This window comes from Pyrgilauda ruficollis, unplaced genomic scaffold (assembly GCF_017590135.1).
Source record: "Pyrgilauda ruficollis isolate IOZ18807 unplaced genomic scaffold, ASM1759013v1 scaffold113, whole genome shotgun sequence".
In the NCBI taxonomy this organism is placed as follows: domain Eukaryota; kingdom Metazoa; phylum Chordata; class Aves; order Passeriformes; family Passeridae; genus Pyrgilauda; species Pyrgilauda ruficollis.
The window spans coordinates 665264-801303 of NW_024509544.1; the positions used below are offsets into that span (position 1 = coordinate 665264).

Sequence of the window (136040 nt, forward strand, 5' to 3'; positions counted from 1 at the left end):
GCCGGGAGGGGCCGGGAGGGGCCGGGAGGGGCCGGGGGTCGCTGCCAGCCCACGCTCGCAGCCCGCACCAGGCTGGCACTTGTGGCACGAACCCTTCGGGGCGAGGCCGGGGGGGATTTACCTGAATGGCTTAAATCGATTTCCGTGTGCGTGAGGAAGGATGCTCGGGGACCAGGCTGAAGTTTGGGCTTAGGCAAACTGGGGGTGATGGCCTCAGGGCTCCGGGGAAAGGGGGAAAGGGGCACCTGCCCCAAGGGGGAGAAGCTGCGGCAGGGGAGATGCTCACCAGAGCAATACCTCAATGCCCCTCGCTGGGGTGGGGCCCAGAACAAAACCTTCGCACCCTCACAGCTCCTCTGGTCCAAAATGTGTCCCCAGATAAATCTCCTGCTGTCCCCACTGCCCCAGGGCCGCTGCCCTCTCCTGCCCCGCAGCTCCGTCTGTCCCTGCCGTGTCCCGCAGGACAAAGCGGCACCCCTGCCTTCAATCCGCGGGCACATCCCATCGCGGGCACATCCCCTGCCCTTACATCCCCTTCCCCAGCCTCGGCCGGCTCAGCAGCAGCTCCCCATCACCTCTCCCTGCACCTCTTCCCAGGGCCGCAGCTCCCTCTCCCTCTGTAAGCGGAGAGGTTCCCACCCCGTCAGGGGCTAGGCTTGCCAAATTCCAGCCGAGAGCACATTTTTACGGCATGACACCAGTGGGGCCCCGGCAGGAGCCGGCATGAGCTGCAGGCGTTCACCCGCGAGGCGCCGGTACCGGCGGAGCGGCGGCCGGTGCGCCCCCGCTTCCCTCGCTCTGCCCGTGGGAGCGCTCGCCAAATATTACAAAACATCCTCCCTCCTTCCCCCCCGGCTACAGGGCGCAGAGACACCCGCCGCCCGGCCCTCCCCACCCCGTCCATCCCCTTCCTTCCTCCCTGCTCCTTCCCAGGCAGCTGCTACGCCAGCGGCTTTCCGAGGAGCCCCGGGACAGGTAGCACACAGTGACAGAGCTTGCGACAAGCCTGCAGCTGCAAAGGTAGGAAGGAGAAGGGAGCCGAGGGCTGGGACACTCACCCAGAGCTCGCCTACTCAGGCTGGAGGGAGGAGGAGAGCAGGGACCGAGCGCTCCTGGGCTGCCCGGGGTGCAGGGCTGCCCCCGGCTCCACCAGCCCCCTGCCACGGCAAACCCTGGAGGACACCTCTGGGCAGCACCAGCTGCTGCTCTGCCTTCCGGGGAGCTGATCTCACGGCGTTCTGCCGGGCAGAGCGGGGCACCGGCACCTGCCGGGCCCTGTGGCCACGCCGGGCTCTCCTGCGGAGCCCTGGAGCCGGCCGGGATGCGATCTGCCGCCAGGCCGCTGTTGTGGCTCTGTTTTGGGTTGCTAAGGAGGCGCTGCCGGAGCCAGACGGGAGGATGATGTGTGCTGGCACGCTGCTCTCGCCGCCTGCCCTCCCTCGGGACCCTCGGCAACGGGAGATGCCCCCAGAGCTCCGAGCCAGCTCGCAGGGCTCAGGCACAGCTCTCCCTGTCCGAGGAGCTGTGCTGCTGCTCTGCCGGCACCGGAGGGCACGGCTGAGCTGCTCCAGGTACACTTCGAAGCCTGGTGCCGCCAGCTCCGGGCAGGTTTGCAGCTGGTGGCTCCAAGGAGGCATTTAAACAAACACCATCCATGTGACAGACCGGGCTCTCAGTCACAGACCCTGGAAACCTCTGCAAACTTCTGCCCCGGGCAGCAAGAAGGGCTTGGCTGCCTTTTTCCCAGGCACATGGAAATTTCCATGGAATTAGCACGAGGATAATTATTACCAGCTGCCCCTGGCAGACCGCAGTGACCCTGCTGGCCAGCTCCAGCGCTCCTCGGGGTGCTGCACAGCCCCACCTGAGCCGAGTTCTGCTGCTAAAGAGCAGAACCTCACAGCTGGGGCACATCTGGCTGGCTGCTGTGTGACTGGCACCCAGCCCTGCCTGCAGTGGCAGCTCTCCGGGCAGGATGCTGTGGCATTGTCTGCTTGTGGCTGTTCAAGGTGCTGTGACACTTGGCCCAGCCTCTGCTCATCTCCAGACCCCCAGGTGGGGCTGGGGGCTGCTCTGGGACTCCTGGGGGTCTGAGCATCACCTGTCACCGCTCTGAGGCCGAGGATGTGGCTCATAGGTGGTGACACTGGTCCTTCCTGTTGTTCTGAGGGGCTGGGAAAAGCTTAATCAGGTTTTTTTCTGCTAGTTTGTCAGGTTGAGGGAGCTCTGGGGGACTCTAAGGCCGAGGATGTGGCTCACAGGCAGTGACACTGATCCTTCCTGTTGTTCTGAGGGGCTCGGAAAAGCTTAATCAGGTTTTTTTTTCTGCTAGTTTGTCAGGTTGAGGGAGCTCTGGGGGGTGTGGTGAAGGACGTCACCATGTGGGTTCACCTCAGGGTTCTTGGATTTGGAAACTGGTTTTCTCTGCTGGTGTGCTACATAATTGTCACTTAATTTTGGTGCCTTCCCCCTCCTGACTTTCCCTGCAGGGTCTGCCCGGAAAGGCGGCAGTTTCCCAGCAATCCGTGTGTGTTTACTCCTCACAGGGTGGGACCCTGCCAAGGAGGGTGGGACCCTGCCAAGGAGGGTGGGGACTGCGGCCGAAATCGCCGAGCGTGGAGCCACAGTGCTGGCGTGTCCCCCGCCGTCTGTCCCTGGCTTACTTGGCATCCGTGGGCCCTTCCCAGATTTTTAAATGCTGTTTTTTAATGTGTGTGTGCTGGAGCCTTGGCTCCTGCTCAGATTCACCCCTCCAGTTTAGACCCCTGCTCCTACGGGAGGCACTTTGACAGGAAATGCTGAATTCCTGCCGCTGGGTAGCGGTCCTCAGCTCAGCAAAGCCTGGTGGAAGCATTTTTTCATTTCTGGGATGAGCTGCTGGAGCCTGGATGCAGCATCCCAGCCTGGAGTGCAGGCAGGTCCTGGCAGCTGCTGTCCAACAGATGGAGATGTCCCAGCCTGGCCCAGCCGGGCAGGGCAGCATTTCCAAATGCAGCACTCAGAAATGGCTGGAGGAAATTCCTTTGAAACCAAAGGCACAGGAATGGAAGGGCCAAGCCCTGGGAATTCTGCCCATGCCAGAGCCTGGCCCCTGGGCACGCTGACTCCACAGGAGGATGCTGAGCAGGGACTGCACATCCACTCCCAGAGCTCACTCCTGGCTGTTCCCCCTGAGCAGAGGCAGGGACTGCACATCCACTCCCAGAGCTCACTCCTGGCTGTTCCCCCTGAGCAGGGACTGCATGTCCACTCCCAGAGCTCACTGCTGCCCGTTCCCCCAGAGCAGGGATGAGCAGAGCAGGGACTGCATATCCACTCCCAGAGCTCACTGCTGGCTGTTCCCCCAGAGCAGGGATGAGCAGAGCAGAGCAGGGACTGCACGTCCACTCCCAGAGCTCACTGCTGCCCGTTCCCCCAGCAGGGATGAGGAGAAGCACAGCGTGTCCTGGGCTGCAAGGGGAGGAGGCACACAGTGACACACGGCACATAACGGGCAGTGTTTGGCCTTTACAACCCATGCAGGATGGCAGAGCAGTCCTAAACCCGCTCCAAGGGCTGCATCTTGGGCCTGGGAACCCAAAAGTCATCTCCTCACCTTCCTCACTTGCTGCCACACCCCATCAGGGCCTGGGGCTTCTGGCCAGTTTCCCCAGGGAAAGCAGAGGAGCTGCAGCAGGACCCAACAGAAGCTGCCAGGCTGTGGCTGGATTTGGAGCAGACCTGTCCTGGGCCACGCTCAGAGCCATTTCCTGATGGCTTTTCCTTCACCCACGTGGCCGTGGTGCAGTGCCAGGAGGCTGCAGCACCCCAGGACAGGTGCCACCAGTGGTGCAGGTGGCACCAGTGATGCAGGTGCCACAAGTGATGCAGGCAGGTGCCAGCAGTGCCCGGGCTGCTCAGTGGGGTGCAGGGTGTTCCTGCAGCACTGCCAGGGATTATCTGGCCTCATGCAGCAGGCAGGGCCCCATGCCACGTCCCACATGGCTGTCACCTGACTCAGCCCTGGTGACCGACCTGGTGACGATCGCAGCCCCCGACTGCTCCCCTGGCTCGCCGGCAGCACAGGTAACACTCGCTCCTCCTGGGGCATCTCAGGGCTCTGGGGTGGTCAGGGTGTTGTGGGAGCCCCCCTGCACGCAGAGGGGTCCCCATGGGTGTGCATGGCTGAGGGCACGCTGGGCAGGAGAGCAGTTGAGCCTGGCAGGACATTTTTTCGTCCAAGGAAAGTTTGGTTGGGTTTTTTTGTGTTTTTATTTTTATTTTTTTCTTTTTTTTAGGAAGGTGAGAGCTTTCAAGGGCATTGACACTTTTCTTGCCAAAAAACACTGCAGCTCCAGCCAGAACACCCTGACGGAGGAAAAAAAAAAAATGATTAATATTCCAGTTTTCAGTTTCTCAAAAGTAAAAAGCCTCAAATGTTGTCAGAAATGGATACATTCTCAGGCACTTTAATTAACAGCACTCCAACCGGGACATTTCCTCAGCAGGGTCACCTCTGAGCTTTTAAAGTGCGACCTTAAATCTTCCTCCCGTGGAGGGGTCTGGCTGCTCCCGACACCGGGGCTGGCTCTGTGGCTTCCCCTGCAGGGCAGCATTTGGGAAGAGGCTGTTCCCAGGGGAGAAATTACACCAGCACTTTATCAGGGCTTCTTGGCAGAGATCAGATGCCCTGCACAAGGGGCTCAGACCCCAATTTCTCGTTGAATGTGCAGTATGAGAGGCTGTGCTGGTGGCTGCTGAGACCTGGTAAATGAGCAGCTTCACCTTGGGCAACAGGGAGAATTTCTGCATGGAAAGAGTTGTCCAGCGCGGGCACAGGCTGTGGCGAACTCACCACTTTTGGAGGGATTTAACACACCTGTAGATGTGACACCTGGGCACACGGGGCAGTGCCAGTCTGGGCAGTGCTGGGTTATTTAGTGTTGGGCTTTTTCCAGGGCTTTTTCCACCCCAAGCGATTCCGTGGATCGATATTCCCACAGTCCCGCCCCGTGCCAGCCCCGCATCCGCCCGGGTCCCGTTGGGGTCGCGGTTCTGCCCCGCGGGAAGGGTCCGGGGGGCTCCCCCGCGACTGGGCTGGGGGAGCTGCTTGGGTACTGGGAGCTGAAAGGGAGACACTTGCTGGGATCAAAAGGAAAAGTGGAAACATCTTATCTGTATATCAAGCAAAACATTGTTGAGAACAGACATATTTTCTTTAAACGGGGTCCCTGTAAGGCTGTGTGTTTGCAAACAGTGGGCTCAGACAAGGAAAACAAGTGCGTTCTGCCCTTGTAACTGCTCGGTCCTTCCTTTATTTCCTGCACTCATCTCCTGCCTAGACATTAGAGGTGTTTTCAGGTGGGAAAGCCGTCCCAGTGTTGCCTGCGTGGCTGGAGCTGCTTCTTTCTGCCCCGTTGGACTCAGCTGTTTCTCCTTCCCACCTGCTTGCTCCACCTTGAGCAAACTTTGTTTTGTTCCTCCTGCCCTTTATCATCTTCCTGGTCCCTGTCCTGGCTGTTGTCCTCACTCTTTGCTGTCCCCATTCCTGCTGGTCGCCCAGGTTATGGGTTAGGGTGCTGCCTGCATTTCCCAAAATGACGGAGTCTGGAGTAAACTCAGGGATCTGGGGCCTGACAAGCACCTGATAAAAGCATTCCTGCCACATAACACAGATATTTTTAGCAAAGGGAGCAAAGGAGCTGAAGGGGGAGTCAATAAGCTGCATGATGAAGGCAGCTGCTTGTGTTCATCCGGCATCAGTGTGGAAATGGGGCTGGAGCCTGTTCCTTTTGAAATGAGCTCGCACCCACACGAGTGCATCAGCGAGATTAAGCTGCGCTTGGCATTTTTAAAATGCAGGAATAGCAGAGCATTCATTATCCCATCGGTCCTTTTCAGTGCAGCCACAAATGTCTGTATTTATCCATTTGCTGGCAGTCTGGTGAGGAAAGGCAGCTGGAGCCCGGGGCAGGCTGCTGGTGTCCAGGCTCGTGTGTGACAGTTGTGTCCTTTATTTCTATTTCTGTAGCGCTGTTTTGATGGAATGTGTAGCGGTGGGAACTGTCACATCCCAGCCCGGGAAGGGTCCCGGGGGAGCTGAACTGCTCGGCAGCGCTGTCCCACGCTGGGCATGGCTTTGGAGCTCGGCAGCGCTGCCGCAGGGGGTGACACCGGGGCTCCTCTGTGACACTCCGGCTCCCGCCGTGCTCTCGGGCAGATGGCAGAGCCCGAGATGGGAGCAGGTTGGTTCTGTCTGCCTTGAATTCCAGGGTTCTGCTGGGTCCGGGCTGTGCCCGGAGGTGTCCAGGCTGAGGTTCTGCCCAGGTCAGGAGGAGCAAAAGGAGCCCTGCGCTCCGGGGCCGGAGAGCTCGGCAGCGCTCGGAAACCCATCCTGGGGAGCCCTCTAGCGAGAGCAGCGCCCGCCCGAGCCCGCCGGGCTCCCGGGGCTGCCGCCGCGCCCGGGACATCCTCCGGGGGGCTGTCACACCTGGGGGGTACGCCGGGATGCTCCGGGATGCTCCCGTACCTGGGGAACGCCCGGGATGCTCCGGATGCTGCCGCACGCAGGGGATGCTGATCCCTGATCAATAGAATAGGTCGGAATAAAATGCAGCAACAGAAAAATGCTCCTGAAACACCTTGGACCTCCTCTCCTGCAGGAGATAAATGCTGTGTGGATAAGGTGCTTATTACAAGCTGTGAGGGGGGATTTACACAGCAGTGAAATATGGATTCGTGGTTTTTCTGCGTGATGATCTCTGGGTTTGTTGCCACCTTCCCCTGCTCTCCTTGTGTCCCATCCTGGTCCTGGCAGGGGAGTGAAAGGCCCCACTGCAGAGGAGCAGAGAGGCAGGAGTGGAGAGGAGAAATGAAACCCCACAAAAGATCTGTTTCTGAGCTAGAAATGTCAGTACTGGCTGCTGTGCCATGCCCAGAAAAGCTTCGAAGCCAGAAATAGGTGTTCTCCTGTCTAATGAAAGGGCTGAGAAGGGAAATTCCAGGTGCACGCCTTCCTCTGGCCTGGGGCACTGCAGCTCCAAACGCCACAGGTGTGGCTGTGAGATTCCTGATTCCTGTTCCTCAGCGTTATTCCCTTCCTGGGAACCGAGGTGCGGGGACACTGAGAGGAGTCGTGCACGCTGTGTTTTTGGGGTCAGGCAGAGGCTCTGCTGCCAGGCTGCCAGGAGGAAGTTCATCCCCAGTGTGAAGGGAAGGCCCATCTGGATGAGAGCTGTTATCCCTGGATGCAGCTGGCTTCCTGCAAGGATAAACATGAAAAGCTTAAGCAAGGTTTTGCCTCTTTTTGCAGCTTTTGTGATGACAGGACTCTTCAAGTTCCAAAATATTTGGGGCTCCACCTGTCCTCTGTGCAGCAGGGGCCGCTGCATTCCCCTCCTGGGAAGTGCAGGCAGTGTGAGAACCCTGGGTGGGGTTTTAGGCAGTTCAGCACAGCCAGAGACATCCGTGGGCTGCACATCCCTGTCCCTGAGCCGTGTGTGTGTGCAGGGCTTGGCACAGAGAGTCCTGTGACAGCAGAGAGGGAGGGGACAGCCGTGCCAAGGACAGCCCGTGCAGCTGCTGCCTGTGTGGGCTGCATCTCTGTGCCAGGATGGAAACTGCTGGCAGGTGTTTTTAAACAGGTCAGCACCCTCCCTGCTCTGCAGAGATGTGTTTGCTGACTGTGCCAAGCAGCGTTTGGCAGGCAGAGCCTCCGGTGTGACTGACAAAGTCAGGTTATCTCCTCGGTGGTGATTTGCAGCCAGTGCTGCTGCCAGGCTAGGTCAGGTGCCAAGCTGGAAAATGCCACTCGAGGCATTTTCTTAATTGCTCCTCGGTTGCAGCAGGTGGAAGCAGGCTCTGCCCCTGCACTGCTCTGGTATCTTCCTGCCCCAGGGCCCTGCGAGTCAGGAGCTCTGCAGGCAGCGTGGCTCCATCCTGCTGATCCTGTTCCTGCTGGCTCCTTCCCCGGGCGCTGGGTGGGATGGGGGATCCTCGCTGGATGCCCTGTGTGTGCACAGCCTGCACAAGGACAGGTTTTGATGATTTCCTGCTCTCGTGTGCCCCAGTTCCCTCATCCAGCAGGAGCTGTAGGAGTCAGCCCGTCGCACACAGCTCCTTCCCTCTGCAGCGGAGGTGCCTCGTCCTTGCTGCCGTGCCAGTGCTGCTGCTGCTGCTCCTGCTGCATTTTCTCGTTCCTCTGTGAGGTCCCTGCAGAGCTCCTCAGCTGCTCACGACCGCTGCTGCTCCCTGGGTTCAGGGGGAGGTGGGAAGGGGAAGCGGGAGCAGCGGGAGGATGAGGTCAGGCTGCAGCGTGGTGCTGCAGCGCGGCTCACGCTGAGGATCTGATGTAAAATTCATCTGCAGAAATCAGCTCTGCCTCTTTGGAGCGGGGAAGTGGGCTGTGCTCTGCTCACGGCAGCCATGGGCAACAGGATGTTGAGCTTCTGCTTTTTGCTTCAGACTCGTGGTTTTTGGCTAAGCTTCAGTAAGAGTCAGTCCCCTCTTGCTCGGTGTCCTCTACCTGGCAGCAGGGGAGTGTGCAGGGTCCCTTGTCCCCCAGGCCCTGGGGATGTGGGGGCCAGCGTGGTGCAGGGGCTGAGGTGTTCCCTGGGACCCACGTGCCTCTCCTGCCACTGGCCTGTGGTGGGAACTGGCAGCACCTCAGCTTTGGTTCACCCAGAGAAGTCTTTGGGGAAGCTTAGAAGTATTTTGGAAAGGGGTAAGAGATTTTCTTTTCAAGAGGATGGGCAGTAAAAGCACACAGGATGACACATATACCTAATAAGGACACCAAGAGAGGGAGGCCTGGAGAAAGGATCCCTGCAGGGAGGTTATTTGAGATGCTCAACGGTGAGTACTGAGCCCTTTGAAGCTTCCAGAGGCAGCCAGACCAGATGGACAGGTCTGCTCTGGCCCGGGGGCCTCTCTGTCCATGCAGAGGCATTCCCAGCCCCCAGAGCTGGCTGATGATTCACAGGGAAGCCGTGGGCTCAGCCTGCCATGGGAGCTCTTGGTGAGGTCAGCGAGGGCCAGCAGCGTTCTCTGCAGTGGGCCAGGCTTCTTTCACAGCAGGACAGTTGTCTGTCCTTCCCGAGGCCATCCCTGGTGCCGGGGTAAAGCAGTCAGGGTTCCAGGGAGCTGCCAAATGTCCGCAGCCAGCAACGCCACTGCCCGTGACAGATCTGCAGCCGAGCCCTGGACATTCCTGCCAGTGCTGCGGCACGGTGTCAGTAATGTTATCCTCCTCTCTCTAGCAAGCGTGTGGGAGGTGATGAATTTGGGAGTGGGAGCCCCCGTTAGGGGAAAAGTTCCTGAGGGAAAGCTCCCGAGGGAGGCCAGCAAGGTTGATTTCTGTGAGAACTGCCGGCTGTTATTTTTAAACAACAATAGTTTAATAAATAAATAAACTCGCTGCCACGGAAGGATATAGCATCAGCCAGGGCTGTCGAGGCCGGTATTTCCTTGGAAAATGGAAGGGACAGGTGTTTCCCTCCCCTGTGTTTGGCTCCTCAGCTCTGGGGAACCCCCTTCCTTGGGAAGGAGCGAGCCTTCCCGGTGGGACCGAGTCTTCCTGGGGGGAGTGAGGGTTCCTGGGGGGAGTGAGGGTTCCTGGGCGCTGCCTGCCCCCCAGGACAGCTCCCCGCCCGCGTGGGGTCTTCTCGGGCACGTCCAGAGTGGAAAGAATCTGTGTCCTGCCGGCTCTGTGACAGCACAGGTGCAACCACACAGACGTGGGATAAACCACCGCGGATCTGGTTTCACAGCTCCCTGCCCTTCACGCGGGGGCTCCCGGTGGCGGGGCGGGGGTAGGGGGGAAAAAGGCAGGGCGTCGCCAGGGCTGACAGCGACGTGCCCCAGCCCCGCCTTTGGGCAGAAATTGGCGAATTTGGCACTCCGCATCGGAGGGGACGGCGGCGGCTGTCGCCTCCCGAGGCGGGGGCTGCGGGGGGGCGCGGGGCCGGTCCGTCCCGGCGGGCGGTGCCGGGGGCGGGCGCTCCCCGCCGCCAGTGGCGCGGTGCGGGGGCGGGCGGCCCGAGCGGAGCGGGGAGCGATGGGGCCGCAGTGAGCCCGCCGGGGAGCGCAGGGAAGCGGGGCCGATGGCGTTCAGCGCCTGGCAGATCCTCTCGCCGGTGCAGTGGGCCCGCTGGACCTGGTCGGCGGTGCGGGGCGGGGGCAGCCCCGAGGAGGGGGACGGCGGGGCCGGTGCTGCCGAGGAGGAGGATGAGGAGGAGGACCAGGAGCCGCCGGCGGGGGGCTCGGCCCTCGGCTTCAGGCAAGTCACCCGCGGCCCCTTCCCCGCCCGCCCTCCCGCGGTGCCCGCATCCATGCGGGGCTGCGGGCGCGCCCTCCCCGGTCCTCTCCCCATCCTCCCCTCGCTCGCTGCCTGGCTGCCGGGGATCCCGCACCGCGCCGGGGGCTGGGGGGGCCGGCAGCTGCTTCCCGGAGGATGCTGGGGAGCGCAGGGCCGGAGCAGCCGGGCTCGCTCCCCGCGGCAGCCTCCGGGATGCTGCTGCTGCGGGGCTGCATGTCCTCGGAGGCCCGTGCTGTGTGCTCAGCCCGGGAGCCACCTGGCAGAAGGCCTCCGGCAGGGCTGGGGTGCACAGGGCTGATGTTTCACCTGCTCTCCCTTTTCCGTTTGCTAGCATGTCCCGCTGGACAGGAGCGAGTGGCCGGCCCGGATGCCCGCGGCCAGCCTGCAGCCTGGCTGGACGTGTGGGCTGTGGAGGATTTCAGAGGTAGCCTTGCAAGCAGTAATTCCTCACTCTTTCCCCCCCTCCCCCCCCCGGCAGCTCGGACTCCACTGATAATTTTGAGACCCCAGAAGCAGAAACACCGAGCTGCTCGCCTCTCAAGGAGTTCTGCGAGCCACCGGGACCGCCGGAGCCTGAGGCCGGGACCCAAGGTAAAGAGCCAGCGTGCTCCTTCTGCTCCTGCTCTTGGTGCTCTGCTCCGCTGGCAGAAAGGCAGGGTGGGGTCAAGGAGTAAAATTCCCTGACTTTGAGTAATGCCTGGCACACTTTTGGTGGTTAATGGCCTGGGCAGTTCAAATGCCAGGGCTGGGCTGGGCGCTCCACAAAGAGCTGTGATGGGCTGATTGGGAGGAATCCCAGGGTGCTGTTGAATTGCTTTATCAGTTAAACGTTCCTCTGACACTTCCTCTGCAGCCTGGGGGCTGCCCTGACTGCTGCTGGCTGGTGGGACCTTTCTCATGTGTCACTCACCCCTGGCTCCTGCACAGGAGTGGCAAGATGCCAGGTTTGTGTCCCCCAGGTTGGTCAGTGGTGGGGATTTCATTGCACAGGCCATTTTTCCTTGGAGTTAGGTGCCAGGTGTCCTCACTGAGTAACTTCTGTTAAAGATGCAAGAGCTCAATGCTGCTAAACCCCATTTTTTGAGAAATTGCAGGGGATCTGCTCTAACTGTGTGGGGTTTCCTTTGCTGGTGGGTCCTGAGCTCTTTTGCAGGTTTATCCCTGTATCCCACACTGCTGCTGCTCCCCTGAGTGTGACTCCCCATTAGCCCATGGCCTTCTGAGCTCCAGCTCCCCACTGTCTCCATTTCCTCCTCTTCAGGAGTTTGTGCTGGTGTCCATGGCTGATCTTGGTGTTTATCTCTGTTTTTGTGCTGCTGGGAGGAAGCCTTGAAGCTCTGGCACTGCTGCAACAGCCCACAGGGGTTATCAGGGCAGGGCAGGGAGGAGATCTCCCCTTCCACGTGCTCTCAGTGGCTGGGCAGTGCCAGGGTGTCTGTGAGCCCCGGGGTGCTGTGCACGAGAGCAGCCTCTCCAAGGCACAGGGCAGTTTGTGGTGGGTCAGGCAGTCATGGACAGGCTGTCCTGAGCATTCCCTGCCCTCTCCTGCCCCTCATGCTGCAGACCCTGGTACTGATGTGCAATGTTGTGCTTTCCTTCAGTGCAGCAGTGGCTGAGAACTTTTTGTGGGGCTGGTTTCAGAGCAGTGGGCTCAGTCCAGACCTTCTGTGCAGAAGCCCAGGCACAGGATGCTGTGGCTCTCCATCTCCTGTGGTGTTGCTCTGCTTTGGGGTGGATCTGGGTGCTCGTCCATCGCTGTGGAAAACTCCTGTTTGTCTGCTGTGATGGAGGGAGTGCTCTGTTCGTGCTTCCAATAATCACAGCTCTTGGAATAATCCTTTTAAGAAGGGATGATAGAAACATCTTTACTTTGGGGATAATGCCTGGGAAGAGGGGGGAGAGATAAAGGCTTTCCTAGCAGGTAGGAGGATCATTTCTGGCACAGCCTAGGGAAGCACATTGCTTCAGACTCTGGGGTGTCACTGTTCCCCTTGTCCTGGGATGAGCATCTCCTGCTCAGCAGCGAGGGAGTATCTGCTCCTGCACACAAAGCTCCCAGTGTTCTGGAGACAGGGGCATGATCTCCAGCAAAAGCTGTTTTTCTGTGCTGGCTGGCAGAGAGTGGGATGTCAGAGCGGGCAGAGCCAAACTGTGGTGCCACCACACTTGGCTCCAGCCCTTCCCTTCCCCTGTCCCTGGCTGTGTCTGTTCAGTTCGTCAGGAATGGTGGAGAGAAAGGATTTGCCCGGGTGTGGGTGGGTTTGCAGCATGCAGAGGCACCCTGGGCTGTCACAGCACCAGTGCAATCCGTGTGTTAAGGCCTCATCTTTGCATTCTGCTGCTGCACAGCAGTCCCAGCCCTTGGGGCCAGCTGCAGCTCGGGAGCAGCAGTGGCACAGAGGCAATCTTGTGTCGTGGCTGCTTGTCAGCACAGGGAGCTGCTCCCTGCTCCCTGCAGTGCCTGGGGAGCAGCTGCTGGCCCTGCTGGGCTCTGTGGGGACAGTGCCAGGGCAGGCACAGCACCCCTGGCCTTGAGGGACAGCCAGGAGCCAGCACTGTCTGCTGTGTAGCTGCAGTCTCACCCTGCCCTGGGAATAAATAGGGTGAGGAATGGCAGAAGCTGTGACTCCAGGGCTGGCTGCTCCATGCACAGCCAAGAGGTGACCTGCTGTGTTAAACCCTGTCCTTGGGGACAAAAATTCAGCCCTGGAGGGGGCTACAGTGAGGGTTTGTGCCCACTGAGGATCACTCAATTTGTGGTCTTGGATGGTGGGACTATTTCCATCCCATTCTTGCTCGAGTTACCTGCAGCAGATATTTTGCACAAGGAAATGAGCAGAAGCAGCAAACGTAGAGCCAGCAGTGCTGGGAGCTGCCGTTGCCCTGATGCAGGGCACGTGTTTTCCGGTGCGTTAGCAGCATCCTCCCTCCCTCTGCCGGTATGCTAATTCTTAACAGAATAGATTTAAAAATAGATCAAGGGCTGTTAGACACAAACGGAAAGCGGTGGTTGGTGATCTAGGGCTGAGCTGGGTGTGTGGGGCAGATATCCTGTGCTGAGGCAGGGAAGTGTGTGACTCACAGCCCTGAGCTGAGTCCAGAGGGGCTGTTCTGGCACAGGGATCGCTGCCTGTGGGATGGAAAGGGATGGAAAGGGCTCTGAGCCTTTGCCTGGCAGCACTGCCAAGTGCTCCTGGTTCGTTGGAGGGATGGCACGTTGGAAAGCTGTTTTAAGTCAGTATTTGTGTTTAATTTCAGCCCGAGGAAGACGAGCAAAGCAATTATAATGCAGAGGCACAACGTGTCTATTACTGCGGTGCCAGACTGTCCTGCTTGCTTTTCTTTTAGAAAGTAAAAAAAAAAAAATCACTGTTTTCGCTTTGTAGCATCCCCTGCAGGTACTCAGCTGGATGTGGAGCAGGTTTGCAGCCTGAGCACAGCCAGGACAGCGGGTGTGGGTGAGATCCAACGTGCCCTGTGCTGGGCGTGTGTTTGGGACAGACCCTGGGGTCGCTGTGTGTGCCATGCTCTGACAGTGTCCATGTTCCTGCTGGGACTGAGCTGTCCCCTGCTGCAGGGTGCAGTGCCAGGGGTGGAACAGGACACCTCAGGGTCACCTCAGGGACACCTCAGGGTCATCTTTCCAGGATGCTGCAGTAAGGCATCTGCTGGGATGCCTGGCTGATCCAAGAGGCAGAGCTGCGTGTTCTCCGTGGCTGCCAGCCCACCTTCTCCTGGGCTGTTCAGCACAGATTTGGCCCAGAAGGAGGATTTGAGCAGTGACAGGGCTGGGGGACAGCTGCAGGAGTGGGGGACAAGCTGGTTTCCCTGGCAGGAGGCACGAGAGAAGGGAGTACGTGCGGAGCCAGCACGGCTGCTCACAACGTGACTGCCTGGGGCTGGGGGAGAGCTCAGGAGGAGCAGGGAGAGCTGCAGGCAGTGTGCAGGGCTTGGGGAGGGCTCCGTGGGGGGAGCCAGGGCTGCTCTGAGGTGTCACCAGGGCTGGGCTCATAGCCTGGCTCTCCCTGTGCACCCCAAGGAACGCCCTTCAGGCTTTCTGCATCCTGTGTAATTGTTCCTGCAGGAACCAGCTCCTGTGTTTGAGGCAGAAGAAATGCAGAGGGGGAGGAACTAGGGGAAACCCCCCCGAGCTTGCAGGAGGGACATTTCTGCTGTAAAAGATTTCCAAAGCCATCAGAGAGCACCTGAGCCTGCTGCCTCCCAGTATATCCCAGTTCCTTAGCTCTCAGACTGGCTGCAGGAGGGGCTGAGGAGCTGAGCACTCCTGGCTGCAGAAAACCAGGGGATCACAAAACTGCAGAACCTGGGTGGGTGCTTCTTCTGATTTTTGTGGGAAAACAATTCTAAGCTACGGCCACATGCACCACGCTCCTTTCCTCCCCACCCTGCAGACACCAGGGCATGGAGAGGCAGTTTGTGTGCTGGCTGCTTGTTATTCAAGGAGTAATTACTCATTGCTTGGGTTAGAAACCAGGATGGGCTCATGTCTGTGAGAACGGCGGCTGCCAAACCTTCTGCTGGGAACGCAAAATGCACTTAAATAGTCCTTTTGCCCTGGCTTTGAAGTCTGTTCTTCTTTTCAGGGCTGTCTCAGGAAGGCTTCAAACAGCTGAGCAGCACAGCAAGTGTAATAAAGTTTTCTTTGGGGTCTGTTAAGGAGGTTTTCCTGGTTCCTAATGATGGGAAGGCCTGCCAGGCTCTGCCTCAGACTGTTTCCTGGCTGCACTCCAAGTACTCATCCACTGGATTTGTGTTTACTGATGCATTTTCTGGGGCATCAAGGCAACTTCTACTTGGAGGGAGCTTTTTTTTTTGCAGTCAGAGGAAGCATTTTTGCAGTCTCAGAGAGGACACAGACCCTCATGATTCATTTTCATGGCTTTTTGCATCCTGGGGGATCAATTATGCTAACCACGAGCCATCAACTGAGTCAGGATTGTTGGCTCCACGTCCTGGATTAGTCCTGGGACCAGATATTTGCCTGATTCCCTGTTCCTCTGCCAGCCTGTGGCTCGCTTTGTTACCAGCACACAGGAGCCAGTTACAAATGCCTGGTGATAGGAAAAACCTCTCCTGGGTGCTCAGGGGTCTGTGGGGGCAGCTGGTTGGGGTCCCCCTGCCAAACAGGGGGGATGCTCGAGGTGACTCCAGCTGTCACCTCTTTGCCAGGGCAGGGCTGGGGCAGGGACAGGCAGATTTCCTCTTCATCACCCAGGCTGCTCTTTGCAGACAGGTTTTCAAGCCAGTTTGGTCCTTGGGAGAGTACCGGTTCTGCTCTGCCCTTGGAGGACGTGGCTGACTGTGTCTCCCTAGAAAGGAGCCTGTGAGGGCTGCAGCTTCCACCTGCTCCCTGGTGGGTGCTGGGCATGCCAGCATCCTGTCTCACCTTCTCCCAGGAGTCTGAGCCATTGTGCCTGGTTGAGGGGCAGGAGAAACACCTGATGTTTTCCTCTCGTGCCTTGGCACACCTGCAGCGCAAGCCTGGCTCTGGGTGCACGGTGGGTGCAGCTTTCAGGGTGCCCCAGTAGGTAAAGGATCTTCTCCATCCCTTGATGTCAAAGAAAAGATTAAACAGTAAAAGGATTGAGGGGAAAGGATTGGAGTAACGGTGATTAAGCCATGGATCAGGATTTGTCATTAGCAGATGCTGACAGCAGTGTGGAGAGCCTGCTGTGACTACAGCAGGATTTCTGCAGGTGAGAGGAGCTCCTGTGGGGCAGCTTCTCCTGCCTGGTGCACATCCAGCAGGGCAGCCCCAGTTCTGGGTGACCCCCAGATCCCTCCTGCAGCCAGATTCTGCTCCTTCACTGAGCACACCTTCCCATTCCCCTTCTCCCTGGGGCCTGCTGGTTCACATTTTGCGGTGTTGTCTCGTGCTGTGCGTCCCTGAGCTCTTCTCACTGATTTTTAACTCTGCCCAAGCGAGCAATGACTCCCTGTCGTGTGGCAGGAGGGAAGCTGAGACCTGACTCAGTGGATCCCCCATAAAATCCAACCCTGGAGCAGCTGTGAGGAGGGAGCAGGAAGCCCTTCTGAGAGGAGTGCACTGCAGGTCAGGGTTTAACCATCTCCTTTTATCTTTCCAGAGCCACGTGGCCATGGTGACCTGCTGGTAGGGGAACCCCACTGGGACAGCTCACCTGGGAAGCACTCCAAAGATGAGGCTCAAGCAGAGATTGGAGCCCCTAAAGCCAGTTTGGATGCTAAAGGGGAAACTGACCCCGACAGCTCACCTCTGATGCAGCCCTTGGCCGGGCTGGGCTGCCAGGCTGACCCTGCTCACGCTGCTGGGGAGCCAGCCCCCCTGCCCCATGTGGGCACAGCCCCCTGGGAGCGGGCCATGCCAGGAGGGGACCCTGGCACAGGGCTGGTGGAGCTGGGGGCTGATGTCCTGGGCCAGGAGCAGCTCAGGAAGGGGAAAACACCTTCGCTGGGGAGGAAAGCAGATGAAGGCACAGAGGAGACCCAGCGTGAGCCTGAGCAGCATGACAGGAGTGTGAGCCCCTTTGTGGCAGGGGTCTGCCAGCTGCAGAGCTCTGCCCCAGCAGCCCCACAACGCCTTCCCCATCCCGGTGAGCTGGGGGGGGACCCGGCTCTGGAGGCCCCAGGGCAGGTCCCAAAACCTGGGGCTGATTGTACAGAGGCTAAAGAGAGCGTGGAGGCCAAGCCAGCTTCACCCAGGAGGGGCAGCAGGATCCCAGCCAGCAAGCTGACACCGAAGAGGCACAGAGAGTCCCCCAAGAAAGCAGCTGAGGATGCAGAGAGTGGTCCCACAGAGCCACCCCCACCCCGGGGCTCCTGCCAGCTGGGTCCCACGGGCTGGGACAGCCCTGGCCTCAGCTCTCTCAGTGGCAGCTCAGCGCTGCAGAATTCTCCAGTTCTCCCCAAGGGCTCTTACCAGTTTGACCCCAATAACTTTGACTCCATGGATCCGTTCAAGCCCACCAAGACGCTTGCCAGCGCCGACGCTGACTCCTGCTCCACGGCAGATAACAGCCTCAATGAAATCCTGGAATCTCAGACACTGGAGATGCAGGACGATGCTCTGAAAGGCAGAGACTCCCCCAAGAAGCCCAAGTCACGCCTGATAACGTGAGTGCCAGTGTGTCAGAGCTGGGGCTGCAGCCCCCCTGTGCTCCCCAGGGGCAGGCAGAGCTGCTCTGGTGATGGTGGTGATGGTGGTGATGGTGCTCCTGCCCTGGTGGTGGTGATGGTGGTGATGGTGGTGGTGGTGCTCCTGCCCTGGTGGTGGTGATGGTGGTGATGGTGCTCCTGCCCTGGTGGTGCCTCCCGAGCGAGCCCCAGATGCTGCTGTGCACCCCAGGTTCTGCTGGTGGCTCAGTTTTCTCCTCCTGTGCCTGTCAGTAGCGCTGGTGGGAGGAGAGGGAGCAGTGTTCTGGAGCAGTGCCAGTGTCCTGAGTCCCAGGGGAAGGCTGGATTGGGACCTGCTTGTGGGATCACCTCTTTGGAAACCCCTTGGGGGTCCAGCTGGTGGGTCAGGGTGTAGATGTGGTGTCAGAGGAAACCCACAGGGGAGGCTGGAGCTGATGTGTTTGCTAGGGATGTGCAGGAGCTGGTGGATGCAGGTGTGCTTGGTCACATGTAGCTGAGACACTTGGTGAGCTGCCACCGAGTTTCTGTTTTATGTCAGAGAAAGAGAACAGGTTGGACAGGCAGTCTCTCGCTCTGCTGTTGGATTCTCCAGTGAGAAAATTAGATAGTGGGTTTTAACAGTGAAAGAGAAAACCTCACAGGCAAAAATCAGGCTGTGTTGGATGTTTTTGTCCAGGAAATACTTTACAGAGTAGATAAAAAATTTGTAAGAGCTGGTGTGTGGCTGTGAGTGAGCAGAGCCAGTGGGGAGGGGAAGCAGCAGGGAATTCTCTGCTCTCTCTCTGTCACCTTGGAGCAGCACGGGCAGCAGGGTATAGCCCTGGCAGCGAGGTTTGTGTTTGGATCTCACCCCGCTGCTGTGGGCAGCAAAGGCAGGCTCAGAGTGTCCCGTGTGTGTGTGTGCCTTCCCAAAGACTGAGCTAGGCAGCTCGCCGTGCTTCTCAGAGCAGAGTTAACATCCAGGTCTTTTCACACACTCTTCTTCAGGTCTTTTCACACACTCTTCTTCTCTCCATCTGTCTGTCTCTCTCCCTGTCCGTGCTTTGGTGCATCAGGACTACTGAGCAAGTGAAATTTCTCTGTTTTCTGTTGTAAGTACTCTCTCCTGTATTCCTTTTCTTTTCCTTTGCTGTTTTTATCCTCTCTCTGGGTGTGTGCTGCCCCACTCGTCTCCATGGCATGCTGGCTCCTTCTGCCCTTTGACTTGTGCTCTCTGCTGTCTGGTTTGTGTCCCGCAGCCCTCGGCAGGGTCCCCAGGGTGGCCTGGCCTGGTGAGTGCCTGGGAGTGAGGGAGAAGAGCTGGGCTGAGCTGGGCTGAGCTGGGCTGAGCTGCACCGGAGGCACACGCCTGTGCTTGTCCTCGCAGCATGCCGCCCTGCAGCATCTTCTGATGGTGGACAAGTGCTCCAAACCTCCAGCTCATGGAGGTGCAATCCAGAGCTGTTATCCTGCTGCTGGGGGGGGAGCTCAAACCATCTGCCAAACCCTGGCACAGGAGAGGGTGCAGAAAAGAAGAGGGTGAGGACGTGACAAGTTGGACTTGCTCGTGGCAGGGCACGAGGGAGAGAACCAGTCCCGATCCTTCGGTGTGAGCATGGCAGCGTGCAGAGAACTGGAGGGGCAGCAGGGTTGGTGCAATCCAGAGCTGTTATCCTGCTGCTGGGGGGGGGGAGCTCAAACCATCTGCCAAACCCTGGCACAGGAGAGGGTGCAGAAAAGAAGAGGGTGAGGACGTGACAAGTTGGACTTGCTCGTGGCAGGGCACGCTGGAGAGAACCAGTCCTGATCCTTCGGTGTGAGCATGGCAGCGCGCAGAGAAGCCCCCGTGTGCCGCTCCTCGTGCTCTGCTGCGCTCGTGTGCGGTGGGCTGGGGGGGCTGCACAGCACCAGAGGGTGGGGGCAGTTCCCTGAAGCTGGCAGCAGCTCGCTGCAGCCCTGCTCGAGCCCTTGCCTGTGTCGCTGCGTGGGGAGTGCCGTGGCTGGAGGCTGGGATCCCTCCCCAGTGCCCGCAGTGGCTGTCACACGAGCTGTTCCAGCTCAGCAAGCGTCTCCTGGGGGTCAGACGTGGCCGGGAGCCTGGGAGGTCCCTGAGTGTGGAGCGTGAGGGGGTGAGATGCAGGAGAAGAGCTCGTGCTGTGCCACCGCTGCTGTGTCCGGGCTGATGCCCGGTGCGGGGGGATGCGGCCGTGCCTGCAGCCCTGCACGGGTGGCCTCTGGATGGGTCTTCAGGAACATGGGATGAAGTTCTAGGGACAGCCTCCTCACTGGAGGGCAAGGAGACCACCTGCAAGACCTCCTTGGGCTAAACTTCCCCCCGAGGGGCAGCGTTTGCGCCAGGCGGAGCGTTTGTTTGAGCACAGCACCTTGCCCTGGCCGAGCGGGCCTGACTCACCTGGGAGATGTGGATGCTGTGAAGAAGCCCCAGAAAAACTTCCAGCTGCAGGGACAGGGCATGAAACAGCCTGGATGTGGTTCTTCCTGCAGAAAGTTGACATGCACCGAAGCCTGGGCGCCGTTGTGCTGGACACGCAGGGCGAGGGAGATCCTTCAGTGCCCGCGCCTTGGCAGTGCCTCTCTCACCATCAGCCTCTTGGGGTCCTTGCTCTCTCTGCTCCTTACCTTCCTCAGGAATAAACACCTCACAGACAAACCCAACTTCTGTGTAGTCGTGTCTTTTGTTTGCCTGTCCCTTCTGTTCCTCCCAGAAGCTGCTCTGCCTCGGTGTTCACTGGTGAGTGGGGTGCTGGCACGCGGTGGGTGCAACGCTGGTGCTGGGACTGCCTCCCCCTGCTTGGGCTGTCTGGCACGCACCCCACATCCCCCTCACTGCCCCTGAACCCCCCTCAGCTGCTGCTCCTCTCTCCTGCAGGAGCGGCTGCAAGGTGAAGCAGCACGAGGCGCAGCCCCTGGTCCTGGACATCAGCGCTCAGGTACGTGGGGTCTCACCCCAGAGCTGCGGGCTGGGCACAGGGTGCTGGGCACAGGGTGCTGGGGAGAGCTGGGCAGGCTGAGCTTCAGGCTGGCATCTTCCCTGTGGGCAGTTCCTGATGGGGAGGGAGGGAGGAGGGCTGGTGGGGGGGCAGGCAGCTCGCCTGTGGATTTTAAGCTTTCTTTGCAGTATCCAGCAGCTCACCTGGTGGCCTGATCCCCGCCGATCTTGCTTAACTGCATGCTTTGGTCCTGCAGGATGAAGGAGTGTTGATCTCAGAAATCCCAGATATTACCAACCGGGATGGACGTGCCACTGATGAGGAGAAGTTGGCCTCCACCACCTCCACGCAGAAACCAACAGGGCTGGAGAAGAAGGCTGAGGCAGAAGATGACCTGGAGTACTTTGAGTGCTCCAACGTGCCCGTGTCTGCAGGGAAGCACAGAGCAGAGGCAGGTGAGGAGCATCCTGCTTGCCTTCAGCTCTGGGAATGCACCCTGACTGCACCCAGGGAGCCTCTGCAGCCTCTGGCAAGGAACTGGTGCTGCAGCCTCATCTGAGTTCATTTACACTGACAGGGCTAAAGGCTGCTGCAGGTTCTAATGCAACCTCCCACTGCTTTCCTGCACTGTTTCCAGGATGGAAAACGATGGTTCAGGCTGTGTTTATTTAGACTTTGGGTACAGAGCACTCTCCCCACGGTGCTGCAGTGGGATGTGGCTCAGGCACGAGGTTCCCTGCCAGCAGTGCTCACTGCTGAGCAGAGCAATTGTCCAGCATTCAGAGCATCCTGCCCTGACTCCTGGGCTGCAGGATCCCTGCTTAGAGCCTGTGTCTGGAGCAGAGCTGCCAGGGCTTGGCACAGGGCTGTGGCTGATGGAGATCTCAATAATGCCTACACAGACCCAATTATTGCTCCTGGTGGAATTCTGCCGTCAGTTTCCCACGTAATTAGCCTCTCTGACCAAGCCATTACAAAATAATTAAAAGCCAGGCAACATGACATTTAATCAATAGCCAAGTCCTAGGTGCAAGCAGGAGAAGTCACCACGGGGAGGGGTTGCAGCCTCTCCTCCGCAGGAACCCATTAATCATTTCTCCCGATGGCTGTGCTGCCTGCCAGCTCCATGGAGAATGGTTCTTTGTCCTCAGGGGAGGAAAATCTGACAGTCAGGGGAGAGGCTGGAGGGTTTATTTATTGCTGCTGGTCTCAGAGGGCCAGGCAGGTGCACGGGCTCGCTGCTCTGTGCAGGGATGGGGTGGGAGCTGTGGGATAAGTGGAGGGAAGCAGTGGGAAGTGTGCAGTGTTACCTGACCCTTCCTCTCCAAGCTGAGCTCTAAACACGCTGTTCTCTGCCTGCTCAGCACACGAATCGTGCCTGCAGTTGTGTGAGTGATTTGGGTGTCCTGTGAGGCAGGGTGTCCCCAGGTCGGGGTGTCCCCTAGGTTGGGGTGTCCCTCCTGTGAGGCAGAGTGTCCCCTAGGTCAGGGTGTCCCTCCTGTGAGGCAGGGTGTCCTGTGAGACAGGGTGTCTCCAGGCTGGGGTGTCCCTCCTGTGATGCAGAGTGTCCCCAGGTTGGGGTGTCCTGTGAGGCACGTTGTCCCCCAGGTCAGGGTGTCCTGTGAAACAGTGTCCCCTAGGTCGGAGTGTCCCTCCTGTGAAACAGAGTCCCAGATTGGGGTGTTCCTCCTGTGAGACAGAGTCCCAGATTGGGGTGTCCCTCCTATGAGGCAGGATGTCCCCAGGTCGGGGTGTCCCCCAGGTCAGGGTATCCCTCTTGTGAGGCAGGGTGTCCTGTGAAGCAGAGTGTCCCCAGGTTGGGGTGTCCTGTGAAGCAGAGTGTCTCCAGGTTGGGGTGTCCCTCCTGTGAGTCGGGGTGTCCCCTAGGTCGGGGTGTCCCCCAGGTCAGGGTGTCCCCCAGGTCGGGGTGTCCCCCAGGTCAGGGTGTCCCCCAGGTCAGGGTGTCCCCTAGGTCGGGGTGTCCCCTAGGTCGGGGTGTCCCACACCTTGCAGATGGGGAGATGTTTTTTATCTCCTGTGCTGTTAAGAGCAGCAGGGGCCGTGTGGCAGGTCCTTCGGGGGCTGTTGGGGCTGGCTGGCATGGGCTGGTGCTCTGCTCTGCCCCAGCACCCTGCTGGAGTGCAGAATGTCCTGAGCCCCTTGGTCCCAGCCCTGGGGACACGGGCACAGCCTGAGCTGCCACCAGAGGGGAGTGTTGGTTTGCACTGCAGCAGTGCTGCAAGGCTGGCAGGGTGCACCTTGTGCCACCTGGGGACAGGGTTTAACGGTGACCTTGGCACTGCTGGGGACTCCATGGTCTTAGAGAGCTTTTCCAACCAAAATGATTCCAGCAGGGGCAAAGACGCCTTTGGGAGGGGAAGCTCAGGGGATGGGGAGGCTCAGAGGTACCCTCCTGTGTCTCAGAAAATCTGTGTGTGCCCAGGGTGCTGTTTCCAAATCAATTAAAGGTTGTGTTTCATTGTCTTCAGGTTTTGAAAAGGAGATCTGCAAGCAGATGGAAAAGGGAGGGCCTGGCATCTTCCCTGTGAGTGCCTCTCGCTTTCTCCTTTCTGAAATGAGTTTCTTTGGGAGGTAAAATTCTTGACAAGCCCACGCAGGGACTTGATAAAAATAGCAGAGATTTCCCAGCAGGCCTGGAGGAGCCTGGCAGAGCCTGATCCCTCCTGGGTGGGCTCGTGGGGAGGCAGGGAGGGAAGGAAGGAGGGAGGCAGGGAGGGATGCTGGGGACAGGCAGGAGCAGGGCAGAGCCAGGGCTGCCCTGGAGGGTGGCTGAAGGACAGGGAGGGCACAGGAGCTGCCAGCACGGCTCGTGTCTCACGTGGAGTGTCCAGGGCTGGCTCTGAGGGCCCCTGGGTGCTGCTGCCTTCTCCGAGGGGTCCCCAGCCATCCTCAGGAAGGCAGCTGGCAGCAGAGGTGGGGAAGGGTGCAGAAGCAGCCACGCTGACCCTGGCAGCCCAGCAGCAGCCCCACTGTGCTGGCACAGCCCTGACATGCCCTGAGGAGCCCCAAACCCTCCCTGCTGCGGGGGCACCCCGTGCCAGCCTAGCAGCCCCTGGCCAAAGCTGCTTGAGCTGACAAGCAGATGACAGTGAGCTTAGCAACATCAGCAAAACCAACCCCTGTGAGACAGATTTAACTGTGCTGAGCCCCACAGGGACGTGGGGCAAAGTGAGCCTTCCCTTTGGTGCCCAGCAGAGCCTGGGCAGGCTGCTGTCACCCCAGAGGTGCCTGCAGGTGCTCAGGTGTGCAGCTGCTGCTGGGAGAGAGTGCAGGAGGCTCAGCCAAAGCACACTGGGCTGAACCTCCTCTGTGCTGGGGTGCCTGGCCCCAAACCTGCCCCAGGGTGGCTCCCACCTCTGCCCATGGCCACAGCAGAGCTGTGGAGAGCTTGGGGGAGCTCCAGCTGAGCAGCTGAAGTGCCAGGGGGAGGAGAGGGGAGGGGAGAAGCGCTCCAGTGCTCTCGTTTCCAAACGCTGAGGAGCAGGCTGCCTCCTGCCTCCCAGCACTTCTCTATTTATGGCAGCCCCTTCTCAGGGAGATGCTGCACGGCTGTCACTCGTCTGGGTGGTGAAAGGAGGGGCAGGCAGTGCCAGCACTGAGCCTTGCCCCCAGTTTGTCCCTGTGGCTGCAGCACTGTGCACAGGCAGAGCACAGGAGCTGGGCTTTGGGCAAGGGAGGCAGTGGACAATGGGGGTACCACCACCCCAGGCCTTGCAGAGGCACCCAGAATGGCACCAGGGGGGTACCAGCATCTCTGTGTCAGCATCTCCTGTTTCAGAGCTCTCCTGGACACCTGCAGCACCAGGGGTGAGCGGGGCTGTTCCTTGGACCCCTGCTCTGCAGAGGGGTGAACTCTGCTTCCCCCACAGCTTCCTTGGGCATTTGGGTGAGCAGCAAGGCTCAGGAAATGTCCCTGCAGCTGCCAGCAGCAATTTGAGCACGTCAGCTGCAGTGCTGACTGGGAGGGGCTGGAGACAGACAACCCAGACCCTTGCAGACCACCCCCACGTGTGGCTCACGGTCAGCAGAGACCCTCTAGGCTGGAGGTATTTTTAACCCCATGGGGTTAAAACCATAAGGGAAGTTGGGTGTGAGCACATCTGTGCTTGGAGCTGGGTCTCTTCCTTCTGAAATGGGCCCTTAGTGGGTCTCCCTTTTGGGATATTGCCTCCCTGGGGCAGCTCTTGCCAGCTGTCAGATGCAGGCTCTGGGCTCTGTGTGTGCAGGAAGGGAAATGCAGATGCTGATAAAACAGGATGGGGGGTGAAAAGAACGCCCCCAACATCCCAGCTGGGTCATTCCCCCAGGACAATCCCGGGCTGTGCTCCATGGACAAGTGCCCCAGTGTGGGCAGGAGCGAGAGTCCCCTGGCTGGCATCTGCCTCAGCGAGTCCGAGAAGGCAGCCGTGCTCACGCTCATCAGAGAGGAGGTAACAGCCCTGGCCTTGTCCCTAGGGCTGCCCGTGGTGTCCCTGTCCCCTGGGGCTGTGCCTCGTGTCCCTGTCCCCTGGGGCTGCCCCTCAGAGGGAGCAGCCCTGTCCCTATCCCCTGGGCTGCCCCTCATGTCCCTGTCCCCTGGGACTGTCCCTGGTGTCCCTGTCCCCTGGGGCTGTGCCTCGTGTCCTTGGGCTGCCCCTCGTGTCCCTGTCCCCTGGACTGCCCCTCAGAGGTAACAGCCCTGTCCCTGTCCCTGGGCTGCCTCTTGCTCATCAGAGAGGAGAGAACAGCCCTGTCCCTGTCCCCTGGGCTGCCCCTCATGTCCCTGTCCCCTGGGGCTGTCCCTCACTCATCAGAGAGGAGGGAACAGCCCTGTCCCTGTCCCCTGGGGCTGCCCCTCACTCATCAGAGAGGAGGGAACAGCCCTGTCCCTGTCCCCTGGGCTGCCCCTCGTGTCCCTGTCCCCTGGGCTGCCCCTTGGAGATAACAGCCCTGTCCCTGTCCCCTGGGCTACCCCTCACTGGCCCTCACCCCAGGGCAGCAGGGGCAGCTCTGCTCTGCCCAGGAGGGGGGATCTGATCCCCTGCATGGGACAGAGAGGGGAAACCCCTCAGAGCACATCCCAAGGGTCCTCTGTCTGCTGCAACCCAGATAATCACCAAGGAGATCGAGGCCAACGAGTGGAAGAAGAAATACGAGGAGAGCCGGCAGGAAGTGCTGGAGATGAGGTACGAGCTGTCCCCGGGCAGGAGGAGGCTGAGGGGTGACACAGTGAGGGCTGACACAGGTCAGCCTCACCAGGGTGGGGTGTCTTGGCAGAGACTTCTTTTAGTGCTGGTGTTGTGTCAATGTTCTCTCAGTGCTGTGTCAATGTTCTCTTGGTGCTGGTGCTGTGTCAATGTTCTCTCAGTGCTGTGTCAATGTTCTCTCAGTGCTGTGTCAATGTTCTCTCAGTGCTGTGTCAATGTTCTCTCAGTGCTGTGTCAATGTTCTCTCAGTGCTGTGTCGCTGCCCCTCACTCATCAGAGAGGAGGGAACAGCCCTGTCCCTGTCCCCTGGGCTGCCCCTCGTGTCCCTGTCCCCTGGGCTGCCCCTTGGAGATAACAGCCCTGTCCCTGTCCCCTGGGCTACCCCTCACTGGCCCTCACCCCAGGGCAGCAGGGGCAGCTCTGCTCTGCCCAGGAGGGGGGATCTGATCCCCTGCATGGGACAGAGAGGGGAAACCCCTCAGAGCACATCCCAAGGGTCCTTTGTCTGCTGCAACCCAGATAATCACCAAGGAGATCGAGGCCAACGAGTGGAAGAAGAAATACGAGGAGAGCCGGCAGGAAGTGCTGGAGATGAGGTACGAGCTGTCCCCGGGCAGGAGGAGGCTGAGGGGTGACACAGTGAGGGCTGACACAGGTCAGCCTCACCAGGGTGGGGTGTCTTGGCAGAGACTTCTTTTAGTGCTGGTGTTGTGTCAATGTTCTCTCAGTGCTGTGTCAATGTTCTCTTGGTGCCGTGTCGATGTTCTCTCAGTTCTGTGTCAGTGTTCTCTCAGTGCTGTGTCAATGTTCTCTCAGTGCTGTGTCAATGTTCTCTTGGTGCTGTGTCAGTGTTCTCTTGCTGCTGGTGCTGTGTCCTGCTCGTTCCTTTGCTGCAGAAATCAAATCCCACGAGCTGTGCCAGCCCCAGTGGCAGGGGCAGGATTTGGCCTGAAGCAGTGCTGATGGGTGGCGCAGCCCCAACATCTGGGTTGCAGCCCCAACATCTGGGCCCTGTGACCGTGCTCCTGTGGGGGTGCAGTGGTGACAGGGCATGGGCCAGCAGAGCCTCCTGTGGGGCACATTGCTGCCAGCACAGCTGGAGGTGCATGTCCCCACAATCAGTGGTCTCTCACCTGTTTGTTTTTTCTCTTCTTTCAAGGAAAATCGTGGCTGAGTATGAAAAGACCATTGCCCAGATGATAGGTAAGGTGCTGTCACCTGGCCAGGTGTGTGGGGCAGGGAGCTGGCTGCCACAGCTGTCCCCACTCAATCACTGTCCTGTTCTCCATCCCAGAGGATGAGCAGAGGACAAACATGACATCTCAGAAGAACCTGCAGCAGCTCACAATGGAAAAGGACCAGGCTCTGGCAGACCTGAACTCGGTGGAGAGATCCCTGTCAGATCTGTTCAGGAGATATGAAAACCTGAAGGGCGTCCTGGAAGGATTTAAGAAGGTCTTTACCTTGGTTTGCCCTTTCTCCCTGCAGCTCTGGTCCCTGGACACAGGGCTCCTGGGCAGTCACACTCCATGTTGCTATGCTGCTGAGCTGGATAAGGGGCTCCAGCATAAAGCAGAAGTTGGGTTTTTTAAAAACTTTTTTTCTTGCACTCAGAACAGTATCATCTCTTCTTTGTGCCCAGTCCCAATGCAGATGGATGTACTTTCTTTTCCAGAATGAAGAAGCTCTGAAGAAATGTGCTCAAGATTATCTAACCCGTGTCAAGCAGGAAGAGCAGCGGTACCAGGCCCTGAAAGTCCACGCAGAAGAAAAATTAGACAAGTAAGGTCATGCATGAGATTGCTGGGTGCTTCAAGACCTTGTAGGGAAGCGGCTTCATTTTCTTTCCAGAGGCTGGAAGGCAGGAGCTGAATGATGTGAAAAGCTGCATTTTACAACCTCAGGCTCAAGTGTCTCTAAGCAAGGCAGAGCAAATCCCTGAATGCACTCTCTGATCTCTGCTTATTTACTTTTTAATGGAGAACCTGAGGTTCACGGTCTATGGTCACTTACCAAGTTCCCAGCTTTCAGAGTGCTCCTGTTTGTGGTGCACGAGGGGGCTGCACAGCCCTGGGGCTCAGCTGATGAGCAGGAGCTCAGCAGCACGTGGAACCCTGAGTGAAGTGGGTGGTGAGCGGGTTTAGCTTGGCCCTGAGAGAGCAGAGCTTCATACAGGGGCTCGAGGAGCTGAATTAACCCAGTTTCATCCAGTTCCACAGGGGCAAACCCCCTCTGTTGCAGCCAGGCGAGCAGAGCCAGGCTCTGCAGTTGCTGCGTGTGCTGTGGGGCTCCTGCCTGCCCCCTGAGGTGGCCTCTGTCCCTCTGAGCTGGCCTCTGTCCCCCTGTGTCCCCCAGAGCCAACGAGGAGATCGCCCAGGTGCGCACCAAGGCCAAGGCGGAGAGCGCGGCGCTGCACGCGGGGCTGCGCAAGGAGCAGATGAAGGTCGAGTCCCTGGAGAGAACCCTGCAGCAGAAGGTAACACACCTGCCCCTGCCTCTCTGCAGCCCTGCCAGCAGTTCCTCTTGCTGCCCTGAGCATCCTCTTGATGCTGGAGGTGTCCTCCAGATTTTTGGTCCAGAAGGCGTTTTTTGGTTTTCGGAATATTTTTTTTTTGTTTGCTTCGATTTTTTTTTTGTATTTTGTGGGGTTGGTTTGAATTTTTTGGGCAGAATGGACATTGCTGGCTTACGTGTGCCTGTTTGCAGAGGTGTGGGCTGGGGCTGGCTTGCTGCAGATCTCTGCAGCACCGAGGTCTGACTGGGATGAGGAGGGGTGAGCACAGAGCTCCACGCAGTGCCTGGAGCACAGAGGAGCTGTTGCAGGGGCACGTGTAGGAGCTGCCTGCCCTTTCCCACACATGCTTGATGGCAGATAGGCCCTGGTGTTACTCCCCACAGGGGTCCCCAAGATCTGCTTTTCTTCCAGAACCAGGAGATTGAGGAGCTGACCAAGATCTGCGACGAGCTGATAGCGAAACTGGGAAAGTCAGACTGAGCCTCAGCACCCCTCGCCCAGCACTCTGCACTTGGCTGCTTTTCTCGTGACGTTGAGCACCTTGCCTTACCCCGGAGTCCCTGTAGGAAAGCTCACGTGTCCAGCTGCCCCCCTGGCTGCCAGACCTGTGGCTCCTGAGCAGGGCTGCTCCCCTCACTGTCCCTGTCTGCTTCCCACAGCTCCAGGCTGGGATCCCTGCAGTCAGCCTGGGAATCCTGTGCTCAGCCTGGACCTGTGTGTCCCTCCCTGGGCTCTGTGCCCCTTGGTTGGGCTGGCTCTGGTTGTGTCCCCACTGCACTCTGTGTCACTGATTGTCCTCACGGGCTCAGCAGAACAGGTCCAGCCACTGGTAGGTGCTGCCCTGGGACGTGGGTGATGGCAGGGGTGGACCTGCTGGCTCTGGCACTGGGGAAGGGCACCTGGCACGGGGATGGCTGGTCTCTGGTAGGTGGGTGAAGCACAGCACAGCCTCTCCCTGTCCTTGGCTGTGCCAGCCTCGGAGGAAGGGAGCTGACATCTCTGCATTCGTGCACTTTATGAGCATTTATGGGCACTTGGGCTCTCCGCTCACTCCTTCCAGTCAGGCACAACGTGTTCCCCCCAGAGCACTGAACAGTCACAAAACCTGCAGTAACTTCAGTCCTCTCCAGGGAGAGTCCAGGTGAGGGGAGGCAGGAGGTTTCTGCACCAAGAGGTGTTTGAGAAGCAGGGGAGATGTTGGTCCTGCTCCATCCTCCCCGTGGCCCTGGTCCCCTGGGTGAGCTGCTGTTGGACACGTGCGAAGCCAGGGCCGTGTCTGTGACTCCCTGTGCCATGGTGAGATCAGGGCTCCGTTTCAGAGGCTGCAGGAGGAAGGAATTGAACCCTGAGCTGCCTCGTGGTTACTGCAGTAGCTGCAGTGATGGAGGATTCTCTGCCTTGAATGGATAGGTGTGAAATAAGGGAAATACTTGCAGTATGGACTGTTTCCTGCCCGGCCTGTTGAACACTTTCACAAACCTTTTTGCTGCTACCTTTTTGTAACAGAATTGAGCTCTTTTCCTTCTATTTTCTAATTCCCTGTGTCGAGCATGCAGAGCAAACACCTGTTTAAGCCAGAGCCATACACTTGATTATATTTTATTAGTTATATAATATAGAGAGAGTTTATTCTACACTTAAGCAAAGGTGTCAGCAGCCTGCCCCAGCACACAGCTTCCCAGCCTGTTCTCCACACCCCCAGTTATCCCAGTGACAGACTGGTCACAGAAGCCAGTGGCTGACACCACTCAAAGCAGTGCACCTGTTCCTTGTGCTGGATATTCACCCTTTGCACAGCTGACAGAAAAGAAAAACCTTTTTTCCCCCTTTCTTTTTAACCCCCTTGACCTCCCCACATGTCCCCTCCTGGGCTGGTGAAAAAGCTTCAACCATAAGATCAGCAAGGATATTTCTGTTCCCCTTGGGGAGTCTGTGCAGGTAAAGCAAACCCCTGAGACCCCGAGATTTCTGGGCCAGTTGGCTTTTCCTCTTGAGGAAGCAGAGTGCAGCATTGCATCACCTCTCAGAGCTGGTGACAGGGCTGGTTTCTGGTTGGGGCCCTGGGGCACTGCCCTGCCCTGCCACGGTGCTGCAGGAGCAGTCCCAGGTGGGGACTGTGGCAGCCCTCAGCCTTCTGCTTTGCCCAGAGCTGTGGTACTCATGTGCTGCTCTCACTCAAGGTGAGACACTCTGAGGTCAGTCTCTCCTTGGGGCACTACTCATGTGCTGCTCTCAAGGTGAGACACTCTGAGGTCAGTCTCTCCTTGGGGCATGGCTCTGGCCCTTGGAGCTGGTGGATAATTGCAGAAGTTCAGATTTCTGAGGTCAGTCTCTCCTTGGGGCATGGCTCTGGCCCTTGGAGCTGGTGGATAATTGCAGAAGTTCAGATTTCTGAGGTCAGTCTCTCCTTGGGGCATGGCTCTGGCCCTTGGAGCTGGTGGATAATTGCAGAAGTTTAGATTTCACCACTTGTCACTTCCCCAGAGCCCTGACCTGCACACAGCAGTCACTGCTGCAGCTTTCCCCTGCGGGCTGTCCGCACTGTGATGACCCACGGGGCACAGTCCATCCCTCCTGTCCCCAGTGCCACCCAGTCCTGCCGTGCCACCTCCCCTCACCCGCTCCTGTGCCCGTCCGTGCGCACCCCAGCCTGGGCAAAGAAGATTCCTACGGAATGATTTATTAACTATAATATGGTTATAGTTACATATATATATATAAATACATAATGGCTACAGTGATATCAGATAGCAGGCGTGTTTGCCAGCGGGCAGGGTGGCTGCACCTCGAGGTGGTGGCGCACACGCCGAGCTGGTGGTGTCCCCGTGACTGGCACAGGGAATGGCAGGTCCCTGTGTGTGCTGTCACAGCTGGCTGTGTTTGTCTGTTCCTTGCAGTAGACTTTAAATGCTCTTTTGGCAGCGGTGGGCCCTGCCCCTGTTGCTGTGTTGCTGTTTGCAGTGTGTGTTTGCCAGCAGATCTGTCTGTAACCAAGTGCCAACCAGTAACCCCCAACTACTGATCTCTTCCCCCATCCCTCCAGTGTGGCCTCCCCCAGGCAGGAACTTCCTCTGCATTGGCTCCTTCCCCTCTGCTTCCAGCCATGTGTGTAACTGCCATCGCCATCGGTTTTATATGTATGATAATTTCCCTTTTATATGTCAGGTAAATATTTGTAAGAGTTATACTCACACAAATGAGATTATTATAATGATTACTAATATATTTTTTCCATGTTTCATTGCCTGAGTAAAAACTGTGTTTATCACTCTTGAAAGCTTTCGTGGTGTTTGTGAGGTTGGTGAAGAGTTTTGGGAGGAGTTGGCTTTACCTTCCAGAATGGGCCGTGTTCTGCTTTGTCTTTATTAATGTGATTTACACGGCACTTGGTTTCAAATAAGTACAGTTATCATCTGTTCCTGAAATCTGCATTTCTGAGCTCTGAAATTCCAACCTGGGATGGTTTTTCTGGCCCTATAACTCCACTCCAAGCATGCTGTGATGGTACTAAGCCATGGCAGTGAGCTCAGGCAGCAGGAAGAGCTGAGGCAGCAGCGGGATGGCAGGCAGGAGAATCCTTGGCCTAATCCCTGCACTGTCCCTCTGTGGCCTTAGGTAAATCCTGCTGGGAGGATGGGGGGTGCAGGAGTGGTTCCATTGGGCTCCCAGCCCTGTAGGGGCTTTCAGTTGTTCTCTTGCACTTCTCTTTTGGTGGGTTGGAAAATCTGAAGGGTTTTCCCCAGCTTGGCCGCTACTCATGACGAGAAGGGGCTGTTCTCTGGATGGGGCAGGTGGGCTTGATCAAGACCTTTGAAAGCCACCACAAGGTTCTGTGTCCAGAGATGGTTTCCAAAGCAGGATACGGAGCAGAGCCCAGCAACCATCTGCTGGCAGCAGTGTGGTGCTGTGCCCCAGTGCCATTGCCCAGCCCCTGTCCTTGGGGAGCTGTGTCCTGTCCCCCCAGCTAAGATGGCATTAGCCCAGCCCCGATGCACTCTCCCAAGCAGATTAGCTGTAAGACCTTAAGACAAAACAGCAGCTACCCACCCCACACTGCACACTGCTGAGGATGCCTGCCCTGAAGACCCTGCTGGCCCTGGCCATCCTCACGTCCCTGGCTGGAGGAAGTAAGTGTCCCCTGGCTGCGGGCAGCACGAGGTCGGGGAAATCGCTGTAGCTGCTCCCGCGCTTGCTGCTGCCCTGTCCCTGTCACCTGCCTCGGGCTGGCGCCTGCCCACCGTGCCCCTGCCCTGGCTGCTCCCACCCCTGCAGGAAAATGATGTTTTGGGGGGGAGGGTGGCTTTGTCCTCTGGGTAGCACCAAGAGAAGCCCCCTGTCCCTTGTCTCTCTGCCGCTGGCACAGAGCCCAGGCTGTGCCCTGCAGGGACCACAGTCTCTGGTCCTCAGCTCTGATGGAGGCTCCTGAGCCAAAACTTCTTTCGGCTAGAGCTGTGTTTGCCTGCTAACACTTGGTTCCTCCAAGGCATAATCACAACAAGCTGTTGTAAAAGGCAGGGGGGTGGCTGCACTGCTCAGAGCAATGCCATGGAGCAGCTCTGGACTCTTTCAGGATCTTTGGACCAAGGCAAGATGAACACTGTTGTATTCTGGTTGCCCCCGATGAAGGTGAGGAAGGAATGATGAATCTGACTCCATGTTCTCAGAAGGCTAATTTATTATTTTATGATACTATATTATATTAAAGAATGCTATACTAAACTATACTAAAGAATACAGAAAGGATACTTACAGAAGGCTGAAAAGATAATAATGAAAACTCGTGACTCTCTCCAGAGCCTCGGCACAGCTTGACCCTTATTGGACAATAAGTCAAAATAATTCACATGAAACCAATGAAACAATCACTTGTTGGATAAACAGTCTCCAACCACATTCCAAAGCAGCAAAACACAGGAGAAGCAAATGATTTAATATTGTTTTCTTTTTTTCTCTGAGGCTTCTCAGCTTCCCGGGAGAGAAATCCTGGGCGAAGGAATTTTTCAGTAAATATGAATGTGACAGGACACGATTGTATTTTTAGCTCAGGGCAGAGGAAAGGCTGTGCCGTGCTGTGAGGAGCAGCAAAGGAGACGAAACACAACTGAGCAGAGGAAGCCGGGTCATCGTGGGTTAATGGAAGGCGCTTTCTGGCCTCCCAGTTTTGCCCATTCTCGGGTTTTCTCTCCCGGAGATGGAGGTGGAAGCTCCGGGCCGAGCCGGCCCCGCTGCCACGAGAGGGCTCCGCTCCCTCAGCAAGGCAGAGACGAGTTTCACCTCCAGCCCCACCAAAATCGAGGATTCATCCTTTCAGGCAGGAGCGGGATCTGCAGCTCTGGGTTTTTCTGGGGTGTGTGTAAGCTGTGAGGGGTCACACAGCTCTTGCAGCACTATCGGCTCTGGCTGCTATCTAACCTGCCCGTGGGCTCCTTAAAGGATGATCTGGAGATGGCTCATCCCTCCTGCAGCTGCCTGGCACTGTCACCCTGCTTGTCCCCAGGCAGCACCCTCGGGCTGAGCTTCCAGAGCACAGGGTAAAATGTGGGAGCTGCTCCCACAGGTTGGATGGATTCTCCCTTCTCCCCCCCAAAATTCTTATTAAAATGAGATCTGGCACAAGAAGACAAAGATCTAGGATGGTTTTTAAATATTATGTCTATCTATTTTTACTGTAAAAGGAATTCCAGGGCTCTCAGGGAGTCTTTGCAGGGCAAGGACTCAGCAGAGCTCACCTGCCCATTTTGGCTCTCATCATTTTGAGTCACACTTGGAAGAGTTTTGCATTAATTTTGTGGACAGGTGAGGCCCCATCCTGCATTCTGCTGCATGCCATGGCTCGAATCTGTCTGGTGCCAACCCTCACCTGTGACCCCCCTCAGGTCCCTGGGGTGGAGACCCACAGACTGTCAGGGCACTGGGGGCTCTGGGACAGTGCATTGCTATCACTCTCACTCCTCCTCCTCCTCACCTTCACCCAGGCAAAGCTCTGAAATGCCACAAATGTGTCGCATCCAACGAGAACGACTGCAACCAGCAGGGATCCCACAGCTGCCCCCAGTACGCCGACGCCTGCTCCACCATCACTGCACCCAGTAAGGGCCTTGGCCGGGGGGCCGGGGGGCTCCAGGGGGAGAAGGGGGGTAAGACCAGAAGGTCTCGGAGGTCTGGAGGGCGAGGAGAAGCAGGGGTCCTGAGGCGGAGCAGGAGGTGGCTCCTTCTTGTGTTGCACTGTGCTGCACTGAGGCGCTCCTTGTCTTTCACCCCATCACTTTGCCTTTCCTTGCAGACAGCGTCATTAAGTCCTGCTCCTACAAGTCCTTCTGTGACCAGGCTCGCCGCGGCGGCTCCGGCGGGGCCACCGTGCGCTGCTGCTTCAGCGACGACTGCAACGGGCCGGCTCGGGGCTCCCGGAACGGCGCGGGGGCCACCCCGCCGCCCCCGGCCGGCCTGCTGGCCACCGTGCTGGCCGGGACGCTGCTGCTGGGCTGGCTCTGAGCGCTGGGCCCGGCTGCTGGCCGCTCTAGCCTAGGGATGCGGCGGGGATGCTCTGTGCGAGGGGTCCCATCGCTGCCGGTTCAATAAATGCTGCCCTGAGAACCGCGTCCGCAGCCTCTCCTTGACAGGGAAGCCAAAACCGAGAGGGAACGAGCCGAATAGAACCGGTTTGGCGTCTGGTGCCGCCCTGGAGGGCTCTGCTAGGCAGAGCCCGGGATGCCAGAGCAGATCCCCTCCCCGCTGGTCCAACAGAGATGCTTTTGGGCTGCTTTCTGCAACCTGAGGCTCGGCTGTGGAGAGAGGTTTCGGTGGCTGCTGAGACATGTGAGGGGGAGATGTGAGGCTGCTCTGTGGTCTGGGGCTGCAGGTGGTCCCACAGCTCAAAGCTCTGCTAGAAAGGACAGATGTGAGAGGAGAATGCTGTGGCTGCCCACAGGTGCTAGAAAGATCCCCAGGAGTGGTCGGTGAGGCTTGTTTTCATGAGGGAGAAGGGTAAAAGTGAGTGAACAGAGTGAGGAGAACAGAAAGGGAAATGATGAAGGAAGTGAAGGATGGCTGGGACCATGAGAATTTGACTGCAAGGACTGTAGAGCAGGGTGAGCAGCAAGCAGCAGCTGTCTGCTGGAGTCTGCCCCAGTCAGCACACGGGGAAAAGGGGAACAGGTACTGAAACTGAAAAGAGCAAGTTTGAACAGAAGAAAAGAAGTAATTTAGCACGTGCAGATCCAGCCGTGGAGCTCACAGCTGGAGGATGCTGCTGGAGCAGTGACCTCGGTGAGTGCTGGAGAGGGTCAGAAGTCCTGCAGAACATGGACATAGTCTTGTGAAGGTCAGCATATGCCTTGAGGGTCGCTGCCGCTGGAGGGGAGCATCTGGAAAGCAGATTATTCCCTGTCTGCTGCGGATCCTGCTCCTTCCCTGGGGCACACAAAGGGTGTTCTGCGCGGGGCTATGGCTGCTGGAGGAATCCCCAAAGGTCCTGCGGCAGAGATGTGCCCTCTCATGGCCCTTCATCTGCTGCTGGGGCGTCTCACTGAGCTCCAGGGGCCGCTTCTACCCCCACACAGCTTACAGCAGAAAAACGCACTGGAAAATCCAGGAGAGCTGCCAGGCAGAGCGCTCTGGAATGAAGGGAGAGCAGCGCTGGGAGTCGCTGCCGTGTGACCGTGCCCGGACCGCAGCGCTGCCCCGGGCTCCGGCGGGTCGCAAGGGCTGCGAGAGGAGCCTCGGTGTAAAAATGGAACAGTTTAATCTTTGCAAAGGGAGGGATGGGGAGAGGGGGAGGCAGGGCTCGAGACCTCCAGGATGGCGGGAGCAGGCAGGCAGCAGTGGGAAGGAGCGGGTTAGAGTGGGATGGACAGGGGCTGCGGGTGTCCGTGAGCGACATCCCTGCGCGCCGGCAGCACCAGGGTCGGTTTCACCCGCGCCGAGAGAAAGTGCATCGGAGCCAGACGGAGTTTCGGAGAGAAAGTGGGGCTTCCCCGGGGCGGCACGGGGGAGGCAGCGGGTGTTTCCTGCTCCCAAATCCACACCGAGCTCACTCCAGCAGCAGCTTCCCCAAGAGATGCTCTGGTAGGAATCGCGAACCGGGCGGCTCATCTCCATCAGTGCCAGCCTCGAGCACCGACCGAGTGGTTTTGTGTCGGGTCGGGGGGGATTCGGGATTCACCGGGAAGGCCCGGAGCCCGGACAGGCTGGCACTGGGAGCGCACCGGGCTGCCCTTACCCCTGCCGCCGGCTTAGCCCCCGGTGCCGCGGCAGGTGCGCGGCAGAGCCGCGGACAGACGGCGATGGGACGGAGGGACGGACACCCACCCCCCGCCCCGCGGAGCCGCCCCGCGCCCCGCACTCACATCCGGGGCCGGGTTTGCTAATGACAGACGTAATTAACCCGGAAAGAAGCGACGGCGGAGCCAGGGGCACACCCCCTCCGCCGCCCGTCCGTCCTCCTCCTCGCAGCGCTGCCCGGCGCCCGCAGCCCCCGCCGCCCCCCGCCCGCCCGGGACGCCGCGGGGTAAGTGCCACCGCGGGGACACGCGTGGCCGCCGAGCTGCCCGCAGGCAGCGCTCGCTCTCTCGAGACCCCGCGGGCCGGGCTGGCAGCCCTCGCTGTCCCGGCCCCGTTCTCCCCCCGAGCCTCCCGCAGCGGCTGGAGGCGTCCGTGCCCCGCGGCTGCGGGGGCCGCTGGGGAGGCGGCCCCAGGGCTGGTTCCCCTATCCCTGGCGGGGATTCCGGTTTCTGCAGCTGGATTATCCGTGCCGGGGCTGGAGTGGAGCCCTCCCGGTGCGAGCGGCTTCTGCTCGACGGCTCCCGTCGGGGTAGGGGAGGGGGAGGCAGCGAGGGGGCTCTGCCGGAGCGGAGGGGTCCCCGTGGGAGCTCCGGAAATGCTGCAGGCACCGTCGTCGCCCAAAGTCTGTGGGGTTGGAGGCAGCGCGTGGCGGGGATCAGGGGTTTGCTGCTATTCTGTGTGTTCTCCGACTCTTTGTGGCAGATGAAGAGCTGTATCCAGCCTCCTCCCGACAGGCTGATAGTTTCATTAAGGCAAAGATCTGCAATTAGTAGGAGCGAGTTGCTGGGCGCTGCCTACCCCGTCTGTCTCGTGGGTCGGGACAGACGTCGCAGCGTGGGCTCCGGGAGCTGCTCCGCGACCGCAGGTGAGAGGAAGTGGAGCTGCAGCCGCTGCGGGGCACTGGGCAGCGCAGGTCGCAGTCCTGGAACGGAGGGAGGGTCATCCTGCACCCCGGCACAGCTCGGGAGGACAGGTGTGAGAGAGGAGGAGGAGGAGGAGGACGCTGTGGCTGCCCACAGGTGCGCTGGGTGCTGTGGAGGGAGGTGCTGAGGAGGTGCCTCCCGCAGCACAGCTGTGATGCTCCCAGTGCCGGGTCTCCCATGGCCTCGGGTTTTTCTGCTGCAGTGCTCCTGGGCTGCTCCTGTGGCTCTGCCGGGACAGAGCAGGGCACAGCAGCCGTGACGGTGCAGGGCATCCTGAGCTGCTTCCTGGAAAGTCTGGCTGTGTGGCTGCCCACGAGGCCTCTGAGCCACCCTTGGGTGCTGCGTGGACAGTGCCCTGCAGCTCCTGCCTCTCCCTGGGCAGCACTTCCCTTTGGCTCAGGCAGGCAAGGGGGTGGTTTTGCTGTAAGTCTTCTTCTGTAGCCCAATTGCTTGCCCTGTCATTCACTGAGTCAAGAAAGGGCTGTCTTTTTGGGTGGGATATTGTGGTGGAAAAAGCTGGCAGGTCTGTTGCTTCAGAGGCAGGAAAGAGTCCTGGAAGTCTCTGATATGCTTCATTAGGAAATTGAACATTTTCTGGCCCTCCTGGATTTCCTGAGTGGGGTACCCCATGTTAGCACAGCTGAAGATGCTACTTTTATCATTTCCTTGTGGAAAAGTGCAGTTCTCGGTGGCTCCAAAGAGGGACCACTTGTGTTCCGTGGGCAGTGGGATGTGAGGGGACAGGAACCCGGCTGACTTGAGTGTGGGAACAGTCCCAATCTCCTCTGCCCACAGGTTTGGGCATCTCCAAGTGCAGCCTGAGGTCAGTGTGCACAGAAGGGCTGAGCTGGTTTGTGCTCTCCCAGATGAACCCGTGGTAATGAAGGATGGTGGAGGGACATGGAGACTCCAAGGGGTGTCCCATGGGGAATGTGGGGCTCATCTCTGTGCTGCCTGTGGCACATTCTGCTCCTTCCTCATCTGTCTCCTAGGCAGGAATCTCTAGACCTTTGTTGTCAGCAGAAGGAAGGGTTTATGAGGTTTGGTGTGAACGTGTTGGTATGGTTGAGGGTACCTAGGGTTTTGCTGTCCATGTGCTTCCCCACCACAAAAATAAGCCCACAAAAAAGCAGTGAGACTGGAAGTGCCCACAGAAACCCTTGTGCCAGGGCACCGTTTTTGGTCTATAACAACTTCTCCCCCTGCAGCAGCACGGTTCCCATGAGCCAAGCCCTGATACCCATCTCTGAAATGTTGGTGGTAGACTGAGATCCTGACAGCAGGTTGACTTGTTTTCTGCCTCCTCTACCTTTGCAGCTGCACCCCAGCTCTTGCACAACCCTCACCTCCCCGGGCCCCACTACACTGCAGCTCAAAAATAGTATTTCCTCCTTTTCTGCATGAGTTCTTTTATTTGTGTAGCTCTGCTTCTGGCACCTGCGTGATCACCACTCTCCTGCCAGACAAACCACACCGGGTTCACTCACATCCTTTGGGTAACGGCTGCTCTCATCCCTGCCCTCCACCCTGTCCCGTGGGGAGAGGGCTCTGCCCGGGCAGTGGGACTCATCCTGCTCCCCCCGGGCCCCTTGGTGCTGGTTCTGCACCCCACAGAGGGTTGGAAGTGATGATGGTGTTCCCACTGCAGCCCAGGGGCCTTGAAGGATTCCTCCTGGGTGGGGGGCAGTGCTGGGGAGGGTCCCTGCCCGTGGCAGACCTGGGGACACAGCGTGGCCCCGCTGGGATGGGTCATTGTTTTCCCTGCTGACTCGACATCCTGGCTGCACAGATTTTCTGCTGGAGTTGCAGATTGTTCCCTGTTTCCTGGGAGTGTGCTCAGGCTCTCTCTAGCATGCTGCTTTGGGATTAATTTTCACCACAGTTCTCAGGGATCTGGTGTCTCGTGTCAGATCCTTTGTGGCTGCTCTGTCCTCGCTCACGGGGTTTGGTGGCTCTTGGGGCTGGGAGTGGTGGGTTGGTTGTTGTCCCTCCCATCTCCCTCTAGAGAGCTGGGCTGTGGCTGAGGGACTGTGCTGGCATCCTGGAACACCTGGCTTCATCTGTGCTTAATTCAGAAATCAGGATTCAGCAGGAGCAGGAAGATCTGTCCAATGCTATACCCAGCTCCACAGCTTGGGTGCCACGGGTGCTGGGGCAGCTCCCTGGGGAGCAGAGCACCCACCTACCCTGCCTGCCCCCCACTCCACAGGGTGATGCCAGAAGGAGCCCGGCATGCCGTACCTGGACCGACAGAACCGTATCTGCGGCTTCCTGGACATCGAAGAAAATGAGACCTGTGGCAAGTTTCTGCGGAGGTATTTCATCCTGGACACCCAGGCCAACCACCTCCTGTGGTACATGGACAATCCTCAGGTGGGCACGTGTGCCAGGCGTGTCTGTAGAGCTGTCAGTGAGTCTGTGGGCACGTCCCACCCCCGTGGAGCAGGCATCTCCGCCGGCTCACCCCAGGCCCCTGCCTGCTGTGGCAGAGTGTCCCGTGGCTGAGCGTGGCCATGACCAGGCTCCCACCCTTCTGTGACCTCTGTGGTTTCCAGGACTGTCCCAAGGAGCACAGCAGGGCTGGTCCCACTGCTGAGGGGTCTGGGCTGAACCAGGTGCAGGACAGGGAAGTGGCTGAGGATGGCAGCTGCTGCCTGACCCCAAGGGCAGAAATGACAGGCTGGATTGCCCCCGCCACCTTCTCCCTGTCATTTACCTCCCACTGCTCATCCTGTGTGTTGCAGAACCTGGCCATCGGAGCAGGTGCTGTCGGATCTCTGCAGCTGACCTATATCTCCAAGGTAATGTTGGGGTGGGGCAGAGGGAAGGTGAGTGCTCCCTGTTTTCCCCTTATCCCTGTGGCATTCCCAGGAGAGGCTTGCCCTGGAAGCACCCGAGGGCAGCTCCTGGTCCTGCCTGGGCTCGTGGTCATCTCCCTGGGATGAAGCCTGAGCAGGGCTGTGGGAAGCAGGGAGTGACCCCACAGCACAAAGATCCTGGTGCTGGGACTGTGTTCATCTTCACCCTGGAGTGGCGTGGGACAGGGTGCAAGGCTGGGCTGCAAGAGGAAGAGGAACTGCTCTGCTGTGAGGAAGGACACGTGTGGCCAGGACTGAGTGGGGACGGGAGTGTGGTGTCAGCTTGAGCTGGGCACGGAGCTGGCACTCGGCTGAGCAGTGCTTCAGGAGCTCTCCCCTGTGCTCAGAGGGCAGTGCCCTGAAGGATGAGACCTGGAAAGTCACTTGTGTGTCTCAAGGGTTGTTCCATGGGAAGGCAGGAGCAGTGCAATAAGCACCGACTGCTGCAGGGCCGATGACAGATAGTGGAGCTGTGGCTGTGTGTGGAGAGTGGAGCTGCCACCATCCTCCTCATGTCTGTAGAGCTGTCAGTGAGTCTGTGGGCACGTCCCACCTCCCTGGAGCGGGCATCTCCTCCGGGCCTCCCCATGCCCCTGCCTGCTGTGTCAGTGTCCCGTGGCAGTGCTTCAGGAGCTCTCCCTGTGCTCAGAGGGCAGTGCCCTGAAGGATGAGACCTGGAAAGTCACCTGTGTGTCTCAAGGGTGTTATCCAGTCCCCACAGGAAGGCAGGAACAGTGCAATAAGCACCAACTGTTGCAGGGCTGGTGACTGAGACAGTGGAGAGTGTACGTGGAGAGTGGAGCTGCCATCATCCTCCTCCTGCAAGTGGCCCCTCAGCTGCTGGGGGGGAGTGGGGGGCTGGTGGCTGCCACGCCAGGCACAGCTCAGCTTTATCCTGGAGCTGGATATAGCCTTGGACAGATCTTCCTGTTCCTGCTGAATCATGATTTATAAATTAAGCGCAGATGAAGCAATGCTGGGAGGCTGAGCCTTCCCCATTTTGGAAAGAGCCTCACAAATTACATAGGTTTTAGTTTAAATGAAAATTGCTGCAGGACAGCGTTTGGTCACAAACTGCGGGGTTGGGTTCTGTCAGTGGCTGGAACTACCAACAGTAAATACACCAGAAAAATGGGGGTTTGCTTGAGAAAACATATTTAAAGCATTATGGACTGGCTTTGAAGGAGGAGGACTGTCAGAATAAATACTCCACGAATGCTGTTTGTGGAGCCTCAAGGAATATTATTCTTATATAAATGATTCCTACTCTTCAGGGAAAAACCACCACTATTTTCCCTCAATTCTCTTAATTGCTGATGAGAGTGGCTGTGTTGATCCAGGAGAATGGATGTTTCCAGGTCCTTTGAAAGCTTTCTGTCCTCTGCTGTGCAGCTCAGCCAGTGCCTGAGGGGGTGCAGGGGATGAAAGTCCTGGCTCCGTGCTGACCTTCCCCTGGGACCCAGCACCGTGTGCTGCGTGTGCTCTGACACGGGCCAGCTCCCTCCAGCTGGCACAGCTGTGCTGTGGCTCCAGCTGCCCCCATATGTGTGGGGTCCTGCTCGGGGCTCCTGGCAGAGCCCAGGCAGGGAGCAGGGTGGGTGGGTGGAAACTTCCAGCTCTTCTGCCCACCGCTGGCACGTGCTGGTATCTCTAATTTCTCCCCTGATTTGCTCTGTCACAGGTTAGCATTGCCACCCCGAAACAGAAGCCTAAAACTCCGTTCTGCTTTGGTGAGTGAGTGGGATCTTGGTGGGCTCGGTGGGGGGACACCCTCCCACGGGAAGCTGCAGTGTGGGTGCCTGCCCCCTGAATCCTTCTGGTTGCTGCCAACTCTCCTTGTCCTTGCTCCTCTGGCAGTTATCAACGCCCTCTCCCAGCGCTATTTCTTGCAAGCCAGTGACCAAAAGGACCTGCAGGACTGGGTGGAGGCACTGAACAGGGCCAGTAAGATCACGGTAGGTTACTTAATGCTCTTCTCAGTTGTTCCTTCCACCATCCCCAGGGATCCTTATGGTTGAGGTTTCCTTGTGTCTCTTCCTTCGCCCTCCCAGCCCAGCTGTGGGGGACAGCTGACAGGAGGGGATGTGGGAGCCATCCACATCCCCTCCTGCTCCAGGCCCTCCTCCTCCTGTTACTCCTGCTGGCTGGGATCTGGCCCAGCCAGCTCCTCGCTGTGGCTGTCAAAGGGAGGCTTTATCGTGCTTCAGTAGATTTATTCAGTTTTTATTCTTCCTGCAACGCCGGCTCCTGTGACGAGGCAGCGAAAGCCCTGCGCTGTGGGGCACGGCGAGGCAGGCTGTGCTGCATCCAGAGGGTTCATGTGCCATCTCCTGTGTGTGCTGCTGTGCTCACGGGGCCGTGAGCTGATGGGCACTGACCCGGTGCCGCGCAGCCGCCGGCGCTCCCGGCACTGCGGGACGTGCCACGCTCCCCCCTGGCAGCACCAGGGCATGGGGTGGGCTCCAGGATGGCTTCTGCCTGCACAGGGGGTCCCTGGGAAAGGGCTGGGGGCTTCTGCTGACCTGCAGTGAGCAGTGGGGCCAATGCATAATGTGAACAGAGTTTTATTAGGTCATGCACTGATGAGTGTTGTTTATGGTATGTAAGCTAAATGTAAGGGAAAATCGTGTAAACAGTTTGATTGGGGCCTATCCATGAGTAGGTTTTTTTTTTTTTTTTAAATCCCTGGAGTGCCATAGTGTAGTTTCTGTGGGAAACTCATCTGCAAGATCAGACCTAGCTTGTATTTTCTTTCTTTCTCTGCAAATACATTAAGTGTGACAACCTTTGCACCTGCAGCTGCCACAGTGCTCTGGCTCGTGCCTTCTTCTTCTGGCTCCAGCTGATCTTGGCCACAGACTCCATCTCCAGAGCTGGCCAGAGCTGTGGCCAGAGCCTGCCTGGGCTCTGTGTCCAGGTGTACTGCCAGCAGTTTCCTCCAGGGTCGCTGCCTCTGGGGCAGGGGGATTCTGCCAGGCTGGCAGAGGTGGGAGCTGGGGTGACAGGAGAATGAGATGCATCTTCTGCTTCTGCAAGAAGCCGTGGTGGTTTCCATGGTCTGATTCAGCCAGCCCTTCCCAATGCTGGCTGTGTCCCAGCTGGCCAACCGGCTGGTCCAGCCCTTCAGGGAGGAGCTGTCCTGGGCTGGCAGGGAAACCCAGAGCTCCTGGGATGTGGCGATGCTGCCACTCTGCCCTGCTCTGGACTGGGGGTTGGCATTAGAGGGGCTGAAGTGCAGGACTGGGAAGGGAAATTTGGAAACTGCCCTTTCTGTCCAGAGCCAGGTGCCAGAGGGAAGGAGCTGGGAAGGGAGAGGGGAGGATGGCAGTGCAGGGAGCTGTGTTGCAGCCCAGCCTCTGCACAGGGTGTGGGGCTGCTCACGGGGGACACAGCCAGCAGCACTGGGGTCACAGCAGTGCCTGGCTGTCCCTGCGGCCACGCCGCTCAGCCTCGTTAGCCAGACCCAGCTCCTCATTAAGCCTGTAAGTGGAGCGGGGACAATTAAAGGAGTAAGTGTCCCACAAACTCACTGAGCTGCAGAGGCGAATCACAGGCGCCTGTGAAGGGGTGCTTAATCACTGAGCTCCTCTCATCTCTTCTCTGGGTGTCTCCTGCTGCCCAGGGGGTTCCACACCCTCCCTAACTGGGGTGCTTGGCCAGGAGTTGTTTTCTAAAGGGATGTGGCTGCATTAGACAGAGATGGGGTGCCCAGTGCAGATGTGGGGATGCCCAGCATGGTCACCCTGTGCCCCTCATCCCTTCCTTTCTCCCACAGGTGCCAAAGGGTGGCAGCGTCCCACCGGCCACAGAAATCACCAAACCTCCGGTGGTGCCCCAGGCCCAGGAGAAGAAGCCCCAGGTGGCCTACAAAACAGAGATTGTTGGGGGGGTAGTGGTCCACACACCCATCTCCATCAACCAGGTGAGCTGGTTTACACTTCCATTTCTGGAAACAGTGTGCCTGCAACCCCTTTCCCCTGCAGATATGAATGGCTGCTCTGAGCACCCTGAACACCTCTGCTTTTTCTCACTCTGAAGGGTGTTGAGGTGAGGAGGAGACCATGAATCTGCTCAGCTTCCTGGCCATCGCCATCCACCCACGTGTCTTGGGTGCAAATCCTCTTTTAGGTACCCAGGGCGGAGGAGCCCTGTGCCTGGTGTCCCCACCACAGCAGCCACAGGGACTGTCCCAGGGCTGGTGGGCACCGCTTGCCGTGGCTCTGCATCCGCTTCCCTGGCACGCAGCTGGGTGTGCACGTGGCCATCAGCATCTCCCACGTTTGGGCATTGTCCAGCTCTGCATCTCACTTCAGCTCTTATCAGTGGCAGCACTAAAAATAGAGAATTAGATCATTGCAGCAGTTTCTGCTGGCAGATGCTTTTAACACCTCCCTGGCCACAGGGTTTGGCAGGATGCAGAGGTGTATGGAGGGTTGTGGGGTGCAGAGGGGTTTTTTGGAGGTGGTGCATCAGCTGCCAGAATATTTCCGTGCTCTTGCTGCTTCCCCCGTGTGAAATGGCCATTCCCCTGCTGCAGCTTCCTGGGCGTGTCCGTGGTTTCCTGGCTGTGCCCCAGCCGGTGCTGCTCCAGGGCTGCGGAGGGGAGTCCCACGCTCTGGCTGCACCCAGACCAGCAGGGAGCATCACCCCAGCTCTGGGGCGTGTGACACTCCGGTCTGCAGGAGTGTCCTCTGCTCTGGACACCACCTGTGCAATGCCCGGCAGAGCTGGCACAGCCCCGGGGCGTGGGTGGCATCCTGGTGCTGCAGCTGCGCTGCACTGCTCTCCGCAGGGGCCAGACAAAAAGCTGCTTGTCTGTCCTGGGGACACGGAAGCAGCTGTGGAAGGTGCTGGGCGGGCAGGTTCACCCAAACCGCAGTCCCCTGCTGGGGCCATATAAGGCTGGCAGTGGCCAGGGCCACCCCGCTGCCATGGCAATGCTCAAACCTCAGCCGAGGGAGGAAGGGCTCCGAGGGATGGGGAAGAAGCTGAGTGTAGAAGATGTTTCATCTCAACCATCCTCTGTGCTGCTGGGGGGAAGGGAGGGCGCTGCTGGGATGGGTCTGGCCCTTGGGGTGCACTGGGTTGTGCTCACGGGGCTGGGCACATGGTCATGACCAGAGCCCCTCTGTGCTCACAGCACTGAGCACTGCACTTGGGAGGGACAGCCTGGGACCGGAGGAGGTGCTCCAAACACCCTTCCTGAGCTCCAAACACCCAAGTATCTTTGGGAGAACTTGGCTCTGAAAATGAGAATCAGAGACTTTATGGTTTTTCTGAGCAATTTATTCCTGTGGTATATTGCCTTCTCCCGTTGGAAAGCATTCCTTTCTAGCTTGTGTTTGTCTGGTGGTTCTTGTTCTCCTCATACCTTCAGCTGAGTCACCTCTTTGTGCAGGACGAGCCAGGCAGGTGGGCTCTGTTAACTCCCCTGCTGCAGGGGATTCTCTTCAGCCCTCAAATTGCTTTTCTGCAGCCCTTCTGATTTCTTGTTTTTAACACATGCTTGCAAAAGGGTGAATAGTACCAGGGCAGCAGCCCAGGGAGCTGCACACAATGAGAGAACATCATGAGCTCTGGCTCATTCCCTGCCCATGCTCAGCACTGCCATGAGCCCTTGGCTCACACGCTTCACTCAGGGCTTGTGTCAGGTGGCTTTTCCCTGCAGCTGGGCGTCCTGCCTTCCAGCAGGGATGCCTCCCTGCTGATGTGGCTGTGTTCTCTCTGCTGCAGGACGGGGAGGGCAGCGAGGTGGGCGCGCACCCTCTGCTGCGGCGCTCGCAGAGCTACATCCCCCCCTCGGCCACCAAGCCGCCCGCCGGGCCAGCCCCGCTCAAGAGCGGCTTCTGCGTCAAGCAGGGCAACGTGGTGAGTGCCTGGGGCTGCCTCTCCCTGCAGGCCAGGGGTGCTCTGGCTGCTGGACCTCGACAGAGAGTGGCAGGGCTGAGCGCTGAGTGATTTCCTGCTCTTTTCCAGAGGAAGAGCTGGAAGCGGCGGTACTTTGTTCTGGATGAGTTTTCCATCAGTTACTACAAGTGTGAGCAGGTGAGCAGCTCTCCCGGGACTCCAAGCAGGGCTCTGGCACCTCCTCCTCCTCTGAAGGAGGCACATGCCAGCCCCGAGGCCAGCCAAGCCCAGCACTGTCTCCTCTCACCTCTGCAGGACAAGGAGCCTTTGCGTTCGATTCTCTTGAAAGATGTTTGCAAGACCCACGAGTGCCTGGTCAAGTCTGGGTAATGTTCCCACCCGTGTTTCCCTGCTGTGCCCCAGGCTGGCTCAGGAGAGGGAGCTTGGGCTGCTCCAGCTGCTCGTGGGAAGCAGCTCTCGAGGTGTTTGCCTTAAACTAGCCCAGGCGGCTGCAGTGTCTCGGGAACAGGTTGTTGCAGCAAACACTGATAAAATCAAAGTAAAGTAAAGGCTTGCAATGAAAAATAACCTAAGAAAACAAACCTCTTCAGCTAAAGTAAAAATATAGTGTATTTATGTATCTCTGAACTGTTTATTCCTAATAAGTGATAGCAAGCTGATATTTAAAATGAGCTGGGAATGCAGTGGATTATGGTGGGGGAGGGCAGGGGTTTGTTGGCTGATGTTAGAGCTGGGGGATTTCTGGCTGTTGTTTTCTGGGGGTCTGGACTCTTCTCAAAATCCCAATGAGATCCAAGGTTTGCCTTCAATACGTTCCTCCCCAGCACACTCCAGAGATGAAGATAAATACAGGTTTTCTGTCCACGATGGCTGCTGGGGTGTGACTGTCTCTTTCTCACTCTTTCTAGTGACCTCCTGATGCGAGACAACCTCTTTGAAGTCATAACAAGCTCCAGGACCTTCTACATCCAGGTGAGCAGCTGAGGCCAGGATAATTTTTGGGGCAGAAAGTTCAGCTCTTGAGAAATGGACAGTTCCCCACAGCCCTTCACCAGTGAACACAGTGAGCAGATGGGGCTGTAACACACGAGTGTGAAGGAGAACTGTGGGGGATTCACTTTTCCCTTGGGATTGTTTATAATAGGGGCTGTTTGTGGGAGCAGAAGGCAGAGCTGAACCTTGGGAATGCCAGGACAGCTGAGCCTCACTGGGGCTGCTGTGTTTGCAGGCAGACAGCCCCGAGGAGATGCACAGCTGGATCCGGGCAATCACAGGGGCAGTGCAGGCCCTGAAAACCCGTCCCAGGGTAGGTCACGTACTTTCTGTTTCACATTTACCGTCAACTGGAGATGATACCAACGTACAAAATCCTTATTTAGTGGATTATCTAACCAACCTCGCTCTGCCCTGTCCCTGCAGGAGATGTCCTTTATGAGATCCACCTCCGTGGCCAGGCCCGGCGGCTCCTCGGGCCCCTCGCAGCCGCGGCCTTCGGCGGAGGAGCGGCGAGCGTCGTGCAAGGCGCCGTCCACGAGCTCCTGGCAGCCCTGGACGCCGGTGCCGCAGGCCGAGGGGCAGCGGCCGGCGCTGGGGGGGCTGCCAGCCCCGCTCAGGGACTCGGTGTTCGTGCCGGCGCTCACGGAGCGCCAGGGCAGGGCCGCGCCCGGCACGCGCCTGCGGCACCGCTCCGAGCCGCAGCACCTCAAGGAGAAGCCGTTCGCCTTCGACCTGGATGATGAAAGTATCCGGACCTCCGACGTCTGAGAGAGCAGCGAGCCACCCCCGGCTCCGCACGCCGCCTCCCCGGATCCCTGTGGGGCGGTTTGGGGCACGCCAGGTGGTTCCTTCCCTCCGCCACAGCTCTTCCCTGCGACGCGGGATCCGTCCGCAGCCACGTCCACACAGGGTGCACCACCCCACCACAGGGTCCCTGGCTGCTCCTGCCCAGGCCTGGCCCCAGTGCTTCCATGTCTTGGAAGGTGCTTCCAGGCACTGCCGGCGCGCACTGTGCAGGGCAGGAGATGCTGGGGACCTGTACGAGGGGACATCTTCTGCAATTGCATCGTTTCCCCCACAAACCAGGTCTGGAGGAAGTGGCAGGAGGTCTTGAAGGAGTGAGGGGGAGTGTGGCCTTTCTTGTGTTTGTAAAATGTTTCTCTCCCCTTTGCTGCTGCTCAGATTCCCCAGGGCAGAGCTGGGAGCCACCAGCCTGCAGCTGCCCACACAGGGGACTCACTGCAGCTTCCCCTTATGGTGACTTATTCCCTCTGAAATCTTCCCACTGCCCACACAAGGGTTTATCAGCAATCTGCTGGCTTTTAATTATGTCTTTTTATACCTGTGGCTCCTGTTGAACCCCAGCCTGGGCAGATACTCAGCCCCTCCAAAGGCTTTTGGTACTTCCTGAGCATGAGCCAGGGTAGGCAGCTGGAGCCACCGTGGCTCCCAGGTGGGAGCACCCTCAGGTGTGATGTTAGTTTTGCACTGCACACACCAGGGCACAGGTAGCCGTGCCAGATGGTGAAGGGCTTTTAGTAAAAAGCAATGAAAACCAGCCATGATGGAGCTGGGCAGACTTGCCCGGCCAACTCACCCCCTGCCTGCCCGAGATGGAAACCAGCAGGAGTTTCTAGAGCAATGTGAATCGTCATTTCCATAACCTAATGAGCTCCTGTAGGTGTGATAAATAGTGTGTAGAAAATCCAGGTGTTCCCTCGGCAGAGATTGTCTGATACCTTCACCCCACAAGTGTGTGCAATCCCCACAAGTGTGTGCAATCCCCACAAGTGTGTGCAATCCCCACAAGTGTGTGCAATCCCCGCGTGCCGAGCGAGAACTCAGCTCTCCTCTCCCTTCCCTGGCTGTGACACGTCCTCTGCTCTGCAAGCTCAGCCCAGTGTGTTCCCTGGGAGCAGAACATGTGGTTTGTCCCAGCCCTTTTGGGGCCTCCAGCTGTTTGACAGCTGTGCCTGAGCCTTGACTAGCCTGACTGACCTTAATGTGATGCCAGCTGTACCTTCCTGCCTCGGTGCCTGTGGGGCTGCTGTGGGATGGGCACAGCACAGGTACCTCTGTGCCACTGGGGGAGGCAGGAATGGGGTCTCCCAAGTTCAGGGGGAAGAGGGTCTCAAAGGGGATTGTGTGGAGGTGCTGGAGGACACAGAGACCATGAAAATGAGTGGGAATCGATGCAAACGGTACAGGGCGAGTGTTAATATTATTTAATTGTAGCTACCTAGATCCTGCTCTTCCTTTTTCTGCTCCTTTTTGCTTTATTTGCACTAGAGTTTGAAACTTTCATTTTTTTAGACTGACTTGCTGTTTGGCTCCTAACACTGTTTCAAGAATGTTTTCAGTAGTTTGGCAAGCCCACCCATCAGAGAGTCTCAGTTTTGGAGAGCAGGGAATGCAGAGGGATGATGGTTCTTTTGTGCAAGGCCTTGGAACCACAGACTCCTGAGTATTCCTGGTGCTTGATAATTGCACAGTTTCCTCAGGCCTGGGAAGGTAAAGCAGAAGCTTGTTGCACAATTAAGGTAATTATGCAGGAGCAGAAACTACCAGTGGCTCCAGCACTATTGCAACATTCCTTTTGCTCGTTCCCACCCTCCTGCATCCCCAGGACAGCACAGAGGCTGCAGGTGAGGTTCAAACAAGTGTGGAGCTCAGCTGGGCTCCAGAGCTGTCCACAACACAGGTGGTGTTGGGAGGGAGGGATTTCCCTCCCGTTCCAGAGGGCTGGGTGGATGCAGCCAGACCTCGATGGAGCTTTGTGGTGATTTTAAAGCAAACTGGTTCCCCTCAGCTCTGTGTTGGCTCCTGGCTCAGGCGTGGATGGTCTCACCCCCCCGGAGCTGCTCCCTCCTGAGTCGTGTGCTGTGGGGCTGGGGGTGCTGCACATTTGGGGTGCCTTGTGGGGGGCAGAGTGGTGGGAGAGAGGGGTTTGCTATTCCCACGTGGTTCCAGATGTTTCTGGAGGTGCTGGCTGGAGATTCCAAGTGCTCTTAGGGCTGGGGCCCTCTGTGACTCCCGGGGTGGGGGCTACCTGCCTCCCACCCCTCGCCTGTACATGCTGCAATGCCCTTTCTCCCCCGTGTTTTTAAATAAAGAAGGAAATCCCGGTTATTTTCCCCAGCTGTCCATCTGCACTGTGTGTTTTGGGTAAGGGCTGCCGTGGGGGTTGAATGCTGTGCCCACCAGGGTGGGGGGACAGGGTGCAGCAGCTGGGGAGACCCTGGGAGCACCAGTGGCTGCTCCCCGTGCTCACGGTGCTGCTGCCCTGCACAAGGAGGGAACAGTGCACGGTGAGGGCAGGGACATCACAACTCCTTCTGGAACAAGGTCCCAGATGTTCCCTGGGGAGGAGAGAAGCTGCTGGACCAAGGTCCTGCTGTGAGCTGGCAGTGGGGGGCTGGAGACATGGGAGCTGTTAACGACAGTGCACGTGGGATTGTTCTGGTTTTTTTTCTTTCTGGGTCACTGCAGAACTTTTTCCCCTCCATGGGCTTTCCAGCCCTGCTGTTCTGCTGAGGAATGGCATTTTCAGGACAAAGCTGCCCCCTGCCCCCCCAGTTGAAGCTGCCAAACTTGGGAGTTTGTGTGTGTTTGCTGTTTTATCTCAAATATGACTGGACATTTGCATACACAGATTTTGTGTCTGGCTCTGGCTGGGACTCGTTGCAGCTTCCCTTTCCCATTTTATTCAGCTTGGTAAGTTTTTAACCTGCAGCTGGTGGGGCTTCCTCTTTTGGGTGTGAGATTCTTGCACTCTTTGGGTGCTGTAGGTGCCCTGTGCTGGGGCTGGAGCCAGAGGGGTGCCTGGCACACAGACAGGAGCTGCCCCATGGCAGCTCTGCCTCTTTCCCAGCTCCCTGACTGCTCCCAGATGGCCCATGACCCCAAGGTAACCAGGGCTCGGGACTCTGGATTAATGGGCTGGCTGGGGGGACTCAGGGCTAGACCGTGACCCCACGGCCTTCATCTCTGTGTGGCTGTGATCTACTAATCCCCAAAGTACATGCAGTCAGCTTCTTCCAGATTTTATTGTTTGTTTGACCCCCTGTGTTCTCAAGCTCTGATTTCTGAAGCTGTCACTATTTGCAGTGGGAAGCCAGATTATTTTAAACAAGCAAAATATATCCTGAACAACTTTGTGTCCAAGGTTGGTACAGAGTCATTACCAAGAGTAACTGCTGTGCACCCTGAGTCACAGTTCTGTAAGTCCATGTTGTGCCAAGCAGAGCCTGAGCTGGAGCTGGGAGCGAGCAGAGGCACCCAGGGGCTGCAGCTGGGGCCAGCCCTGCCCCTCCTCAGTACACGGTGCACCAGTTGCTGCCATCACTGGGCATCAGCCCCCCGGTGATCAGCAGAATCAGATCCACAAACCACCAGATGCCCAGGCCCCCCAGGGTCAGCAGCTTCCCCACGGCGGTGCCGGTGTGGCCCAGGCAGAACCGATCCACTCCGAAGCAGCCCAGGAAGAAGGAGTAGAGCAGAGTGGTGATGAAGTAGTGTCCCGTGTACCTGCGAGAGAAGACGCGGCGGGGTCAGGGAGTGTCAGCGCTCCCCGCCGGACCAGCCCCGCTCGCGGGGGGTTCGGTCCGGTGGCTGCGGGGGGACAGGGACTCTCCTACTTGACGCAGGGCCGGCTGCCCCGCAGGAAGCTCCGCGGCTCGGCGCACTCGATGCCGTCCAGCGCCCGGCACTGCACACGCGTGTGATCCACCTCGCCGTGGGCCTGGCCGCCGAACTGCGGCGGGGGCAGCGCTCAGCGCTCGGCGGGGCCCGGGGGGCGCCGCCACCGGGGCCGCCCCCGCCCCGCCCTCACCTTCACGCAGCCGTGGCCCAGCTCCTGCTGTGCCGTGGCGTTCCCGCCGTGGTCCACCGGCTCCTCGCACTCCACGAACTCATCGGGGCTGCGGGGAAGGAGCGGCTGGTGAGGGAGGCCGGCAGGCCGCGCTTCCCCCGCCCCGGCCCGGCGCTCACAGGTAGGTGCACAGGACGAGCGGCGCCCGCGGATCGCTGTAAGCCCAGGCGGCGGCGGGCGGCCCCGGCGGCAGCTCCCGGGATTCGGTATCGTTATCCGGGAGGCCGCGGCCGTGCAGGAGCAGCAGGTTCCCGAGGAGGAGCGCGGCCTGCCCGCACAGCAGCGCGTACCCCACGGGCGGCGCCATGGCGGCACCGCCGCCCCGCTCGGCCTCGGGCCGCACCGCCCGCAGCCAATGGGTGCCCGCCGCCGCACCGCCTCCGCCGCCTGCAGCCAATGGGTGCCCGCCGCCGCACCGCCCCGGCCGCCTGTAGCCAATGGGCGCTCGCCGCTCGCAGCCGGTCAGAGCGAAGCGGAAAAAGCTGCGGCAGCGGCAGCGAAGGCCGTGGCGGAGGGAGTGCGCGCCAGGCGAGGAGATGATTGGCTGCCGGGGAGGGCTGGCGGCCAATGGGCGAAGGCGGGGGGCGGGGCGCTGGTGCGGTGCTCGGGACCGAATCCCGGGGCCGAATCCCGGGGCCGCACCGGGGCAAACGGGGCCCGGCCGGAGCCCAACCGGGACTCGGACACCTCTCCCTCGGAGACCTCTTCCTCGGGGACCCCTCCCTCGGGGCGCGCCCGCCGCGCTCACCCGAAGAGCGGACACCCTTAGCACCGGAGAAGGGCTCTCAGGGGCCTGTGTTGCCGGTAACGGGCAGCGCGGCGGCTCAGCGGCCACAGCAGCCACTGGTTCCGCCCGAGCTGGCCGTTGTGCTGCGCGGCTCTCCCCAGCGCCACCCCGCCCTGTGGGAATGGGAGGCAGTCTAGGTTCGGGTGCATTTGTGCTCTTTTCCATAGTAAATTGGCTCCACTTTGCCATTACTTGCTCCCAGTGTGAAGGGTTTGTTCCTGATTTTTCCGGAGGATGATGCAGAGCTCCGAAGTTGCCCTGGCAGGTTGTCCACGGGCGGTTGGTGGAGCAGGGCAGTATGCCTGGTGCTTGTAGTGGAGGGCAAAGCTGTGATGCCTTCTCATCCTGGGGAGTTTCTCCTGCTCACCTGTACCTGTGGTATTGCCCAGCCAGGGGCTGACGTGGTGTGTTCTCATGTGCTTCCAACACATTATGAAAAGGTTCTTTCCCTTTGACGGGCACTGAACAGGTTCCCGAGAAACGGGTCACAGCCCCGAGGCTGCCAGAGCTCCAGGAGGGTTTGGCCAACGCTCCCAAGGATGCACAGGGTGGGATTGTTGGGATATCTGTGCAGGGCTGGAAGTGGGACTTGACGATCGCTGTGGTCCCTTTCCAGCTCAGGATATTCCACGGTTCTGCGCTTCCAGTGTGCAGCGCAGCTTTTCGGCAGGCAAGGCCAGCAGAGCCGCGCTGGCCGCAGTCTGCGCTGACACCAGCTCCCTTTGCGGGCGTTTCCTTCGGGACCCCAGCGCTTTTGGTAGAGGCTCTTCCCGTCCCTGTCCGGGCCGTGCCGGGGCGGTGCCGATGCCCGGGTCCGTGCTCGGTCCCGGGGCGGGCGGTCGGTCCCGGGGCCGTGCCGGTCCTTGCGGGGCGGTGCCGGTGCCCAGGTCTATGCTGGGTCCCCGGGGCCGTGCCGGGCCCTGCCGGTCCGTGCGGGGCGGTCGGTCCCGGGGCCGTGCCGGTCCTTGCGGGGCGGTCGGCCCGGGGCGGGCGGTCGGGCGCACGGCTCCGCCCCGGGGCGGCGCAGCGCAGGCCCCGGCCCGGCTCCATAAGGCCGCGGGGCCGCCGGCCGGACCCAGCGCCCCACGGGAGGGGCGATGTGGGCAGGGGGTGTCATGGCCCGGGCCTGGAGCTGCCTCTGTCGCCTCCTCATCTTCCTCATCTTCCTCATCTTCCTCCTGCCGCCGCCGGCCGCGCCCGGGCAGCCCGCGGGTGAGTGCGCGGGGCCGGGCCGGGCCTGCCGCCCGCAGCCCGCTCGGCCCCCGCTCCCTTTCCCGGACAGCGCCGTTCCCCCTTCCCCATCCCCTCCGGAGGGTCGGGCCCCCCTTGTCACCCCTCCCTGGGGCAGCCGCTTCCCCTCCCCTGCCCTCGAAGGGTCCGGTGGGGCAGAGCCCCCCGCGGCTTGGCCAGAGCGGGGGTCCTGCCCGCTGGCCCCGTGTGCCCCGCGGCGGTGCCCGGCGGTGGCGGCTGCCAGCTGGAGGGCGTGTGGGTGGCAGCACCACCTGTGCCCTGCCCAGCATCGCCAGTGCCAGCGTGCTCCTCTCAGGGATGCTGCCGAGGGCCCGGCGGGACAGCGGGGCTCCGGTGTGGGGCCCATGGAGCTCCAGACAGGAGCTGATCCCGGGACCATGGAGCTCTGGTTTAGGGCCCATGGAGCTCCAGACGGGAGCTGATCCCGGGACCATGGAGCTCCAGTGTGGGGCCCATGGAGCTCCAGATGGGAGCTGATCCCGGGACAGAGGGGTTCCCGTGTGGGGACCATGGAGCTCCAGACGGGAGGTAATCCTGGGACAGCGGGGCTCCGGTTTAGGGCCCATGGAGCTCCAGATGGGAGCTGATCCTGGGACAATGGGGCTCCGGTGTGGTGCCCATGGAGCTCCGGTGTGGGGCCCATGGAGCTCCAGATGGGAGCTGATCCCGGCAGTGGCCTCGGGTCCCGGCACGCCTGCCCGAGCTCGCAGGTGTCCCGTGGCTCTTTGCTCCTCCATCCTCCCGTGTCAGCTCCGGCCGTGCTGTCCCGGGAGCTCTGCGCGGCTCTTGCGGAGCAGGAGGTAAAGCCCCCCGGCAAAGCAGGGATGCAGGGCTGCCCGGTCAGTGCAGGTGGCCTTGGCCATCCAGGAGCTCGGGTGTGGAGCAGAGCTGCACAGAGGGAGGGAGGGCAGGACTCAGTGCCATCATTCTGCATGACTTCTAAGGAGCTGGTCCTGTGCTGTCCTTAGGGACTGTTCATGAATTGAGATGGTTCTGTTTATTTACGGTGCTGATTCAAGGCTATGCATACATGACAGAAATGTCTCCTCTGTCATTGTTTCCCCCTCCTGAAGGGACACGTGCACTGTGTAAAACTTTTGTGTCTGTCATTAATGCGTGTTTTTGTAGCCAGGTCTTCCCAGCTGAGGAATATACAACTTGATACCGGTGCTTCGTGCTGAGGACAGTGCTTATGTGGTGTGTGCCTCTCCCTGAGGGATTCTGTGCTGGAATCTCTTCCTCTCACTTGCTGCGTTGTTGCTGGAGGGTGTGTGAGCTGTGTGAGGTGAAAGTCAGCTTTGAGAGGTGGTGCAGCACCTTGGGAGCTGCCTGACTGAGGAGGCTGAGTGTGATGCCTGGAATTATGCATCTCTGAGATGTCAGGTGCTTGTGCTTCCGGTGGGGTGCTTGGTGTTTTAGGAATAAGATTTTAGTTCCTGCCTGTAGGAAAGAAACACTGGTGCCAGTTCCTGATGATGGATGGTAGTGTTCCTTTCTGCCTTTGTAACTCTGTCCCAGCTATTAATGCCAAACCTTCCATGAAATACAACAAACCTCCCTTGCCTGAGTATCAATATGAAGGAGAGGGTAGAAACCTCCAGCTCTTGGGTTGTAATGTTGGTGCTTTTGACACACATAGAGATGTAAGGCACAAGTGGAGTGTTACCAGAAATTATTATCTGAAAATTCCTGAATGACCATAATCACATAGTGGTGTGTAGCCTTAAGGGATTTGTGTGTGTGGCTTTCCCTCTCCTGTTTGTGTCCATAGGAGCCTTCAAGATTTGACTATATGGATTAAAAAAAAAATCACAGGCAGACATTGCTTTGTGCTACTCCATCTCTTTCTTGATACACACACCAGGATGTTCCAGCCAGGTTTGACCACAATTTTTGAAATGTCTAAAAGCTTGGGATCAAATTTCTGGGGAGATAGGGTGTTTAGTTAAGATAATTCTTTTGTTCAGATCACAGAAAACACAGCACTGCCTCACCCATATTGCAACAAATCTGGGACAGTCATTCAGCAAAGAGTGAGTTTGTGGTTATTTCCTCCATGTGAAAAGGAAAGAGAGGAAAGAATTTCAGTGTGGCTAACATTGCCTCTTGTAATGCCTTGCTTTTGGAAAAGGAAGTTAGGACCATGACTTTAGAGTTCCTGCATGTCTTGATCATTATTATTTCACAAGCTAAAAATCAAAAAAAGGTAAGAATGTGCATTTCACAGTTCCCTTTGGTGGCCAGATGTAAAGCCAGTGATGTCTCCAAGGAGAAGCTTCCCACGGAGTCAGCTGAGAAAGCAGAGCTGGCGTTCACAGCTGGTGAGATGGGGAGGAAGTGAGTGGGCTCAGCACGCTCAGCCCCTGTCCATGGGCACACTGCCGTGGGTGAAAGGGAGTGACTCAGGGCCAGTGACCCCCAGGAGGGTTCATCTTGCTGCACACAGCATAACTTTACCCTGCTTCTCCTTGTGAGAAGGCTCCGAGGTGCAGAGGATGTGGTGACAGTACCACTGGACACTTGTGACAGTCCTTTTTGTAGAACAAGGGGAGCTGTTGTCTTGCAGACAAGTTAGGCTTTAGGAAGGGCAGAAGGAATGGGGAGAGTCTAGACAGGAAACACTTACAGCATAGGTCTGGATTTCAGCAAGGGGTGTAAGAATTTTCTAGGAAATATTTCTGTGGAAGAGCTCCGTAACCTGATCAACATCCAACATCCCCAGTGAAATACCAAAAGAAACTTCATGAACTGCTCTGGCCAGGTTTAATGTTATACAAATATTCCAGGTGAGCAATACATACAGAGGAATTTGCTTCTCTTGCCATGAGAATTGGTCATCTCTTCCTGCCTCCTCAAAGGCACTGGCACAGCAGGAGACCCAGCAGGTCTGAAGACTGAGAGCAGGGGAGGGAGAGGTGGAAAGAAAAGTCCCAAGGAGTGGTGCCTGTAGAACAGCTGGCCAGATGTTCCCAGGTGTTTGGAATGAAACACCACTGAGGCACTCTTTAGTGTTTGAGGTTTGGAAGGAGCTGGAGCTGCTGGCTCCACAGAAAACATCGCTGCATTTAGAAGAAGACTTGCTATCTTTGTGTTTTTTGTAAACCTCTAAACATTTTTAAGTGGACTTGGATAATATTTGCATAGTGAAAGTGAAGGAGGTTTTTGCTTGCAGTACTCCAAAGAGTAAATCCTACTTCAGCTGTGACCTCAGTGCAAAAGTCAAGTGCACCAAAAAAATGCTTTTCCTGGTGTGTCATTGCCTGGAGAAATCCACCAGCAGTGGTTCTGTTGTTTTGAAGGACATATGTAAGTAAGCCAGGTCATGAAGTTTCTCCTCAGACACTGCTTGGCAAACTCCTGTATGATTCTGAAAATAGGATATGGAGAATGCAGATTGAGCTGGCAGCTGGTACCTCCCAGTCAGATGGGATTCAGGCTCCATAAAGACTGGGATAGCAATCCCAGTGATCTGAGCACGAGAGAAGTACCTGTCAGAAATAAGTGGCTTTGAAAGGATGGTACAGAATGTTCTGCTGAGGTGGAAATAATTGTACAAGTATGAGAGGGTGAAAAATGGGGAGCAGGAGCATGTTGGCAGGAAAGGAAATGAGTGTCAGAGCAGGTTAAATGCCAAGTGGATCCGACATGTGCTGTCTGTTTTGAAGGTGAGTTTAACTGTGGAAATCCATAAACACACACAGCACGTGTGCATTGGTGTGTGTGAGGCCTCACTGGGCTGTTGTGTCCTGTTCTGGGGCTTTTTGGGATCGGTGTACCTGGAGAGTGGAGCCAGAACAGCCTGATATGACCAGGCAGAGGTGTAAGGACATACTGAATGTTGATGCTCCTTAGGAAAGGAGAGGCAGGCACACTGGGAATCTAAAGATGTGGAGCTGGGGGGAAGGGGGTGAATGGCTGCCCTGCTCTGGGGCTCAGAGGTGCAGCTTGAAGCACAAGGAGCTGATTGTTGGGCTCAGGAATGCTCGGTGGAGATGCTCCATGTGGAACTGGTCCTGGTGGGCTGGATGGCTGTGTAATGCCTTTGGCACTTCTGGTGAGCAATCCTCTGCCAAAGTGTGGAATGACTCGTGCAGCTGACCTCAGCTATTAATTGTAATCAATTGATGATAACTGCAGTTAACTTAATGAATTTTGATTTTAGCTGCTGACCTGCTCACATGCTGATGAGTTGTTTTTATGAAATTAGCTTGTTTTGTGGTGTTACAGGCCACAGTCTGAACTTTCCTCTTCTTAATTTTTTTTCTTCCGTTGAAGAGTGTATCTTTGACCTTCTGTTGCTAGGCTTGGGAAGGAGTCACAGCTCAGGAAGGATGGAAATTGAGGGGAAGGGTGAGTGAGTAGGTGGATGTAGCTGTGTGCTGTGATTCTGTAACTGAGCCAACGACCCATGGGCATGCCAAGGTCTAGCAAGACAGGGGATGCAGTCTGACCTCTGCTGAATGCAGGTCTTACCTGTCAGGCACCCCCAGAACACCTGAACACCCCCAGAGCTTCCCTCAGTGTCTGGAGAGTCCTTATGGCTGTGATGTGTTCCAGTGGTTTTCAAGCTCCCACATGCCATGAAGCATGCATGGAATTCCTATGGTGGATTTGGGGTGGGGAGGGGAAGATGAATCACATCTTCCTAGTTGTCTCCAATGCTTGGTAATTAATGGCAGCCTGTAATGAGAGAGATAAATATAGTCATGGATGCAGTTGTGTTTTTCTGATGGGAAACAAAATCTCAGCACGGAAATGGGTCATCAGCATGTCATGTCCTCAGCAGTGACGTGGTACAGCTCCAGCAGTGCCAGAAAGCACCTGACTATTAGAACTCCTGTAACTTGCTGAAAAATTGATTCCAAACTCTACCTGGCCTTTGTAGAAGGAAAATGTGGGGGCAGGGTTGGCTTCCTGCTTGGCTGCACTTGTCCCTTGAGTTGGATTTTTGTTGAACTGCTCTGTGCCCTCTCTGAGAGTTGCTGGTGGTGTGTGAAATGCTGCACAGGGCACTGGGCATGGAAGCAGCTTCCTTGGGAAGTGAGGGGCAGTGCCAGGGACATGCCTGCTGGAGACTCCCACCCCCATCACCTCCCAAAGCAGAGGGGTGAAGGATGGGAGGGAGGGCAGGAAGTGGGGAGAGAATTGTCAGGTCTGAGAGTTGCTGGTGATGTGTGAAATGCTGCACAGGGCATGGAAGCAGCTTCCTTGGGAAGTGAGGGGCAGTGCCAGGGACATGCCTGCTGGAGACTCCCACCCCCATCACCTCCCAAAGCAGAGGGGTGAAGGATGGGAGGGAGGGCAGAAAGTGGGGAGAGAATTGTCAGAGCATTCAGAGACTTGAAAGCTGGCCACTTTTAGTGCTGTTGCTCTAAGAGGATCCTCTTGGAGTTGTTCTCTTCCCAGAAATCCCTCCCAGTTCTGCTTCATGTGATGATTCATTGACTTATTTTCTGCGTCCAAGCTGCTCTTGGGCAAACGTGTGTGTTCCAAGCCCTGCCAAGGCTGGCTGTGCCCTGCTGTTTGTGTCACCTGTGCCTCCAGAGCCTGCAGAGCCTGGCCCGAGTGTCCCATCCCCTCTGCTGAGGGTGGGAAGGGCACTGGGGATGGGACAAGTGCAGAGCAGGAGCTCAGGCTGCCTACGAGTGTGGCTGGGAATGACAAATGGACAGAAGTGATTGCTGCAGTGTGTGCTTTTGGTGGTTCATTCCAGGGAAGGAAGCAGCCCTTCCCTCCCTTGTTTTCAGGCCAGGGAGGTACTGGCACTGTGTTCTGTAGCCAGTGAATGTCAGGGGCTGTTTTCAGGAATTTTATCTCTGCTTTTTTAATACTTTTTATCTACAAACACCACAGTAATGAAAGTTCTGCTGCAGTCTGTGCCCTGTGTGAGCTCTGAGAAGCAGTGTGGCTGTGCCTGTGACAGAAATGCTGTGTGACAGGCCAGGACAGCACAGTGCTTCTGAGGCCTCCTGCCATGGCCACGTGTGCTGTGACAGGAGGGAAGCTGGCAGTGATCTGCTGGCTTGTTCTTTGGGGATGGTGGTGGGAAGAGTGGGCAAGGGGCTTGCTTTTTCCTCAGGATGCCTTTCTGAGTGCTCCCCCGAGGTGATGATGGTGTGTGTCAGCTTGCCAGGGGTGGGAAGAGCAGGGGAAGGCATCTGGAGGAGCCTGAGTGCCACTGCAGCCTGGTGCTTTTTGAACCCCTGGCATTTAAAGCCTGCCCATTTTCCAAAGGATGGAGCAGGCCTCTCATGGAGGCTTTGAGCTCACAGTGCTGTCCTGCAGCTTAGAGAAGTACAAAGTCCTTTGGAGATGGAGTGTGAGTTTTGGTGTGCTCAGAGGGGCTGGGTGGAACTGCATGCAGCATCTCAGTCCCACTTGAGAGATTTTTGGAGGGTCTTGGACACCAAACACTCGCTCGCCTGCCCTAGATGTGGTGATGATTTCTGGAGACAGACAGTGAGGATAACTGTTCCCTTCCCCCTGCCTTTCTTGGGGAGCTCAGACTCCTCTGATGAGCTCATTGATTCCCTTGCCATGAGCCAGGAAAACTATTTTTCTGGCTGCTGCCTGTGATCTGGCTTGGCCAACCTCCTGCTTCCTGGGTGAGCAGCTGCGAGCCAGGCACCAGCAGATGCCACCACTGATGGGAAAAGTAATTTGCATGCACAATTTATTGTTGTTTACATAGTTTATATAAAACAGCTTGCAAAAACTGATAAAGGGAGCTTGGACTGTGGACTTGTTTGGTTCAGGGGATCTGTCTGATGTTGCACATGCAAATAATATATAAAGGGATCTGGAGCAGCTTCTTTTTTGTAGGGATTTGTCTCACCTCAATTGTTTTGATGAGGCCCTTGGGAGCTCTCTAAAAGCATAATAAATAGTAGCACCAGCCTCAGGGCTGTTTGGCTGTGTGTGCAGGCCAGGGTGTGAGGCTGAGCTGTGCCGGGGGAAGAGCAGGAGCTGCTGGAGCTCCTTGAGAGAGGCTGCACGGGGCAGCTCTGCAGCTTTGCAGGACACTTGGTTTGACCCTGGGCATCCCTGAGTGAGTCCTTGCTGTGCTGAGCTGCCTTAAGTGCTGATTCTGCTGATGAAGGGAGGTGGTACTGGTACCATGAGATGGGTGCTGGTAAGACACTATTTGGAATGTGATGATGTCAATTTGAAACTTCCTGGAAAAATTGGTGTCTCCTCTGGTATTTGTGTGTTGTTTTCTCTGGCCCCTTGCAAGGCAATCCAAGTGTGCTTTGCTCTGTGCTCTTCTGTGTGTGGGCTTTTCCTGAAGTGGTGTTTTCTTCCTTGTGCTTCATCCTCTTGGTTGCTTTGTTCCTTTAGCCAGTGTTCCTGTTCTGCTCTCCAGGTTTCCAGGAGATTTCCCTGCTCACTTCCTACGAAGTTGTAACTCCACAGAGATTGGGAAGAGAACGACGAGAGGCTTCCAACAGCTCCTCCATACAGGTACTGGGCACTCTGAGACACATCTTCAGTTCAGCATCTGCTTCCCAATAAAGTCTGCCCTAAACTGACCTGAAATGCCCGTGGGATGCTGCTGGATGCACCTGGCAGCAGGGAAATGTCTGTTTTTGCAGGGAGCATCACCTCTGGCACTGCTGGCAGCTGAGGGACAGGAGTACCTCCCTCCTCCTGAGGTCAGGAGTTGCTGCAGTGGATTTTTAATCTGGGTGTAAAACTTGCATCATGTGTTGTCCTTTTCTGTCTCTGACTTGGAAATTTCTGTGGAAGTTTTAGAAGGAAAGGACAAGAAAACCACATTTTTGTTTTGAAACCATTTCCTTCATGGCATTTTTCCCCAGTCACACAGGAAGGGATGCTGAGTTCTCGAGGCAGGGACAATTATAAAATAAATTTCAGACCACCATTGTTGGTTTCAAAGACTGTTTCATTCATTAACATGAGTAAAATGCACTTTTTTTTATATTCAGGACAAGGTGTCATATGCTATTGAGATTGAGGGAAAAGAATACACCATTCATCTAGAAAAGAACAAGTAAGTGATGAATTTCTTTAAATTATTCAATTACTCAAATTACTGTGAAGAGATTGAGTCCTGGTGTCCTGGCCATCAGCCAGAGATGTTTTTTGATTCCTGCAGCCCTGGGGAACCCCCTTCAGAGCAGGAAGCTGCAAATTACTCCGAGGAGACCCAGGGAATCTACAACTCTTTCTATTCACAGCTAAAAATAAACGAGCTGATCTGTGTTTCAAGTAAATATTTTCACTTTTGTCTGGATCTTGTTTATTGCTTTAGTTTTGTGTTTTTTCCTGTCTCAGTAGCACAAGGACACTAATAAATGAGGAAACTGACTCTCTCCAAGGTCTGAATACTGAGACCTCACAGCTGATCCAGACTCTGCCTGCCTGGGGTTTAAGGGCAGCACCAGCACATGGTCATTTACCAGGCCACTGCTGGCCAAACTGCCCTTGTGATAGAGACACAAGTGTGCAAGCCCTTGGGGAGCTCCAGCTGCCACTTGCCAAGGCCCTGACCCTCAGAAACGTGGGAATTTAGCTGCACCACATCAATGGAATTACCAGGATGGTGCAGCAGTCTGAGTCGTGGGAGACTTTCCAATGTACTTCCTCCTCAATCTGGGGAGGAGAAGGCATGTGCAGCAGACTGAGGGCTAGAATTTCTTTTTCCTGCTTGGAAGCAGGCTTTTAGCACAATTTAATGGGTTTTGCTGCTTGTTCTACTCTCTCTGAGGTGAGGTGTTTTGTTTGATTTCATTAGCAGTTCTACCGTTCTTCTCTCTTGAATTTTGCTGTGAAAATATACCATTTCTTTGTTAATTGTGGAGGGTTTTCCTTTTTAATGTTTCCTGATTTAATTTCAACTTACATATTTGTCACACTTTTGATTAGGGCCATCTTACTGCTGTGTTCCAATGTCACAGTCATTCCATGAAATTCCTCTTGTATTCCTTGTCCTCTGTCACTGCAGAGAACTGCTGCCCAAAGATTTCACAGTTTATACCTATGACAAGGAGGGAAAGTTGCAACTGGAATATCCAGATGTCCAGGTAGGATTTCCTTCTCTTCATACCCTCACTGAGAGTGACTGGAACAGAGCGTCTGTGGGATGAGGGAGTTTGGATTACAAAAGGATACTTCTGTTTTCTGCTGGGCTCCCTTCAGTACCCACTGCCCTCTTCCTGGAGAGAATCCTTAATTTTGGATGAGGCTCTAACCTGTGAAAGACCTGTATTTTCTGCTGTGGAGGTGGCTGCTGCCTCAGTAGCTGCTCCTCTCTACAAGGCACTGCTGCTCTCAGCTGTTGGTGTCTCATTATTGGGGTGCTGCTGGAAGGGATGGAAGTGTAGCTATAATATTTTATGAAAAATCCTTTGCTAGGATTTTTCCTTCCTGAGAAGCTGAAGAGTCTCAAGAAAGAAATGTAAACAATAACTGTCTGTTACTGTGGAATGCAACAGGTGCATTTTCTATTAGTCTATGTAGATTGTTTTCAATTGATGAGCAATCACAACCACTTGTGTCGAGGCTGTGAGCAGTCACAAGATTTTGTTATGTGTTCTGTTCCTGTTCTTTTTAGCCTTCTAATAATCTTTTCTCTCTATTCTTTTAGTATGGTTTTAATGTAGTATTTTAATATAATATATATTATAATATAATAAACCAGCCTTCTGAAAACATGGAGTCAAGCCTCACGTCTCCACACATGGGGTGTTCACAACATGGAAGCACCAAGTCTGAAGGACTTCTGGGAGGGATGTGCTCTCCAGTGTTGGGGTTACTCCACAGAAAGCATGTTTGCAGCTCTCATTCTGTACAAGCAGCCTGCCTGATGTGTTGCCTTTGGAAATGTAGAATTGAAAGCAGGTTGTGTGGTACAAAATGCAAGAGAGCTTTCCTAATGGCTTCACTCTTAGGGATCAGTGTTGTTCCTTTGAAAGGGAAGTATTAGTCATACATGATTCATAGGATCTTGTTCTTGAAAATAGAGCACCTGAGTCAAGTGACTGTTTGCTTCCTAGTTAAAAGGGATTGGTTAGAGGAAAAATGCTTTTTCAGCATTAGGTCACAGAAGTCACCCTGAACAATTAGCACAAGCCCTCTGTACTTTCTGCATTCCTTGCTCAGCAACAGGGGACAGAATCTGTATTATAGACCCCTATATCAGTGTCTTAAAGATGCCCTTGCCAGAGAAAATGGAGTGTATTCCCCATGCTACCCCTTGTCTAGTTTCCAGAATTCCTATGTGCAGAGTGCCCCGTGTGCCAGGGCAGCACAGCTCTGGGTGGGGTGCACAGCAGGTGCTGTCCCTCCTCCTCCTACAGAGAGGTGACAGACAAGCCAGGACTTTCTGCCAGAAGACTGAAGAGTAATTTGGCCCAAATCAGGAGGGAGGGGCTGGCCTGGAAATATTTGAGGCAGGGTGGAGGACAGAACAGGAGAGGGATAGCCTAGATCAAGTCAAGAAATCCAGCTGTGGTAAATTTAACTGAATACATTTCATGTTCTTGAGTTGTAATCTTGAGTTGCTGGTCAGTGGCAGATCAGGGGTTGCCCTGGCTGTGCAGACATGCCTGAAACACGTGTGTAATGCACCCTTGTTTTCCTGTCCAGGATCACTGCCATTATCAGGGGTTCGTGGAGGGCACCCTGGATTCCCTGGTGGCTGTCAGCACCTGCTCGGGGCTCAGGTAGCACAACTCCTCCTTTGTGTCCCTGCTGTCACTTGGTGGCTGCTGAAGCCAAAACCCAGTTCTGCTGCTTCTGACAGGGAGTCACTGGCTGCACTGAGCTGCCTTGGTGCTGCTGTGCTGTGGCATCTTTTATTCAGGGACTTCACAGATATTTGAAGTACCATCAAATAAGTTATTAATGCAGATTGTTACCAGAATGCAGTAAGTTGGTTTTGATGCATATTTGGCTTATTTTTGAACTTGCACAGATAGTCATGACAACTGTACCTATTGCAGAAGTGGAATGTTGAACACTAGTCTCCAAATTTCACAAAATTGGCCCTAAACCTTATGCACCTCAAGTTTGATGGAATTATTTTCTACTTTGGGCTAATTGCCATATATTCTGTGCCATTGATTTTTGTGCAGGGTCATGTCAGGCACCAGAGTGGCAATAATGTATTTGAACTAAAGCATTTCTGCTTAAGACCTGTGATGTAATTCCTGGGGCTTTGCAGAGCCTTACAGAGGTATTTAATGTCCTGCATTTGTAAGGCCCTGCTCAGTGAAAGGCTGCTGCCAGGCCTGAGGTGAAGTGTGCTGGTTGACAAGAACTGAGGTATAGGCAGGCTTTGGTTATCCAGGAATAACTGTTCCTTTGTTTAGCTGTAAAAATTTTGGGTAAGTGTCCTCTGTGCTCAGTGCCAGATTTCTCACACACTGCCTTATTTTAGGGGTTTGGTGACAATAGGAAATGTCACCTATGGCATTGAGCCCATGGATCCCTCTTCTGGCTCTAAACACATTCTGTATCGACTGGATAATGTGAAGAAAGAGCCCACAGCGTGTGGAGTAACCACTGGAGGCCAGGAAGGGGAACATGCAGAGGGAGATCTCCATCCCAGTATGACCCAGCTGCTGCGGGTAAGTCCTCCCCAGTCCCACATAAGGGGTTTTGTGAGCTCATTTAAGAGTGTGCAAGCAGCTTATCAGATTTCCTGGGACTTAGCACATACCTAAAGGTTTATGATTTGGGGGGTTTGCACTGTGGGACAACTCAGTTTCTTCCCCAAAGCAGCCACAGTCTCCTCCTGCTTCTGCACATGGCAGTGAGGGTGGGGCAGCTGGTTAGAATATTCCTAGGCTTTTTTTGGGAGACTTCTAAGGGCAGGATATTGTCATGTTTATTCTGTCCTCCTCACCATCACAGTAGCAGTTTGGTGTGAAGTCCCCCTTGTCCTTCAAGGACTGTCTGTACAGGAACAAGATTGAAAAAATGTTGTGTTTCACATCAAAGTCATTGGTATTTGCTGGTAGAATCTTTTTGCCCCTTTATCAAAGTGTGTGATGACTTTCCAAAGCAAGCTGTGCAGAGATCCTTTGCTTTTGAAACAAGGAGAGTCTTTGTGCAGCTGAGTTTTAGTTTAAAACACAGAGACTCTCATTGCATTGGATTACACTGCTTGGGTTTGGCACCGTGTGCTTTGGGTGTGTCTCAAACCACTGGTGGTATCAAGTGAAATATGACAATGTCATGAGGGGTTTTTTTTTTTGTTTACACTTGAATTAATAAATCTGAAGTTGTCTAAAACACTTTTTTTTTTTTTCCCCAGAGAAAGAGGGCGGTCCTGCACCAGACAAGATACGTGGAGCTGTTCATAGTTGTGGATAAAGAAAAGGTGGGAGTTCTGTGTGGCTTTTCCTCAGAAGAGGGCCTGGAAAGCCCTCGGGTTTCATTACTCCCAAATGGATTGTTGAAAAACACTTGACAATTTATCCAAGTTGTGCAAATATACCACCTTGGAAGTGGATAAATGTGTGCAATGCAATCCTCCTCAGAAAAGGAATCAGCCATCAGACAGGCAGAGGTTCTGTTAGCAAGGAATCTCCTAATGTAAGGAAAGCATGTGGTAAAAACTGCCTTTGCTGTTGTCTTTGGAATATTGAGCTGCTGAGCAGCACCAGTGAAAATGTTGCTGAATTGGTTTGTATCTTCTTGGAGATTGGGAGCCAAGCAAAAATGTTCTGTTCCTTTTCCTAACTGTTGTCTCTATCTCTTCTCTTCTGAAACTAAGTTTCTTTGTCTTGCAGTTTGAAGATTTTGGGAAGAGTGAAACAGAAGTAAGAGAACATATGGTGCAGCTGGCAAACTTCCTTGACAGTGTGAGTAGGAGGGATGCTGTGTGCTGGAGCCCTGCTGCCTTTTGGAAATGTCCACCTTGGGGTCTGTTCTGGTACCACTTTGGGGAATGCATCCCCATGGAAGCTTTTCCACCTCTAAATTCTTTTCCACTTCATCTGCACTTATCCACCTTGAAAATTAGTTTAGGAAACTCTTCCAACCTGTGCTGTATCCAGTGAGTGGCAGGACAGATTGTTGCAGTTATTGCAATTCTTATGTCTGTGTAAAGGTTAGAGAAAAAGCATGTCTGTAACTCCACTATTTCACATGGTATTTGTCAGAATTGAGACTTCTTTTTATTTCTGTTTGGTCTTGTCTTACAATGTAGTCAGTGTGACATTTAAGCATTGATCCTGTAGCTAATAAAGGTCTAAATCACAGGGAAAATGCATTCTGGTGGTTCCAGTTGTGTACTAACTGTGAAAAAAAAATCCAAACCCACACAGAAAAGATGGATGCTTGCAATAATATCCATAACACCAGGCCACTTGTTTTTGTCTGAAGATATGTGGTGGAGTCACCATCCCTGGATGTGTTCAAAAAAAGACTGGATGTGGCACTTAGTGCCATGACCTAGTTGAGGTGTTAGAACATGGGTTGGACTCGATGATCTTAAAGGTCCCTTCCAACCTAGAAATTCTGTGATTCTGTGATATCAATGAGTATTTCTCCTCCTTTTTCTCCCCAGATGTACGTGATGTTGAACATCCGCATCGTGCTGGTCGGTCTGGAGATCTGGAAGCACGAGAACATCATCAGCACGGATGGTGGGGCTGGGGACGTGCTGGCCAATTTCGTGCAGTGGCGAGAGAAGAACCTCGTTCTGCGGCGGAGGCACGACAGCGCCCAGTTTGTGCTGTGAGTGCAGCTCCTTCCCTCTGCTCCCTGGAAGGGCTTTCTGTCCCTGCTGCCTGCTCAGCCCAGCTGTGGAGCAGGCACGGGGCCTGCAATGCCTCCATGGTGTTCAGCCATGGTAGAAATGTCTCCCAAAGTCACTCTCTCAGCCAGGATAGACATCTCCCAAAAAAGCCTAGGAATGTTTTAATCAGATGGAAAATGCCTAGGCATGATGACTGGACCTAAGAAGCCCCCTCTTCCACCCTTGGACCCTTTTTTATCTCTCTGTAAGATTATAGGTCACATTCACCTCGACCCTCACCATTGGATAGTGTGCAAAACTCCTGTACCCTTTAGAAACCCCTACTTTTGCCCAATTTGACAGAAGAGCTGTCCCTGAGATCTTTGCAGAAGACCCCAATAAGGAATCTCTGTGGAACTTCATACAGCCTTCTCCTCTCTCTCCCAGCCAAAAGGCATTTAGCAAGCTAAAGAGCTGAAATCACTAATGAGTTGATAATCACTAAGAGCTGAGCTTGCTAAGACTGCCTGTGGCTCTGGAGCCTGCCTGAGGGGCCTGGACAGGTCGTGCTTAATTGTCTTCTCTGTCTTGGGCACCCACAGCAGCCAGGGTCGGGGAGACCCCAAAAACACCAGAGTCACCTCACAGCTGTAGTGCCTGTGCTCCTTATATGCAGAGGGATGATGTGGAAGAGGCTGACTTTCTCTGTAAACACTTGTTTTAAATTAACTGAGTAAAGAAATCTTGAGCAGACAACAAAAGCTTAACTGGTGCCATTTGTGCTTGCAGTCAGTAGCAGTGCTCCTGTGTGAGCCTGGGAATGCTGGAGCAGCAGGGTTTGTGCCCCACAGGCAGGAGTGGTGTGCTGGTCTGGACTCTGTGTGTCTGTACAGACAGATGATGGCCTTTTCTTTCTCTTTGTGACTGCAGGAAGAAGGGTTTTGGTGGCACAGCTGGAATGGCCTATGTGGGAACAGTGTGCTCCAAGAGCCATGCAGGAGGCATTAACGTGGTGAGATTTCTTCAGTGATCTCTGAATGTGATTGAAGTCAGAGTTTGCACTTTGAAAGTCTTCCTGGAAACACAGTGTCTTTCATAGCAAAGCTGAAGTGGCTTAGTGGGGCTCTTATGTTGTCCCCAACAATTTCTGACACTTCCAAGGTATCTGGATCACAACTCCTCTGTAGTCTTCTGCTCAGCTTCTCCTCTGCTCAGTGTGCTGTACTCATGCAAAAGGATTTCTCAGAGAGGATTTCTGTGTTGTTTTAAGCATCTCTGCCTCAAAAGTGGGAGCTATGGGTGTTCCTGTGGTGTCTGACCTGCAGCTGTGACCTCCCTGAGCAGTGCTGGTTCACTGCATATTTTATATGGAGCTGCAGAGCCTTAATGAACCAAGCTGCTGGTCTCAGATAACTCACAATCCCAGAAATCTGGCTTTGGACCAGTGACAGAAGTGCTGGAATTTGCACATTTCAGGAGAATTGGGCTGGTGTGAAGAGTTCTAGTTTTTGTGTTAATGTTGCAGCTGCTCTGGAAAGTGGAGGTTGTTGGGTAGTGTCCCAGAGGAGTTTCTCTGAGGGCTCTTGCTGCTAAGCAAATTCCATGCACTTGGTTGGAAATGCAGCACTGTTGGTCTGAGAATCCTGATAATGTAGAGACAGAATGGCAAAAGGGTCTCCTTGGCACAGAAGTAAGCATTGACTTTGTCAGTGTAAGCTCTGTGCTGACTGCCTCCTGTGTCACTCCTGTGCAGTTTGGAAGGATCAGTATCCAGATGTTTGCCTCCATCATGGCTCACGAGCTCGGCCACAACCTGGGGATGAACCATGACGACGAACGAGTCTGTCACTGTGGGGCAAGCAGCTGCATTATGAGCTCTGGAGCATCGTAAGTAGCTGACCAAGGGAAGGCAAAGAAGGCTCAAAATGCCCCATCCATGTGCTTTGTTTTTCTGGATTACTATCACCTTCAAATTCCCCTTGCACAGAGTCCTGTTGTGCTTGTAATGGGGAAAGCAAGTGTTCCCGGGGGATGCTGGCTTGGCTTAGTGTAAAGCTCAGCTTATCTTCTCTATTGCAGGGGATCCAGGAACTTCAGCAGCTGCAGTGCAGAAGACTTTGAGAAGCTGACACTCAACAAAGGTGGGAGCTGCCTGCTCAACGTGCCAAAGCCTGATGAGACCTACAGCGTCCCCTACTGCGGGAACAAGCTGGTGGATGCTGGGGAGGAGTGTGACTGTGGCTCACCAAAGGTTTGTAGCTGTGTGTTTTCCCAGCAGTGCCAGGGCAGTCTTGTGCCCCCCGCTCAGAGGGGACTGTTTGTGACAGAGGGGGAGATTTTGTGTCATTCACAACCCTTGTGTCCTCAGGAATGTGAAAGCGATCCGTGCTGCGAGCCAGGAACTTGCAGGCTCCGATCCGGTGCTGAATGTGCTTATGGTGACTGCTGCAAAAACTGCCAGGTAGGAGACTCTGGTTAGGAAGTTGAGAAAAGGAGAGTGTTGGCTTAGTCAGTGCATCTGTGAGAGGGAGTTGTCCTGTGTGCCCACAGCCCCACGAGGACACACAGATCAGAATTCAGATCAGTCCCTGGTTTGGGGCGTATCGTGGGTCAGGTGCAGCACCAGTCTCTGCTGTGACGTTCCTGTTTCTGATGTGATTTTCCCTCCCCTCTCTGCTCAGCTCCTTCCTGGAGGCACAGAGTGTCGTGCCAGTACCAACGAGTGTGACCTCCCGGAGTACTGCAATGGCACCTCCCAGTTCTGCCAGCCTGACTTCACGGTGCAGAACGGGCACCCCTGCCACAACCAGGAGGCCTACTGCTACAACGGCGTGTGCCAGTACTATGATGCTCAGTGCCAGGACATTTTTGGCTCCAGTAAGGAAGGGCACACTGTTACAGTCTTTCTAAGAGATGTAACTAAAGAATATGCTAAGTTTATTTAAAATATATTTATTTGCTTGTCACTAAAGAGACCAGCTGGCTTTGGCAGAGTTTTTGGAGCAGGGGTAGTAATGGTTTAACATCATGGTTGTGCATTCTTCCTGTGTTACATTTAGTTCTGTGCTGGGGATCCAAGTCATAATTTTATTACACTTATAATTTCTGGTACAGTGGGGTTTCTGCTCTATAGATCTGTAAAGAAATATCAAATGCTAGAACTGACTCAGGTTAAGTAACTGTTTTTCTCCATTTTTAGACTTGGAACCTTGTGATTCTGACATTGTGACCTCTTTAGTGCTTTCACCAAGTTCCTAAGCTTGCTGCTGCGTGGCAAATACTTGGTGTAGCAGGGTGGTTGCTCTGGGTGCAGGAGATCCTGTGTGAGATGTTTCTGTGCCTGGGTAACGTGGCTCCTCTCTCTGGGGATGTGCTGTTGTTTGCAGAAGCCAAAGCAGCTCCCAACATTTGCTTTGCTGAAGTGAATTCCAAGGGGGACAGATTTGGCAACTGTGGTTTCCATGGCCATGACTACAAGAAATGTTCCAGCTGGTGAGTTGAGCCCAGTGTGTTGAAGTTCTGAAATACATGGCTGGGAATCTGCGTTTGGGTGCTGTGGTGTCAGTTTGGGGTGTTGCAGGGGGTGCACAGTGCAGGGGTGCAGGGCTGTGGTGAGGAGAGTGTTCCACACCTCCTGTCAAGGATTGTGCTTTCCCTAAGTGTTCACATATGGGAAGATGAGAAGCAAATCATCACGTTTTCCTTAATGTAGAGATTCCAACAGCTTACAGAAAGAAGGGATAAACTACTCTTGCAGCACTGGAATGAAGCCCAGTTCAGTTTTATTTGTCAAGTTGCCTCAATTTTGTTTTCAAGTAGCATCTTCAAGTAGAAAGATCGTATCAAACACATGGTAGTCTGGTTCTCAGAATAAATTCAAGTGTCACTACAGTGTTCCTGTGTTGCTGTTGTAGGAATGCCATGTGTGGGAAGCTGCAGTGTGAAAATGTGAAAGCCATGCCTGTGTTTGGAATCAAGCCTGCTATTATCCAAACTCCCATCAGAGGCACCACATGCTGGGGGGTGGATTTCCAGCTGGGTTCTGATGTCCCAGACCCAGGAATGGTGAATGAAGGCACCAAGTGTGGAAATGGAAAGGTAATAAAATTTTTAAAAATTATATCCTAATGTAATAATTTGGGGTATTCATGGGAATAAAATTTTCAGCTGCACTGTTTCATGAATAGTTATGACCATTATTTTTGGATGCCTGTAGTTAATGTGAAGTGAAATGAGTCCACTGATTCCCCCCACTGCCCAGTACTGCACTGCACGTGCATCAAACCTTTAATGAGCCTTTCATTTGTAGGTGAAGCGAAAGAAATTGAGTTTGTTGAGAGCCAGAAACTTTGCTCTGTCATGAGCAGGAAGAGCCAAGCCCACACCAGTGCCTCGAAGACAACTTTCAATTAAAACTTTCAATTAAAATCCAACTAAACTAAAGAGTGCAGAAGCTTAGCCCTAGCAGAGGAATGTGCATTCCACATGTCCTTACTGGGCACAATTTAATTGCTGTTCCTTTACATTCAGACTGGAGACAAAAGGCTCCAGTGCCAGCTCAGCCCCATGCTGAGAGGCCTTTTGTGGAGCAGAGTTTGTGCAGAGTTTGGAATTATCAGTGAGAGTGTGCGAGGCTTTGTGGCAGCAAGCACAGCGTGGCTGTGGGCTAGGAGCAGGGATCTGGGCAGGCAAGAGGGCACTGAAATGCCATCATCCCTCATCTGTGTGCATCTCTGTTCCCCAGATCTGCAGGCATTTCCAGTGTGTGAGTGCCTCTGTCCTGAACTACGACTGTGACGTGGAGAAGCAGTGCCACGGGCATGGGGTAAGCAGGAAAGAGAGGCAGCAATTTTAAAATTGTGATTAGTAACTTTATTTTTCTGTTTTGTCGAACGGTAAAACTCTCTATAAAATGCCTCTAGGCAAGAGAAGCTGTAGCAGTGTCAAAAAAATCTTTTGACAAAACTCTCTGCCAGGCAAGAATTCCCAATTCCAGTATTGCTAATGAAATTTGACTCTGCATCTCACAAAGGAAAAAAAATACCAAGCAAAAGCCATGGTGTGTGAGCTGTTGGGATAGCTAATCCTTGGAAGCTCTTCCTGAACAGTGCTGTGTGTGCTCAGTCATGTGAAATCTTGGGATGCCTGGCCAAGGGCTGTTTGGAATTGCCTAAGGAGTTACTGGGTAAAATTCTCAAGGCTGAGCAGTGCGAGGGACAGAACAGGTCATGGCTGCTGCAAGCAGATTTAAATGCACAGAAATGAAGTTTTACTGAGTATTTGTGTTTTGGAATACAGGTGTGCAACAACAACAGGAACTGCCACTGTGAAGCAGGCTGGGCCCCCCCTTTCTGTGACTCCAAAGGCTACGGGGGCAGCGTGGACAGTGGCCCTCCATACAATGGCAAGTGGCTCTGAGGGCAGGGCTGGGTGCTCCAGGGCAGCCCAAGTGTTGGTGAACTTTGGTGCATGGTTCTGCACTGGGTTTCACTGGCAAAGAATTCTGGCAGAGGTTTTCTGCTCGAGGTGTTGCACTTCTGGTTTGGGATGCTGGGGTCTGTAAGGATCTGGAGTGGTTTAGTTCAGGTGATTTCTGCCACCTCAGAACAAAGATCCTCTTGGACTTCTTTGTATCTGGGCTGGGAAGGGAAGCACCAGTGAAGGGAATCATGATTCCTGCACAAGAGAAAGCAAACTGACAGAGCTGGGAAGCTTGCTTTGCTCACTGAGGGTTTGAAGGTGAAGCAGGAAGCCAGAGCCAAGCTCTAATCTGGAGAAAACTGATGCCGTGTCCATGTGGAGTATATAAAAATGGGATTGGTGTAACTTCTGTGGGCTACAAGAATGATCTTGAAGACTGTTTTTTCATAAGCTGGTGTGGGTTTGGGAAAGCTAGGGACTCTGATGCAATAACAGGCTGGAGAAGCACACTGGAGCTTGGGCAGATGCCTCAAATCATCAGACAGAAAAAGGGAAAGGCTGTTTTAGCACAGCCTGCAGGGGAGAAATTGCTGCATATAAAAATGTCAAGATTAAGAACCCAAGTTCTTTGTCTACAGCAAACAGTGTCTGGAGAAGAGGTAGATTTAGCATCACACCAAAAAGGCAGAAGCTCTGTTTTCCTCTCTCATAAAACCTTCAGTAATGAAACATTACAGTCATGAAAAATGAGGATTGATCTCCTAATTTCATGTGCTACTGCAGCCCAGGGTACCAGCTCTAAAAGACAAACAGAAAGGATCTATTTGGGCATCTATCTTATTGGATTATTTTGGTTTTTTTCCTATAAAAAATGGAAAACAGAACCATTCCTACCTCATATTCTCTGCTGTTGTGAGTCAGGTGGTGGTGACACCACGTAAGGCTTATTTCTTCTCCATGGTTCTGTGCCCTCAGACAAAGACACCTCTCTGCGCGATGGGCTGCTGGTGTTCTTCTTCCTGGTGCTCCCCCTGCTCGTGGCTGCTGCTCTGGCCTTTGCCAAGAGGGACAGGCTGAAGAGGAGCTGCAGGAGGCTGATGTCCCGCTGCCACTCGTGAGTGCCTCCTCCTTTCTGCCTTCTCCTCTGCCCTGGAATAGCCCACGGATGTTTGTTGACACCAGCCAATGCCAAAGTGGGGAGGCACATCCCAGCCCCAGGATGTCAGGGGGAGGCTCCTGCATCCAGTGGCACGTGCAGCTTGCCTCTGGCAATGACAGAAAAGATAAATCCATCCCAAATCAAGAGAGAAGAGAGTTTTCTCTTTACTGTTATGTTTGTTCTTGTGCATTGGTGATAGGGGTTTATATTTGTGGGACCCATCTTTTTATAGAGGGGTAAAGGGAAGCTGCCAGAGTCTTGAACTGAAAAAGAGTTGTGTAAATCTGTTAGATTTGTGGTAAATATTACCTTTTTCACACTTGATACATGCTAGGATAGCATAAATCCAGCTCAGGTTCACAGTGCCTGGGTTCACAGCCTGCACAGTGATGGTGTCTGGGTTATGTGCTCACACAGTCCATGTCCATCGGATTTCAGGTCACTTCAGTCACCTCCTCCTCGGCCAGACACTGAACCCAGGGACTACCAGCAGAGAGGCTTCTCCCGTGGCATGCCTTATCCTCCGAGAGCTGTGCCCATGGTAGGAATCAGCTACCTTCCCTTACTCTATTTGTTACACTCAAGTCAAGAGATGAAGGCAGTTGCTATAACTTTTGCCCTAATAAAAGCTTTCAAGTTACTTCTTCATTTCTGAAAATTATGTTTCTCCTTGATAAAAAGCAGAGAGTATATTTGTTTTCTAAGGGTTGTGTGGGGGGCTCCTCAGTTTCCCAGTTTAAGTGCTGTCCCAGGCTGTGCTTGGTTTACCTGCTTTGCTGCTCCCTTTTCCTCATGCCAGAGGCCCAGCCCACGTGGGAGCCCCTCTCCTTGTCAGAGCAGTTGTCCTCTGAAAGCCACAGCCAGCCAGAGCACACTCCCAGAGCAAACCAAGTGCTGTTGTGATCAGCCTTTCTGTGTTTTTCAAAACCCAGCAGTTTCCAGACTGCTGTTGCTTCTTCCTACTGAGTTTCTCAGAGGAAAGAGCACCTCTGACATTGCCAGGCTGCTTTGCAAGCATTCTTGAACATCACTTTCTTAGTGATGCAAATACTTTGATTCCCCATGTGCAATTGTTGAACATTCTCTTTGTGTTTCCTTTGCAGGACATGCATCCCAACACCTTTCCTGTTCCAGCTTACCCAGTTAACCAGCACCCTCAGCAGGCTTTCCACCAGCCCTACTACTCCCCACCGCAGTACCCGCTGCAGCAGGCACCCAGGGTGCCCAGCAGGTCAGTGCACTTACTGCAAGTGCCCGCTGCCAGGGGCACTGATGGCATTTCTTGTCCTGGCTGTCACTCCCAGGAGCCCTCTGGGGGTGTTCCATCACGTGTTGTGTGTGAGTGGGGCTGACTTTTCACTGGGAGAAGTTTCTCCTTCACTTCACCCTGGAAGGCAGCGCGTTCATCCTGCGCTGTCACGGCTGTGTGGTGATGGACGAGGCTCAGAGCGCTGCTGTGCGGGCAGATTAGCCCAGCAGGTGGATGAAAAGCCTCTTAAAATAGTCAGTTTAAAAGCAAATTGCTCACAAATCTGTCATTGTGCTGATTTGTGAATGCTATGGCCAAGTGCAAAACCATTTCTCTTAACTTGGAGCAGAAAGTTTTCCCGTATTTTTCATCTTACTTTTGAATTGTGCTGTGCTGTGCCACACACAGACCCAGGAAGTGCCAGTGGCTGAGTGGGAGCATCTTAATGTAACTCATCTTGGGGGGGGGTCTTCAGAGAATTTTGGGAGAAAAGGTGAGTTGTAACAGATGGGGATATCCAGAGGATTTCAGGCCATTGAAAGCACAGTCTGAGTGTGGCATGTTTGGAATCAGTTGTTGCAATAGGACATGAAATAAAACAATGTGGACACTGGACTCCAAGGTAAGAAGAAGAAAAAGAAGGGAAGTTTATTTTCTGACTCCACTATTTATAGACTTACAAAAGTGACAGTGGATTGGAGGATGACAGTGCCACCTCTCCAGTGACACTGGACAAACCAACAGTCCATCAAATTTCTCCTCCTCCAGAGAAGAATGTAAACCAATAATTATTTACATAAAAGTGCCTGAGTAACTTCATTACAAGACTGTAAACACCAGAAGGCTTAGAAGAACAGGGTGACAGTCAGTCTCGGTGTGGAGCTGGGTGGGGCAGTGGTGGCTGGGCTCGGTGGGGTGTGAGGGCTGTGGCACTGACTGCTCCTCCTGTGTCCCCCCGCAGGCCCCCGCCCCCGCAGCAGAAGGTTGTACCTCAGGGACCGCCGCCAGCACAGCAGAAATGTTTACCTCAGGGACAGTACTTCCCTTCCCGACCGGCACCTTTGCCTCCCAAATAGCTTTTGGCTCCCCGGGGCCTTTGTGCGAGCTGACCTGTTGGCTGCGACGGCTGAAATTGCAGTTCCCCTTCTGGCATCCCGTGGCAGTGCCGGCAGCCTCCCTCTGCAGCCTGGGACAGGGCAAAGGAGAGATCCCAACCAGGAATGTAGAACTTTACACTCAATAAATACCTCGACCAAAGCTCCAGGGACTGAAACACCCAGCCTGTCCCTCGCTCTGTCCAAGCTTTGCCTCTGCAGCCAGGCTGGCAGCAGGAGTGCAGCAGCCTGCAGGGAAATTGTCCTGAAATCCAGCACGTGGGTTTGGGTTTCCCCATTTCTGCCACGAGCCCTGGTAAGGAAATTTGTCCGATTTGTTGTTGTCTCTCTGACTGTGCAGTGAGGAATTGGAGTAACCCGTTTGCAAAGCAAGGAGATCTGGTCAGTTAATTTACAGTTACTCTGCATGGACTGGAAAGTGTTTCCCATGTACACCTTAATGGAATAAATGGAATGAGGTCTCAGAGGACTTTTTCAGGAAGAGAGATGTATTTCAAATATGTTTATGCATGTATATATGTTTATAGATGCATAATAATGCACTTAAATTCTTAACTCCATGCTGACTGACACTAAGCTGTGCTATAGGAGCACTGAGTTTAATGCTTTTTAATTAGAGAGTGGCTAAACGAGACTCCTGTACTAATTCCCACTAATACGTGGATGGGCAGTGAAGATAAAGGTACGACAAGACACGGCCATATTCTGGTTTTAAAAAATGGGGGGCTGTTAGGTTTTAATTCAGGTCTAAAGACAGCAGCAGTCCCTGCAGAACACTGGGAAGTGGGAAGTGTCTCTGCTTGGACCACCAGAGCTTCTCTGAGCGCTTTAAATGGGAACCTGGTGACTGATGCACCCCATCTTTTAACAGCCAAGCCCTTGTAGTGTCAGTCAGGATGCTTCTGGGCTGCTGTGTGTCAGACTAGGCTGCCCTCTGCTCCTGCACCATGGGCTAGACTGGATTTTGGAGCTCCTCCTGAGCAGAGGTGCTCAGCATCCACTGTGCTAGGAGAGGGAGCTGTAGATCCTGATCCCGTGGTGCCGTGGGTAGAAGCTGGATATCATGATCACAAATAGAAATCGATTGCACAACTTGCTAAAAGTGAGGTTCTATTGCACAAACTTGCTAAAAGTGAGATAAGTGCTGAAGAGCGTGCTGGGCTGTTTCACTCTGTGCTCGCCACAAGCACAGCTCAATCTGTAAAATCCCCCTAATATTGCCAAAAATAATCTTTTTCTCTGTATATACATACATAAATATATATATAGTGTGTGCAGTAATAAAATACTTGAACTCCTGTGGTTTCCCATAAACTTAGATTAAGATTTATAACACTATTAAAATCTGTAAAATGTCACCTAGAATTTCACCAACTGTACTGGTGGGGGGTCTCCTTTTTCTTCCAAGATAATCAATTACTTCCTAATTGTGTTGCTGTGTCCCGCTCTGCCTGAGCGGGCTGTCTGTCTGTCTGTCTGTCACAATGAGCTCTGCAGCTGGATGCAGCCCATCTCCAGCCCTGGTCAGAGGGTGGGGAAAGAGGAGGGGATCCAGGGAATGAAGTCATCCAGAGAGATGTAACTTAACTGTGTGTGTGAACTAAACTATGCTGAACACGGTGCCTTCACTAGACAAAGAGATTTTGTACTCCCGGCGTGCACGTTGGAACAGGGACGTGGGCTTTGAGGAGTGATCCCATGGACAGGAAATGGCTCCAGTTTTTGGTGAATACTGAAGATGACTACTGACTTTGTTTTGTAAAATGTATGAATACCTGTCCCGGGCAGGTCGGGAGCCGTGTCCACCTCTGCAGCCGGCCCCGCGCTGCTCTCTGGCCCAAGGGCTGTTCCCAACCCCTTTGTACAGACCCAACAAGCAATAAAGATGCCAGTTTTGTATAAAAAAACCACCCTCTGCCTCGGCCTCTGCTTTGGGGGGGGCTGTTGCTGGTGGGGCTGTTACCCGTGGGCAGTTACTGGTGGGCTCTGGGGCCGTTACTGGTGGGGCTGTTACCGGCCAGCCATGGGGCCACTCTGTGCAATGCCACCGCTGCTGCTCCTGCTGCTCCTGGAGCTGCTGCATGAGGCTGGGCAGGGCCCCCCCGAGCCCCCCGCCCGCCAGGACTGGGCTCAGCCATGGGGGTCTCTGTCCCCTGTGGGTGGGCGGGTTTGGTCCCAGATCACAATCCCGCAGCAGCTGGGGGCCAACACAAAAGGAGTGGAGGGGCTGAAGCAGGCACGGTGCTGGGGGGCTCTGGGGAGGCTGGGAGAAGGGAGGGCAAAGTGAGGCTCAGCTGCAGAAGAGGGCTGGGGGAGTACAGATGTGGTGGCAGCTGTAACAGTGGCACCACAGCAGAGCTGCCAGCACCGTGCTGGCTGCACCCACGCTGTGCTCCCCCTTTGCTGTTCACAGCAGGCCTTGGATCATGCTATTCCCAACTCCCCGTTCCCAATTCTCCCCTTCTCTGCTTTTCTGTATGCACAAGGAGGCAGTGTCCTACATCCTGAGGATCGAGGGCAGGCTGTACACCATCCACCTGCAGCAGCAGTGAGTTGGCCCTGTGGCTGCCCTGCTCCCTGGTGGCTGCAGGACCTGCAAGAAGCTCGAGAAGCTCTGGGTGATGGATGCTGTTGTAAGGACCTCACTTTGTGCCTCTCTCTTGTAGTGCCTTTTTATCTGATGATTTCCAGACTTACGTGTCCGGTGAGCAGGGATCTTTGTACTCTGATTCTGCCCACGCTGAGGTAACCTGGCCTTGCTTTGGGCTGTCTGTCTCTGCCCAGGGCAGCTGCTGCAGCTGTCTGGGTGGTGGGTAAGGGGATGGCCTGCCCAGCCGTGCTCCTTGTCCTCTGCCACATCACAGGGAGGCTGCCACTACTGGGGGTACATCGATGGCTTCCCCAGCTCAGCAGTGACCCTCAACACCTGCTCGGGGCTCAGGTAAAGCCCCAGCCCTGTCCCTGTGCTGCCCTCCCTGGCAGGAGCAAACAGCTGGTGCTGGGGCAGCTGTGCCAGTGCCCAGGAGCAAGTGGGCAGTGCTGGTGCCCCTGGCAGGGGTTTGCTGCAGTTTGAGAACGTGAGCTACGGCATCCAGCCCCTGGGCTACTCCCCTGCCTTCCAGCACGTGCTGTACCGAGTGAGTGAGGAGCAGATGGCACAGGCCCTCCGTGCCCACAGCCCCCCCGAGGCAGGGCTGCCAGCCTGGCAGATGCTGGACAATGCCCCCGGGGAGGATGAGGTGAGCGGTGCCTGTTCTCACAGCGCCCTGGCCTGTGAGGAGGGGCCTGGTTCTGCTGGAAGCTTTGGCCAGACACCTGGACACAAGCTCTGAGGACCTACAGCAGCAGTGAGGTGACCAGAGAATGCAGAATCTGTACTTTGAAGCCCATTTTTCTCTTTTAGCCCCTCTCGGCCGCTGCACAATCTCCCAAATACCTCACGGTGTACGTGGTTTTGGACAAGGCTTTGGTAAGTCCATACCAGCTACTTTTTCCTTGTCTTTGCCTGACTTCTGTGAGCATGGAAATGGTAACATTTCCCAGCTTTTAGGTGGATTTGTTTTCCATTTTGTGTGCTGTGGATTTTGTAGGAAATAAGGAACATGAATTTGTAGCTCATGTCTCCATGGCTCGGTGTTGGGAATCATTTCAGTGTTCCAACACTGACATGCTTCACCCTGGTAAGCACCTTGTCTGCCCTTGTGTCCTCTTGGGTTGTTTTTCAGTACAACTATATGGGATCAGACCCGAATGCTGCGACACAGAACATAATCCAGGCCTTCAACTTAATCAACAATGTGAGTCCTTAAGTCTGGTTTGTACTGCAGTGACATGGGGGACGAGGGGGATGTTGATGTTAGCAGTGGCCACCTCTTTTCTAGCTGCTTTTAGGTTTAGGAGGATGTTGTGTTAAAAATTCCATGTTTCCTGAGAAGGTTTTTCCTCTGGACATGTCAGCCTGTGACAAAAGAACATCTTTCCTGTGTGGTGGCCATGTCTTGTGCAGATGTACAGAAAAACAGGCAGTTTGCCTCAGGGCAGCCAAACCCTGCCTTCTGAGGACTCCTGGGTTGCTTCCCTCTCTGTGCAGCAGATCCCTGAGCCCACTGATCCAATTTACCTGCTTACTCTCAGGTGCTTGTAACCAACTTCCAGTCCTTCCCAATGTTCTTTATTCCACTGGTGCTCTTATGGTTCACTTGTGTAATGAGAAGTTATTCCCAAAACCCCTAACACTTATGAAGTTATTGGACTTTGGCTCAGGCCTCTTGCTGTATCTCTTTATTCTTTAGGAGTTTTTTTTGGCTACAGATGTCATTGAGGCACTGACAGCAGCAATTTACTTTTTCCATGTGTTTACTGCGTGCAGAGTGGTGACTCTGCATGGAGGGAAGGTGTGAGTGCAATGTTTCCTCTCTTACACTTTCAGATGTTTAATCCCCTTAATGTCACCATTGTGCTGTCCTCCCTGGAGCTGTGGGCAGAGGGGGACAAAATATCAACAGCAGGGGACACAGATGACCTTCTGCAGCGATTTTCACAGTGGAAACAGTTGTCTCTGGAGCCACAGGCCCACAACATTGCTTCTCTCTTAGGGTAAGATACAAGTTCATTACTGTTAAAGGTCACCTGGTAGCAATCAGTCAAACCAATGTAAGTGGAAACTTTGACAAATGCTTTCAAAAAACCCCATATTTCCTAAATCCTTAACATTCTTAAAGTATTTCTTCCAAGACATTCCTCCTAGCCATGCAGCAGCTGCAATGGTGCATCCATCCCTTGCCACCCACCCAGGCTGAGGAGTTGGGAATGGTGGCAGCCCCCAGTCCCTGCCAGCTTCCCACCACGCAGACCCTGCCCCATTTTTTAGACACCTAAATTTGTTAGACACCTAAATTTAGCTGGTCTGATACACAATACTGCCTCTATTATGGTCCTTAGTAGCCCCTTGGAAGAATTGAGAGTATACAGATAAAACTAATATAATTTTTTGATCTACAGTAATTAGCTCCCTTACACAAACTTTCTGAATGATTACATGTCATCATAGTTAAGTAGTAATTCCCAAAATGCAGTAGTTCACATGTTTTTCCAGTTTTATCACAGGGACTGTTGTCCCTGGGGACAACAGTCAGGGGCACCAAGGGGACTTGGGCTGTACAGAGCCAGCATCCCCCACTGACCACAGCGAGAGGGGGTCCCTGGGACCAGCAGTGACCCCACCTCTGTTCCAGGTACAGGGACCACGGAGCCCTGGTGGGCGCAGCGGCTCCAGGAGAGGCATGTCAGAGAGATGCTGCTGCCACGGTGGCCCTGGTATGGTCCCACCTGTCCTCTGCCTGTCCCTCACCATGGCTGTGGGCAGCGGGGACAGGGGTGGATGGAGCACGTGGGAGGATCTGTGTCCAGAGCAGGGATTCTCTGCAAGGAACGCTCAGCTCTGGCCGCTCCCCTCTCTCCTCCCTCCAGTACAACAGGAACGTGACCCTGGAGTCCTTCTCCGTCCTCCTGGCGCAGGTGCTGGCCCACAGCCTGGGCATGAGCCCCGACAGCCCCCGAGGCTGCAGCTGCCCCGGGCGCGTCTGCACCATGAGCCCTGAGGCGCTGTGAGTTTGCCCGAGGGGCTGCGGGGCTGGGGCACGTGAGGTGGGGGACAGGGATGGCTGCACCGTGTCCCCTTGTCAGAGGTGTCCTCCACCACTGTCATTCCACTGCAAAAATGGAATCACTGGGGCTGGAAAAGGCCTCCAGCACCATGGAGTCCAACCTTTGGCTAATCACCACCTTGTCAACTGGACCAGAGTGCTGCGTGCTGTGTCAGTCATTTCTTGAACACCTCCAGGGATGGGGACTCCAGCACCTCCCTGGGCAGCAATTCCAATGCCTGACCACTATTTCAGTGAAGAAATACCTGTTTTAATTCCTCTAAGAAAAAAAGAATTAATTAAATAGCAATTTAGCGCTTAATTCGACAAAAGAGACCTTTGCTCTCTAAAATGAAGGTACTTCAGAATGTTTTTCAATCTCTGTTCATAACGAGCTGTAGATCAGGTGAATTAATAGACCCTGGGGGCCATCGTGCCCTGTGCCAGGTCTGGGCACACGCAGAGCTTTGGAGAGAGAGAGGGGCGTTGAGTGTATAACATATAACCCAATAATTGCTTTATTTTAGACATTTCAGCGGGGCAAAATCCTTCAGTAACTGCAGCATCAGGGACTTTGAGACCTTCCTGAAGCAGGGCAGAGGCTCGTGCCTGTTCGGCAGCCCCCGGCTGATCCGCCTGTCCCGCCAGAGCGAGGCCGTCTGCGGCAACGGCGTGGTGGAGCCGGGCGAGCAGTGCGACTGTGGCACAGAGCAGGTGGGCCAGACGCTGCCTTTGTGCCCCGAGCACGTGTGGAATAACCAGCCCTTGGGAGCCCCAGAGCAGCGGGGAGCGGCCCAGCGAGGGCTGGCTTGGGTTGGAGATTGTTTCTGTGTGGCACCGGTCCGGTGGCGGCTTTGCCCGTTTGTTCTGCTGGATGTCGCCTGAGTGATATGGGGAGAGGAGGAGGAGAAGCTCGGGGGTACGACAGGATAAAATATTTTGGTTTGCCATGTGTCCACAGGAATGCCTGAAGGACAAGTGTTGCACTAAAACGTGTAGGCTGAAGCCAAGAGCAAGATGTGCCACTGGATTATGTTGTAGAAATTGTCAGGTAAGGCACATTTTTGTAATTATGACAAAATCATTATTTATTTTTGGACAAATGGTATGTTCCCATGCTGAGGGACAGAGCCAAACTTCCTGCTGTGCAATGAGAAAGTTTCCTGGGGTTCCCAGCTCAGCTCTTGGGAACCCCTGGGGGGGACATTACCAGTGTCACACACGTGTCACACCTGAGCGCCTCAAGGGGGAGGGACCCTGAGGCCATGGTCAGAGTGGGCTGTGTGGGCTCAGGCTGGCAGGCAGGGAGGCTGCAGAGCTGCTCCTGCTCCCCAGTTCAAGCGGAGGAACTCGCCGTGCCGCCCGGCCGCCGATGCCCAGTGTGACCTGCCCGAGTTCTGCAGCGGCTCCTCCGCCTCCTGCCCGCCCGACGTGTACGTGCAGAACGGGCAGGAGTGCGGCCACGGCACCGGCTACTGCTACGGGGGACGCTGCCAGTCCCCAGACCTGCAGTGCAAGCAGCTCTACGGGAGAGGTAACAGGCTGTGCTGGTGGCACTGGCACCGCTCAGGGCCAGGGGTGGCCACAGCAGCACGGCCACACAGCTTGAAGCTGTACTCTTCAATGCACCTGTACTCTTCACTCGGGTGACAGTGGGGCACCCGACTATGAGGGTGTCACCTCTGTTTTGAAGCTGTACTCTTCAATGCACCATGCTCGGGTGACAGTGGGGCACCTGACTATGAGGGTGTCACCTCTGTTTTGAAGCTGTACTCTTCAATGCACCATGCTCGGGTGACAGTGGGGCACCTGACTATGAGGGTGTCACCTCTGTTTTGAAGCTGTACTCTTCAATGCACCAAGCTCGGGTGACAGTGGGGCACCTGAGAGCTCTAGAAAAGCATTTCAAGCTCTGGTTTGGCTCTGGTTAAGAGAGTTCCCCAGTGCTTCACAGATAACAATGGAAAGAACAAAAAGGAAATTATTTTCTGTGGGCAAACTCAATCAGAGAACTTCTCCATTTCTGAGGTTCAGGACTGCTGGGGGTTTGGGCAGGGATACCCATTTGCTACTCCCCTGCTGATTTCTGAGGTTCAGGACTGCTGGGGGTTTGGGCAGGGATAGGTATGTTCTCTCTAATTAAATAATGAAAAATGAAGTTGTTAGGTACCAGAATATGTTCCTTTGTGTTCCTTTTAACGGTACCAAATATTGTTGGCACACTTGCAGATTCAAAGAACGCTCCCCTGGTGTGCTACGAGGAGATTAACAGCCAGCGGGACAGGTTCGGGCACTGCGGCTTCAAGGACGGACGAAACTACCGGCGCTGTGTTTGGAGGTACGCTGGGCAGGGGGCACTGGCTCTGCTGAAATCCATCTTTAATTGGGATTGGACAGCCAAGAGAAGTGTCAAGACTGCAGATTTGTGAAGCAAGAAATACCTCTCTGTGTGTTCTCCTTGATGAGGTGTCTCTCCTTATGTCAGACCTCCCAGTCCTGCTGATGTTTGCTCAGCAGACTGTGCTGCTTAATGTTCTGGTGTTCATCAGGCAGTATCTGTGTGTCTGTGTCTGCTTGATACACATCCCGTGCAAATTGGCTTTGCAGGGATCTCAGGTGTGGGAAGTTAATCTGCACGTACCCATCCCACAAGCCCTTCTCATCCCCCGCCGCCGCCGTGATGTACGCCCAAGTGCGGCATCACCTGTGTGTGACTGTGAACTACCTGAACGTACCCACATGGCTGGATCCCCTTCTGGTTCCTCCAGGGACAAAGTGTGGCTCTGGAAGGGTAAGGAAATATTCTGTAATCGTCTGGAATGACAAATAGAAACTGTCAATATTAACAAGATCATAGAAACACTTGTTCCTTGCAGCAATGTCCTTGATATTTAAAAACACTGTAAAAACTTGCAGACATTGCATTAAAGGTTTGGTGGGGTGTGAGCACTAAAATGACCTGGCCTCAGGGCAGAACTGTGCCTTGTCTTTTTTGGGTTTTTTCCCTTTTAAATAGTGTGTTTTCATTTCCCTTTGGGCCATAGCCTGATGTGCTGAGCGCTGTATGGGTGAGGCAGTGCTGGGCTGGAGCTGCCATGGTTTTTCCCAGGTGTGTATAAACAACACATGCCACCCACTCTCGGTGCTGGGACAGAACTGTGACAGCAAAGAAAACTGCCACGGCCATGGCGTGAGTCCCACGGGCGCTGGGCTGGGGAGGGGCAGGCTGTACCAGTACCCTGCACACCTGGACCCCTCCCTGGCCTTGCAGGTGTGCAACAACAAGGGCAACTGCCACTGCAATCCGGGCTGGCAGCCCCCCGACTGCCGGAGGAGGGGGTCACGCCGTGGGGGCAGCAGGGACAGCGGGCTGCAGCTGACAGAGGGAGGTGAGTGGGGCAGCCGTGGGATGGCGTGGGCAGGGCTGGCAGGGCCTGTGCAGGGCTGGCAGTGCCTGTGCCAGGCTGAGCTGGAAAGGCAGGGTTGGCAGTGCCTGTGCCCGGCAGGGCCTGTGCCCGGCAGTGGCTGTGCCAGGCTGGGCTGGACAGGCAGGACTGGCAGTGGCTGTGCCCAGTTGGGCTGGCTGTGGCAGTGCCCAGCAGGGCTGGAAGTGGCTGTGCCCAGCAGGGCTGGCAGTGCCTGTGCCAGGCTGGGCTGGACAGGCAGGGTTGGCAGTGCCTGTGCCCAGCAAGGCCGGCAGTGCCTGTGCCCAGTTGGGCTGGACAGGCAGGGCTGGCAGTGGCTGTGCCTGGCAGGGCTGGCAGGGCCTGTGCAGGGCTGGCAGTGCCTGTGCCAGGCTGAGCTGGAAAGGCAGGGTTGGCAGTGCCTGTGCCCGGCAGGACTGGCTGTAGCAGTGCCCAGCAGGGCTGGCAGTGCCTGTGCCAGGCAGGGCTGGCAGTGGCTGTGCCCAGTTGGGCTGGCTGTGGCAGTGCCCAGCAGGGCTGGAAGTGGCTGTGCCCAGCAGGGCTGGCAGTGCCTGTGCCAGGCTGGGCTGGACAGGCAGGGTTGGCAGTGCCTGTGCCCAGCTGGGCTGGCTGTGGCAGTGCCCCGCAGCAGTGCCTGTGCCCAGCAAGGCCGGCAGTGCCTGTGCCAGGCAGGGCTGGCAGTGGCTGTGCCCAGTTGGACTGTCTGTGGCTGTGCCCAGCAGGGCTGGCAGTGCCTGTGCCAGGCTGGGCTGGACAGGCAAGGTTGGCAGTGCCTGTGCCCAGCAAGGCCGGCAGTGCCTGTGCCCAGTTGGGCTGGACAGGCAGGGCTGGCAGTGGCTGTGCCTGGCAGGGCTGGCAGTGGCTGTGCCCATCTGGGCTGGCAGTGGCTGTGCCCATCTGGGCTGGCAGTGGCTATGCCTGGCTGGGCTGACAGGGCTGTGCCCATCTGGGCTGGCAGTGGCTGTGCCCAGCCGGGCTGGCAGTGGCTGTGCCTGGCAGGGCTGGCAGTGGCTGTGCCCATCTGGGCTGGCAGTGGCTGTGCCCATCTGGGCTGGCAGTGGCTATGCCTGGCTGGGCTGACAGGGCTGTGCCCATCTGGGCTGGCAGTGGCTGTGCCTGGCAGGGCTGGCAGGGCCTGTGCCCATCTGGGCTGTCTCCCGCCAGGCCTGCAGCGGGCACTGGAGGATGCTGAGATGGCCTGGCTGGTGCTGGGCTCCAGCCTCGTCCTGCTGCTCCTGACGGCGGCCCTGGGGCTCGGCCTGTGGCGGCAGCAGGTGCCAGGCCAGCGCTGTGAGGAGCAGGCGCTGGGCACCGAGGGGTGAGTGGGGCCCCACTGCTGCCTGGGGGAGGCAGGGGGTGCGAGAGGCTGAGAGGATCCTGGAGAGGGGAGGGAAGGGGACAACGTGATTCCCGTGGGGACATGAGGACACTGGGGACATGAGGACACTGCCCAGGGCTGAGGTGACCCTTGGGCAGAGGTGCCCTCAGGCTGAGGCACCCCCTGAGCCATGTCAGGGCTAAGGCCCCACTGTAGGTCCCCCACAGCACCAGGAGGGACACGGACAGGGAGCTGGAGAGAGACCTGGAGCTAAATTGGGAGCCAGACCTAGAGCTACATCGGGAGCCAGACCTGAAACGAAATCGGGAGCCAGATCCAGAGCTCAGTCGGGAGCCAGTCCTGGAGCCAAATCTGGAGCCAGATCTAGAGCTCAATCGGGAGCCAGACCTGGAGCCAAATCTGGAGCCAGATCCAGAGCTCAGTCGGGAGCCAGACCTGGAGCCAAATCTGGAGCCAGACCTGGAGCTACATCGGGAGCCAGACCTGGAGCCAAATCTGGAGCCAGATCCAGAGCTCAATCTGGAGCCAGACCTGGAGCTAAATCAGAAGCCAGACCTGGAGCCAAATCAGAAGCCAGATCCAGAGCTCAATCTGGAGCCAGACCTGGAGCTACATCGGGAGCCAGACCTGGAGCCAAATCTGGAGCCAGATCCAGAGCTCAATCTGGAGCCAGACCTGGAGCTAAATCAGAAGCCAGACCCAGAGGTGGCCCCGGAGCTGCAGACAGACGTAGAGCTAGAGCCGGAGCTGGAGATGAAGACAGACACGGACCCAACACCAGCGCCAGCGCTGGGGCAGCACCACGGGCACTAATTAAATGTGTTGGGCAAAGCTGTTGTCATGGCCAGTGCCCCGTGGTTTTGTGCTTACATAGTTTATGTTTTTTGCCAGAGTTAACCCTGCTCTCGGGGCCTAGGGGCCACAGCTGCTGAGATTGCCCCCTGTTCTCTGTGGGCACATGGTGCTGGTTGGGATTTGCCTGTCTGTGAGGGCTGTGAAGCTGCCTGATGCTGGGGGCTGTTTGGCAGGGCTGCCCCAGGTGCTGTGGCTGCCTCTGAAGTGGAACTCTCCTGTGTGACTGTGGATGTGTGTGGCTCATGGCCCCCTCCTCAGAGCTGGGGACCAGGGAGGGCCACTGCCTCGTGTGGTGGCTGCAGCACTGACTGTGAGGGTGTCACCTCTGTTTTGTATGTGAAGTGTATGTTTCCTGCAGTGCCCTTGGACCTGCACTCCACAGGGGTGTCAGTCCTGCTGTTTGTACCCCCAGGCTTGGACCTGCACCCCATGGGATGTCAGTCCTGCTGTTGTACCCTTCCCTTCCCTTCCCTTCCCTTCCCTTCCCTTCCCTTCCCTTCCCTCCAGCCCTGGCCCCTGCATAGGCAGCACTCTCAGGGCTGGTTTTCCCCCAAAAAGCTGCTGTTTGGGAAGGCCCTGCTCAGAGCATCCTGCTGACCCCCCTCTGGTGCTGGGACCCCACCAGTAGCCCCAGTGACCCCAGCAGCATGGGGAAAGCAGCAGCATCCACTGTGTGTGTGCATCTCTGGCCAGGTGCCAGCATCCACCACCCCCAGGCTGGCTCCTCACTGCCATGGCCAGGTCAGCAGCCCAGGGCACACAGTCTGGCATTGCCAGCCACACAAGCAGTGTCCCTGAGCTGCTGCCCCAGGCCACCTCCCACCCTCTGGGAGCCTGGCAGCCCCTCAGGGCAGTCCTGGAGGAGTCAGCTCACAGCCCCTGCTTCCCCAGAGAGAAATGACCCAAGGCTTTCCCATGGGTGGATGCCCACCCCACGGAGACAGAGTTTAATGTTTGCTCCAGACAAAGCCTTATCAGCGACCTTTAGCCGTGTTTGCTCAGACCCTCTGGCCATTGGGCAGCCAGGCCTGACCCCCAGGACAAGGTGCTGCTGCTGGCTCAGCACAAGCTGCCAGAGCACCTCCTGACAGCCAGCATCCAGCCATGGAGGCCAGCAGCGACACGGAGGAGCCCCCGCTGCCTCTGGCACTGCCCAGGTTTCAAATCTCCGAGGAGTTTGGCTTCCTGCTTCCCGATCCTCTGGTAGGAGCTGGCTGTGCCTCCCCATCCGCATGGCACAGGAGGCAGACAGGAAAATAGAGGGGTCGGTGAGCAGCTTTCTGGGGGAGCTTTGATTTGGCATTTTGCTGTAACACTTTACAAAGAGCAATGAGGAAGGCAGGTGCTATTCATAGGACAAACCCCTGCCCTTTCAAATGATGAAAGCTGCTGCAGCACAGAGGAGAGGTGAAGGAGCTCTGCCATTTACACACTGGCCTTGGCTCTACAGGATTTTTGGGGCACAAGAAGGGCCCAAAGTGGGGCTATTTATTACTGGCCTGGTTCCACAGTGGGAGTGGGTGGGGACAGACAGATCGTGTTCACCATCCGTTAATTTGTGACCACACAGGAGGGGGAACCAGGCACAAGGCACCAGCAGTGGTGTGCAGGGCTGGGTGGGTGCTGGGAGCCTGGCCACGCTCACAGCCCTTCCTCTGCCTCTCTCCACCAAGACAGAGCTGCCGGCGCCCTACGGCCCCTGGATGGACATTGCCCATGAGCTGCCCCAGCTGATCACGAGCCATCAGCTCCGCTCACATGTGCACCAGGTATGGCTTCTCCTTCCTGCCTCCAGAGCTCTCTCAAACACAGCAGTGTCTGGAAAACGTGCAAAACCAGCCCAGCAGCACAGATGTGTGCTGAGCCAGGACTGACACCAGGTGACAGCAAAGTCTTAACTTTGGCACAGAAATAACTCCCGCAGCAGATCCAAGCACTCAGCAGCCAGCAAGAGCTGGAGCAGGGCACCTCTAGGTGTCACAAGAGCCATGTCTCATCCCAGTCATGCTTCCTGCCAAAGGAGCACAGGTGCCCCTCAGCTTCCAGTCAGGCTCGACCCTTTTGGGATCAGCTGCTCCCAGCACCAGGAGGAGGGACTCCTTTTTGAGGAAAACCCCATGGATTACTGTCCCTGCTCACAAACCAGTAACAGTGCAGCAGGAGCAAATCCTGCAGAGTGGGTGGGAAGGGAGGCAGGGGAGAAGCACCAGGAGGGCTCCCCTCAGCTGGCAGGGCAGCCCCTCCACCACAGGGGCCTTGGCATTGCTGGCTCTGCTCCTTGCTCCCAAGGGTTTCCCTGGCAGATGCCGCAGCTGAACACCCAGCACCTCCGAGGACGTGAGGAGCTGCACTTGGCACACCTGGTGCTCAGCTTCATCACCATGGGCTACGTCTGGCAGGAGGGCGAGGAGGGCACTGTGCAGGTAAAGGCAAGGTAAAGCAGGTTCGCCTGCTCCTTGGGGTCTGGGAGCTGATGCTGCTCCCTTAGAACTCACCCCACGGGAGCAAAGCCCCTTTCCTGTGGCTGCAGCAGGAGCGTGGCCCCTCTGCCTGGCCTGCACACACAGGCACCTTTGCACAGCCTGACCACATCCCCTGTGCTTTGTGACACTCAGGTCCTGCCCCGAAACCTCGCCGTCCCCTACTGGGAGGTCTCACAGGCCCTGGGCCTCCCGCCCATCCTCAGCCACGCAGACTTTGTGTTGGCCAACTGGAGGAGGAAGGACCCCAACGGGTAAACAGGCAAATGCCAAAAAACAGACCAAGCGCGGTTCTTCCTGCGGTGGGGCAGCAGTGATCAGCAGGTGTTGGGGACAGACTGTTCCCAAACTGCTCCCGTTCTGCCAAAGCCCCTTGAATCCCACCTTTGCTGGGGTCAGCCTCGTGGGTATGGACACAGGAACTCTGTGGGGACATGGGTGGGGAGCAGCTCCTCTATTCCCTGCAGAGCATGGATTGTTACTAGAACAATTTATAATCTCTCTCTCTCTCTATCCTTTTTCTTGTGCATTTGTTGGCCATAACTGCGATGCCTTCAGGCCTCTGGAAATTGAGTAAGTAGTTATTGCTCATTTATTTTCTAACGGTGTTGGTTTTGTTTGGATTGGCTCAGCTCTGTAGCACTTCTTGGACTGGACCTCTCTTGATGTGTGTTGTATTTGTCACACAAGTGCCACTGCGACGACAGCACAGGGACTGTGGCAGAGCTGCTGGCTGCTCTGGCTGCACAGACCCACTGGCCATGGGCCATGGGGAGGATGGCAGGCCCCCCAAACCAGAGCAGTCCTGCTCCCCTTTCACTCTGTGCCAGCTCCTCTCTGCACAGGGTGCAGATAAGAGGCTCTGGAGTCTGGGATGGTTTTGTTCCAAGGGCTCAGTGGGTCCCACAGTGTGTAGGGAAATCCTGAGCCACCATGCTCCCAATCCCTCTCCTCGGCCGCTTTGTGCAGGAACCTGGACACGATCATCACACTGCCTGGGGGAGAGAGCCTGCGTGGCTTCATCCTTGTCACCCTGCTTGTGGAGAAGGCAGCTGTGCCTGGCATTAAGGTGGGCACTGTGTGTCGGGTCTCTTTGCTTACCTGCACCCACAAGGTGCTCCTGTCCCCTGAACCCGGGCTGGGCAAGGGGCAGCGCTGCCACGGGTGCGGCAAATGTGCAGAGCCTGTACACAGACATCCTTTGTGACTTGGTGCTCTCCCTCCTCCTGTCGCAGGCAATCAGCCGGGCCCTTGGTGCCACCCTGCAGGGTGATGAGGAGTCCCTGCACAGAGCCCTGGAGGAGCTGGCAGGGGCCATCGAGGCCATGAGGGAGGCGCTGGGGCGGATGCACGGTGAGAGCAGCTGGTGCCTGTGCGTGCTGCAGCTCACGACACGCTCTGCTGTGACTGCCCTTCGCCTCTGATCTGATTGACTTCCTCCTAGACTATGTGGATCCAGAAGTATTCTACTCTGTGATCAGGATCTTTCTCTCTGGGTGAGTGGGGCCTGTTTCCCTTCAGAGCTGCTGTGCTGGCAGCTCCCAGGGCTGGGGGGAGCTGGGAATGTGCAGGGAAGGGGCAGCCCAGGTGGGATATGGAATTGCCCAGGGCAGGGAGGGACCAGGATTGTGTCTGGCAGTGATGCTCCCTAGAGCATCATGATCCTGTCATTCGGAATTCCTGGACACTGGGTCAGTTGGACATGGACTGTGGCCAAGGGCTGGGGTCTGCCTCCCTCCAGCTTCTCTCCATCCCACACTTCAGCTCAGCCCTGACAGCCCCAGCAGGCAGAGTTGTGCACAAATGAATCTTTCCTACTCTTGGCCAAACAGTTTTGACAGGAGAAGAGGAATTTCTCTTTCCTTCCACACTGTGTACACAAAGCTGCAAAGCTGAGCAGAGGCTCTTCCCACTGCGTGTTAAGGAAACATCTGTAAAAATCCTCTTGCTGCTGCTCTGTTACAATTCTGTCAGTTGAAAAAAAGAAAATCCCCCCCAAATACTGCAAATGCTGTTTGGGCAAGGTGGAGCCACAGCCCAAGAGCTAAACCCTGGCCCATCCCTCAGCATCCCTGTGGGGCTGCAGCATCTGCAGACACCAGGTCCCAGGCTTCTCAGGGGGGTTCTATTTTTATTTCTCTCCATCATATCTCAGCATTCCCAAGTAAAAGGCTCCGTGCATCGTGATTAAGTTTCTCTCATTTTTTATCCAAGCTGACCTTGTCTCGATGGTCATCAGCTTGGGAAAACATGCCTTTTAAATTCCCTTCTGCTTATAAGAACTTCCCACTAGTAGAGGTTACTATAAATACAATCCTGGGAGAACTAAAAATATTCTGGTATTTGATAATGGTATTCTGCTATTTTCTCTGCAGTTTGTGTAAAATCTATTCCTGTAGCCCAACAGACACTGCAGCCAGCACCGAAAGCCTCATGGAATGGTGCATTCTGCTAAAGGTCAACAGATATTTTTGTGCCAGGCACTTTACCTCCCTGAAACCGTAACTCCTGTCTCCATTTGGGTGTGAGCATTTCTCCATTTCGGCACCAGGGGGGCTGGCAGGATCTGAGTTCAGGGTGTGTGTGGGAGGCACCAGCCCTGCTGGCTCCCGACCTGCCCAGGACCAGCAGCTTCAGAGGGAGGAAATCCCATCCTTGCCTTGTTATCTGCAGAGATAAATACAGGCAGGCTGGCCTGACCTCTATTTTTCTTTCAAATGCCTTTTAAAAAGACATTTAAAGACATCTTGAGTAACAACAACACAGGAAAATCCAAACTTCAGGGGCTCAAAGGAGTGTTTGGGTGACTACCTGCTTCTCCAAATGGCCACTGACATTCAGGGAATTGATGTAAAGTGCCCAGACAAGTGCCCCCTCCCCTCCTGCAAGGAGGATGGATTTGTGTCACCTCAGAGGAGAGGAAGGGAGAGGGAAAATCAGAGAGGCTGATCGTTTCTGCAAGGTTGCTTGCAGAAACCTTCCTGAGCTGGAGCTGGAGGTGCAGCCAGGCAGGGCAATGTGTCCCAGCACCATGCCACAGGCTGCTCACCAGGGCGTGGAGATCCCAGAGAACGCTCTTCTGACAAAGGAAAATTAAGGATTTCTCCTTACCCCCACGGCCTCACTGTGTGCTTTGGCACACAGTCTGATTTCCAAGTTTATCTCCTGTTTGAGGAAGGCTGACACGGCCGTGTCGGAGGAGGAGATCCATGAGATGCAGGAAAGTTTTGCTCAATCTTGCCAGCCCAAGGTCCCTTCCCACAGGCCCCTGTCCCCAGCCCCTTGGCCGCTGCCTGACTGCCGTGTCTCCCGCTCAGCTGGAAGGACAACCCTGCCATGGCGCAGGGGCTCATCTACGAGGGGGTGTCCCCGCAGCCCATGGCGTTCTCGGGGGGCAGCGCGGCGCAGAGCACCGTCCTGCACGCCTTCGACGAGCTCCTGGGCATCTGCCACCGCCAGGACAGCGGTGAGCACGAGCTTCTCTGGGGAATTTGCAGACTACCCCGACGAGGGGAGAGAGGAGTGAATCTGACTCCATGTTCTTAGAAGGCTAGTTTATTATTTTATGATATTATATTATATTAAAGGATGCTATACTTTACTAAACTATACTATACTAAATGATACTAAACTATACCATGCTAATTATACTAAAGAATAACTATAGTTATTCTATAACTATAACTATATAACTATATATTCTATATATATATTCTATAACTATATATTCTTTAGTAACTATACTGAAGAATAGAGAAAGGATACAGACAGAAGGCTACCAAGAGTGATAATGGAAACTTGTGACTTCTTCCAGAGTCCCAACACAGCTTGACAGTGATTGGTCATTAAGTAAAAATAATTCACATGGAACCAATCAAACATGCACCTGTTGGATAAACAATCTCCAGACCACATTCCAAAGCAGCAAAACACAGGAGAAGCAAATCAGATAATTGTTGTTTTCATTTTTCTCTGAGGCTTCTCAGCTTCCCAGGAGAAGAAATCCTGGCGGAGGGGTTTTTCAGAAAATATGATGGTGACAGGTTTCCTTCTGCAAAGCAGATGAGGGGCTGGGGAGGAGATGAGCCAGAGCGATGCCCTTGAGTGTGCCAGCTCTGGCAGGCAGGAGGATGTGTGCCCATCTCATCCTTGCAGAGCCTGCCTGGCACCAGGCTCTGCCCAGTTCCAGGGAGGAAGGTTATATTATAAATGTGGCTCTGGCAGGTGCTTCCTCACCATGACAAATTCACAAAACCATGCACTTGTCTTTTTGCATGTCAGCTTTGTGCTGAGGTTCTCTATGGGCCCAGAGACAGGGAGCAGAGCATGTGGGCATCCTGCCATTGAGAGGCCATTCATAAAGCTCCACTTTAGTCCAGCTCACAACGGAAACATTTACCAGAAATAAGCAAAACCACTTTACTAGAAAAAAAATTATAAAAAAAATCCAAAACCAAAAGGCTGGGAGCAGGGCTAAACCCTGCCTTTTAGGGTTAGCACCAGCCCTAACGGAGCACTGACCTAATATGGGTTTTCTTTCTCACTTAACTGAGAGACAGAGCAGAGGAGGCTGTGCAGGGGTCCCTCAAACTGTGCCAGCACCACAGCTCCAGGCCAGCATCTCTCCTAGAGTGTCGGGGCCTTTAATCCACTCACTCACAACTCATTCCTGCCTTTGCCGGTGTTTCGCAGCCGCCTTCCTGCGCAGGATGAGGGAGTACATGCCCCCGCCGCACCGAGCCTTCGTGGAGGAGATCCGCGGCTCCGCGTCCCCGCGGCAGCTCGTGCTGCGCTCGGGGAACGCGGAGCTCCGCGCCGCCTTCAACCGCTGCGTGTCCGCGCTGGCAGCCTTCAGGTCCTACCACATCACCATCGTCACCAAGTACATCGCTGCTGCGGCCGCCAAAGCCAAGGCCAGGCGGGCAGAGCCGAGCCCCGCTGCGGGAAAACCCCCGTCTGCCCTAGAGGCGAAAGGAACCGGCGGGTCGCACATCTTCAGCTTCCTGAAGAGCATCAGGGACACCACCAGGGAGGCGATGATAAGCGCCTGACCTTCCCCGAGGGTTGCCCAAAGTGGGCGCAGGAGGCCGAGGGGCTTCGGTGTCTGTGTGCAAAGCACAAGCCAAGATGCAAAACCTCCCGTCAGCAGCAGCCTTCCCCCCTGTGCGCGTCTGGGACACGAGGGACACGCTCGGGTCTCGTGGGAGAGAGCAGAGCTGCTGCTGCTGCCGCCCACAGCAGGCTCACAGCGAGCTCGGCATCCTCCCCTGGCACCGGCACGGGCACAGGGTGCCTGCCAGCACATCATCCCCAGGGATGAGCTGCGTCCCTCCAAGCCCCGCTTGTTCCCCGCTCCACCCCGGCGTGGGGGCCGCAGCTCGGATGGACACGGGTGGGTCACACGGAGGAATAAAGCAGCGATTTGCCGATCCAGCCGTGAGGCCGGGCCCTGTGTCCATCACCAGGTGGCGGCAGAAAGCCGCGTTTGGCAGCAGGGGTGGCGAGGTGGGCACGGGCGGGGTCGGGGGGTGCAGGGCGGAGGGGTTCGGGGGACAGCGAAGGGCGAGAAGGAGCTCCCGCTGTGACCGCCAGCCCTGGCACCCGGACACGCCTCCTGTCCCCCCACACCTGCAAAGGGACACGGTTACTCCTCGGGGGGAGTCCGATGAACGCCAGCTCTCCCGTCACGGGAGTGATGCTGAAGCCTCACCCGAGAGGAGTGTGGATGAGAGAAGGGAGCCAAGCGTGGGACAAATGCGGGGTGTCCAGGAGGAGGCTGCACAGGGGATCAGGGGTTGCTCTCCATGGCCAACTCCATCGCCCCTCCTGGTTCATGAAGGGCTCAGGATGTCACAGGGCACAGCTGCAGCCCTGGGGGTCACACGGGCTTCTCTTTAAGTCTCGGTGATAACACAGTGCTGTTTTAGGGGACATGGGGACACATGGCTTCCCCGAGGGGCCAGCATGGGAAAAGAACTTCTGACAAACTCCTGATCCTCACTAGGTACCGGCAGCACAATAACAAGGTCAGCCCAATAGAGAGGCTCCTCTGACACCACTGAAGGTGAAGTGAGACCCCCGAGCAGCCCCGAGTGTCACTGCCTGTCCCAGGGCTGCGGGAATGGGCTCACCTCGCACCACCGAGCTGGGCTGAGTGGGCAGAGCCCTGTGCCAAGAGCAGTGCTAAAGCTTTTTTTATAATGCCAGGTGCCTATGTTGCCCTTTTCTAGCAAGTCAGCACGCCCGGATTCCTTGGAATTTGCATCTTTAGGGAAATCGGGCCATATGGCTCTGTTTTGCCTCCTCAGGTTTTGCTGGCACCGCCACCAGAGGCAGGATTCACACCCAATCAGTGTCTCGGTGCAAAAATAGCCCTGGCAGTGCCCCTTCTGCACTACCAGAAAAGAGTCAAGGTCCTTTGAAATGAGATTATGTTCCCACAAGGGCAAAACAAGCTCAGCACACTGTAGCTTGAATTATTAAACTCTTGCTAAATTGTATTTTGTGCTCTTTTTTTGAATATAGCACTAAAACTGGGGCTTCGGAGATGATTTCAGTAAACAACCCACGGGAACGTGTCAGCACCTTTAAATCTCTGCCTGGCAGCGCTGCTTCCACTTGATCTTCATTTCTGAATAGCTGCTGCATATTTCATGTAGGAAATATTTCATCCCGATGATTGTCTTGGCCTATTACATTTCAGACCATTTCAGGAATACAGCAAACTTGGACCAGGGGAAAAATCACTCCATCTAAATGAAAAGCACAGCCAGGACTGGAGGGAGCTGGGGCAGGCTGGCCCTGCAGGGGAGGGGGGCTCTGCACATGCTGGAAATGCCCAAACCCTGCTGGAAATGCCCAAACCCTGCTGGAAATGCCCAAACCCTGCTGGGAGCAGTGATTCCAGGGCCAGGCAGGACCACAGGACCCCCAGCAGCGGGTTTTTCTTCATTCTGCAGACTCCCAAACATACTGCCCTGTGCCAGCGGGGCCAGGAGCAGGTCCTCAGGAGCAAGGAGGATGGATTTGTGTCACCTCAGAGGAGAGGAAGGGAGATGGAAAATCAGAGAGGCTGATTGTGTCAGGGGGCTCTGGGGAGCCAAGGGGTTTCCCTGCTCTGGAGAGCACACTGCCCTTCTTCTGGTGAACAAGGAAGGTGCCAAAAAACTGCAGAGAGAGAGTCAGAGTCAGAGACTGTGCTGCCAGGCCAGCAAACTCCACAGCACAGGCTCCGTGGGTACCAAATGCTCTGTCACAGCCAGCTCACAATCAGCTGCAGCTCCTTTGGAATGGAGCTCAGTAAGGACCCTGCCACTCTGGAATTACCCAGCGAGGCACAGAAAGGCACAGGCCTCTCCTGCGTGCTCTCCTGGCAGGCTGGGAGAGCTGCTCCAAGAGAGTTTTGATTCCTCTCTGTCTTCAAACCATTGCTGTCTAACATTGATCACAAGACCCAGACATCTAAGCTCTCAGGTGCATTCCGACTGGAAGCACGTGGCATTTAAATAATTTATGCCTGTGCCTAAAAATGGCAACGATGTGTTTGAGGATAACCATGTGCTTGGCATCCGTGCTGCATCCCACCAGTGGGAACTGTGCTGCCACAGGCTGCCAGCCTGAAGCCCCCCTGTGTCCTGAAGGGTTTGTTTTGGCAGGACTGCACGGCCCAGAATGTGTGGGGTGAGTCCAGCCACACCTGAGCAGCAATGTCCAGGCTCTGCTGCTCTCTGTCAGACCCCAGCTGGGACAACCTGAGCCCTGGAACAGGCAGGGTTAATCCCATTCCTGCAGCTCGGTAATAGAATTAATGGTATTTCAGCAAGGGAAAAGAGCAAAAGAGCTGCTCCCCTCCCTCTTTCAGAGGTGCTGCCCCCAGCCCTCAGCTCCCAGAGGTTCATCTCTGCAGTGAGGCTGGGATGTGCAGGCTGCCCAGGACCCACACGACTGAGAATGGGGTTTTGCACCAGCTCCCTGAGCCCAGCAGTATCTGCTGGGTCAGCTGGGACTGACGCCTGCCAGGGAGTGGATGGAAAAATAGGAGAGATGTCCCAGCCCTTGTCCACATCCAGAGCAGCAGCTCCAGCCCCAGATCAGTGCCACCCACACAGAAATCTCCCTTATCTCTGGAGCCAGGCCCTGTCCCTGCAGCACTGAGGCACATGTTTCATTGCAGGGCTGCCACTCAGAGCTGCCCAACAGCTCCTCCAGCCACATATTGGAGTGTCCACCTGACTCCTGACTCCTTGCTTTTGTTAAGCAGAGATTTTCCACGTGATATCTGACGGTCAGGCCTGTGTGATGGAGAAGGAAGCCAAGGTGGCAGGAGGAGACCTCACCTGGGCACACCTTCATGCACCAAACCTCAGAGAGCCTCACCAGCCCTGGCACCAGCCCACAGGAGGTGCCCAGCCCTGCCTGCAGGCTCCCTGTGCTCCCTGGGCCATGCCCAGCCATGTCATCCCACCCACACTGCTGGCTCAGACTTTCCATCACCCTCAATCGCTTCGGCCTCCGGGTCCCTCCTTGCCGTGCCCTGGTCTCACCCAGATCACCATGAGACAAATCTGTGCAAAAGTTCCCTCTCACCTCTCCTGATGCTGGGCTGCCAGCCCCCTCCAGAGGAATTCCCACAGCCCCCAGGCAGCCTCAGCCAAGTGCCTTGCTGCTTTTGTCCTGTGAATATTTGAAATCGAACAGGAATACAAACATTTGGATTCTAGACACTTCCCAATTCCAGCCTTATTTATCATACTTGGCTCTGCTCCTGGAGCTGGGGCCAGAAGAGGCTCTGAATGATTTAAGTGATTTAGCATGCTGTGCATAGATCAATCTCACTCTCCCCTCCAGCCATAGGTTTCCCTTTGTGGTTTGCTGCACACTTATTATATCCATCAATAGCCAAGTAATTAAAATCCCCCATTATCTGGGTCCTGGCTCCCTTACAAACCCCTCATAAGCCATAAACTCATTCATGATCAACCTCCCTAAAGTGTCTGGGAGTTTGCAGCCTCATCTCAGGGTCCCCAGGCTGCTGTTACATCATGAAGGTCCCACTGGAGCCCTGGCTGCTATTCCTCTCCCCGTGTTCCTGGTTTGTGCCAGGATTGCTCATTTCCATCCCCACATTTCTCCACTCACTGCTGAGTTTATCTCAGAGCAGCTCCCCCAGCTCCTGCCTCTCTTGTGCTGCTGGAGCAGAGCTTTGGAGCTGCTGCATTCCTGGGAGCACCCAGGGGCTCCGAGTGCTGCATCCCAAACTCTGCCCTGCTGCAGAACCACTTGCAGCACCTTGGAAAGGCAGCAAGGCCCCAGTGCTGTCACACCTGTGGCCCAAATGTCCCTGGTCACACCTGTGACCCAAATGTCCCTGCACTGTGATCAGGGACCATCCCAGGGCTCTGCTGGGGGGACAATTCCTCCTCACCTGGCTGGGCTCCACTCCTGCACACCTCAGCCACAGGTCTCTAGGCAATTTATTAATAACAACCACATTTGCCTTGTGATTTCCCATTGGGAGGGATGTGAGAGCACAGAAAACAATTGCCTTCACCTTCTTTGTGTGCTGCCACTTGCCCCAGAGCTGAGGCTGTGCCTGGAGCACCGTGTCCCTCGGAACACGCAGCCTGGCACAAGCAGAGGCTTATCTGCTCCTGGGGAAGGGCTCACCTCTGCAGAGCTGCTGCAGGCCAGATATGATTAGAGGCCATGACTCAAGCCAAAAAGTGCTAATTACAGCAAGGGGGAGGAGAGAGGAGCTGCTAAATTATGCCGAATATGGAGAGGGATTGGGGAACACATTGAGAAACCACCACTGCTAAGAGGATGGCACAGGGCTGGGAGAGGGTAAAGCCTTCATTATCAGATAAAGGATGCTCAGAGGGATCTTTGGGAAGGGGTTTTTTTCCCCCCTAAAATCCTTGGTGTCAGGCCAAGGATTTTAGGGAAAAAACCCACAGTTTTTTTTTGCAAAACATTGCAAAACATAGGGGTTTTTTTGCAAAACGTTGCACTATTACAACTGTTGGTAAATAAAGAAACCAGAGACCCAAATATTGGCACTAGAATAAAAACAGCTTAATGTGGGGCAAAGGGTGGGCACAAGACAGAGGCAGGTCCTGACAAGGGTCTCATCATTTCTCTGCTGCCCAGGGTGCCCAGTCGGGCTGGCAGCAGGGTTTGAGCAGTGCCTGCATGGTGGCACGTCACTGGTGCCACACGGAGGATGTGCCACGGCCCCCGAACGCCTGTTTGCCAAGTTAGTCACCACAGAGCCAGACCTGGTAAACAAGGGCAAACACAGATACTGGTGTCCAGGAGGAACTGTGAACCCGTGAGGCAATCACTACCCGGCATCCTTGGAACTCTAGTCAACCCCATTTCTTAGAAAAAAAAAGAAGAAAAAAAAAAGGAAAAGAGACGAGGCACTGCTATTATTGCTGTAAGAGGCTGTGTCATGCTGGGCTCTGCAGCTAAATATATTCAGTGTTTACTGTAAGCAAGGACAGTGGGAAGCCTTCCGAAACAGCACGGGGGCTGCTCCCATTTTTTTTTGCAGCTATCAATCACGCCTGGCTTGAGCCATTTTTATCCTGACACAAACGGAAAATATTTTCCTGGTTTAATTTCTACTGATCAAAGATACTTCCACAACAGAGAGGAGCCCCCGGGAGTGGGGGGAGGGGAAGAAGTCCCCGAGGAAACTATTTGCCTGAGGGATGTGGGACACAGCTCAGAGCAGATGGGGCACATCAGGACACCATCCCTGAGAGTTAGGACACCATGCCACCAGCCCAGGGCATGGTGGGCTTGGTGCATTTGGCCAGGCTGTTATTCCTTTCTCTTCCCCAATTAATTTGCCAAACAAGAAGCTTGGTGTTAACCACGTGCCTTCCAAACACAGCTCTGGGAGCACCCTGGCACTGCCCCAGGGGGTGCAGATCCACTTTGCTGCACCAGCACCCTCTTCCCCAGCTGCTGTCGTGATCAGAGAGACCCGCAGAGGGGCAGGGTTTTGGGGTCAGATATCTGTTTACTTTCTGTGTAAGATTTCCCTAAACAGCATTGGAAAATGCTCCTTCCACAGAGCTCATCGTGGCCGGAACTGACTCAGCTTTCTGCACAGAGGGTCCTGGCCATGAGCTCACTGGGCTCAGTGACCTGACGTCACGCTCAGCACTGTTTACTGACAGACCTCATCATTTTATTTTATTTTATTTTATTTTATTTTATTTGTGCTCATCAGAGTGGTCAGAGCAGGGCTCCCCACGTGTCCCCTGAGCCTGCAAGCTCCCACCTCCCTCTGTCTCACACAGACCCTCGTGATGGGCAGATTCTTTCCGCAAGGCAGACACAGAGTCAAATCACATTTACTTCTCCCAGGCAGATGCCAACAGCTCCAGAGCACAAACTCCAGGCTGGGCTTGTGTTTCGCCCTGAACCACTGAGGGCTCAGAGCCGCAGTGGGAGCTGTCAGAGCCCAGGCTCACCATCAGCACTTTTCTGCTCAGAGGGACTACACTGCTTGCTGTACACACAGCATCCCCCCTCTCCCCTTCCCTCCCCTCCCTCACAGAGCTAAAATCCACTGGCAGCTCTAAACTGGTTCTTTTTTGTCTGAACCGCTGCATGAATAACCCAGCAGACAGCCTGAAGCCCCAGCACGCTGACACCTGACAGCGAGTCAAGGGCAGATCTGGAGAACAAAGACAAGGCTCCCATGTAAACAAGGCATCAGTCGCTGAGATGTGACTGCGACCGTGGGGAAACATCCAGAAGGCATTGCTGGGAGTCAGAGGGCTGCTGCTCGGTGTGAGGTGGCTCTCAGGACACCAGGGGAAGCACCGTGAGCTGCACGGAGCAGGTCTGTGCCCCGCAGATGATCCAGGGCTCGTGGGAGCCTCCCTGCTCCGGTTCTGCCCAGCTCAGACCCGTGGCTCCGGTGCCTGGAGCTGCCAGCTCTGCCTGTCCCAGAGATAGGCTTTACAGCCCTGCTGCTGCTCTTTGAGCAGGGCTGACGTGTGCGGCTGAGCGCAGCTTTCTGGGGAAAACAACCTCTGGCAAAGTTCAGTTACCTGCCCTCACAGCTGCGCTGGCCTTGGGGACAGCCAGAGCCCCGGCACAAGCATGAGTGACACCCCTGGAGCAGCTCCCATCCTCCTGCAGCAGCTGAACCTGGGGAGGATCTGCAGCAGGGCCTCAGCGTGCAAAAAATCCCCCAAATACCCCGAAACAGCCCCTGTGGCTCAGGCACAGCCACAGGGATGGGAAGGGCATCACAGAAATTGCTTTTCCAGCAGCTACAAAGGGAAGTTGCTGGGCCACCAGAGATGGTGGAAGGAGCCAAACACCATCTGTTCTCTCGCAGAAACTCTTTTGTTAGTGGAGAAATGAGCTATAAGGCTGAAGGCTCGGCAGTGCCAAGCTCATCTCCCAGATGATCAACACGGCGTCGACTCCCTGATAAATCTCCACAGATGCAGCTTTGCTGTTTCCCTCCTTCCCTTCCCAGTTTTCTTCTCCCGGTGTTACTCATCTACACATACCCAAACCTCAACTGTTCCTCTCCAAAACACAGCCAGCTCAGGAGCACCCTCTGCCCCATCCCACTTCGCTTTGACACAGAATTAAGGAACTGAAAGCTAAATTCTGCTCAAGAAGCCTGTCCCTCTGACCTTGGAGCTGCCTTAGCTCTTTCAGCATGAAGCCAGTGTTTCCCAGCCCGGGGAACTTGCAGGCTTTCAAACATTTCACAGAGGTCACCCTTGTGCCTGGTCCCAGACAGAGCCACGAGCTGGAGCCCTTGGTGTCCCCTGCCTAGCCCGGTGTCACATCTGCATGGCCACAACCCTCCCCTGATACCCCAGATGTGAAAAATGCTTATTTTATGATTGGCTTTTCGCAAATATTAAAATGAATATTAGATGTGTTATGTTAGAAAGTTACGCTGTGTTAATTTTCTTAACTAGTGTGTTAAATATAGTTTTAGGTTATAACATAATGTTGAAATAGAAACTATGTTATGTAGGATATTTTTTTAAAGAAAGGGCTCACACTGAGATAGGAGCCACAGGACACCTAAATCTTTCAGAGAAAGAGAATTTATTGCTCCATTATCAGAAGAAATTAACTTCTGCCCGCCTTGCCCAGCCCTGAAGACGCTGTCAGGATTCAGAGGAAGAAGTTGGCACTGACCAGACAGAATCCTTTATTTGAATGGAATTTATGCATCATGGATGAGGGGTATGAATATACAACGGGGTGTTGCCTTGAAGGGTTAATCCTCTGTTCACCTGGGTCCTTTTTCGGGCTTATTTCGCCCAGAAAAGGTACCCGGACTGTCCGTAACTCTTTGTTTTTATTGTCTCATATCATCCTAATCCCAATTGTCCAAATTATTATTACCCCAATCATCCTGCTATTTTTTCACAACCATTTAATTACCATCAAACTTTCAACATTCTAAAACCAAGCGATTGGCGTTTCTCGCACCGGACCGCCCCGAACTCTCCGCAGCCGCCGGGGCTGCCCCAGCGCCGCACCCTCGGCACCCGCCCGGCTCCGGGAGCCGGGGGGCACCGCAGACCCCCGGAGCAGCACAGCACAAAGGCACGTCCTGTCTGCCACCTCTCCGCAGCAGAGGAAGCGGCTCGGGGGAGATTAGAGCCCGAGGAGCGGGCACGGCGGCGCCGAGCGTGTGCGGGGCGCTGCGACAATGACCCGGGACAGGCTCGGGCCAGCCCCGCGGCAGGATTTCCGTCAGCCCGGCCCCTCGGCAGAGACAATGAGCTGTCTGACAGCTGGAGACGGCTCTGCCTGCGCCCCTGTCCAGCCACGGCTCCTCGGGACCTTCAGGGAGATCAAACAGGAAACTGGGCAGGGAAAGAAAAGGTTGTTCGTGCTCCCAAGTCCAAACTTTCATTCCTGAGCCGGGAGGAAGATGCTGAAGTCAGGATATTCAAATACTTTCCCTGGCTCCTGGGGGAATAGCAGGACATGAAGGGCTGGTGCCATCTCAGGGGGCCGGTGCTATCTCAGGGACCTGGTGCCATCCCAGGGACCTTGTGCCATCCCAGGGACCTTGTGCCATCCCATGGTGCTGATGCCATCCCAGGGACCTGGTGCCATTCCAGAGACCTGGTGCCATCCCATGGTGCTGATGCCATCCCATGGTGCTGATGCCATCCCAGGGACCTGGTGCCATTCCAGAGACCTGGTGCCATCCCATGGTGCTGATGCCATCCCAGGGACCTTGTGCCATTCCAGAGGGCTGGTGCCATCTCAGGGAGCTGGGTGCTGGTGCCATCCCATGGTGCTGATGCCGTCCCAGGGACCTGGTGCCATCCCAGGGACCTTGTGCCATCCCATGGTGCTGATGCCATCCCATGGTGCTGATGCCATCTCAGAGAGCTGGTGCCACCCCCCGGGTCCAGTGCCATCCCAGGGAGCTGGTGCCATCCCCAGGGCTGGTCCTGCTGGCACGTGCTCACCCCTGATGGAGTTTCCCCCCTTAAATTCTCCCCTGCCCCCCACCCCTGGCTGTTGCTCACCTGCATCCCCACGGACAAGGCAGTTCTTCTTGTCACAATGCCCTGGCTGGCACTATATTTCACCACTATATTTCAGGCCACTATATTTTACAGCCAGAGTTCCTCTTTGCAAGATGGATTTTAGAAATCTCAAGCACCAAGAGAATCACCTGTGGCTTCCCTACACAGCGAGCCCTTGCCTCCCCAGACCCTGCAGTCCCCTGTGGCAGCAAGCATCCACACCAGACCTGTCCTCAGCTCTGCTTTGCTGCTTCTGTCCTGCCTGGTAAAAGTGCCAGAAGTTTCTGTTTCTCTTCTGTTTCTTACCAAACATGATTTACTTACTGTAACTGGCTATCTGTTATGCCCTGAGCTGCATTATTAACTTGGTGATCGTACATTTAGCAGAGAATTTATGAGAAATGAGGAGACATTCATTATCAGTAACACCACAGACTTTACTCTTATATGGTCTCCCTGCATGGAGCAATGCTTGGCTCAGCCAGAGCTCACCCAGCTACAGCCATTCCCTGGGCCACAGCAGGACAGGGCTGCTCTGCACATTTCTGGGGCTGCATTCCCCTCACTTAGGCCAGTCCTTATTTTTTCCCCCTATTAAAATATTTTCTGATGGAATTTAACTGGCTTAATTGTGCCATCATGCCTTCTGTTGTCTGAAAACCAGGATGTTTTTCCTGTGTGAGGATTGTCTGAGACATATCTGTGCTTCCCAGCAACTGAACTGCAACAGAAGTGCCCTTAAAATATCCCCCTTATCCTGAACCTCTGACCTGGGGACAAACATCCCCTCCTTCCTGTACCTCTGAACTGGGGACAAGTACCTGCCCTGTCCTGTGTCTGTGAAATGGGGACCACAGGAGGAGTCACGAGGAGCACAGATGGCCAAGTTAAACTCTTGGGGTTTCTGTGAGCAAAGCGTAAAGTGTCCTGCCGTGAGATTTGGACAAGTGTTCCCAGATGTTCTATTAAAGAAACAACAACCACAGAAAAACCCGAGCAACAGCCAAACAAACAGAAATCTCAGGTGGAGTCCCAGAGGCACACAAGTCCCCGTGGAGAGAGGCTGTAGGCAGGTTGGAGCCAGGGCAGGCACTGCCATATGCACGAGCTGGATGTCTGACAACCTCCCAGGAATTTGGATTCCAAGAGCAACACAATGAACCAGTTCCTCCTTGACCTTAGAGCCATGCCACAGCTGTCTGCAGAGCACTCCATCTCAGAAACCTTTCCATCTCTGAAGCCTTTCCCAGCAGACAGTGGCATTTCTGGCTCCTGGGAAGGGCTGGGCTTCCCCAGCTGCAGGCTGGTGGCAGCTGTGGAGGCTGTGAGGAGCCAGAGCTCCAGACCACGGAAACCAGGGAAAGGATGGGAAGAGCAGAGATGGCTGGAGGCTCTTGGACATTTCCCCTTCTTAGGTTTTCACTGAATGGCCTGACGACAAAGCAAATATCTACCTATATCTGTATCTATCTATCTATATCTATATCTATATCTATACCTATATCTATATCTATATCTATATCATCCATATCTATCTGTTACATCTCACAGGTATCACAGGACACTCTGAGTCTCAGCTCCTGAATGCCCCACGCCTGGCTGGGAAGGTCTGGGCAGCACTGATGCTCCACGGGGGCTGCTGCATCCTCCGACCCCAAATGGGTGCTGCAGACCGGGCAGGCTTTGGCAGCAGCCAGCGGGAGGGAAAGCTATGCAAAACACGCCCCAGGGAGCTGCCAGGCATCCCGGATTACCTTCTTTGGAGTGGTTTTGGAGGCGACACGAAGGCAAAGCCAGTTCTCTGCAGGAGTTTGTGGCGCAGGCACTGGCTGCCCCTGCACCCCGGGCAGTGCCAGCTCCCTCCAGCTCCTGCCCTGGGGCTTTCCTGGCAGCAGAACCGCTCCCACCCCGAGCACCCCGAGCCCGGCACACCAGGAGAAGCAGAGCACAATTAGAGAGGTGGCTGTGCCTCTCTGCAGACGGTGGGGATGGGAATTAATCCTCCCATTAACGGGTGAAATGGAGCGTTTGCGTCTCACAAAGCAATTACACAACAATAGCAGGAGAACGATGATAGAAATCACATCGTCTCTGAAGTTGCTCTCCAATCCAACACATGAATAATTCCTCCTAGGCATTACTGGGAAAGCAGTATTAAAACACCCGTATAAACAAAAATTACTGGAAAAAAACAGACGAGGCATGCTTCATCGCTCTGTCAGAGCCAAGCACAACTAAATTTATACAAAGTGGGCAGAGAAGCTTGAAGGGGCAAAGACATTTGTTAGTGCTCTGTGCGAGATGAGCTCACAAGGAACGCGTGCTTGATCTTGGCAGCTTTCTGATGTCTTACTCCTAAAGCATCAGCTTTAGTCTCGGTTTCCATGGCAGATACTTTTCTGAGCTTGTATCTTCCACAGATATTGCTAATTTATGCTGTCAGCCACATCTCTGCAAATACCTGCAGAGTGATTCCATGTGCAGTGGGAGTGGTGAAAACAAGGCGCACGTGAGCCTGCCTCAGCTCTTGTTTTAGACCAGGGCACTAAAAAGGGTTTGTTTTCTTCAGCCCACAAGATCTTGGCTGATCTTCTGGCACTGAATTTTGCCCCAAATACCCTGACACGGCGTTATCTGTCCTGTGAAGCAAAGCACTTTGAGCATTTCATCCGGGCACGTGTTTTGGGCAGGTTTACCCCCTCCAGTGCTCGGGCAGCTCTGAGCAGGAAGGGTTGGGCAGCACATGTGGCCCTGCTTCCTTCTGCTCCCCCATCACATTTCATGTTAGCAGAGTCTATAAACCATGAGATCTTTCCCTGGCAGAGATCCAGCCACACCAAAACTGTCCTATTTTCAGGCTGGATCTATCAGCCCTGCAAATGCTGAACCAGCAGCTGATGAATTGGTCTCACCAGTTTGGCAAGACCATGGCAAGGTGAGAGGCTGCACGTCTGGCCGGTGGAAGAAGAATCCCAGGGATTTTTCAAAGATGTTGTTTGCACACTGACGCACAGAACATCCAGCACAAACAAAAGAAATTGTGAAAAACTTGTAAAAAGTAACTCACACGGTGACAGAGCCACAGGAAGCCATGGCACGTGCAGAGAGAGCTCATGCCAGAGCAAAGTCCTGGCAGCACTGGGGAAACCCATGTCCTGGCAGGATATGGGCACTGCAGGGTTCAGGGCTGTTTCAGGATGTGCCCAGCAGCAGCAACAGGTGAGTCCCAAGTCCCAGGTAGGAAAGAGGCCAGACACTGAAATGAGGCCACTCCTTCTCTTAAGGATAGAAGCCTGGCAAGTCCTGGCCAGCTGGAAGTTGGTCTGAGCCTGGATGGAGCTGGGCTTGCCAGTCATTCTGGGGCCCAGGCAGGATCCTGCCCTGCTCACAGTTCACCTGGTGACCAAGAACTCACAGGTAATCCCCTTCTCCAATCTGAGCCAGCACAAGCATCTACACACGGGCCTCAGGTGGATCACCTCTTCAGTGCTCCCACTGACTGCTAGAGAGGTGTGTATGGCTCAGGAAAATCCCCTCCCTCTATCCAAAGGAATAGAAGTTTTAAAGGGAATGTGGAATAAAACGCATCTGGGTGATGTTTTCTTGGATCTGTTCTTCAGTGTGGTCAGAGGTAATTTCTCTGGTAAGTGAGGGAAACCCCTGGTCTGAGTGGGATGGAAACAGAGGCTGCTCCTAGAGCCTTTCAGCAGGGATGAGTAACAGGGTCAGCAGCAACAGTAAACAAGATTCTGATTTTCCAAACAGAGCCTCCGCAGCATCCGGCTGCTTTAAAACATTAACCAAAATACACTTATCTCTGGCTCCTGGCCTTAAGTGACTTTTGAACCCACAGCTATTCTGGGCAGTATTGACTGTGCTCAGTACACTCCAGGTGTGGAAGGCCAGCAGGAGCCCTGGTGGTCAGAGCCAGCCCCCTCTGTGCCCTGTCCACAGTGCCTCGAGAGAGAGAAGGGACCCAAAGGGTCACTGAGTCCAGCTCCTGCTCCTCACAGGAGCCAAAACTAACCTGTGTGACTAAGAGAGAGTCCTCCCAGCCCAAGGGCTTGTCATTGACCAAGGGTGGTATAGAGAGCACACACGCTTATGGAGCAGAGGTGAGTTTTCTTTCCAGCACTAATGAGCATGAAATTTAAGCAAAAGGACACTGGAGGCAGGAGCAGGGCAGCAAACTGAGTTTTCTTGCTCCCCCTGAGACCACTGCCATGTGCAGCTGAGGGTGTAACACCCAGGGAAGTCATCTCAGAGGGTGTTATGGATCACCTGCCTTTGGGACAGCACTTCTCAGTTAGGAACTGCAGCTCTGTGTGCACCAAAGATGAGTTGCATCTGCTGGGAAGCAGCAGAAAGGAGCTCATGTCCAGACAGGAGCAGGTTTGCAGTGTTGGCAATGGAGACAGAGCCAAGTTCTTGGCTGTTTGCACAGGCTCCAGTCTCTTGCTAGCATTGCAACAGTTCTCACCTGGAGCTTTACTTGTTTATGGTATGATTCTTTGTGCACGGAGTGCTTTTCACATGCAGCAAGGGCAGGAGTGGAGTTTGGGCTGTGCTGGCTCAGTCCCACAGCCACGGCTGAAGCCTGTTCTGTGGTGGGTCAAAAAAACCCCAACATTTCCTTTGATGAAGCAGAGAGGACTTTTCATCTCGTCCGCACGACAGGAAAGTTGGCAACTTAAATGTTAAACTTGCCTGTGACTGTCGGGTGTTGACATCATCGTGATCTCAGCGCTGTAACCGGAGCCCTCCAGCTTTTCCTCCAGCCTGCCTTTAAATACCAGCCCTGGAGCCGGCACAGCACGCCTTCCTCCGCCTGGAGCCCGGGGCAGAGCCGGCAGAGCCCACGTCGATGAAAGCAAAGACAGGCTCCAGCAGCGCAGCCATGTCCACATCCCTGCGAGTGAGCCCCTCGGTCCACGGCTACCGCTTCGACACGGCGCTGCGCAAGAAAGCCGCGGCCAACATCTTCGAGAGCATCAACGAGGCGTCCCTGCAGAAACTCTTCAAAAACTCCGGGGACAAGAAGGCGGAGGAGAGAGCCAAGATAATCCTCGCCACCGACCAGGACATGGAGGAAAAAACGAGAGCGCTGATGGCACTAAAGCAGAGGAGAAAAGACAAACTGCTGCAGTTCCTGACGTTTCGGAAATACTCCCTTAAAGTTCGCTGAGCTGGCGGAGGCAGCAGAAATGGAGAACGTTTTGTGGCGGGGCTGTTTGAGACCTCCTGCCACACTCGGCATGCTCTGCTGCCCCGTGGGCCTGGGGACCTGACAGCCCAAGCAGGGGGCTTCGGCCCCGCCGCAAAGCTCGAGCCACGGCGGCATCGCTGCGGGCAGCAGGCGGTGCCCACGGCAGCCTGGTGTGCCCAGCAGCACTGGTGTGCCCAGCAGCACTGGTGTGACCAGCACTGGTGTGCCCAGCAACACTGGTGTGACCAGCAGCACCAGTGCCCATGGCACATCAGTGTGGACAGCAGCATTAGTGCCCATGGCACATCCATGTGGACAGCAGAATCAGTGCCCGTGGCACATCCGTGTGCCCATGACAGCACTGGTGTGCCCAGCAGCATCAGTGCCCATGGCACATCAGTGTGGACAGCAGCACCAGTGCCCATGGCACATCCATGTGGACAGCAGCATCGGTGCCCATGGCACATCCAAGTGCCCAGCAGCATCGGTGCCCATGGCACATCAGTGTGGACAGCAGCATTAGTGCCCATGGCACATCCATGTGGACAGCAGCATCGGTGCCCATGGCACATCCAAGTGCCCAGCAGCATCGGTGCCCATGGCACATCCAAGTGCCCAGCAGCATCAGTGCCCATGGCACACCGTTGTGGCCAGCCTGGTGGCCAGAGGCTGGCAGAAAGAAAGCAGCTCCCAGCCCGAGGCAGAGCTCCTCCGAGCTGGAGGGGAGCCCACACACCCGGGTGTGACTCGGGACCTCCTTGGTGCTCACAGACTTGGCCTGGGTGCTTTGCCTCTTCAGCCTCGTTTCCCTAAAGCCTGAGCCCGTGCAGAGGTGGTGCTGTGGCTGGTGGGGGGCTCTGCAGACCGCTCAGCTGCTGCTCAGGGTCACTTTGCATCTGCCAAATGCACCCAAAGGCAGCAGTGGTGCAGTGAGCTCAGCCACCTGGGAAGGCGTTTGCTCCAGAGACACTCTGCACAGCTGTGCCTTTCCTTGCCGAGCTGTATGTGTGCAGGAAAAGTCGTTTGCACAGAAGCAATAATAATGACAGATTACCCTGAATTTACTGTGAAGTTCCCTAATATTATGTTCACTTACCACTAACACTAAAAATCTAAATATAATAACTGCAGTTCTTCTCTGTGTAGGTTACAGTCACTATTAGATGAGTACTTACTTCATGGCAAAATTTTATGACAATGTTGTTGTTATATTGGATATAATTTATTGCATACACTGATGTGAAAACTAATAAATTATGAAGTAAATCTAAATTATCTTGTCTGAAATGCTCAGTTCTCCTGGAGTGGTGGGGTTAGACTTTTTTTGTCGTTTCATAGGGACCTGGTTTAGGAGCAGACTATGTGCACCTCTCCCTCATTCCCCAGACATGGCTTTGGCAGCCCATTCTCAGGATGTGGAGCAGCCTCTGGCTTCCCCATCCCACCTGGCAGCACCAGGTTGGCCCACAGTTGCTACGGCAACCATGGTTTTTTTGGGTTTGTTTGGTTTTTTTTTCCCCAGAAAGGTCTCACCAAATTTGTTGCTAACCAACACCAGTGTCAGTTTCCCCTCTGTAACACCAGAATAACATGCACTGAGGAAAGAAAGGTGTAGAAAATGAATGGTTTGGGACCAGGGTGGGCAGCACAGCTCGCCAGCCTCTGGCATTTCTGCAGAGCAGAGAAGGAACCTGGGCTTGGCTCCTCATCACCCAAAGAAACAGCAGTAAGTTACAAAGCTTTGGCAGCAGAACTGGACTGTTTTTCTGCAGGTTTTGCTGTACTATCATGATAGATGATGCTGGAAGTACTTAAAAATAGCAAAGACTGGTTATTTATAAGTCTGTCCTCTAATAACCTGATGCTTTAGATAAAAACATTCCCATGACTCTGCTTAGAGCAACAAAGATAAAGCAGCTTGGAAGAATGATAGCCCAGCTACAGTTTTTTTTACCTACAGTAAGAACTCCAAATTGCCAATAAGTCAGGGAGACTGGAAATAATCTTTTAAGTCACCTAATAGAATGGGCAATTATAATTATTTATAACTGGAGCGGGATGCTCGGTGATTTCACCTCCCAGGAAGAGCAGAGTGTAAACTGTTTTGGGATGAACCTGTTTGAAGGAGCTTCCAAAGGCTTTTCAGAACTGTCCTTGCTCAGAAAAAGCTGTCTCAGAGCAGGTTTGCTGCAGAGGAGTTGCCAGTTTTCCAGCATTCCAGCAGAGCAGGGTCCCACACTCTCTGCAGCTGCTGCACCGTCGGTGACACATCCCCACAAACCATCCCCAGCCACAAACGCTGCCTCAAACGGGCTGTTCCCAAAAAAGGCCAAACAGGACCACTCAGTGCCTGCTCACACCCAGCCACTCTGGGCCCTGGGGATGCCACAGCTCCTCCCAGAGCAGCATCTGGTGACAAACCTCACAACTGGGGTAAGGAGCCCGCGAGCCCACCCGCCTCTGGGGCGTGTTACCTGCCAGGACCCGAGCAGCCTGCTGCTGAGGATGCTCTGAGAACAGCCTGCAGGGACCAGATCAGCTCTTCAGCCTCCTGCTCTTCCCTGGCCCTGCTCCCCTGGGCCATTGAGGTGCCCACAGTGCACCCCCCTTGCCAGGCTCAGCGCTGGATTTAACAGAGCCTTGTCACTCTCTGGGCCCCCAAAACCAAAGCAATGACCTGGGCAGCCTGGGTTATCATTTGCCAGCAGCTCTTCTTTGAAAGAAGGAAGCAAATCTGGCAGAAGCCATGCTTGTGGCAGACTGAAATCAACACCCACTGAACTGGTTGCTGCCGGCACGTCCTAGGGTTGCCCAGACAGTCCTGTTCACAAGATTTGCATGGCATGATTCATAACATCCGCTGGCTTGGGGATTTTATAGTCCTTCTTGTCTCATCACATTGAAATCATCAGCCCGAGTGGTATCCCTGGTAAATAAAGGCCACTTTCTAAGAAGTTATGTGATTATTGGATATTTACAGTGAGAAAAGGCACTTTTCCTTGGCTGTAGCCTGCTTTGGCAGGTTTGTGCTCCAGGAACATGCCTGACAGTGGGCTCAACAAAAACTGCAATTTTCACGGAACACGAATTCTCACGGCACACGGGCCAAAGACAGTTTGAGGTACAAACGCCCAACCACCCCAGCGCCCTTGCACGCACTGTGCTGCTGCTCTGCTTATCTCCAGGGCTGCACCCGGCTGGCTCAGAGCAGCTGGACCCATCCCCGGTGTTCGTGGCACGGAGGGCACTGCCGGTAAGGATGCCCAGGCTGTGCTGCCGCTCTCTGCCCGTGCAGGGAGGGGTGGGAGGGCAGGTCCCCGGGCGGTGCTGTCCCCGGGCCGTGCTGTCACCCAGCCGTGCTGTCACCCAGCCGTGCTGTCACCCGGCGGTGCCGGCCCTTCCTGAGCTCCCGGTGCCGCAGAGCCGGCCCTGCCATTGTCATCCTCCCGCACAACAAACAGAGGAAAAGGCTGTTCAAGGAATTTCCTCCCTCCAGGAGCCGGGCGTTTCCATTAATTCTTCTCCATGAGTCAAGCTGGCTGTACTGGGTGTCCCCTGTCCCAGCATCCTGAGGAACATGCATCTGAAGAGCTAATTTTATCCAGCTTGTCTGACGCCCTGCTTAGCAGCCGTGCTGGGAGGGTGCTGGTGGTTCCCCACTACCACTGCTGGCTGGGGAGAAGCCACGGAAAGGCAGGACAGAAACTAAGGAGAAGACTTTTGGCAGAAGATCTGGCTTAGACTGGGAAAGGTGGGGAGCAACTCAAAAAGAAAGAAAAGCCCAGAGCAAAGGGGGTGTCAGTGACAGCAGACCACACAGAGGTCCCACCTCTGTCCCCTCGTCAAACACCCATCCCCATCTCTCCAAAATCCATGAAAAGATGGGGTTGGAAGGAGTCAGCAGCCCGGCTCAGCACGACCAGAGCGTTCAGGAGGAGATGAGGATGTTCCCAGTGTCTGAACAGCCAGTACCGTGACCTTCAGTGTCTGGTGAAATCAGCACACAGGGCAGGAGCAGAGTCCAAAGCCGAGCTGGGCCAGCCCTCACCCGGCTGTGTTTGTGTGTGTGGGGGGACAGGGTGCTTCAGTCAACAGCAACACCTCCCTGGCAGCTTCCCTTACACCGTGGAGCAACAGGCAAGTTAAAAATTAACCTTTGAGCTGAGCTTCTGCCCCGCTGCACCCAGAGGGACAGACTCTGCTTGGCAAAGGAGTAAAGCAGCAGCCTGGGTGTCCCTGGCAGCCCTGGCAGAGGGGGTGCCTCGTGCTTGTGAAAACAGTCACAGATGAAGCATATTTCATCTGCAGCTGCCCAGGGAAACCTCTGCTCTAAAGCAGGTTAAATGTGAGCGACAAGCTGTAAAGAGTGAGATTTGTGGATGTGCTGGTGTGGTTTTCACAGAAAAGAGCTGGTCTGGGGTTTCAAAGCTCCAATGCCTCACGTGCAGCAAAACGATGCTCCAGTGTCAAGCCAAGGCTATTTATGAGAAGAAAAGCCTCTGAAATATTGCAGGCAACAGGAGATGGCACAGTTACCATTTATCTTTGCTAAAAACCAAAAGCTGGGCCGTGACCAGAATCTTAACACGAGACCCTGAAAAAGCCCCTTATTCCCGGTGAGCCGCGCCTCGAATGAATGCACGGCCCGAGCAGCTCTGCCGTGGGAAGATGTGACATTTTCTGCTCCACGGCTCCCAGCTGGGGGCCCGGGCAGTGAATCAGAGCTCGGGCAGCGGCAGCTCCCGGATTGCGGCTCCCACGCAAAGGGAGCATCACCGGCCCCATCACCGCGCAGTCACCGGGCAGCTGCCGGCATCCTGCAGCCTCCTCCGCGGAAAACCCGCTGCTTACAGTGCTGAACACTGCCCCGGGCCTGGCCGGGTCACTGATTCATCCCGCAGCCATCATTTCCCAAAAAACGCCTGGGAATGGGAGCGGCGGCTCCTCTGCTGCCGGAGCCCGAGCCCTGCCCGCTCCCTGAAATCCTCCCCAAATCCTCCTGCCGGACCCCGGGGGCCCGCACCCATCACTGCGGGAAAAGGAATTCCCAGGGGGAGCTGTGTGAAAGCTGCTGCTCTCCCACATCGTCAGAAAATTCAGTTTTTAAAACACCCATGCGCATGAAAAAGTGGATTTGCGTTGTCTTTGTGAAGTACAGATGCTTTAATGCCTCAAGGAATTAGGGAAAATCTGACTAAAAGTACTTTCTCCACCTGCTGTTGTTTCTGCCTGGACCATAATGGAAAGGGAAGAGAAAACTGCCACACTGTGCTTCCCAGACTGGCTATATTCCAGCTGGGCTCTGTTTAAAATTCACCTGCCATTTCAAATGCTGAAAATATTCCAATCCAGACACGGCTTTTTCTCCCCCTCTTCCTGAACAGCAAAGTACAAGACACAATTTTTCATTTAGAAATCTGCTTGGGAGCCATCAGACCCTTCCTTCCCCCAGACTTTCCGTGAGGCTCTGATTTGCACCCTCACCCTGGTACCATTTTCTGAGCCACTTTGCAGGAAGGCAGCACAGGCTGCCAGAGAGGACAAGGACAAATGTACAACTCTAAGGCAAACTGAAACCTTGAGCAGAGTGCAGCCCATGGAAAAATTCCAGGTGACTTGAAGGGTTTTGTACAGAAGTAAAAAAACCTTTAATATATTATGCAGAACATGCTGCCAGACACATGCTGGTTTTCTCCTGATTCAAACAATAAACTTCTTCCTAAACACTGAATGTTTTAGCCACAATAAAAGTGTGCAAAAACACGTTGTGAGGTTGGAAAGGCATTTACCAAAGCCAGGGAGCAGGAACAAGGTCTCTGTGCCTGGCACAGCCCAGATTTACAGGGGTCAGCAAAGCCCCCTAGTGCACTGCCAGGCACGTCCCCTGACTCCCAGGAGAGCTTGGGACATAAACCCTAACAACACGCCTGATTGCAGAGCTCACAGTTTGCCATAAGCAAATAAATTAGGGATAATTTAATATTTGATTGGAAGATTTACTGTTCTACCCTTTGCAGCTTCACAGGTGGATACCCAGTAATGGAGAGAGAGGAAGAGCCCCATTAATTCTCAGCAGCATGGACAGGCTGGGGAAACCTTGAAGCACCTCCAGCCTGAGCCCAATCCCTGCTGGGGAAGGTGAGGAAGCTCCTCCTGGATTTAGGGGGGCAATTATTGCTCTTTGCCTGTAGCTGATGCCCAGAGCCACACACCCATCACGGGGCAGAGCAGAGTTCAGAGTCTCCTCACAGAACCCGGCTTGCAATGACCTGAGGCTGCTGTTTACAGAGTGAAATTCAGCTTTGCTGTGACTTTGAAACCCTTCCGTTTTGAGTAATGTAACCTAATTTTATAAGATATTAAAGCTTAGTCAGAACCTGAACTTGAAGCAGTGCCCCAATATATTTTAGCAACTTCCCAATGCTAGATTGCATCACGCCCTTGGGGAAGCTGGGGGCTGGGGCTCACCTCCCTTCTTAATTTCAGCTGTGTAGAGAAGGTTTTCCCTACTATAACATTAAAATATCATCATTTTTTGGAGTGTTTTAGATTGAGCGCTCCTCAAAGTTCTCTAATCATGCTCTCTGTTGCAACACTACTCTCTGCAATCTGTTGTTCAGTCAGGATGTTTGGGTCCTTCTCCAGGATGGCTTCAGTCTGACTCCTCAAAATCCTCTGGGAATTAGGTTTGCAGTGCGAGCTCTTCCCACACAGCTGCAGCTAAAAGTCTGCAGGTGTCAGTGCCAGAGAAAAGCTAATAAAAGAATTCCATTTTGGACTCTTTTTTCAGGCTTTGGTTGGTTCAGGTATTGATTCCCAAATGCTGTCCCTTGTCACTTTGTGCCAATCCTCAGTTTAACCTGGAGCAGTTGCAGGGACCTTTCTCAGAAACATCTCACTTCAACCAAACAAACAAATCTCTTTGGAAGGCAATGCCTTTACTTTGCTGCAGACTGAGCTCTGGCCAAGAAATTATCTTCATCTGCAGAAAACAGCAGCAGGGCTGGCCTGGCCTGGCCTGGCCTTAGCCTCACACGCCCCTCAGAGAGGCAAATCCTCTTTTCACCTGCGCGGGGTTTCGGGTTAAACATCAGCCGAGTGCTGACAGCTGCAGAGCACTGCCAGCAATTCCACATTTCAACATCATTTATACGGCTTTTCCCTTATTTAGTGAAACAGGAGATTGAGCAGGAGCTTTAAGCTCATCCTTGGGGGCTTCTCTGGGACTCCAGGCACCCTTGAAGCTTCTGACCCCAAAAAAGCTGCACCCAGAGAGATCCACTGCTCAGACACGGGGACCTCAAGCCCTGGGACCTCAGCACCCACTCTCCACTCATTTTCTCTTTTAATTATTTTCCAAGCCACTGTAAACACAATCAAAACAGCCACCGAATTAAATCTTCACCCTTTTAAAGGAGATATTTGAAATGGTAAACGATTTGTGAATGAATAGTGCATTGTGCTGCTGTCCAAGTCTGTTGCAGCACCTTTAGACCATGGAAAGGTGCCACCAAAGTCCTGCTGGCTTTCTTGCCCCCCCGGCTCTTAGAGGAAACAGGGTGCTTCTGCTGGATCACTTCATGGAGGTTTAATGACTGATTTAGGGATAAATCTTGCTTTGAAAAGTAAACACTATTTCCCCCTGGATTTGCACAAGGGCTCAGCGGGAATGGGTGAGGCTTGAGGGTTCCCTCCTTCCTTCCTGTTAATGTTTTATCTATTCTTTCGTAATATACACATAAATATATGCTACTTTGGTTTCTGATTTTGTTTTATTTCTCTGAGAAAGCCAAGCTGTGACCAGCCCTTCGGCAGTTTGTGCCGGTGCCGCCCTCCTGTGGCTGGAGAGCCGCTCGGGTTGGAACAAAACCAGTTTGGAACAAAACCAGTTTGGAACAAAACCAGTTTGGAATTCTGCTGGAATGTCACAGAGTCACCAAACAGATAACACCAGAGTAAGGTGGGCATGAACAGCCTGGACACACTGACTGGTCCCAGTAACTCCCACCGAGGGCTGTTGTCTCTGTAAAGTTCATCCATGCCAAAAGCTCTCCAAGACAGGAGGTTTGGGGAAAATGCTTCACGCCAGTGACTCACCAGTGTTTGCTCTGTGTGCTGTGGCAACAGCAAATGCAACACAACATTTTGGGGGGTGTTTCATGCGCTGAGCCCCCTTTGCCGGGGCAGCAGCACTGAAGAGACCTGGCACAGCCTGGCACAGCATGGAACAGTCTGGTACAGCCTGGCACAGCCTGGCACAGCCTGGCACAGCATGGAACAGCATCAGCCCTTGGTCTCAGCCGTGGGCAGAGCCCAGCTGGCTCTGCAGGGCTGGCAGTGATATCTTGGAACCCAGGACATCCCTCTGGGTGCCCTGGATGGCTCGAGACCCGGGCAGGGGGCTCAGGAGTCCTGGCAGGAAGCCAGAGACACTTGGGATTTCGATCTTAACCCACGGAGCAAATTACCAACCTTGTAGGAAGGATTACACGTCACAGAAGTTTAAGTAGAGTGATAATGAATTAATGACCGGGTGAAAAATGGAGTTTGGGATTTTATTACAGGGGGTCTAGGAGACAGGTCAGGGACACCAGGCAGGTGCCAGGGCTGCTGCCACACCCGGGCAGGGGACCAAGGCCACGGCGCTGGTGACGCAGCTCCGGCTGCAGAACGGGAAATGCAGGTGGAGGCACGGGAAGAGCCAGGGACAGCAGGGCCAGGGCAGGAGGAGCTGAGGGACCGCGGTGGGGAGCGCTGCTGGCAGCCCACCTCCTGCCCCTCACCGTGCCAGGGCCCTGCCATCACTGCAGCAGCACCTCTGCAGCAAAACGCGTGTGCCAGAGAACCTGTGTGCCACAGAATTCATGTGCCAGACAACCTGTGTGCCACAGAATTCATGTGCCAGACAACCTGTGTGCCACAGAATTCGTGTGCCAGACAAACTGTGTGCCACAGAATTCGTGTGCCACAGAACCTGTGTGCCAGAGAACCCGTGTGCCACAGAATCTGTGTGCCACAGAATTCGTGTGTCACAGAATTTGTGTGCCAGAGAACCTCTGTGCCACAGAACTCGTGTGCCACAGAACTCGTGTGCCACAGAACTCATGTGCCAGAGAACCTGTGTGTCACAGAACCTGTGTGCCACAGAATTCGTGTGCCAGACAACCTGTGTGCCACAGAATTTGTGTGCCAGACAACCTGTGTGAGACAGAACATGTGTGTCACAGAACTCGTGTGCCACAGAACCTGTGTGTCACAGAAACCCTGTGAGACAGAATTCGTGTGCCACAGAATTTGTGTGCCACAGAATTTGTGTGCCAGCGAACCCCTGTGTCACAGAACCCCTGTGCCACAGAATTTGTGTGCCACAGAATTTGTGTGCCAGCGAACCCCTGTGTCACAGAACCCCTGTGCCACAGAATTTGTGTGCCACAGAACCTGTGTGTTCCAGAGAACCCCTGTGCCAGAGAACCTGTGTGCCACAGAATTCGTGTCTCACAGAACCTGTGTGTGCCAGAGAACCTGTGTGCCACAGAATTCATGTCTCACAGAACCTGAGTGTCACAGAATTTGTGTGCCACAGAACCCCTGTGCCACGGCTTCAGCTGCTCTGTGTCTCGTGTGGCAGCCAAAACTCGCGCAGCAGGAAGGCGGTGGCTGACGAGGGCACTGACGCAGGTGCATTGTGACTGAAAATCCCAAACACATAGCAAACCACTCAGTCAATCAACAACCCAGCACAAGAGTCCTCTCTCTGCATTCCTGAGGAACGCTCAGGGCCAACATTCTGACAATGAGCAGCTCGTTGTCAACATGCTGCACCAACCTTGGCAGCCAGGAGCAGCAAAATCACACCAACAACTGCCCAAAAATGTGCATGCTTCTGATGTTCTGAGCTGCAGGGGACTCCCACTGCACCAACAAAGCCCTGGGAGAATTCAGAATTAGAGCACCCTTAATTCACTTAAAGGGATATGTCAAAGCCTCCCTTAATTGTGATAAATCCCATTCCTTCATCTGAGAAGGTGACATTTCATGGCAAACAGTCCCAAGAAATTGAGTGGAACAAGGAAGAGTTTCCTGTTTTGTACGTGGTTTCCTGTGATGACAAAGCCCAGCATGGGAGCAGCTGGCTGCATGGCTGGTGCTCAGGTTTTTTAGGTCTTTGTTGTTCCCAGGCAGACAGATGGAATTTGTCACAAGAAACTGATCAGGGACACTGAGACCTAGTTGCATTTGCAGGGATAAAATCTCGGCTTGAGGAGTCATTAGAAACCTGCCTCTCACAAGCCTGCTAAGTCACAGACCATTTCCCAGGGAGAACATTTCTGTAGGGCCTGGCATTTCTGTAGGGGCCAGGGGAGCTGTTCCACTTGGGAGAGAGCCAGAAGGAGTCACTTGACCCTTAAACCATCCAGAGGTGGCCCTCTGGGGCAGACACATCCCCCAGCTCCTCCAGTTTGGAGGTCAGGTTAAAAATCCCCTTTCTTCCCGAGAGAGGGGACAAAGCCTCCGGGACCCCACAAACACCCAGCAGCCAAAATGATGTCCCAAGCCAGCACAGCCTTCTGGTGCCTCTGTTCCAGTGCTGCTCTGCTGGGATCCAGGCTGGAGCCCTTCCCTGCCCCACTCTGGCTGAGGGGCTGCTGGGCACAGGGGCTGTGGCTACCAAGGGTTGTGCAGGGATGCCCAGCGCCCTGAGCCTTTAGGGAGCATTTTTTGAGCTCTGAAAGGTGGAATTGCAAACAGCAAAGTGCTGAGCCAGCTGGGAACAAGCTGTTCGCCTGCCCCTGAGCGCCTCTCTCCCAGCAATGTTTTAATTCCAGCTCAAAGTGCCAAGAAAAGGAGCTCCTTAATCAGCAAAGCCGCGAGGAAGGGCAGCTCCCGTTCCTGCCTGCCGTGGCAGGGTGTCCCTGCGGCTGCACTGGCTCTGGCCACCACCCTTCCTTCCCCTGCAGCTGTCGTGCTCCTGGCCATGCTTGTGCCAGCCATGCAAAAATCCCTTCCCACGTCCCCAGAAAGGCCAGCACACACCCAACCTGCCAGATCCTGCTGCAGCCCCTGGGCTCCCAGAAAGAGGGGCTGCTGTGGTGGGCCACTGAATGTCCCTCAAGAAGTGCACATTTCCCTGACTTCTGCTCTTGAAGAAAACTTGGCTTTCATGCATTCCAGTGCATGCCAGACAGGGGGTTGATCTCCCCCAGTTGGGCTTTGCCATTTCTCTGATGTTTCCATTATCCCCGCTGTGGCACCAGGCAAATTCTGCCTTGTACCAAAAGCCATTCCTGTCAAATTGAGTTAAAAGGAAGTAGTGAAAAACTAAAAACTCTGTATCAAATCCTGCCACCTGGAAAATCAGCAGAGAAATATAATTTTGTGGTCTTTCAAATCAAATCAGATTCTGGGCACTGTGCTGTTGGGTTTTTCCAGTGCTGAGTGGAATTGCTCTGCTCAACCATGACTAGGTTTAGGCACGTTCAGTTCATGGCAAAGCAGTTCCAGTTCAGAGATGCTGCTTTTAATTGGATCCTCACGCCATTTTAAAAAATTTTATGATGTGCCTGAGCCATTCCCCATTAATGAGGCCTCAGCAGGAGGTGGCCTTTAGTGGCAGAGAGTGGAGGCTGGGGACCTGCACGTGGGTCACGATGTCTGTCTGTGCTTTGTGCAGCCTTTCCCTCCCTGAGCCTGCCACCACCAGGGCTGAACCCCCGTGATCCAGGACCCCAGCTCCATCCTGGGGGCTCCCCCATCAGGAGCTGCTCCCTGCCATGACCAGGGCTGAACCCCCAGTGATCCAGCACCCCAGTTCCATCCTGGGGGCTCCCATCTCAGAAGCAGCCCCCTGCCACAACCAGGGCTGAACCCCCAGTGATCCAGCACCCCAGCTCCATCCTGGGGGCTCCTCCATCAGAAGCAGCCCCCTGCCACCACCAGGGCTGAACCCCACTGATCCAGCACCCCAGCTCCATCCTGGGGGCTCCTCCATCAGAAGCAGCCCCCTGCCACCACCAGGGCTGAACCCCACTGATCCAGCACCCCAGCTCCATCCTGGGGGCTCCCCATCAGAAGCAGCCCCCTGCCCTGCTCAGTTTCTCACTCTGAGGACGGGGAATGCTCCTGCTGCTTTTGTGTTCCCTGGCTGGCTGAGCTCTGAACTCTCTCCTGGCTGCTGCTCTCCCCTGCCAGCCATGCCCAGGAGCAGTCACTCCCACCTGTCTTTGATGTTTTGTATAAAACTGACCTGCACATGATTTTGTGTCTCCCTATTCTCCTTTCAGCATACCAAGTGCAACCACAAGTCTCTCTGCACTTTGCATTATTCTATATTTTTTCCCTGATTGCTTTTCACAGGTGAAGTCCAGAACATCACACCTGATCTTCTCTCATTTTCTGGGGAAGCTTAGAGCAGTTGCAATAGAGTGACTGAAAGTGTGATGGTGCTGAGCCATCACCCAGGGCTCCTTCTCCTTGAAGTCAGAGCTTTTTGGGAGCACTGGGCTCCTGCAGGGACAGAACTGTGTCACCTCCCAGGCTTGGTGCTGCCAGCACTCACCTCCTCCTTTTCAGGCCTTCTTTGCATATTCCCCTGCAACAGTTCCAAAAGGGCAAACACCTGCAATTCTCTCCTTTCAGCGTGAGCCTGAGTGCTCTCCAGTGAACTGCTGCTGTTTCCTGGAGGAATTACAGACTGGAATTCAGTAATTATGGGTTGTAGTCATACCTCCTTAGCTGCTTTCTCCAAGCTGGCTGAAGAAAACTTACCTGTGGCTGCTGAGATCTCGGTGTGAGACTTTTCAGCTTTTACATGTGACGAGTTAAAGGATGGTGAAATGTTCTTTTCTTGGCTTTGGAAGGAGCGGGGCTGCTCACATTCCACCAGGCTCCAGCTCTGCTGACCTCTGCAGGCAGTGAGGCAAGGCTACAAAGGTGACATCGATGACTACAGCTATTTTTACAGAAAACCAGAAACGACATCTTTTTCATCTCTTCAAGTGAAAAACCCCAAACAAACAGGAGTAAACATGAGCGAGGTGGTTGATTCTGAGAAGCTTTTCTGGTATCAAGAGATATGATCTTACACAATATGGTGTTTTGGTTTGGTTTCTCTCTTGTTTTCCTAATTTACAATGTGTTTTAGCATCTCTGAAAAATATCCCTCAGGCTGCCAATGGCAACAGGACCTAGAGTGGTGATTTAACACGAGAGAATATGTTCTCTTACCCCATTTTCTCACACTCTTCCCTTTGTGCTGTGGTGTTGTTAAACCACTTGGAGCCAGATGCAGAGGCTGGATCTCCATCCTCTGCCTGGTGGTGGCTGTGGTGTCAGTGTTCAGGAGCACATAATCCCAGAATGATTCTGTGCAGGTGCTTTTATTGAACAGCTCTGGGTGCCAGGGGCACAGACCCAAATCCGAACACGTTTTTATATTCTATCGTGATATAACTTACATATTAATTATTAAACTTGCATTGTTCTGTTGTGTACATTGATTTCATCCAAGCATGGGTTTCTCGTGATCCCCCCCAAACCCTTGAACACAGTTCCTCATGATTCTTCTTACGATTAAACAATAATTACATCTAATTACTAAACGATCATCACATCTAACAATTATTTATCACATACTGGTTACACAGGTGCAATTTCACATGATCCAGCAAACACAAGGCCTAACACTTCCCAGGGCTTGATTTTAACATTTTCCCAGAGCCCACTAAGCCTAGCTTCCTTTCTAACTCCCCAAACTTCCTACGATTTTAAAATCTTTTAAAAGAGTTCTACGATTTAAAAGATTTCTACAATTTTAAAATATTTTAAAAGGTTTCTACCTTTTAAAAGATTTCTATGATTTTAAAATCTTTTAAAAGATTTCTACAATTTAAAAGATTTCTATGATTTTAAAATCTTTTAAAAGATTTCTACGATTTAAAAGATTTCTATGATTTTAAAATCTTTTAAAAGATTTCTACGATTTAAAAGATTTCTACAATTTAAAAGATTCCTATGATTCTAAAATCTTTTATAAGATTTCTAAGATTTAAAAGATTTCTACGATTTTAAAATCTTTTAAAAGAGTTCTACGATTTAAAAGATTTCTACAATTTTAAAATATTTTAAAAGGTTTCTACCTTTTAAAAGATTTCTATGATTTTAAAATCTTTTAAAAGATTTCTATGATTTAAAAGATTTCTATGATTTTAAAATCTTTTAAAAGAGTTGTACAATTTAAAAGATTTCTATGATTTTGAAATCTTTTAAAAGAGTTGTACAATTTAAAAGATTTCTATGATTTTAAAATCTTTTAAAAGATTTCTACGATTTAAAATATTTCTATGATTTTAAAATCTTTTTAAAGGTTTCTACAATTTAAAAGATTTCTACAATTTTAAAATCTTTTAAAAGATTTCTAAGATTTAAAAGATTTCTACGATTTTAAAATCTTTTATAAGGTTTCTATGACATAAAAGCTTCCTATGATTTGAAAATCTTTTTCTATCAGTGGGGCTGTCATCCAGCAGCCTCTGCCTCTTCTGGCACCTCACAGAGACCCAGCCCCTCCTGGGCACCAGCTGTGAGTGATCCTGGGAGCTGGCCCTGCCAGGAAGGTGAGGAGGATGAGGATGAGGATGAGGATGAGGATGAGGATGAGGATGTCAGGTTGCCCTGTGCTCACCTGAAGGCGTTTTGCATTTGAGGACAGTGCCACTCACAGAGTGCACGTGATGCCACTCGCCATGCTCAGATTTAAGAACCATCCTCACCCAGAGCCTCGAGCAAAGGCTGTGGAAAAGGCAGCAGCAATCCCTGCCAAGCAGCACAGCTGTCCAGGCACGGGGCAGCAGAGCTGCTGGGAGAGCAGCCAGCCCCACAGGGGTCACGGCAGGAGGGGAAGGAGAAGCTGAAAGCTGCTCCTTTGACCCAAATCTGGCGCTTTTCCACGCGCAGGGAAGGCAGTTTGCCCTGCTGCTCCAGAAGAAGATTAATCTATTGCTCCTCTCTGGGCAGCTGTGGATGGATTGTTTGTGGAACTGCAGAATCTCCCCAGAGCTGAGATGGAATCAGATCTCCAGGAGATGTTTCACTCCTCATACTCAGGGCTACCCAGAAAAGGCAGGAGTGTGGCTCTGCCTGCAATCCTCTGCAGCAGCCCTGTTCCCTTTGGGGAGAGCCAGGAGTGCAGGCAGAGGCCGTCTCAGGGATCTGAACTCTCTCCATGGCCGTGTGTGTGAGCACTGGCAGGAGGGAAGGAGGCAATACACAGACTCAGAGGGGTTACAAGAACTTATCCAAAGCCAGCAGACAAACCCATCTCTGCCTGGGCTGGGGGGAAAGGTGGGAGCAGCCACGGAGGAGGCAGGAGCAAGGCAGGCACTGCTGGGGCACATTCCCTGGGGCTCAGGCATGGACCAAGAGGAGGAGCACAGCATCAGCTCCATCCATGCCCTGCTTTTGATTTTCTCCATGCCTCTCCCAGCCCAGGGCAGGCAGCTGGGCTCTGGGCAGCGTGGGTGCACAGAGCAGCTCTTGGCAATGCCAAGCTCATGTGTCTTTAACTCCACAGTTTGAAAGCCAGACTCCACAGCACTGTCACTTGAGAATTTCTTACATGTCATTTAGTTTTACTCACGTCATTCAGTTTTAGTGCTATTCTATTTCATTTGCTACCTTACCTTAGTAATTTTTTAGCACTCATTCAGTTTGCATTTCTCTCTCTTTTCATTTTCATCTGCTCCTGATATTTTATTTTTCCAATAAACTAAGTAATTTAATGGCCTTAATCCCAAGCCTCCTATTTAGAGCATGGATGTGGAGGCTGCAGAAGGAAGCCCCAATTTAAATCTGTCAGTCAAACATAACTTAATCTATCATCTTCTTTATATCTAAAACAGCTCCATGGGAAGGAAACCGTGACTGGATTCAGTTTAACTATAAAATACCCAGCTGTACACCTTTCTAATGCTTGCTCTTCTTATGCACAGGCTGTTAAAAATAGGAAATTTATACAGGCCTTGGAGGACACAAAGGCACAACAGTTTAAGTCCAGAGGTGACTGCAGAGACTTTGAAGGGCCCAAGGCCACAGCCCCAGTGCCATCACCATGGCACAGGCACTGCCATGCAGCTGTGATGCTTTTCCATTGTTTTTCTGCTTCTGGACCTCTAAAAAAAAGTCAAGGGAATTAAAGGTACTGAAGAGAGCTGCTTCTCTTTGTGACCTTCCCTGCCTGCTGCCAGCCTGCCCACAGGTCAAGCAGAGGCTGTGGCTCAGGGCTGGACAGTCCTGGGCAGAGCCAAGGAGCTCTGGAGCAGGGCACTGAGCAGGGAATGCTGCTCCCTGTGCTCGCTGTGCCTCCCTGCCCTTTGCTGTTCCACCGTGGACAGTGCTCACCTGCAATGGGCAGCACCTGCAGATCCACCTGTGAGCGCGGCAGGAAGGCACCTCACCTGGTGGAAAGACACCTCACCTGGCAGAAAGACACCTCACCTGGCAAAATAACACCTCACCTGGCGGAAAGGCACCTCACCTGGCAGAAATGCACCTCAGCCAGGAGAAAGGCACCTCACCTGGCAAAAAACCACTTGACCTCACAGCAGGGCACCTCAGCCAGCAGCAGGTGATTTATCACCTCCCTGCTCAGGCCAGGGCTGTCAGGCAGCACAGCAAATGTTCAACAAGACAGGCTACCAGAAATCAGGGTGACCCCCGTGGCAGGAGAAGTGACGAGGAGGACTCCACTGATATCAGAAGGATAATTAATTACTTTAATGTACTATATTACATGACATCTAAAGTGAACCTGCCAAGAACTCAACTTGGCATCTCCTGACTGTCAGCTGGCACACACACACACACACACCTGGCCCTGACAGGCCAAGGAAACAAAACCCCCTCCCTCTGGGTAAACAACCTCCACATCGCATTCTGCTTTGGCACAACACAGCAAACAGGGTAAGAATTGTTTTGCCCATTCTTTTCTCTGCTTCTCCCGGGTTCAGAGATGTGAATCCCACGATGGGCAGCACAAGAAAAGAGCTCCTAAATCAATCATGTGAGATATCATGCCTTCCCAATCCCTGCTCCCGTGCCCCTGGGGGTCACAGACATGGGAATGGCTCCAGCCCCTTGGGTCAGCAGGTGCTTCCAGCAAGCCAAGGCTCCTCCACAGCCTGTGGTCTGGCACTTGATTTACATGCTCTGCATTTTGCTGGGACCAGTTTGTACAAACAAACCCTTGTGCCTGCTGCCAGGGGTGGGATCAGAGGTCGGGGAGCAGCACTCGCTGTCCTGAATCATCAGGCACTAAACAAGTGTGCTCCCACGGTGTTAACGGGAGCTGTAATTGTGCTGGTAGATGCCATTCCTCATGAATCATTAAGGAACTGCCACCCTCGTGCCCAGCTGGGTGCTGAGGGTCCCTGCAGCTCCGCAGCCCAGGACTGGGCACGTCTGTCACACTCCTCTGGGTGCACCGTGGGGTGAAGCTGCAGCACTGAACCAAGCCTTTTCTCCTCCTGGAAGTTCCCAGGGGCTCTTGGCTGCTTCGTGTCTGGTGCATCATTGATGGTTCTGTGGCAGGAGCTCTGTCAGAGCCCAGGGAAATCACTGGGCAGTTCTGCCCTGTAGAGGGGAGCACCCCATGTGTGGAGACACAAGGTTTGACTTCTTTTCTCAGAAAGTTGATTTATTATCTTATGTATTACACTAAAATACTACATTAAAACTATACTAAACAGAGAGAAGAGAAGGATCAGAAGGCTACAAAGAACAGGAATAGAATAGAATGTATAACAAAATCCTGCTCACAGCCTCGACACAGGTGGCTGTGATTGGTAATCAATTGAAAACAATCCACGTGGACTAATGGAAGATGAATTTGCTGCATTTCACAGCAACAGACAGTTATTGTTTACATTTCTTTCCTGGGGCTCCCAGCTCTTCAGGAGGGGAAAAATCCTAGGAAAATATTTTTAATAAAATATCCTAACTACACTGCCCCGAGCTGGAGCATCCAAAACTCCACAGCCAATATATCCAGGGCTGCAGCAAACAGCCTGACAGCTGGCTGCAGCAGCCATTTAGCAGATAACTACGTTTTATTCTGACCCTCATTTCATCCTGCAGCAATTAGCAGGATGGGCTGCATCACATTATTATTTCAGCCTCGTGCTCCTGCATGTTTAGCGGGGCAGAACCTGGACACAGCTCCTGGATCCTGAGCAAAAGCACCTCAGTGTCTGCAGTTTTCACAACTGCAGCATCAGGGAAAGGCTGCTGCTGGGTTTAGCCACCTTAGAGGATGATTTTGAGCAATTCTGAGGCAATGCAGTGAGCCCTGTGAGGAGGCAGCTGCAGCCCCCCTGGCCTGGGGATGAGCCCCCCACCAGCACTCAGATTTATTGCATGTTAGGTCCTTCCCTTTGCTCCACCTTAAAATAAAAACATAAATTTGATGCCCATATTCTAGTTTTCTGAAATGATATCTTCCCCATAAATATCTTTCCAATAGCCCCAGCCCCAAGCCCAGCTCTAATAAAAGTGCTCTTTATGGTTATTAGGCAAGTGAGATGTCCCTGGACTGAACAATTACCTTAAAATTTCTGTCCAGAACAGGCTGGGAGTGGAAATCAGCTTCTTCCTCCCCAGGTACAAATCCATAATGAGGATTTATTTCTGAGGCAGTGGAAATGAGGTAATCCCTCTCCTTCTTGAGGTGAGATAAGGAGAAAGGGAAAAAAAAAAAGAGGCAAGAAATAGTAGAAGTTGATAGTGAAGAGTCTGGAAAAGCAAATGATTTGCAGGAGGCAGGGGCAGGAGGTCAATGGCATAGAAAAGCTTTGAGTAATGAGGGGAAAATGATGGATTTGCCTGATGCTGACCTGTGTGGGGCACGGGGCTGTGCTCAGGGCTCCTGCAGCCCCTGGAGCACACAGCAGCTCTCAGCACAGGCACTGCCAGTCCCTCAGCTACTGACTGCTCCAACAGCCACCAAAACCAAACCAAACACTGACATCAAGCACTGAAGTCCTGGCAAAGAGTTGAGGAGCCATGTGCTGCTGCTGGCAGCTGGCAGACCAACGTTCAGGACAGACAGACACTGAAATCAGCTGGGGTTGCTCTGGCACAGGATTAATCTGCATTTCTGGGGATGCCCCTTTTCTGCCTGTTTTGTTCCAGCAAATTCTTTACTATAATAACCCTATTTCTGTTAATGACAGGGAAATTGCCATGAAATGAAGCAGATGAGGAGAAATTGCACCATTGTGGAACCCAAGCTGATGCCCAGTCTCTGCTTCAGCAAAGCCACAGCAGATCTGTATTGCCCTGTGCAAACCAGTGACTTGAGAAACTGCAAATTATGACAAAGGTGTGTATTTATGGAAGAAATTGAGGAAAAGCACCTTGGCTTTCTCCTGGGATTCACACTCCAGGTTTGCTATTGGCTTTGCTCTCTGCCAAGCCCCAGCAGCTCAGAGGCAGAATCTGTTGATGCTACAGAAGGCAAATTCATGCAGAGCAGTCAATGGGAAATAATGGATATCAATTACACAGCTTGAACTGCCGCCTGGATCAGGTTTTATAACTCCTTATTCTTCTGGTCTTCTTAATAAATCCATTGGGAGAGATGTCACATCCTTCACAGCAACGTTTCAATGTTTTATTTCCCGTGGAGGAGCAAGTGGCCACTTTACAAAATGCTCCTTGGAGTCTCCCACAGCCTCATGAAGGAATCAAAACTGGTGTGAGATGAGCATGAGCTATTTGTTCTCTAATACAGGGCCCAGCTTGCCATAAGCTTCAGATATTGCTGCTGGAAATCAGATGCATTCCTTCCCTTCTGCTTCAATCCTGTTTATAACACAGGGACAGCTTCTGAAGGATGTGGGAGCCTTAGAGTGAGGTGCTCAAAGCTCAGGTCACCTAAAAGAAAATCACACATTGAGGAGAACCCACATTTTTGTGGCAGGCAGAAAACAGCATCACTCTGAGGGGGTGTGAGATTTTCCAGCCCAGGGAAGGAGCAGACACATCGCTCAAATGAAGGTAAAAAAATTACACTGAACAGGGGTACAAAAGCCCCTCATCTTTATCTATCACTTGCAGTCTTTTATCTGCATTTTTATTTAAACCAGCACCAGGAGCAGAAATGCAGCCTTCTTCCACGGCACCTTCCCTATGGTAAATCTAATTAAACAGCCATTAAAATGTGTCTTAGCTTTATTGTATCAAGGTGACCTGGAGCTCCTGCTAAATGTTAGCAGCAGCATTCCCCAAAACTGGCATCTGAGAGGGAACAGGCAGTACTGTTTCTCCTGACGTGGCCTTTAGATGAATGTGGTTATTAAAGTGCTTTGTGTACAACAGATTTCCAAATAAATGAGTCTCATTTTCTGGCAGCTGCGGTGCTCTGTGTGCCCCTCCAGTGCTCCCAGCCAAGGCTGGCATCCCAGTGAGCATCCCAGCTGGACCCTGGCTCTGCAGCACTCCAGCAGGATGCCAGCAGCCTTGGGGGCTGGCACACGTGGGCAAAAAGGCACAGGCAGAGCAAAAGTGCTAAAATGTCAGAAAGGAGGGGAGAGAGGGCAGAGTCTTACCTGCAGCAGCCAGAGCAGCTTCCACCTCCGTGGAAGGACCCTCCACCTGCAGAAAACAAGGCTGATTGTTTCCTAGCCCAAGCAAACTCCTGGCTAGGAGTTTAAATATCTTTAAATCCCTGGGTCTCCATTCAGATTAAAGTCCAGAAACATTTCCTTTACACTGGCCTGACCTGCGGTATCAGAGCCACACACAGTTCATATTCATGATGCACAACTCTGTAAATCAAATTCCACAGCTCTCCTCACAACTAGACCTGCTAATGCCCAACACAGGAATATCTGTGTTACAAGCAATTTATCATGTTCAGGTTAATGAGAGCAAAATGCTAATGATGAGACTGAAAAGTGAGAACAGTGTCTGTTGATTGCTGCAGGTTTTTATCGTGCACCCTAAGAAGTAACATTATGCTAAAGAAAATGTTCACCAGGTACTGAATCAGAGAGATCTGCAGCTAAAAAACTACTTCCTTTGGTTGTTACCTTATGTTTGACTTCACAAATTTATTCCTTTAACTGCAGCTACAGTTAAAAATAGGAAATATCCCACCAAGCTGCAAACTAGCTGAACAGGTGGGAAATGTCTCACTTCCCCCTTGCACATGTCAGCAGCCACAGTTTGGGCACTGGGGCTCCTTGGGTGTAGAAATCTCCCCCCACGCTGTGTGCAGGGGGCTGGGGGAGCTGGAGGCACAGCAGTGATGGATCCCCAGGTGCAGTGATGAAGGAACGAGCTGGCTTTAAAAACAAAATGAGAGATGGAGGCAGGCAGTGGCACAGAGCTCTGGCTGCCTGGGTTTGGAAGCCCTGGGAAGCCTTGGAAGGACAGACAGCCTTTCTGTGCAGCCCACACAGGTTTGCTCAGGGCACCTTGGCAGTGCTCACAGCTTAAACTCTGGCTCAGCCCAAGGTGTGACAAACGTGCTTCAGCAAGTGACAGTGTGCACCAGGTCCAGCCTGAGGTGGGAGCAGCTTTGCACAGCCACTGTGAGCCTTGGGAAAAGCCTGGCCACTGCCCTTCCCAGCATCCCAGAGGATTTGCTGTGCCATCCAGCATCAGCTGGGGCTTCTGGTTGGCAACAGCAGCTCCCTGGTTTGCTTCTAACAGCAGCACCATGTGCCTGTGGCACTGAGTCCCATCTGGGCAATTTTTAAAATTCTGGTTTTGTTTTCAGATCTTTGTTGTTCTGTCTTGGTTTGCATTTGAATTTCTGATTAAAACATGCTTTTTTATGAATCCTTCAGCTATTATGACACATCTCTGCCGAGTAGGGAAGGCACAGTAAAACTAATTAAATGCCACCCAAGAACTTCACTCTGCCATTTACAGGAACACACTGAACTGTGAGGAATGGCTCTTTCAGGACCATTGCAAGGGGTGCACAACCAGATAAATCTTCCCATGATGGGCAGCCTGGCACCAGGGCAGGCAGGAGGGAGCAGGCTCATGGGCAACGAGCAGCAGAGCTTGGCACCCTGCTTGGCAGGTGGGAGAGGACACGGATGTGCAGGAGTGGTTTTAAACAAGGTTTAGAGAGGGAAGGAGAAGATGAATACAGCAGGGAAAGGGGTGATGAACACAGCAGGGAAAGGGGTGATGAACAGAGGGAAAGGGTGATGTACAGAGGGAAGGGGATGAGGTACACAGCAGGGAAAGGGGTGATGTACAGGGGGGAAAGAGGTGATGTACAGGGGGAAAGAGGGATGTACACAGCAGGGAAAGGGGTGATAAAACACATCAGGGAAAGGGGTGATATACAGGGGGAAAGGGGGATGTACAGAGGGAAGGGGATGAGGTACACAGCAGGGAAAGGGGTGATGAAGGCAGCAGGAAAAGGGGTGATGAACACAAGGAAAGGGGTGATGGACACAGAAGGAAGGGGATGATGTACACAGCAAGGAAAGGGAGTGATGGACACAAGGAAGGGTGATGAACACAGCAGGGAAAGGGGTGATGAACAGGGGGAAAGGGGTGATGAACACGGCAGGGAAAGGGGTGATGAACACAAGGAAAGGGGTGATGAACACAGCAGGGCAAGGGGTGATGGACACAGAAGGAAGGGGATGATGTACACAAGGAAACTGGTGATGTACAGAGGGAAGGGGATGAGGTACACAGCAGGGAAAGGGATGATGGACACAAGGAAAGGGGTGATGAACACAGCAGGGCAAGGGGTGATGAACACAAAAGGAAAGGGGTGATGTACAGAGGGAAGGGGTCATGAATAGAGGGAAGGGGTGATGTGCACAGAAGGAAGGGGATGATGTAGCCAAGGGCAGGGGGTGGTGTGCACAATCCGGGTCACCATCTGCTCAGCTCCAGCACACACAGTGTGGGGCTCACAGGCTGTCCTTGCATGGTGAGAACACGCTGCTGAGCTGGGCACAGCACTGCTCCAGCCACCCTCTTCCCCCGGGGCAGAACATGTCCCAGGCTGCTCCCACCCCACTGTGTCACCCCCACCAGGAACACTGAGAGGAAGAAGAGCAAGCAAAGGGCCAGCGTGGGGGATTGAGCCTGGAAGGGACCTGGGGTATAAAGGAGCAGCTCTGTGCAGAAATCTGCTGTCACAGGGGGTAATGAATTAAATGAAGTGGAAAGCATGGCATGAACGGGAGATTCGCTGTAGTGACTAATGTAATTAACCTCTATTGAAATAATTAAGCCTCCTAATTTGTGCTGCATGAGCTGCACAAGTGCAAGGGCAGGTGTGGGCAGCACCCACCACACCGAGGGGCTTGGGACCTCCTCTGCTCTGTGGAGCTGCTTGGCTTCTCCTGCAAATAAACCCTACAGGTCTGGGAAGAAAAAGTCGTGATCACAAATATCCCACAAAATGCTATGGCTCATTCCCCTTGGGACTTGACCTGCCTCCTCATAAACTGTGACATTTTTTTCTTCCTTCAGCACAGGATTGCTTCATGCCAGTCAGAGAAGCAGGGTTTGTTGTCTCTAGTTATTAATTTACTTTTATTGACTGCAGTGCCTTTCCTGGTTTTATTACCCAATAGCTCACAGCAGCAGAACAGCTTTTCTTTTAGGTTACACATAAACATTTGACTTTCCCAAGCGGGCACCAAGGAGAGCCAAAACCTCTGCAGCTCCTGCTGGGTGCATCTGCTGCCCTGGCTCCTGCTGACCCCAGGGACACCTTCCACCAGCCCATGTCTCTCACAGCCCCATCTCTTCCCCCCCTTTTCACTGCTCAAGGCACACAATGAAAAAGCCTAAGATTTAGATTGATTTTTTTTGTGTGTGTGTGTCCTAAAAATATGCTCCATTGTCCATGTGCTGCTCCCTGTGATAAGGCACATTTTCCCTCCATAGCAATTATTTTGAACACCACTATTAGGCTGGCTGTGAAAAGCCAAGAGCACCACAGAAGGTTCTGGGGATGTTAAACCATCAGGTTCCCTGCTGCTGCTGCTGGACACGTCCCACTGTGGGGACAGTGGGGAGTGCAGAGATTCTGTTTCATTTTCGAGAAAACAGACAGCTGAAATGAGTCCTCCACTTAAACAACTATTTGTGCTGAAGCTAAAAAATAAAATAAAATAAAAATAAAGGCAGCTGAGGTGCTTGGCTGACTTTGAAGCCCAGCAGAGGAAATTCCCTGGAGCTGCCAGGAATGGCTGAGACACGAGCCTGGGAGCTCTGTCCCACTTCCCAGCACTTTTAGGGATGTGCAGGACCCGGGTGGGAGCAGAGGATTAGCAGTGGGTGCCAGGCTGAGGGGCAGAGCAGGCTGGTGGTGCCCAGTGCTGCTGGTGAGCACATCCCCAGCAGGGCCACGAGGCTGCTGCTGGATTAAGGAGAGGCAGCATCAATTCTAACTCACTGCATCCCTGTCAGCAGTGCTGAGCAACACAGCTGCTCTCTAAATTTGATTATAGCTATTTCACGGCTGAGGATAATTGGGGGACGTGTCATCAGTCTTAGATCAAGTACAGCATGTATTTTGTCTTTCAGTCGTATTTACTTTAACTTCACAAAAGGATCAAATGAAGTGTACAGTGATATGCAACAACTGTTGTGAGAAGGTGAGAATTCAACTGAGAAAGAGAAAAAAACCCCCACAAACAGGAAAAAATTAGCTCAGCAGTGTCTTAGCCTCCCTCTCTCACTCTGCTGTAGATGATTTTCCCAACTCTACTCATGAGCACAGAGGAATTCCTGACAAGTTTAGGAGAAGCACCTCCAGAAGTGCCCTGTGTGGGAAGCAGAAGATGCCCCGCAGCCCTGGGCACACGTGGCATGGAGATGGGGGCACAGGGCACTGCAGACCCCCTGCCCACCCCCCTGTGCTGCAGGAGCTGACCAGCTGAGCTCTCCACACCTCAGAGCCACCTGCACACCTCTGGCTTCCAACACTCCCTGTGTGAGGTGCAGCTTGGAGGAGGAAACCTCTCCTGTGGGGGAGAGGCTGACCTTTGAGACACGCAGCATCTTCCCCCTCCATTTTTTAGTTCTTTTTTTTTTTTTTTTTTTTTTTTTTTTCCCCCCCCTTTTTTTTGTTTTTTTTTTTTTTTTTTTTTTTTTTTTCTTCAGATTCTGAAGCTGGGACAAGTATTTTCCACCAGGCAATCTGTGTTTTGACAGGTGAGGGAGCAGAGCAGAGAGGTCCAGGGACAGCAAAGCCAGCAGCTCTTGGTGCTGCAGCTCCAGCAGCTCCAGGACAGGGCAGGGCACGAGGAATTGCTGGTGGGTGCAGCTGAGTGCCAAGGCCAGCATCTCCACCTGCTGGCACTCAAACCCAGGACGTGCTCTGATCAGGGGTCAAATCAGACCCTGATTTGGGGTCTGTGCTGCAGCACCAAGGTGGGTACAGCAGGAGCTGTGAGGAGCTGTCCCTCAGGTACAGCATCTCTCCTGGAAATTTGCCCTTGGATCCTTCTCCAGAGCCCCCAGCTCTGCTCTTGAAAGAGGCAGAGCTGAAGATATTAAAGGTTTGTTCATTTGTTTGGGGGTTCACTTCCCTGGAAGATTGACAGGCTCCCACAGAGTGTTTATATGAATCCATTGAGTCTCTACATTTAATTAGACTTGACTGACTGCATTAACACAACCACAAAATTTTAAAATATATCAGTTTTATTCTGTTTGACTCCAAACCTGACAGTGAGCTGCTTTCCAGCACATCCTTTCCTCCAAGCCCTTTTCCCAGGTGTCTGCAGCTGAGCTCTGGCAGCTTCTGAACCTCTTTCATCCACCTATTATTTGGAATTTATCCCTGTGCTTGCCCCGTGGAGAACCAACAGATTTCCAGGAATTGAGCAGCTTAAATGCTACTGACAACACACACAAACACAACAATTTTATTTCAATAAGCTGCCAATTTAAAAAATGAAGTGGCATGAAGTTCAGCAGGAGGGGAGGCT

General features: G+C 54.3%; 7 protein-coding genes across 16 annotated transcripts; 6 read left to right on the top strand and 1 right to left on the bottom strand.

Moving 5' to 3' along the window:
- Positions 1-897: 897 nt before the first annotated feature.
- Positions 898-31357, top strand: TACC1 (transforming acidic coiled-coil containing protein 1). 6 transcript variants are annotated; one of them, XM_041478066.1, is made up of 15 exons: positions 9893-10255; positions 10773-10885; positions 16402-17407; positions 18484-18519; positions 20298-20358; positions 20615-20813; positions 22848-22903; positions 24687-24809; positions 25468-25544; positions 26725-26768; positions 26860-27020; positions 27241-27347; positions 27921-28041; positions 28492-30275; positions 30405-31357. In XM_041478066.1, the coding sequence occupies exons 1-14, from the start codon at positions 10080-10082 to the stop codon at positions 28558-28560; spliced, it is 2349 nt and encodes a 782-aa protein (XP_041334000.1). In that variant the 5' UTR covers positions 9893-10079; the 3' UTR covers positions 28561-30275; positions 30405-31357. The 6 variants fall into 6 exon arrangements, with proteins under 6 accessions (XP_041334018.1, XP_041334024.1, XP_041334000.1 ...); XM_041478058.1 differs by having other exon boundaries at positions 28492-30260; positions 30318-31357; XM_041478084.1 differs by lacking the exons at positions 9893-10255; positions 10773-10885 and adding an exon at positions 898-1020 and having other exon boundaries at positions 28492-30260; positions 30318-31357.
- Positions 31358-36247: 4890 nt separating this feature from the next.
- On the top strand, positions 36248-50132 carry PLEKHA2 (pleckstrin homology domain containing A2). 5 transcript variants are annotated; one of them, XM_041478290.1, is made up of 14 exons: positions 36248-36586; positions 37063-37225; positions 38492-38566; positions 39493-39656; positions 40028-40084; positions 41823-41871; positions 41999-42096; positions 43917-44063; positions 45875-46009; positions 46118-46186; positions 46304-46374; positions 46918-46981; positions 47238-47315; positions 47429-50132. In XM_041478290.1, exons 4-14 carry the CDS (start codon positions 39516-39518, stop codon positions 47771-47773), a joined length of 1254 nt encoding a protein of 417 aa, XP_041334224.1. In that variant the 5' UTR covers positions 36248-36586; positions 37063-37225; positions 38492-38566; positions 39493-39515; the 3' UTR covers positions 47774-50132. The 5 variants fall into 5 exon arrangements, with proteins under 5 accessions (XP_041334224.1, XP_041334250.1, XP_041334233.1 ...); XM_041478316.1 differs by lacking the exon at positions 38492-38566; XM_041478307.1 differs by lacking the exon at positions 36248-36586 and having other exon boundaries at positions 36863-37225.
- A 900-nt stretch (positions 50133-51032) lies between these two features.
- TM2D2 (TM2 domain containing 2) lies at positions 51033-52251 on the bottom strand. Its single transcript, XM_041478497.1, has 4 exons — positions 51995-52251; positions 51837-51924; positions 51643-51758; positions 51033-51532 (listed from the first exon to the last, which is right to left on the bottom strand). Exons 1-4 carry the CDS (start codon positions 52180-52182, stop codon positions 51319-51321), a joined length of 606 nt encoding a protein of 201 aa, XP_041334431.1. The 5' UTR covers positions 52183-52251; the 3' UTR covers positions 51033-51318.
- A 1416-nt stretch (positions 52252-53667) lies between these two features.
- Positions 53668-76933, top strand: LOC121359236 (disintegrin and metalloproteinase domain-containing protein 9-like). Its single transcript, XM_041478046.1, has 22 exons — positions 53668-53874; positions 61277-61374; positions 61860-61924; positions 62879-62957; positions 64522-64598; positions 65315-65504; positions 66194-66259; positions 66672-66743; positions 67451-67620; positions 68552-68633; positions 69375-69508; positions 69701-69872; positions 69990-70082; positions 70303-70498; positions 71008-71113; positions 71536-71719; positions 72366-72446; positions 72920-73025; positions 74018-74156; positions 74640-74742; positions 75305-75432; positions 76412-76933. The coding sequence occupies exons 1-22, from the start codon at positions 53760-53762 to the stop codon at positions 76524-76526; spliced, it is 2571 nt and encodes an 856-aa protein (XP_041333980.1). The 5' UTR covers positions 53668-53759; the 3' UTR covers positions 76527-76933.
- Positions 76934-77628: 695 nt separating this feature from the next.
- On the top strand, positions 77629-87787 carry LOC121359562 (disintegrin and metalloproteinase domain-containing protein 18-like). The gene is made up of 20 exons (XM_041478593.1): positions 77629-77667; positions 78745-78783; positions 79052-79113; positions 79232-79310; positions 79430-79506; positions 79621-79804; positions 79969-80034; positions 80291-80362; positions 80995-81161; positions 81800-81881; positions 82035-82171; positions 82738-82924; positions 83172-83261; positions 83546-83744; positions 84440-84548; positions 84818-85001; positions 85320-85400; positions 85482-85599; positions 86800-86953; positions 87181-87787. Exons 1-20 carry the CDS (start codon positions 77629-77631, stop codon positions 87785-87787), a joined length of 2733 nt encoding a protein of 910 aa, XP_041334527.1.
- A 1146-nt stretch (positions 87788-88933) lies between these two features.
- On the top strand, positions 88934-95718 carry LOC121359402 (indoleamine 2,3-dioxygenase 2-like). The gene is made up of 10 exons (XM_041478334.1): positions 88934-89032; positions 89503-89598; positions 90133-90252; positions 90445-90563; positions 90868-90882; positions 91279-91378; positions 91545-91662; positions 91754-91805; positions 93627-93775; positions 95002-95718. The coding sequence occupies exons 1-10, from the start codon at positions 88934-88936 to the stop codon at positions 95358-95360; spliced, it is 1227 nt and encodes a 408-aa protein (XP_041334268.1). The 3' UTR covers positions 95361-95718.
- Positions 95719-109658: 13940 nt separating this feature from the next.
- On the top strand, positions 109659-111333 carry TCIM (transcriptional and immune response regulator). The gene has a single exon (XM_041478536.1). It carries the CDS (start codon positions 109720-109722, stop codon positions 110038-110040), a length of 321 nt encoding a protein of 106 aa, XP_041334470.1. The 5' UTR covers positions 109659-109719; the 3' UTR covers positions 110041-111333.
- Positions 111334-136040: the final 24707 nt, after the last annotated feature.

Coding starts and splice junctions, on each gene's coding strand:
- TACC1 (XM_041478066.1), top strand. CDS start 10,080: ATGGCGTTCAGCGCCTGGCAGATCCTCTCGCCGGTGCAGTGGGCCCGC. Junction 10,886..16,401: donor GCCTGAGGCCGGGACCCAAG/GTAAAGAGCCAG, acceptor TTATCTTTCCAG/AGCCACGTGGCCATGGTGAC. Junction 20,359..20,614: donor TCCTGGACATCAGCGCTCAG/GTACGTGGGGTC, acceptor TTGGTCCTGCAG/GATGAAGGAGTGTTGATCTC.
- PLEKHA2 (XM_041478290.1), top strand. CDS start 39,516: ATGCCGTACCTGGACCGACAGAACCGTATCTGCGGCTTCCTGGACATC. Junction 44,064..45,874: donor CACCCATCTCCATCAACCAG/GTGAGCTGGTTT, acceptor TCTCTGCTGCAG/GACGGGGAGGGCAGCGAGGT. Junction 47,316..47,428: donor CCCTGAAAACCCGTCCCAGG/GTAGGTCACGTA, acceptor CTGTCCCTGCAG/GAGATGTCCTTTATGAGATC.
- TM2D2 (XM_041478497.1), bottom strand. CDS start 52,182: ATGGCGCCGCCCGTGGGGTACGCGCTGCTGTGCGGGCAGGCCGCGCTC. Junction 51,759..51,836: donor TGGGCCACGGCTGCGTGAAG/GTGAGGGCGGGG, acceptor CCCCCGCCGCAG/TTCGGCGGCCAGGCCCACGG. Junction 51,533..51,642: donor GGCAGCCGGCCCTGCGTCAA/GTAGGAGAGTCC, acceptor CTTCTCTCGCAG/GTACACGGGACACTACTTCA.
- LOC121359236 (XM_041478046.1), top strand. CDS start 53,760: ATGTGGGCAGGGGGTGTCATGGCCCGGGCCTGGAGCTGCCTCTGTCGC. Junction 65,505..66,193: donor GTATGACCCAGCTGCTGCGG/GTAAGTCCTCCC, acceptor TTTTTTCCCCAG/AGAAAGAGGGCGGTCCTGCA. Junction 74,743..75,304: donor CTCCGAGAGCTGTGCCCATG/GTAGGAATCAGC, acceptor TTTCCTTTGCAG/GACATGCATCCCAACACCTT.
- LOC121359562 (XM_041478593.1), top strand. CDS start 77,629: ATGATCACAAATAGAAATCGATTGCACAACTTGCTAAAA. Junction 80,363..80,994: donor CCTTCAACTTAATCAACAAT/GTGAGTCCTTAA, acceptor TTACACTTTCAG/ATGTTTAATCCCCTTAATGT. Junction 81,162..81,799: donor AACATTGCTTCTCTCTTAGG/GTAAGATACAAG, acceptor CCTCTGTTCCAG/GTACAGGGACCACGGAGCCC.
- LOC121359402 (XM_041478334.1), top strand. CDS start 88,934: ATGGAGGCCAGCAGCGACACGGAGGAGCCCCCGCTGCCTCTGGCACTG. Junction 91,663..91,753: donor GGCGCTGGGGCGGATGCACG/GTGAGAGCAGCT, acceptor ACTTCCTCCTAG/ACTATGTGGATCCAGAAGTA. Junction 91,806..93,626: donor ATCAGGATCTTTCTCTCTGG/GTGAGTGGGGCC, acceptor TCTCCCGCTCAG/CTGGAAGGACAACCCTGCCA.
- TCIM (XM_041478536.1), top strand. CDS start 109,720: ATGAAAGCAAAGACAGGCTCCAGCAGCGCAGCCATGTCCACATCCCTG.